General features: G+C 31.5%; 14 protein-coding genes and 1 long non-coding RNA gene across 30 annotated transcripts; 7 read left to right on the forward strand and 8 right to left on the reverse strand.

Annotated features, from left to right (window-relative positions):
• Positions 1–2,252: 2,252 nt before the first annotated feature.
• Positions 2,253–5,475, reverse strand: LOC107951252 (flavin-containing monooxygenase FMO GS-OX-like 8). Its single transcript, XM_016886239.2, has 7 exons — positions 4,790–5,475; positions 4,636–4,706; positions 4,401–4,559; positions 4,236–4,318; positions 3,328–3,463; positions 2,907–3,080; positions 2,253–2,758 (listed from the first exon to the last, which is right to left on the reverse strand). The coding sequence occupies exons 1-7, from the start codon at positions 5,343–5,345 to the stop codon at positions 2,564–2,566; spliced, it is 1,374 nt and encodes a 457-aa protein (XP_016741728.1). The 5' UTR covers positions 5,346–5,475; the 3' UTR covers positions 2,253–2,563.
• An 8,130-nt stretch (positions 5,476–13,605) lies between these two features.
• LOC121211037 (remorin) lies at positions 13,606–14,992 on the reverse strand. The gene is made up of 4 exons (XM_041083219.1): positions 14,784–14,992; positions 14,348–14,558; positions 14,117–14,198; positions 13,606–13,988 (listed from the first exon to the last, which is right to left on the reverse strand). The coding sequence occupies exons 1-4, from the start codon at positions 14,971–14,973 to the stop codon at positions 13,797–13,799; spliced, it is 675 nt and encodes a 224-aa protein (XP_040939153.1). The 5' UTR covers positions 14,974–14,992; the 3' UTR covers positions 13,606–13,796.
• LOC121211038 (uncharacterized) lies at positions 14,381–16,506 on the forward strand. Its single transcript, XR_005906426.1, has 3 exons — positions 14,381–14,498; positions 14,790–15,068; positions 15,685–16,506. It is a non-coding gene; the product is annotated as an uncharacterized lncRNA (long non-coding RNA).
• Positions 16,507–19,993: 3,487 nt separating this feature from the next.
• Positions 19,994–24,033, forward strand: LOC121211039 (heparanase-like protein 1). Of its 4 annotated transcripts, XM_041083221.1 has the most exons (11): positions 20,001–20,268; positions 20,614–20,691; positions 20,849–21,120; positions 21,249–21,285; positions 21,560–21,743; positions 21,907–22,055; positions 22,144–22,377; positions 22,471–22,660; positions 22,773–22,898; positions 23,056–23,155; positions 23,285–24,033. In XM_041083221.1, the coding sequence occupies exons 3-11, from the start codon at positions 20,911–20,913 to the stop codon at positions 23,672–23,674; spliced, it is 1,620 nt and encodes a 539-aa protein (XP_040939155.1). In that variant the 5' UTR covers positions 20,001–20,268; positions 20,614–20,691; positions 20,849–20,910; the 3' UTR covers positions 23,675–24,033. The 4 variants fall into 4 exon arrangements, with proteins under 4 accessions (XP_040939154.1, XP_040939157.1, XP_040939155.1 ...); XM_041083220.1 differs by lacking the exon at positions 20,614–20,691 and having other exon boundaries at positions 19,994–20,268; XM_041083223.1 differs by lacking the exon at positions 20,614–20,691 and having other exon boundaries at positions 19,998–20,268; positions 20,910–21,120.
• Positions 24,034–24,671: 638 nt separating this feature from the next.
• LOC107951249 (probable leucine-rich repeat receptor-like protein kinase At1g35710) lies at positions 24,672–29,033 on the reverse strand. Its single transcript, NM_001327587.2, has 11 exons — positions 28,859–29,033; positions 28,132–28,279; positions 27,506–27,577; positions 26,680–26,751; positions 26,238–26,309; positions 25,991–26,134; positions 25,826–25,906; positions 25,658–25,729; positions 25,339–25,410; positions 25,058–25,129; positions 24,672–24,947 (listed from the first exon to the last, which is right to left on the reverse strand). The coding sequence occupies exons 1-11, from the start codon at positions 28,947–28,949 to the stop codon at positions 24,857–24,859; spliced, it is 987 nt and encodes a 328-aa protein (NP_001314516.2). The 5' UTR covers positions 28,950–29,033; the 3' UTR covers positions 24,672–24,856.
• Positions 29,034–32,406: 3,373 nt separating this feature from the next.
• Positions 32,407–32,971, forward strand: LOC121211040 (LYR motif-containing protein 4). Its single transcript, XM_041083225.1, has one exon. The coding sequence runs from the start codon at positions 32,527–32,529 to the stop codon at positions 32,809–32,811; it is 285 nt and encodes a 94-aa protein (XP_040939159.1). The 5' UTR covers positions 32,407–32,526; the 3' UTR covers positions 32,812–32,971.
• Positions 32,972–35,020: 2,049 nt separating this feature from the next.
• LOC107951247 (SNAP25 homologous protein SNAP33) lies at positions 35,021–38,394 on the reverse strand. Of its 2 annotated transcripts, none has more exons than XM_016886229.2 (6): positions 38,021–38,394; positions 36,611–37,177; positions 35,950–36,043; positions 35,648–35,778; positions 35,453–35,550; positions 35,021–35,359 (listed from the first exon to the last, which is right to left on the reverse strand). In XM_016886229.2, exons 2-6 carry the CDS (start codon positions 37,100–37,102, stop codon positions 35,260–35,262), a joined length of 915 nt encoding a protein of 304 aa, XP_016741718.1. In that variant the 5' UTR covers positions 37,103–37,177; positions 38,021–38,394; the 3' UTR covers positions 35,021–35,259. The 2 variants fall into 2 exon arrangements, with proteins under 2 accessions (XP_016741718.1, XP_040939158.1); XM_041083224.1 differs by having other exon boundaries at positions 37,434–38,392.
• Positions 38,395–43,850: 5,456 nt separating this feature from the next.
• On the reverse strand, positions 43,851–49,571 carry LOC121202859 (myosin-11). 7 transcript variants are annotated; one of them, XM_041083227.1, is made up of 12 exons: positions 49,513–49,568; positions 49,384–49,423; positions 48,911–49,030; positions 48,062–48,121; positions 47,368–47,470; positions 46,094–46,691; positions 45,847–45,894; positions 45,617–45,752; positions 45,335–45,502; positions 45,141–45,251; positions 44,294–44,397; positions 43,851–44,211 (listed from the first exon to the last, which is right to left on the reverse strand). In XM_041083227.1, exons 3-10 carry the CDS (start codon positions 48,989–48,991, stop codon positions 45,195–45,197), a joined length of 1,251 nt encoding a protein of 416 aa, XP_040939161.1. In that variant the 5' UTR covers positions 48,992–49,030; positions 49,384–49,423; positions 49,513–49,568; the 3' UTR covers positions 43,851–44,211; positions 44,294–44,397; positions 45,141–45,194. The 7 variants fall into 7 exon arrangements, with proteins under 7 accessions (XP_040939161.1, XP_040939160.1, XP_040939165.1 ...); XM_041083226.1 differs by having other exon boundaries at positions 49,337–49,571; XM_041083231.1 differs by lacking the exon at positions 45,847–45,894 and having other exon boundaries at positions 49,513–49,565.
• A 650-nt stretch (positions 49,572–50,221) lies between these two features.
• Positions 50,222–53,160, reverse strand: LOC107951245 (uncharacterized). 4 transcript variants are annotated; one of them, XM_016886215.2, is made up of 4 exons: positions 52,835–53,135; positions 52,204–52,258; positions 51,546–52,016; positions 50,339–51,109 (listed from the first exon to the last, which is right to left on the reverse strand). In XM_016886215.2, the coding sequence occupies exons 2-4, from the start codon at positions 52,207–52,209 to the stop codon at positions 50,837–50,839; spliced, it is 750 nt and encodes a 249-aa protein (XP_016741704.1). In that variant the 5' UTR covers positions 52,210–52,258; positions 52,835–53,135; the 3' UTR covers positions 50,339–50,836. The 4 variants fall into 4 exon arrangements, with proteins under 4 accessions (XP_016741705.1, XP_016741704.1, XP_016741703.1 ...); XM_016886214.2 differs by having other exon boundaries at positions 52,827–53,134; XM_016886216.2 differs by lacking the exon at positions 52,204–52,258 and having other exon boundaries at positions 50,222–51,104; positions 52,827–53,160.
• Positions 53,161–60,659: 7,499 nt separating this feature from the next.
• LOC107951244 ((S)-8-oxocitronellyl enol synthase CYC2) lies at positions 60,660–62,193 on the forward strand. The gene has a single exon (XM_016886212.2). It carries the CDS (start codon positions 60,967–60,969, stop codon positions 62,068–62,070), a length of 1,104 nt encoding a protein of 367 aa, XP_016741701.2. The 5' UTR covers positions 60,660–60,966; the 3' UTR covers positions 62,071–62,193.
• A 2,654-nt stretch (positions 62,194–64,847) lies between these two features.
• On the reverse strand, positions 64,848–70,673 carry LOC121211041 (plant intracellular Ras-group-related LRR protein 7). Its single transcript, XM_041083233.1, has 10 exons — positions 70,289–70,673; positions 68,992–69,061; positions 68,585–68,631; positions 68,090–68,198; positions 67,871–67,956; positions 67,381–67,471; positions 66,657–66,742; positions 65,657–65,743; positions 65,416–65,548; positions 64,848–65,143 (listed from the first exon to the last, which is right to left on the reverse strand). The coding sequence occupies exons 1-9, from the start codon at positions 70,385–70,387 to the stop codon at positions 65,438–65,440; spliced, it is 786 nt and encodes a 261-aa protein (XP_040939167.1). The 5' UTR covers positions 70,388–70,673; the 3' UTR covers positions 64,848–65,143; positions 65,416–65,437.
• Positions 70,674–72,315: 1,642 nt separating this feature from the next.
• LOC107951242 (pre-mRNA-splicing factor ATP-dependent RNA helicase DEAH1) lies at positions 72,316–78,620 on the forward strand. Its single transcript, XM_016886208.2, has 10 exons — positions 72,316–72,475; positions 72,637–72,940; positions 73,044–73,174; positions 73,265–75,718; positions 75,818–75,880; positions 76,164–76,287; positions 76,378–76,478; positions 77,272–77,334; positions 77,436–77,508; positions 78,234–78,620. The coding sequence occupies exons 2-10, from the start codon at positions 72,817–72,819 to the stop codon at positions 78,302–78,304; spliced, it is 3,204 nt and encodes a 1,067-aa protein (XP_016741697.2). The 5' UTR covers positions 72,316–72,475; positions 72,637–72,816; the 3' UTR covers positions 78,305–78,620.
• Positions 78,621–85,440: 6,820 nt separating this feature from the next.
• LOC107951241 (diacylglycerol kinase 1) lies at positions 85,441–91,706 on the reverse strand. Of its 3 annotated transcripts, none has more exons than XM_016886206.2 (9): positions 91,434–91,698; positions 91,003–91,053; positions 89,438–90,880; positions 88,248–88,614; positions 87,789–87,865; positions 87,176–87,295; positions 86,575–86,739; positions 86,102–86,239; positions 85,441–85,818 (listed from the first exon to the last, which is right to left on the reverse strand). In XM_016886206.2, the coding sequence occupies exons 3-9, from the start codon at positions 90,605–90,607 to the stop codon at positions 85,669–85,671; spliced, it is 2,187 nt and encodes a 728-aa protein (XP_016741695.2). In that variant the 5' UTR covers positions 90,608–90,880; positions 91,003–91,053; positions 91,434–91,698; the 3' UTR covers positions 85,441–85,668. The 3 variants fall into 3 exon arrangements, with proteins under 3 accessions (XP_016741695.2, XP_016741694.2, XP_016741693.2); XM_016886205.2 differs by lacking the exon at positions 91,003–91,053 and adding an exon at positions 91,277–91,366; XM_016886204.2 differs by lacking the exon at positions 91,003–91,053 and having other exon boundaries at positions 91,434–91,706.
• Positions 91,707–119,932: 28,226 nt separating this feature from the next.
• On the forward strand, positions 119,933–122,583 carry LOC121211042 (uncharacterized). Its single transcript, XM_041083234.1, has 4 exons — positions 119,933–120,250; positions 120,347–120,404; positions 120,801–121,081; positions 121,961–122,583. Exons 2-4 carry the CDS (start codon positions 120,347–120,349, stop codon positions 122,012–122,014), a joined length of 393 nt encoding a protein of 130 aa, XP_040939168.1. The 5' UTR covers positions 119,933–120,250; the 3' UTR covers positions 122,015–122,583.
• Positions 122,584–128,781: 6,198 nt separating this feature from the next.
• Positions 128,782–129,756, forward strand: LOC121211457 (uncharacterized). Its single transcript, XM_041084223.1, has one exon. The coding sequence runs from the start codon at positions 128,782–128,784 to the stop codon at positions 129,754–129,756; it is 975 nt and encodes a 324-aa protein (XP_040940157.1).
• The last annotated feature ends 5,079 nt before the right edge of the window (positions 129,757–134,835 follow it).

Here is a 134,835-nt window from a genome sequence, read left to right on the forward strand (position 1 = left end):
TAAAGTTTATATATACAATTGTATATTAAATCAAAGTTATGTATAATTTTGAGATTTATCCATTTTTTATTTGCACTAACATTTTGTAATATTAAATAATATGTAATTATTCTTATATATATATATATACACAATGTATGTGTGACGTCTATATTATCCATGACTAAACTAGTGCTACCTATTAATAAGCTTCCAGTTTAATTGTAAAATTATTAAAAATTTATTTTTTTACAAATTAATAAATATAATTTTTTAAAAAAATTATATCTTTCTATATTTTGATAAATTTTAAAAATAAATACATATTTAAAATCTATAAGATTTCAACCTAACAACTTATAATTTTTACAAATCAAAACATTACTGGTAGAACCAAAATTACACTTAATTATTTTAATAATTTTTTTATCCAATTAGTTACGTAATCTAATTTTCAATGTAGGCTTTAACGTAACACCTAAGTATAGGCTTATATAATGAGTGAATGTTTAAGGAGTGTCGGTGCTTCATCTTGCGGTGTTCGCAATGCATCCTCCACGGCTTGAAGCCAACAACACTTCTCACCCCCATCTCTGCTCCATCTGTACCTATGTGTCCGGAATGTTGGCACTATAGAATGTTATATGTTATATTACAGAGTGATCCGAATGTTTGAGAATAAGAAAATGTAATTTTATTGCATATGTGTAATGGTAAAATATATTACACTCTCGATAAAAGAATGTGAACTTGAAGATTAAAAATAACATTATTAGAAGGAAAAATAATAAATTTTAAACATGAATAGTAAAACAGACATAGATAATATATATCATAATAATATTAATAGATCAACAATTTGATTTATTTTTTATTGGCTTTTAAAAATAAAAAATATATATATACAAATTCTCCTTACAAATTGATTGAGATATATATAATGTGACGTCTCATATTTTAGATCCGACTATCAGATTAAGAGTAAATTGTTACACTCATAATTATTACTAATTATTATTTGCCCGTTAATTAGTTTATATATTTACTGTTACATGAGGAGTCGCAAATAAATTTATTATTCTCACAATATATTTTTTTTCAAATCAAATTTAAATTTTCTTTCACAAATATGATAAAAAATATTATTATTATTATTATTATAAAAATTTTAATTTTCATTTAGGACAATGACTAAATGCCAAACATGACATTGGATTGATGATGACTAGAAGATTATATTAACTATTAAGGTTAAGAAGTAAAGTGTAAATTAATGATGTTTCATTATTTGTCTTACAAACATTTGATGTATGAAATTTTCCATGAAGTTTGGATGTTATGTCTGTTCTTTTACATGTTTTTCTTGTTTGGAGAAATGGGTAATTTTGATTATTTATATATTTTTTTTCTATACACTGATTTGGATTCATCCATTAACTCATAAGTAAGGTTCTAAAATAGATGACAACAAAAATGCAATAAAATCTTTTAGGGATAAATTGTTTGAATTCAAAAAAGTTTCTCAATTTGATAATTTTTTTATTTATATTAGTCTTGAAATTTGATAATTTTTTAATTTGGCCTTTCAATTTAGATATCGTAATACTCTAAGATGATCTCACATAATCATTTAAAAATTTGAAAAATATTACATAAATTATAGAAAATTATTTAAAAAAATTAAAAATCTTATGGTGAGATAATATAATTTCATAATACGATATTATCGTACTTTAACAAAATTAAAGTTTAAAGACTACACTTTGGATAACCCTCATTTTATACTATGCTTCGATATCTACGAAAATTTATTTAAATTTCAATTGTGTAATTTGATTTACAAATATATACATACTAATTTTAATTAAATTATGATTAATTTCAAATATTAAAATATTCCATAAATCTAATTTTATAGAAACAGAATTAATGGAAGTTTTAATTTTGTACGAATTTTTTATTTTTTCCTATTCTCTTCCTTAATAAAATTATACTAGTTATTACTTTAAAATATCTGTTTTTCTACATTACAATTTTTACTAAATTTTATCTAAATTCCAATTATGTAATTTTATGGGGTACTTTATAATGCAATAAGTTTAAGAATGCATTTTTGGATTGCTCAGTCCTGTCTCACCCATCATTATACAGTACTATAAACAAACTTACTTAGAAAGCAAAACACAGCATATTCAATAATGAACATTACAATAATTATAAACTCTAAATATGAATCGTAAAATAGACATAAATTATTTAAGAAAAAAATTCAATTAAACCAACAATTTGATTTACTTTTCATTAGATTTTAGAAATAAAAAAATATAAAAAATCTCCTTACATATAAATTGAGATATATATAATATTTAACCAATATACCTTCAATAATCACCATATATTAAAGCCTATAACATATTTCTTAAACAAGCATAGCCTTAGAACTAGGTCCGAAATCAAGCAAAACTGGAAAAATAAACAAACAAATATTCAACTATACCTCAAAAAAACCCATAAAAAATAAAAGAAAATTACTTTTTTTTAAATAAAAATAAAAATAAAAAGTGACACATATAGCAAAATTCATTTAAGGTTGAACCCCAAGTTGAGTGAAATGAGGGCTTTGAAGAGCTTGCTGAAGCAATTCATCATCACCATCATCCCATGAATCCCTGTAAGTCTCCAAATTGGTGAATGAATTCACTATTGCTGACAAGCATAATTGTTTTCTCCATTCTTCCAAATGTGGGGATTCACTATAATCTGCATACTTGTCACAATACTGCAAAAACAAAATCTAAATTATTAGCTTCAAGTTTTTGGTAGAATGTGTTTGGATAAAAAAAATTACTAATCGTTTTAATAAAATTAAATTGTAATTTTAAATTCATAATATATTTATTATTTTGTAGATTATATAAGAGAAATACCTCAAAATTGGCAATGTCGTGAGTATCAGAGACGGGAATACCAGCGAGTTCCCTTGAGCGATAAAACTCTTTGATAGAAAGCATCATATCATCATAGGATGGCAAATTTCTTTTCTCCGAAAGCACTTGTGCTATCCATTTTGCTTGTGATTCAAAGAAAGGGAACCCTATTAACTGCACCAATTCTATTATTAGAAGCATATAATATATATATAAACATAAAAATAAAAATGAAATATCATTTTAAATGCAAGTAGTTGATATCATTTGATGTAATTTATGCAATAAAATATGTAATTAGTAGTTTGGTCAAAAAAACACAATGCTTAAAGGAATACCAAAATCCCATAAATATGTGTATATATATAATGAATGATGAAAGTAAATATGGTGGGGGGAACAATAAATAAAATAAAAATACCTTTCTTGGAATGCCAATAAAAGAGAGGGAAGGAGCAAGCGATGGTGGAAAAGTATGCTCAAAAAGGGGTCCCACTCTATTGTCATCAACACCTACTATTCCTTTGGTGTCAAGAAATGGGAATGCGTATGAATACCTACATTATATTTTACACTCATTTATTAATAAACTTTATTTTATACCCATATATCAACATTTATTTCTCACTACAGGGTTTTGCATTTTATAAAAAAATTTATTTGATAAAATTTTTATTTAATTTCAGTAATTAAATTTAAATTTAAATTATGCGTTTTAATTAACATTTTGTAGATTTTTAATCACAGTTTACAACCTTGATTATCAAGTAATTTGATCATACAAACTCTAATTATATACATAAATATAAATTTTTAAAATTCAATAAAAGTACTGTTTTAAGTTAAAATATTATAATTAAATAAAATGGGTAGCAATAGATATATGTTAATTGGACATATATATATATAATATCAAAGTTGCTATGATTACGAGATTCATGGAAAAACATAACTTTGATTCATGAACAAGTTGGTTGGGCAAGATTTGAGGGCGAAAGTAGGGTCCCATATATAACATCTTTTTTAAATAATAATAATCATCCAATCAGCCAAACAGGGTTTTGAAATTGAAAATCTTATTTTGTGGATAAAAAAATAGGTCAATTAGAAAAATGTAAAATTTATAACAAAAAGAAAAGTGTCTTCTTCTCCCGCTTCCACTTTTTACTTTGGAAACTTAAAGTCACTTTGTCTGCTTCATTATTGGTCTGTTACTTCTTATACTTAAAACATATATTATAATATTTTCGGGAGGGGGGTGCTTAGAAGACGATTTCTAATGCACCTAAAATCCAAAACCCAGGAATGTAAGACTTATTGTTTAATTACCCAGTGCAATATATGATAGTGTCAGCTATGACACAAGAGCCATCTTCAAACTCAACCCTTCCATCTTCATGAAGAGACTGTATCTGCAACCCAAACCAAAAGAAAATGAATCCTTAATCCAATGAACCGGATTCAATTCGATCCGAAAACGCTAATACACAGTACCTGTGGGTAAAGATGCAAGTTCCGGTGCTTGGAAATGACTTTGGATAAACCTTCGGTAACTTCCAGGGATTTGGCACTGAGGTACACTTCCTTTGCCACTTTCACTATCTCCATTGATATATCTTGCCCACTTAGCGAATTTCCCACTATCACCACCACCTGCAATTAACAATTTCATCACTTTTTAATTGATTGTTATCTGAAAGAAACAATCAGTGTTTTAATAATATAGTACCTCGTTCCTAAATGGCTCTGGAACTCTATAGACGTGACTATGAATTTGCTTCCTTTTCCATGCATCCATTCCTACAAAAATCACAGGTTTGCACCTTCAAAACCAATAATCAAACACTGAGATAAAATGAAAAAGGGGAGAATGAATTAATTACCTTTAATGGAAGGCAACCTAGGTTGAGAGTAATGACCCGTGGCAACAATCACAGCATCGAACACCTCTTCCACCCTTTTTTCACCCTTTTTTTCTTTGCTTTTAACCACCCACTTTAGATCTTTCCCGAAAACACCATAGTCCAGCATCCCCACATATTCAACCCTGGTATTAAACCTTACCATTTCTTTCAACCCAAAATATTCACAGAAATCTTTAAGATACAACCACAGCTCCTTGTGACCTGGGAATCTCCTCGTGTCCCTGTTTTTCTTCGACACAAATGGGAAATCAGTGAAACCCATGATTTCCCTTGGGGATACAATCCTTAGTGAATCGTACACGCTACTATGTACGTTTAGAAATTTGTTTTTCCCCAGTGGATCTTCCTTCTCCACGTTTGGTTCGTACAACCACTGCCCACCTATGTCGTGGTTTTGCTCCAAAACCACCGCCGTGTGTCCCTCTTTCCTTAGCTCCCTCGCCGCCACCAGCCCCGACGGTCCGGCGCCGATCACGCACACGTTCTTCGTCGCTTGCCCCTGCTCCGAAACCATGGTAGCTAGATTTAGGTTGGATGGGGTGGGGGTGAGGGAGGGAAAGAAGTTGGTATGCAACAAAATATATTTGTGGGTAAATGATATGATTTGGTGGTGAGTTATGTGTGGGATTTATAGTAAAAATGATGTAGCAAGTTGTTATTTATTAGAAAAATATAATAAGGGAGTGAAAAATGAAGAAAGAAAGCAGATAATAATGGTGAAATAGGGATGGTTTGCTAAGCAGGAGACACACGTGATCAATTAAAATCATGATTTTTGCCTTTCTCTAACTTTCAACTCAGATCTTTTGCTTTCTAAAGTTACTCAAAACACTATCATTTTTATTTTCCCTTTTGTTTTTTGACAAATAAAAAGAGGAAAGCTGTTTTTCATTCTCATCCTGCGCATAAATCGGTCAAACTAATTTATTTATAATCTCTATTTTGTTCTATGGTGAGTTCTTTATTAAAAATAAAATAAAATAAGAATAAGCCCTTTTATAGATATTTATATTTGATGCATATCAAAATATTAAAAATATTTAATTATTCTTGTTCGTATCTGTGAATCCTTGGATGGGTAAAATGTTTTTAAGTACATAGCAAGCAATGAGCTGTCGCATTGATCTCCATGCATAAAATTGGACGGTCATAAATGAACCACATATGACCTCACTTGATGGATCCAAAAGGCATGGATCTACAATTTTTAACATAAATATTGTTAAAATTTTTATCAAATATTCATTCCAACCCCACTTTTAATATAATATAAATAATAATAATTTTATTGATTAACCAAAATAATCTCATTTTAATTATTAAGGCTAGGTTTTAAATTTTTTAAATAAAAATATCTTTTCTACTCTCTTAATTGTAATTATAATTATTTTTAATAAAATGTTTCATTTTTATATAATATTAAAAATGAAATGATTATAATTTAATTTAAATTCGTGTCAAATAACCATTATTAAATATTTTGTTATCATAAAAAATTTATATTCTCAAAGCTGGTGGGATTTAGAAATTAGATCTGAACAAACTGGGGATAACAGCCTACACACTTACATTATTATTGAGAACGTACCTATAGGTTGTGTCACGGCTTCATTTGTAAATTATTTCACCTGTAGATATAAATTTAATTAATATAGAGTTTTCACATTCTTAATCACTTAAGTTCGAGTTTCATAATATATGATTTTAATATATAAGTCTTTAATTCCATCATATGCTTACTTTATGTATAAATTTTGTTCGAGTTTTTTTTACATTTTTTGTATGTTGTACTTCATATTAGTTTGATTCTGTATTATAATTATTTAAACATATATTTATATTTGCATTGTATTTGTGATATTTATAATAATTAAATTTTAAAAAGAATATTATATTAATATTATTAAATTTAAATAAAAATTATTTATTTAATTTTTTTATTTAGCTTCATTATTATTTAATTTTAGTTCAGAATAAGGAAATTTCCTAAAGAAAACAAAGCAGCTTGAGAATAAATCGGTGGGTACCAAGCCAGACAATTACGTTAGTTTTAGGAATTAATTGCCCCTTAAATATGGAAAACCAAACTTCATTTATTAAGGAAAAAATTAATTATTTTATATGAAAATTTTCAATCATAAATTTTAGATTAATATGATAGAAATATCAAACTGATTCGAAAAATTTATATCGATAAATTCAATATTTAAATCATTAAAATATTAATTGTTCGAAAAACATATGAAATAATTAAAATTACTTTAATTTTACAACCATGTACTTAAAATTCTGCTCTAAAAATATATAATAAAATTATTTATTTAAAAAAAATAAATTTCACAAACAAATTAGGAATTACATATAGCATTTAAGTTGTAAATAGAAAATAAATATTTAAATTTAAGAAATAAAAATATATAAAAATATTTTATTTATGTAGGATACCCACAATTATAATGCCCCTGCTTGAAGCCAAGGAGACATGAACAATCATGTAATAGCTTGAGGAAAACATGTTTTGGGTACAATTTTCATAATTTGTTTTTGCTTAAATGAATTCTTTAAAATATATATACTTACCATAATATGTCTGCTTTTTGTTGCTTGCTCGCCACGTAAAGAAAAATAAATAAAAGAATATACAAAACAAAATCATAAAAGATTCTGGATGCCTTTATTAAAACGAATAAAATGAGATCATACAAGATTTTTTTGAATGTTTTTGTTAAAACAATAATATGGAAATAAATAAATAAACAAAAAAAAAAGTATTAGATTTTGGATGGATAGATATCTTTATTAAAACTAGATTATTTCATTTTTTTATGATTTAGAAAATCTGAGTTAAAGTTTTAAATATAATAATATCTAATTAATGAAGATAGATATAATCGAATTATTATGAAAAAAATTATAAACTATGAGATATTAAGATAAATGTTAATATTACATATTAAAAATAAACTTTTATTTTATACATATTTAATACGAATTCGAACCATATTACTTCATCTTTATTCTTATTTGGTTGATTAAAAAGTAAAATATATAGACTGGGGGGGGATTTTCTTATTTCCTTCATAAAAATTTTAAAATATTTCAAGGGACTCATAAGGAATTATACCAAACTATGGAGCCCGACCCTCGGCCATCTCTTTTCTTCATCTCTAATCGTGAAATATAACTAATTGTACAAATATATATATCATACTATGCATTTACCTACGATTAATAAATTAATTAATGTAATTTGGATTGAACTTAGTAAAATGAGTAATAAACTAATTGGTGTAATTTAATTTTTTATTTGCAAACATAAATGATAGGTCTATTAAGTCTCTATACGTAACTCCCACATGATAATCAAAGTGACATGGGAAACTTGCACGACAACTTTCATTATTAATGATGACCTTAAAAATAAATAAAGTAAACTAATAAAAATTTACACATTGATTAATCAATGGCAATTAATTTAATATGATTAGGATTATGAATGATTAATTAAAGCATATAATTAACATATAGTTTTCTATTTTTTGGTATTATGATACACACGTTGGAAGTAATTGTAATTATTAAATGGGTTCGCTTAACTGATGCATCAACTTATTATTTAGACTTGTGTAATATAATGTTAATCTGGTCAAAATTATCTTTAATTAATTAAAATTTAAAATTAATTATACAAAAATTTTTAATAAGATTATGAAAAAGTGAAATAGAATTTTGAGATGGTTCAGTCTCAATTAAAAGAGTCGAGTTTGCCCATATTAATTTTTTATATAAAAATAAATTAAAAAATATAATACAACAAATACACTACAAACATTAAAATAAATGTTTCTTAACAAATTAAAAATACATTAAAAAAATCTTTATACTTAAATAACACTAATATAGTTGCACCTTAGCAAATAAATGCCTCTAAAATAGTAGCAAAATTAACAATAAAATAATATTCATATAATATTCTAACAATAACAACAAAATAATAACAGTATAATAACAGAATGGTAGCAAAATAACAGCATAACAACATAACAACAATAAACAATTAAAAAAAAGTTAAATTCAGGTCGGGCCAAGTTAAAAAAATCTTCCCAAATGTTTAATCTATTTAAAAAACATGCATTAATTTTTGTCTAATCTTATTTTTTAAGTCTATATTTTTACGAAAATCTTTTAATTTTTTGAGCAAATCTTTGAAATGAACGTGTAATTCAATCTATGATCAAGCTAATCCGAATGTAAGAAAAAAATACTTACAAAATGTAAGAAAATTAAAAAATACTGAACACATCTTCTTGCCATTTAATTTGAATACACATATTTACTTTTATTACATATTTAATTATTATTTCCTAAAGGGTAAAGGACATGCTTTTTTTTCTTTCTAGTCAAAAGTAAGTAATCAAACATTTGTCTAGAGACCAGCACAAATTTAGGTAAAAGGTTACAAAAGAAGAAGAAGAAGAAGAAGTTAGGCACCAAATCTTTCAACTACCAAAATTAAAACTAAAAATAAAAACGAAAATCATGTTTGGGAAAGCTTAAAATAAAGTTTAAAACATATTTAGATTGCTTTACATTTCCCAAAGCCATTTAATGGCTTCTTCATGAAAAGTAATCAAAAAAATATTGTTTAATAAATAAAGGTGAATTAATGATGTCTTAACTATGTTTTAATAATTATATAGCCTCGAGAACATTAAATTTAAATGGTTTAATTTCTTGCAGAAGACTTCACTTTTCATATGGTTTGACTGAATTGTCTATCCCCTTGATTACATCTATGTATAGGATGATAGCTAATTCAACTTTTTTTAAGGGTAAATTTTAAAATTAGTTATTTTTGTTAATTATATTTTAGTTATTTATGTTTGAAATGTTACATTTTAGTCACTTATATTATTGTTTTGTTATGAAATGGTCACTCTGCCGTTAAATGTCAACTTGGTTGTCTAGTTGTTGGGATGAAAATATTTTTTTAATTAAGTAAATTTAATTTGAATTGTCATGTAGGACATCTAAGTTGACATTTAAAATTCATTTGGACTGCCACGTAGGATTGTTGTTAGGGAGGTAACGGAGTTTAATGGTAGAGTGGCCACTTCGTAACAAAACGATAACGTAAGTGATTAAAATGTAACATTTTAAACATAAATGACTAAAATGTAATCTGAGTCAAACAAAAGTGAATATTTTTGTAGTTTATCTTTTTCTTAAATATATATAATTACTTTAAAAATTGAATATATTTATTACTTAAATTCGAATTTATTGATCGAGTATTTTATTTATATTTTTGGCTAACTTGTCATTTGTAATATACCATGCTTTTAACTTTTAAGCAAAATTGATGAAAGCTGTGTAAGTAGTTTGCAAGTAAGTCAAAAACAAGTGGTGGCAGAGCATTAAAACCTTTATAAATAATTACATGTATATATATATATATTAGGTATTTGGATACCAAATAATACATGGAAAATACTAGCTGTAATTGTTTTAAATGCACTGCAGCTTTTGAGTAATCTTACAGGCAGGGCCATGAGTAAATTTGTAGTGAATATCTTACTTCAAGTTTAATACAATATAATGTTCTATTATATTATTTTGAGTCCCTTTTTTTAAGTAATTATATTTTATACATATTTAAATATAGATATCTTTATATTCATATATAAATACAGTTAATTTACCAAATATACATAATTATTTAACCAAATATAAATGACAAGTTACAGAAAGGGGAAAATAGCAACTTGTTTGTCGATTATAATAATTGGAGGGTGCTTTGTTGAAATATACTTGATGGCAATGCAATTCATACGATAAGACTAGACATCTAGCATCTAACGTAGCTCCCGTTGTCATGATTTGTTCCAACAAAATGACTTTACTCCTCTCCTTATCGTTGTTTTAACTAAGCTTGAGTTTAAATAGATAATGTTTTTATCAATAATTAGTGTAAAAATAGTAGTAGTGGTGAAATTAGATATTATAGTATGAGATAAAAAGTAAGTTAAACGCATCTCATTGTCCATCCAAACTCATCTTAAGAGTTGATCCAATGCAAGTAAAAAAAAATCTATGTCATTAATAACTATATTATGAGTAAATTTTCGTTTTGATAATTTAATTAAAAAAATTACAATTTAATTATTGAATTATTTGAAAGTTTTCATTTAAGTCACTGGACTATTTAGAAACTTTTATTTAAGTCACTAAATTGTTAAGTTTTTTTTTATAAAAAAAAGGTTATGCCAACGAACTTTAAGCAATAGTTCAACGATTGATACAATGAATTAATTCTCGTCAATGAGTAAAGAAAATAATTTAGATCCAAGTCAATCTAACCGTTTGAAAATTGGAGAAAAAGTTGTTTGAATTTTGGCTTATAAATTTTAGACGTCCAGAGCTTTTTCATATAAAAAAAAAATTGAACTGTAAAAAAGTAGAAAGAGAGTTTTCAATTGGTGCAAATAGTACAAAAAGAGAAAGCTATATAGTCTCGATTTTAATAACTCAAAAATTAAATGAAAATCTTTGAATAGTTTAGTAATCTTTGTAATTTTTTTTTAAATAATCAAAACAAAAAATTATTAGTTTATCAATAAGAAAATAATGGCTTCAAACATAAATAAGTCTAATTTCTTGTAGTAGCGTATTTCTTAAATAGGATCTAATTTTATTCTTCCCTAAACCTAACAATTAATGTATCCGTGATGGGTTTTTCTATTTTATTGTTTTATAATTATGTTTAAACTTTTTTATACAAGTTAAAATATATTTAATTTTTTATATTTTCATATATTTTCAATTTATTTTTTACTGTTAATATTATAATTTATTTTTTTATTTTCCAAATTATTAATTATTTTTCTAAGTTGTTAATGTTGTTCTATTAAATATGTTGATGTAATATTTTTAAAATAAAAAAATATTCATTTAATAACCATATAACAAAATAATGATATTTTGGGTAATGGAGGTTGAGGGAGATTACTTGTGCTTATAACGAAGCTTAGAGCGACATGCATCGATCGATCCAAAATTAGTAATCACATATGGGAAGGAAAACAGATTGTGTTAGGTTTTGAGAGATGTAAATTTCAGCATATCAAAAGAGGAGACAAATGAATTGCTCATCTTTTGGCTAAAGAGAAGTTTCGTCAAAAACATGATGTTTGGTGAGTGGAGGATGGCCCAACGATGATTCATGGACTAGTGGAGGAGGAGGGATAGTCCACTCTTCAGATCAATTGAGGTCCATTGATACGATAATGGAAGAGGCTAGAAGATTTGATTATAGCTAGCAGCAGGGGCGAAGCCAGGTTGGCATGGGCCCCGGCCCCCTTAAAATGTAAAATTTTTTAGGCTCTTAAATTTTTTTAAAATTTTAAATTAGTAAAGATAAAATTGCACTTTGACCCCCTAAAATTATAAAAATTCAATTTGATCATTTACAAATTATAAAGATATAAACTATAAAAAATTAAAATTTCATCCGGCTCCCTAAAAAATTTTTCTAGCTTTGCCCTGGCTAGCAGAGTCTGATTACTTCAGATCGGAGCGATTCGATGCCAGTTTTGGGTATCTTAAGGGATATATGACATGTGGTGTAGGTTGTGAAAAGAGAGAGGGACTATTTAGTTTTATTTATTTAGATAATCAATGGTCACAATTATTTTTATTGTCTAATAGCTTTTTAAGTAATAAATGCATACCCTTTTACAGAAAAAAAACCCAAACGTATGTTTTTAAAAAAAAACTAAATTCCTTGAAATAAAAATAAAAACTTAAATTTTAAAAGTACTAAAAATACCTAAAACATATGTTTCCCTTTTAAATTTCATATAAGCTCATACTTAACATATTTATACACAATTATAAGCCCAAAATCATGATTAAACACCTAATATATAAGCTTAAGACACCGATCCAAATAACAAGAAATGCATGCTTAAACACAGATAGATTTCTCAAAACATGGCAAAATACTTTCAACATTTGCATAACAATATGGACGAAGGAAGAAATATTAATAAGTGGGGCTGGATATTTATTTAAAATAGATATGTTGAAAATAGGTCCGATTTATTTCAAATAATGTATTTTTTAAATACGAAACGATCTTGATCATCATTTTAAAAATAAAATAAGTTAAATGTTTAATTTATATTAAATATTGTAATTATTTAGGCATTACTTATTTTATCAAATTAATATAATTTAGATACTATTTAATATTACTTTACTAAATTAACCTAAAAATGTTATTAAATTTATTATAAAAAATTAAATTCTATAAAAGAAATTAAATTAAAAAAAAACTTTGAAGGACGAAACACAAATTTATTCTATTTTTAAGCAGTAATTATATGGTCAAAATAAAATCTTTCAAAACTTAAAAGGATTGAATTGAAATTTTACAAAATTTAAGAGGCCGGACCGCTATCAATTATTTGAAGCCATCATTAAATATGAAATAAGATCTGGTTGAACCGTTAAAAAAACTAATAGAACCAATTTGTTATATATAAATTTTATTTCTCAAGGTATCTAATAGACCTAGCCACGAGTTTTAAAGTTACTCCATATTTAAAATGAAGATCAAACTCTCGACTACTTACTAAGGTTTACTAAGGTAGGAGAGACCTTACTATCTCACCTAACTCTTATGGTTACTAATTTGTTATATTTATTAACCCAACAAGTTATTGTATTTCTTATCCCAAACCTTTAAATGTAGCCGAGTAAATCCAAAAAAATAAGATGCGGTCCAAAATACAAATAAAACAAACAAAGAACCTATACCCAAATTCCATCTAATTTCTGAATCAATGCGTTGAATACAGAGCAGAATATACACATTTTAGCTACCCCGCTGGGTAATACATAGACATTTCATGTTCTCACCATCTGAGTTGAATTGATACAAATGTTTACTTCTCCATGTTGTTTAGAAGCAGAAACATGAAACAGGAACCTTTCCTGAGGCTCTTATTTTCCTTGCTTTTTCTTTAATCTTCAATTCCTCATGTCTTCTTTTCTCATCCACCTTTGCTTTTGCTCCACCACCAATATGATCGATCCTTGATATCTTGGTCTGGTAAAGTTGTTGGTTTATTTTTATTCTCCGCTCCAATTCTTTCTGCACATTTTTATGGCATTTGTTAAGTCAATTCGAAAATACGGGCACATATCCCACAGGATTTTGAAACATCATATCTTAGTAGCTATATCCTAGTACAAGGATCGGAACAATATAGTTATCATCACCTTTCTCCTGTCCATTTTAACTTTGGCTCGCAGCTTTTTTTCATTCTCCCATGCAAGAATTGATGCTTTCATGTTCTCACACCTGCGCCTTTGCATATTAGCATCACCATATATTTTACAAATATTCATGCTTTAAATATTCTTATAGGGGTTGTTTCAAATTTTCATTTCTTTTTGAGATTATGATAATGTTGAGGCCTGAGGGTGTTGTCTTTGAATCTAAATGATTACCGTTTGTTAAGTTTCTCCATCTCAGCTTTCTCCCAAGCATCTGCTTTGGTTGCACCGAGATTGTGTTGGGAAGAGTTTCCCTTCCGGCTTCGGTCCCCGGCTTCCATGATCACCGGCCTACCAGAGGATGAACCGCCCTTTTTGCTTCTCGGTAAACTGCTCTCTTGGCTCCTATTATCCTTTTCCATTTGCTTTCTGCTTGAAGTTTCACCTTAAGAACATAAAACAGGATTTCATTGTTATTCTCTGACAAAAGATCTTTCAGAAACTATTATATGCAGTTTCTTGGTATATGCTATTCGGATTATGCTGAAAGCATAAGCACATATATATTTAGTTTTTTCAATGTTTTCTTATATGTGGAGTGATCATTGAGGAATCATATTCGGATATAGTACGACATGGGTGTACTAAGAATCGGAGCAAAATTCGTTACCTGCAGTTTCGATTTCCTTGCTGGAATATCGCATGGTTACTCTATCCGAACTCCGAACCCCGGTGATGGTATCTTGTGCAGATCTCCGTATCTTGATCCTATGTTGCGCTTCGTCTTCTACGAGCGAGTTGATAGTGTATGCAGCGGCTGCCACTCCAACGGCCAACTCCGTGTTGTAGTCGTCGTTCATTTGCCAGGAAAACTGTCTCTGCTACCTACAAAAGCCAGCAATTGAATCATCATTGCCGCATGATTTATTATTAAAGTACCAGCTTCTACTTTCAGGTTAGACATTGCTCAAAGTTTTTTCTAATAACACTTTCTTATATAAATTTATAAAACAGCAATAATGTTCTGAAATAAAACCTTGGCATAAATCTTTATCTTGTAATTTTAGATATAATACAGACATAAAATAGATATATGAACATACTAAAATCACGAGCATATCAAAAACTTATATAAATTTATAAAACCTTTACTACAATTATGTCATAAAAAGAAACACGAATGGTAACAGAATTTTCCACAATAATGCTAAAAACTTGTTTGTATCAAAATTGGAGGTACTTACCTTGCTCCGTTGCCGGATTAAAAGTTTTCAATTATGCAAAATCTAAGAACCCAAATTCTTGTCTGATTCTCCATCAATTTTCTTGCATTTGGAAACTATTTGTTTGGAATAAAGAGCTTGGAGATGAAGAAAGACCTGTGGTGTTTTTAGCCATGATTCTTCAAAAGGATGGCACAATGTAGAGGATATCTGTATTTTTTTTTTTTGTTCAGCCTTTGATGAAAGTAAAGAATCTCTAAATGTCTGCAGGTTGCCTACAAGTTTCCATTTTCAATTCCTCCTTTTTCTCTCTACTGAAGACATCCTTTTTTTTTTTTATATAAATAGGTAAAATGGAAGGTTTACTTGTAAGTTGAAAGTTGCAAAAGATGTGAATGGAAATCTGGAATCAAGGAAAAAGAGGACCAAACCCCACTCTAATGAAAATTCTCCTTGAATGGAAAGGTTGTGTTATCTCAGTCATGGATATACCAATTGCAAAGGCCCACCTGCACAAGATCAATCCCCACCGTTGCTTTCCATGATTAAGGAACTCATGCAACTCCAAACAGTGTTGTGAAGTTTGGAATAAGATCATATTGATAATTACATCTCATGTTGTTTGATCCAAGCAAGAATCTTGCTTTGTCCTTCGGCTTCTTAATCCTTAAATAAGGTTTATTTAAAAAAAAATCAACTTGATCCCACCCGAATTACAAATTAGTAATGAAATATTTTTATTCTATTTAACGTAAAAAAAAGATAAAGAGGAAAAGAATAGGAATAGTTCACTGAGCTTGTGTAGGATAGTGGAACATTTACCCCCATCCCCATGGAATTACATATTGATACTTCTATTTTGGTCTGTTTCTGCAGTTTCTACAGTGTAGAGAGCCAGAATGGAACATGGTATCGTTTCCAGGCAGAGTAGTAGTAGTGAAGACATTTGCTCTTTAGTGTTTACTAGAGCAGCTTTATGTTTGCTAATAATATTTAGTAATGCTACGATATATATTGTATTATATTATTTAGGGCTTCCTCATTGGGCTTAATGTTGCTCAAGTTTACTTTAGCACTGATGTAAGAATTTTGGATCAGAACACGTTAATTGAGCTGGACAGATTACCAATTCAATTGGATTCACGGCGGGTCAATTTAACGCGATCTTTTAAAGGGTACTGTTTTTTTTTCCTTACTTACATCACTTGTATGTTTGAAATATTAAATTTTAGTTATTTACATTATCGTTTTGTTATAAAATGGTCATTTTACTATTAAGATCTGTTACCTCTCAAACGGCAGTTTAACGTGACGGTTAAAATAAGTTTTAAATGCCAACGTTAATGTCCAACTAAGATAAATAAAATTTAATTTTTTTATGAAAGTAGAATACAAAATTTTACCCTAAAATTCAATTTTCTCCAATTTGAAAAAAACAACAGTTGGTTTTTTTTTTATTACCATCAGAGGAGCAAAACAACGGAGAAAAATAAGAAAAAGAAATGAATGTACCAACCTCTATTCCTGCTTACTATTATGGTTGCCCACACTACGCAAATAAACAAAGATGAAGCATGTCATTTTTATTTGTCACATATACGAAAAAATATGAAAAGATAGACTACCTTTTTGCAAAAAAAAAAATCATAATATCTGAACCCCAAACCCAAGTAAAAACAAAAAAAAATACTTACAGTAATCAATGCCTGGACCCTTCATTGAATCGATTATTTGTTCTTCCATTTTGAATAAAAAATCAAACTGATTGATGGAGCACTCAATTTGATTTCTACTGTTTCAAATCAACAAAGATGACTATAAAAATGGATGGTTTTTTTCAATCAAAATGGAAATAAAAACTAAAAGAATAGTTTTTTTTTCGAGCTCAAGGATTAATGTGATGCATTGGTTTTGATTATTTTAGGAAATCAAATTAACATTTTTCCTTAAATAATTTAGAAAATTTAATTAATTAAATTTATTTAATTGAAAAATCAATTAGCTTACTTGGTTAGAAATTTATATTGACATTTAAAACCCATTTTAATTGCCATATTAGACTGTCGTTTGGGAGGTAATAGACCTTAACAGTAGAGTGATCATTTCGTAACAAATCAATAACGTAAGTGATTAAAATATAACATTTCAAAGATAAATAAAGTTTATTTTTTTTTTTCTAAATAAAATTATTTTTTTAAAAATAACATTTTAATTTGAAGTTTAAACTCTAATAAATATTAATAAATTTAAGAGTTTGAACGAATCATTCAAATTGAATGATAAAAGTCAATTAAGTAATAAAATATATACCCTTTTTCTTTGATTTTCTTGGGGAAAGAAAATTTGGTATGTATTTGGTAATATATATTGACATTTATGAGATTGTTGATTCAAAGTTGGAGAGATCCGTGCTTATCTTGGCTTTCGGGGGGACCACATTTATTTTATTTATCATTAAATTACCAACTCGTGATAATTTCTATTTATTTTGGGTAGAAATTTTAATTTTATTTAAAATTTTAGTAGTTCATTTAAGTCTTTTTAATATATTGTAGATAATGCAGGAATATGTTGAAGCGCATTATTTTTCTATTTATAAATTAAAAAAATATAAAAAGTTATAAAAAAGAACTGATATAATAAAACATAATAATTTATTTTATCCTTTACATTTATATAATTAACATATTTAAATACACTTCCGTACACTATTTGCTGATTATATTATCTCAGGGTCTTCGACAAGTCCAACCCTAAATTTATAAATTATGAGAATTATTGTTTGCGTTTAAATTTAATTTTAAATTATTAATATTAATTTGAAAGAACAAAACTTTCAAACTGACCGACCGAGACATGGAAATAAAAAATTGTCCTCTATTATTTATATGTTTTTTACTAAAGAATTATATCTCACATGTAAAAGTTATCTGTAAGAATGTTTTTTGCAGTAATAAGACAACGATGCTTAATTAAAATAACATTTTACAAATCTTTAAAATATATATAGATGAAGATGATCATGTGATGATGACCACATTTCTTCTTTCTATTATTATTATTATTATTATTAAGGTAAATGGTACTTAAATAGTGTAAAATACATTTTACTTGATTTCAAGAATGTGCATTTATACTTTTGAAGAAAATCGCTTAAATATATTTACTAACTAAATTTTAAATAAAATAAAATAAATATCATTATTGTTTATTTAGTATATTCGCATCTTTTTTTTTTAATTACAAATTAATGAAAATTTAATTACATATGATAGTATATGGGTATTGTTGTCAATGTAAGAAGTATTTATGAATTGAGAAGAACATTATTAAAAAAATAACATATATAATCAGAATCTATAATGAGAATATTAAAAAAATTATATTTTAATTTAGTTATATGTCAAATCTTGAGATAAATTCATTAAATTCTTTCATGTAAAATTAACTAATTACCATTATTTTAAAGGTTTTAATAAAAATAATTAAAATACAAAATATCTCAAAGTTAATATTTTAATTAAATATTTAACATATACTTATAAAAAAACATTAAACAGAAAACAAAAATTAAAAGAGAAGATAAAAATATAGAGTCTATATAAATTTATTTTGGTATAAAGTATGAATATTATAATTATTTGAATGTATTTTTTATAATTGTAATTGTAATTGATACATGCATATATAATATAAAATTTATGTAACTAAATTTATTAAAATTAATATTATTTAAATTTAGAAGATCAATCAAATGAGATCTATAATTTCTAAATTGAAATATCTACATACACATGAAAAAACTCTCATATCATACAAACATTGACTCTTATCGAAAACTACAAAAATTGTGGAAGAAATTCATAACTAAAATTTTCACTAATAAAAATATTAAATAATTTTTCCTTAAGCCAAAATTGGAAATGATTACACCCAAAGCCGACATTTTAGTTATTTAGATTAAGTGCGCAACTTGTAATTCGGTGGAAGGGACATTTTTTTTGTCAAAAGAGGGAAAAGGTAGTCCCTCTTTCTTCTTATTGGAGGATGGACTTTCACTTTTATTTCATTTTCCCAACCTCGTGAATAAAAGAAATTAAACTTTACAACAAACCTAGAGACTTATTGACCTCCAAAAAAATCTGGTGACTTTATTATATAATAATTAATTAGAATCAAATATATGATTATAAAAAAAATAAAGAAAATACATAAAGACCGCTGTTCCAGATTTGGTGAACTATTGTTCCTAGTATAAGTCAAGATTTGGTTAAGGCATTACTTCAACTTAAAACCAACTAAACTTCTTCAACACTACGGAATCTTAAAAAATACCATTAAAAAGCTTCCTCCTTGTTCCACATTTATGTATTAATTTATTTTTAGTGAATTATGAGAGAGTAAAATTTTAACAATAACGTAATTTAAATTTAAATCATACTTAAAGCGATGAACATCAAACCAATACGAGGACGAGGTTCACATTTATATATTAATTAATTGAGTTTTAAGTGATAAATTTTTATATTATATATTTTTTAATTAATTAATTTTACATAATCTGGTCTGCGTGCTTAAAAGGCTTGCAGGTGAACTAAAAAAATGTAAGAACAAATTACTGCTTTTATATTTGCAAGTGTGGTTATTGTTTTGGACAAGAATCTTACTCCTTTTAACATGAATTTTGAGCCTAACCGACAAATATGAGTCCCCACCTATTCCACCAAACATGTTTATCTTGTCTATCAGAACAAAAGAAACAACACCACTAGCCTAAGCCTAAACAGATCCGAGCTTTCTGTTTTGGCTAAACCAAGACTATAGCTTGTTCCATACTGTTGGTGGGTCTGTTTGTTTCCAAAGATAACCTCACTGCATTTTCTCTGTTTGCTTTTTTCCAATGGATGTTTTCTAGCTTCTTTTCTTTTGGAGGTTAGTTACCTTCTTTTCTGGGTTTTTATTTCTAATTGGGGTTCTTTTGTATAGCTCTGCCATTGTTTATGCCTATGGAATGTGTTCTTTGTTTTGTTTTTCTTTTCAATGGGTTGCTTTTAATGTTGTTGAAATTTGAAACTTAGATTGCTTTTCTGGATCTGCGACTTCTTTTATTTCTTGTTCCATTCTTCAGGCATATATGTTTGATTATGTGTTAAGGAATGATACATTGAGACCTGATATATGTATATGTATGTATTATTCACCTCATTACCTTTGCAAGGATTAAAGATTGTTGATTTTGATATTGGAAATATAAATTCTTAAAGTCGGAATTTGCAGTCAAATAGGTAGAACGAACAGCTGACCAAGGTCTTAAAGAATGATTTCTTACAAGTTATTAACAACCTGGAAAGACAGGTGATAAACTGTGTAGTTTAGGACAACTTGCTGTCTGAAACTTGGAAGTTTTCGCCTTTTTTGTTGTTCAAAATTTACTTTTGATTTCACTCATTTCATACAGAATGCCACGATAGATGTTCAGTTTCTGATGCAATCTTATATCGTTGATTCGTAGTTAACATAATAGTTAATACAGTACGGTGGAAGTGAGTGAGGCCCTTACAATTGATTTACAGAATGGAACTGTGCTTCGGTTGGTTCTTACTTGTGGCTTCGATTCCTGCGATTTTTGCTCAAGATATTAGTCATGGATCGATTGTAGTTGATGGAACTATGACTGTTGCTCAAACTGATGATAACTTCGTCTGTGCTACGATCGACTGGTGGCCTCATGATAAGTGTAATTACGACCAGTGTCCATGGCACTATACATCTGTAATGAATCTGGTGAGGCTTAAGAAGAACTATCTTTTTTCATAATAATAAATGATTTTTCTTTGAATTTTGTCAATTCACTTCTCAAGAAATCGAAACACTTATTGTAAGAGTTCAATCTGTTGGTTTGTTTCTAACAGAACTTGTCTCATCCTTTCCTTGCCAAAGCTATCCAAGGTTTGTATTTCTTCATCAGTAATGATACAGCTTTATCTAATGTTTCTCGGGCTTAGGTGTGAGTGTCAGATTCGGTTACGTGTCTGGCACTGGCATGTTCAATCTTTCTTTGAGTTATTTCATGTATTTGGAGGGTCATATCTCCATACCTCTGTCCGGATATGTGTCGGACATAAGGACTTGAATGAAGAGTCGAAGTGATGTTTTTATCAGTACGTTGTTGAATTTTTACTTCCCGAAGCATGATACTACTCTATGTTCCTCACTTTGTTAGCTTTCAACCGTTTGAGGATAAGAGTTGGAGGCTCTTTGCAAGATCAAGTGTTGTATGATGTCGGCAATTTAAAGTCCCCTTGTCATCCATTCCAAAAGATGAAAGACGGATTGTTTGGATTTTCAAAGGGATGCTTACACATGGAAAGGTGGGATGAGCTGAACCGTTTCTTCAAAGAAACAGGGTAAGATTCTCGCATTTCAATACTGTTATCCCTCTTCTCCAAAAGGAAACATGTTTCAGCTTGCCGAAACAGGCTTATATTGGTTGAGTTCGATTAGCTAAGGCTTGCAATGTTTTCCAAGTTTTTGATGGATTCGATACTCACTTGAATCTCACACTCGCAGAGCAATGGTGACATTCGGCCTGAATGCTCTCCATGGGAGACATAAAATAAAGAGGAGCCTTTGGGGAGGGGATTGGGACTCTAGCAATGCGCAAGATTTTATGAAGTACACCGTTTCAAAGGGATACCAGATAGATTCATGGGAATTCGGTAGAGAATCATAGACAAAGCGCTTTACAATTATATATCCGTACTTTCTTTCTCTTCTCGCCTCTAATGTTTGTCATTGTTGTTTTAGGTAATGAGTTGAGCGGAAATGGTATTGGTGCACATGTTCATGCCGACCAGTATGGAAAAGACTTGGTCAACCTAAGGAGAATCATAAATGAGTTATATAAAGGCTCGCAATCTAAACCATCACTCGTAGCTCCTGGAGGATTCTATGATGAAGAGTGGTTTGTCAAGCTTCTTCAGACCTCGGGCTTTGGTGTAATCGATGTCATGAGCCATCATATGTACAATTTGGGTGCAGGTGTGTTCGGATATACCAAAGTGTTTGAATGCATGGATGCATTCCTATTTGATCCAGCCTACGTTTAATGCTTAATCCCAGTTTTTATTTCAGGTGTTGATCCGAAACTCGTTAGTAAAATATTGAATCCAGATCACTTAAATAAGGCAGCATACACATTCGGTAATCTTACACACATCATCCGGAGGCACGGTCCTTGGACTTCTGCATGGGTTGGAGAGTCCGGTGGGGCTTATAACAGCGGTGGTGCTCACGTGTCCAATACATTCGTCAACAGCTTCTGGTAATCATACTTTCTCAGCTGATTTAAATCCGTACAAAACATCAAGTTTTAACGCTAATATATTGTTATGTATGAATACTCCAATTTTCCTTTCTCTTGTACATGACATCAGGTACTTAGATCAGCTCGGAATGGCATCGAAATACCATACTAAAGTATATTGTAGGCAAACACTAATTGGTGGCAACTACGGTCTTCTCAATGCGACAACATTTGTTCCGAATCCTGATTATTACAGGCAAGAACTAGAGATTTAATTTTCTTTATCTGCGTTTTGCTTGTCTATCATTTAAATGTTTGATCAAATTGAAAGATGTCGAAAACTTTTTTGTTTATGACCGTGCCGAAGTTGTATGGAGATTCCTAACACCTTTTGTTTTAATGGTCTTAAACAGTGGACTTCTATGGCATCGGTTAATGGGTAAAGTGGTTCTAAATGTCGAAAGCCATGCTTCGCCCTTTCTTCGATCTTATGCCCATTGTTCGAAAGGAAGAGTAAGTCAGAAATTTTGCTTTTATACCACTTATTCTTTAAATTGTTTTGCATTAATTCCATGAAACCATTATTTGAAGATGAAAATATAAGACTGTTTCATTGATTATGATCTCGGCATCATGTTGCAGACTGGTGTAACTTTACTCGTGATCAACTTGAGCAATCAGACGAATTTCATAATGAATGCTCAAAACAGCATCAATCTGAAGTTGGCTGCGAATGAACAAAACATTAGCAGGGACAGCTTCACACATAGTCTTAAGAAAACATTCTCCTGGGTCGGAACCAAAGCTTCCGACGATGCTCTACTCCGAGAAGAGTATCATTTAACACCAAAAGACGGATACCTTAGAAGTCGAACTATGGTTCTAAATGGCATCCCTTTAGAACTTACAAGCACCGGAGACATCCCATCACTAAACCCCGTCCGTGTTAACGTGAAGTCTCCAATAACCATCTCGCCTTTGTCAATTGCATTCATAGTACTCCCCAACTTCGAAGCTCCAGCTTGCGGGTAATTTTCCTTTTTATTTATTTATAAAATATCTTACTCTAACATTAATGTCCGACACATATTCAAATATGAATATGAGGTATGATCACTAAATGTATGAACATACCTATGTCGGGCATGTATTAGTATTCAATATCGCCCAGAGTCCGGCTTACAATAATGGAGGGTTGATTTTTTTTTTTTTCACAAGAAGGGTTGAATGTGATAATAGCAGAATTATTAGTTTTCTGGGCAATTGTAATTATCACTAGTTTCTGCGATAATGTTATCGATAATAAGCACAACTGTATAAATCATTGTTATTTACTGTATTGTACTGTAAAATTATATTATATGAAATTGTATGATGTTTTTACCATAGTATTTTGAGTGTTTTTTTATCTTATTTAAATGGTAAGGTTGTATATATGATACAATTACTGTTGATTGATGTAATATTCTAGAATAAGTTCTATGCATGCCAACATGTGCCCTATCCTATACTTAATATATGTTTATGCGGTACCATGCGCGCGCGGTCTCACGTGTGACCTCGCAAGGAAGTGTAAGTACCCCTTCTACGAACACTTAACACCATGCAAGCTTGGTATACAAGCTTAACATGCGGATGGTATAAAATTCGATCCAGATCCATTAATTGCGAGTTGCGAGTCGATAATAATAAGTATTATAACAAGCTTGTAAGAAATTTGAGCTAAATTTTAAATTTTGAATTTTTGCTTGACCTCAATCAATATTTACAATTAAAGGCAAGAGTTTGATATGATATAAAAATAAAACAACTTTAAACCTTTTTTTTTACTGTTTGAACTCCATTTTTTTTCGATTTTGAATTGATTTTTTAGATCCGTGAACTGTTTGTATCAAATATTATGATAACCTGAAAAATTTCAGAGCCAATTAATTTTTTTTATTACTAAAAGAATGATAATTTTTTCATTAATTTTCTTGGTTACAAAATAATAGCTACAAAAATTGAAAATTTCATGAATATAAAACGTGGTATTAGATCATTCTCCAACTTTAATTCCAGATTTGAGCTGTTTTTCCTTAAAAACACCACATACAAAGACAATAAAGAACTGAGTTCATATCTACAGTACAAATATTACTGAGTTTGGATAACTAGAAATCCATGGCCATGAGGTTTGATAGTAATAAGGCTTGTGTTCTTGACAGTTTTTAACTAAACCAAGAAATCTGCGTCCGAAAGTTCAAGGACCTTGTGTGCACCAATGGGGTTTACGCCAGGCCGGAATGCGTTTCCTTCAATATACCTGAATTTGAAATTTAAAAAAAGTTAGATATTCATTTCATTTTTCACCTTAAACGTGTATCCGAAAGTCACCATTTTCCTTGAAAATTAAGAGGATAAAGGGGAACTCACAGTTCTTTCAAGAAAGGATGCTTGTAGAATGCATCGGGAATCCGGCCTGAGAATTGGTTATGATCCAAATACCTGTTGATTGTTGAAGTCCAAGAATAGAAGTTAAACATCGCAACAATTGCAATCATGCAAATAAAAACCATCCATTCGCGACCACCATTTTTCCGTAAGATTTCATCGCAATGATCACAAGAAGAACATTTCCAGAAAGAAAGGAGACTCAGTAAGAAAATAATACAGATATCCAAATGAACCTCGAGTTGAATGTGACAAAATCTTACAAATATGTCAATTTAGGAATATGGGCAAGTGCTGTTGGTATTGCTCCAGACATCTTGTTGTATGAAAGGTACCTGTAACAAGTACAAAAAAGTTTTAAGGGACTCCAAAGCTGTAAAAGAAGAAGAATTTCATGATATTACATTACTCAGACTTGGATGTCAAGTCTCGGATATGGATATATGTCTAAGTCTAAATGTGTTTAACACAAATGTTGGACATGGATGCTTCAAGGAAAATTAGGAGTCAGAATACCAAGCATGGTACTGATTGCTTATATACATAAACACACATAGACATATATATGTTACTGGAACTTACAATATCTCCAAATTTGTCAAATTTGCCAGCTGAGCAGGAATTCCTCCAGTCAAATAATTGTTATTCAAATACCTACATTTGCAACCTTAAGAAAAACTGTGCATTTGATCTAATATGGCAAAACATAAATCATTTCATAAAACATTCAAATATTGAAATATAACTTACAAATTACGTAGAACTGGAAAGCCTCCTTCAATACGAATAAGCTCCCTAATGGTACTGACCAAATGATTATTACCGACATCCCTGACAAAACAAAAAATACCATTTAGCGCAATAATTATTAAAAAATCATCAGAGTGGTACAGAAAACGGTAGAGAGAATATTACAAGTGCCGAAGATTTTGTAAAGTGCCCAACTCTGCTGGAACTCGACCAGTGAAACGGTTTTCTTGAAGGTAGAGATAGCGAAGCTCGGGTAGATTTGCAAGCTCCCTTGGAATCTCACCCTTAAAATTGTTAAAGCTCAACGACCTGAAGAAATTTTGACTTAAATGTTAAAGAACCTCCGACATGCATGTACAAACACATTCAACTATAAAAGATAGATGTCAGTGATTATAAAAAGGATACTCACAGATGGGTTAGTCTTTTCAGCTCACCGATCTCAGGAGGAAGGACATCTTGGAGTTTATTCCACCTCAAATTTCTGGCAGTCCATCAAAACATATTATCAGATTAAAGACTACAAAATTTCGATTTTACCTAAAATTTTATTTGTTGTTCTTTCATTAAAGATGAATTGCATTTCTAAATATTGGTCCAAAATCTAGATATCAGGACATGGTTAATATCCAATTATGACGCTTGAATGAACTGATGGGTGTAACATAGCAAGTAAAAATGACATGATTAAAATACTTTACATAGCATGCTATCCTAGCCGGCATATTAAGTATATTTTGGAGCAACCACTTCAGTAACAACAATGACCTCAAAATAACAACTGCTTCACTTACGGGAAAATACAGCATATAACAGTTTTGAAGAAAAACAAGACATAGGAAAAGAAAACATACAACATTCTAAGTCGTCTAAGGCGTCCAATTTGGGGAGGAATTGGGCCCGTAAGCTTGTTGTTATGGAGATCCCTGCCATATTAGCAAAGTCGAGAAGGAAGAAAGACTTCCAGTTAGAACTCTCAAGTAAAATCCAGAGGCTAAAACATCTAAATGGTGACCCCCATGCTTATGACTAGTTCGTATATGTAAATTACCTTTTTCTTGTTGAGAACCAAGACTGACCACATTAAAATACTAGATGGCAAATTGTTTCATCACTACTTCAGGTGATTGTAATTTATGCAAACAATTAAAAGCATAGAATGCAAGTGAGAATGTATAAAACTATAAATTACAGACGTGAACTTATACAGATAAGCAAATCCACTTTAAGTTGTAGTAACGCAATGGATGCCAGTGAAATGGTCTTGGACAATATCAGAGAGGCAAACAGAAGAAACCGAGCTTGCATCAAGCTTTCAAGCTATTGACCCAATGTTTTTTCTCCATTTTTTTTTCCACACCTTACAACAACAAAGAAGTGAACAGGTTGCGTATTCACTCATACACATTTACTGCTTTAAAATGCCAAATTCATCTGCATGGTCTACAGACCAAGAACAGGAAATGGAACTCCAAAAACTCAAGTAAATGCAATATTCTAACTAGCAGAGGACTCCAAGAGAACTTGTGGAGACTATATTGTAAATTGAAAGATTTGGTTTACAGGGGATTATATCGCTATTTTGAAGCATGGATTAAAAAATAAACAACAAAGAAAAGGTTTTATGAACCTTATGAAAACAAATATTTTAGCTTATTAGAGAAGAAAGAGAGAACTTACAGCCTTGTTAAATCCAACAAATTAGTTACGGCAATAGGAAAAGGACCAACAATTGATACTGCATAGACTTCCCTGTAAGAGAAAACGGTCATATTCACAAGCTAGTGTCAGAGTCAATACAAATCGATAGAACTAGATACAATATTCAGTCAACACAGAACAAAATCACTTGAGTATCTTTGCCCTTGCCCCAAACATAAGTATGTTGGAGTAAAAATGAGAAAGCAAAAAGCATTGGACTTCAATCATAACAGAAAAGAACTCACTTGTGTATCTTCCCGATAAACCAGAAAATAAAGATGAACAGAACAGTTGGAATAAAACATAGAATGAAGCAAAAGGCGTTTGCAATGTTATTAGGTTGCATTCATGAAGCAAAATCCTTCCCTTTCTCTAACAAGAATATTAAGCATTTTATTGAGGACTCCAACTCTACGTTTTTCTTTAAGTACCCATATTAATCACCCATGTCCAACGCCATACCCATACATGGGTATGGGGATATAACCCTCCAAATACATGGAAAAACATAAAATATAATTTCAACATACTCATTTCAGACACATACATGTATCCAACTTTCAGATCCAAAGTCCGAGGAACTTTAAGGCAGCAATGATACTTACAATTCGGTAACAACTCTATAGTCTCCTTGAGTAGAACATGTTACACCAGACCAAGGTGGTAAATCACCATCTCCACAGGGATCATCTCCAATCCATGCATATACCACTCTCCATCCAAGTGATGCTTTAATCTCATTTAAGGCTTTTACTGCAACAAAATACAAACTATTATTCCATTGCTCCGTCACTTATATTTGTTTTATTTACTGTTCTTATGGTGATAACCTTAAAATTCATACTCAACAGTAACAATAAACAATAGAGACATTCCTAAAAACCTCTACTCAAAAGCTTTAACCGTTGTACTTTCCAATTAGAAAACTAAGATTCATAGGTTTTTAACCAAAAAATGAAGTGTCAAAGCCATTAAACCTAGATCAATTTAAGTGCATTTATCACCTACATTGCTCTACAAAAGTTCAAGCTAAATGGATCAAAAGTTAAAATTAGTTGTCAATCTGATTCCAAAAAATATTAAAAAATAAATTAATTAAAGAAGCAAAAATATCACAGATTTAATTCATAAATATGAACACAATTACTGAAAGAACCAACTTACTAAGTACTAAAACAATTTTTTCTTTTTATTACAGTTCAATGAGTAGAGTTCAAAGAAAAGCTTTCAGTTCTTTCTTAATCAATTCTTCCAACAGTTTCTCGGAAACCAAACAGAACAAAAAATAAGAGAAGATCTAGAAGAAAGAAGCAAACCAAAACTTAAACTTACCATCTCTCTTGAGAGTTTTGGAGTTAGCAATGGAGATTGAGAAAGCGAAAATAGAAATCAAAATCAAAGTTAGCGAGTAAAAGGATGCCATTTTTGGAGGTAAATAAACAAAGAGAGATCTCACCCCAAAGAGACCACAACTATATCTTTTCTTATAATTCTTATATATTAAATTGGAAATTCGGCTGAATTTCAATTCACCGTCTTTTCTTCTTCTATTTACACACTAGCTTTTCACTTTTTTATCGTTGATATTTTCAGACATGAATTGAAATCCTTAAAAAATGCCAAGTTTTTTAAAAAAAAGAAAAATATGAGAATTTTTAAATTTTAAATGCCAATTATTTTATCTTTGCAATTTTACTTTTGAATAATTCTTTACTGCGTTTTTTTTAAATATAATTTTTGAAGTTTTTTTCTCAGAAAAATGATTTATGTATTAAAAATTTTAGATTATTGAAAAAAAAAGGGAAAATAATTGATTGTTGAACCTAAACGGTAAAACTAATTTATTTTATATCAATACAGCTTTGTATAAAAAAATAAGTAATAAAATATAATTTACGCGTTATTATTCAATTCAAAAATTATACTTTTTTCCAAAGAAAATTCAAATTTTATTTTCCATAAACAAACCTATCTGCCTCCAAATAGTATATAATTATGGTTAAATTATGTTACAAGTCTATTTATTTTGTTAAATTTAGGTTAATTACAACATTATTATTTTAGTTACATGGTCATTAAATAAGTTTTTTTATTTTAAAATATTGCGTCAATAATTTTAACAAAAAAATTTAATTATATTAAAAATTATATTTAAATTTTAAAATTTGAAAAATAAAAAAACTAAATTCATAAGAATAAAAGTATATGAACTAAATTCTCAATTATGAAAAATACAGATACTTCACTTATATTTATATATTGTTTACCAAAAAAGAAAAGAAATCAGGCAAAAAAAATAAAAGATTAAATAAGAAATTCAATATAAAATATATATATATATTTTATTCGTAAGAATATTTAAGTGATAATATTGAAAACTTCTTATTTTTGTTGTTTATCACCCAATTTCAAATTTTAAATTCAAATTAATAAATTTACTTTTCTCCTTAAAAATCCCATCTCCATGGTTAAATTCAATTTTCAAATCTTGATTAAAAAAATATTTATGTAATCTACAATCATACGGTTCAGCTTAAATGACTTAATATGAATATTATATATAATTTTTTTTTTAAATATATATAAAATAAATAGTAGCAGTTCCCTCTTGCTTTACGAAAATCGAAAAATGAACCTATAATTAAAAATTAAAATTTACACAATTTATGAAAATTGAAAAATTAGTTTAATTTAACTTCATATGCAATAATTTAATAAAAATTAATTATTTAATAAATTATATGTTTACATGTTTATTAAGAATTGAATTACTTTCTTAGTTTTTTAAAATACAAATATTAAATTCTGGCAAGGTAAAACAAAAGGACTAACTTTTCTGTTTTAATAAAATAAAAAGATAAAATTCATATCAATAAAATATTGAAACCATGTATTTTTCGTTAGCCGACCAACTTGAGTCAAATAAACTATTTCCATCTTTTCTTAAATCGGTTAATTTTTTTATTATTTAGAAAAAACTTTTCTTAAAAAAATTTTGATCTAGCTGGCCAAGCCTAAATAGTAGAGGTGTGCATGGCCGGGCGGCTCGGCCCGAAGGCCCGTCTGAAAATGGGTTTGGACAAAAAAAAGCCCATTTAGAAAACAAGTCGGGCCCTAGGTAAGATTTTTTTAGTCTAGGCTCGGCCCGGCCCAATTTTAATATTAAATTATTTTTAAAATTTTTTTATTTTTAATTTTAAATAACTTTAGTACTTTGACTTTACTCTTTTTGTTGTTTTTAATGTTATTTTGATATTGTAAAACTTTTGTTATTAATATAATTTGGTTCTTAATTTAGTTCTAATTTGTTTCAATTTTTCAATTTTAATATAATTATTTTTTATTATATTTTTAATTTATGTATTATTTTAAGAATTATTTGTCTCATTTTTTATTTGTTTTTTTGTTTTAATATTTATTTTTATGTTTTTAAATGTATTTGATTTATTATATTTTAATTTTTTTATTTAATAAAGAAAAAAATTAATATAGTTGGGCCGGGCCGGGCTCGGGCCTACTATTTTTTTCTCGGGCTGGGCTTGGACAAATTTCTAGGCCCATATTTCTGGCCGGGCTGGGCCCAGGCCTTAAAAACGGGCAAAATTTTTTAGGGGCCCGGCCCGACCCATGCACACCTCTACTAAATAGTAAATTTTACAAAATTAATTATAAATATCAATATAATAATATTATTTTAGTAAAAACATTAGTTTGTTCATTAATATGTTTTTCAAATCGACTTGATCTTGAAATCGATATAAGTTTGTAGGTAAAAGTATCATGGAAGTCTTTGTACTAAAAATCGGATTGCATTTTACCTTTTCTATTTGAAAAATGAAAAAATTAATTCATTTACAGTAGATCAAAGAGTAAGTCAATCATTTTGTCAAAAATTTCTTCAATTTCTATCGTGAAGTAATGAGGTGATTGACGAAGCAAGTAGGAAACAATTCATGACAGTGCCACGTATATCTCATGCTGAAAAAATATTTAAAAAAAACATAATTTTTTAAATAATTATTTGAAAAACCACGTCGAGGATGAACCTGAACAAATAGTTGTCCAAATTTAAATGAATATATACCACTGATTCTCCAAGTTCATCCTAAATGTAGTTTTACAAACAATTATTAAATTTTATTAAAAATCAATAAAAATATAATAATTTATTTAAAAATATTAAATTTATCAAAACTTAATAAAATATTAAAAAATTAATTTAATTTGAAAGAAATAAATAACCAAAATTTAAATAACCTTACCAAATTCAAAATAATAAAATCTATAATTTTCTTAGTTAGCTATAGTTATATAGATAGTAATTTAAATAACTTGTATCTCAATGATGATAATTAACTTGTAATTCAAATATTTATTGTAATTTTAAATGATTTTTATAATTCTTAATGTTTTTTTATAAATTTTTATAATGGTTGAAAAATTATGTCCAAAATTAACCTGGATTATAAAATTTGAACAGCCATTTATTGATATTCAATTTTGATGTGATTTTATAAATAATTATTAAAAAAACTATTTATTTATCTTGGTTAGTGTCTACCAAACGATTCAATGAACTTACTCTAATAATTATTTTGAGAAAACAAAAAGAAATTTATTTTTAAAATTTTTTTATTTTTTAAAATATTTATTGCTTATTTACTCTGTTAACCACATCATCACTCAATGTATAAATAGATAATATTTTTAATAAAATGATCAATTTACTATTTAATTTATTATATAGAGATTAATTTACTTAAAACATAATCTAAATTCAATTATATTTGTACCTAGATTTTTATGGAGGAAAAAAAATCCGGAATCCACAACCGGGTCCGGCCCTTTTTCCCTTAGCCTTGACAAATAAAACGATGCGTAACGTAATTATCGGTCAACATAGAGCGATAGAACAAGGGCAAGGCAAAGATTCTTCCTTTTCCCCTAATACCACTCTCTTTTATCGGAAAACTTTAGAACATTAGAGAGAGAGAAGGCAAATGGCAGCGTCGGGAGTAGCAGGACCGACGAGAACGGAGGTTTTACAGCTTTACCGGTCTCTTCTGCGAGTGGCGCGTCAGTTCAGCGACTACAACATAAGGGAGTACTCAAAACGGCGAACCATTGACGCGTTTCGAGACAACAAGAACCTAACCGACCCTTCCCAGCTCTCCGCCGCTTTCTCCGACGGTAAAGCTCAGCTGGAAGTCGCCAAAAGACAAGCTTTGGTTTATTCACTCTATGCTCCAAAGGTCAAAAGCATAATGGATATTAAGGCTTCTTAGAAAATATTTATCATTACATTTTGACTTGTTCCCTTAGAGAAATAAAAAGGAGTAAACTGCGATTCATTGAGATAAATATTGAATTTTATACTGTATGAAGTGATTTTTGTTATGTATACACTGTTTTGGATAAATGCCATGTAGGGTTTTGTTTGTTTTATACTATATGTGGAATTTTCTTTTTCTTTTTAGGCTTTTTCTTATTGAACTTTATGATTCTTTTAGCTGCTAGATTAGTAAATTTTTTGCACTATTTCGGTGAATGATAATCTGGGTTTTCTGGTTGTGTAGTAGAACTTGAATAGATTTGCAAATTGGATGTACCCTCTTAGTTTAGATTGTTATAAGAAAGTAGGAAATTCGGAAATCATTTCCAGAAGTCATTTTACAAGTCTTTTTACACGAAAGAAACAGCACCCTTCCTTTGATAATTGATGTGTTATTCTTGTGTTTCTTGAGTTAATTGTTTATTTATCCTTGTATCATGTCAAAGCCATGTTTCAAATTTTAGTTATGTAAGTCGATATGATTCAAGTTTTTTATTTTAAAGAACTTAGTCTAAGACTGATATTAGAGTTTTAGATTATTATCTGTTACGTTAAAGTCAATTGCATTTGCTGGTATTGAATCAATGGAAGTTGTCTTGTTACTAGAAGGAAATGTCTTTGATGATATCTTTCGTGTTTTGCCTTGTTTCCCCTCCTTTAAGACAAAGCTGGAGTAGTTTTTTTAAACATGTAGACGTTGGTCCTTAAATCGGGGGAATCCTTTAGTGAAGAAGCCTGTAAAAGTTAGATAGTCATTAGTTAAAAGGTTTTGAGATGTTCAGTTGCATATCCTAGCTTAACTAATTATCGATGTTTTTGGAGTAACAAATGGTAGCATAGTTCTTTGGGAACAAAACTTGGATTGCTTTAACTGAACTTGTATCTAGATTAATGAAGCTTCTATGGCTAGAAAAGAGATTAGGGTGAGTTTGAAATCATATGCAGGCATGACTTTTGTTGGGTAATATTTTTTCATGCTTGATATTAGCAATGGGTAACAAATGGGAAACTGAGCAGATTTAGGTACCCCATAGACAATGTTAACTCCAGATCCTTCGATCCATGAACTCCATTGAGTTTATCAACTATTAATGTAAATTTGCTAATCACTAGGTATACTTTTCAGAGGAACCTCATTGAAACATTTATGCCGGCAAATGAGTCTTTGTTTACCTCAACCCTTAATTTTCTCTAAAGTTCTCGCCTTTTGTATTGAATATGTTATCCCTCACGGGTATGGAGTGTGATCTTCATAATATATGAGAAAACTTTAAAAGATTGAGGATTCCCGTATTGGCACTTACCCTTGAGTCCAAATAGCATTGGTAAGCATCATGTTTCAGGAGTTTACTTACTGTGGTTTTAGACAAGGATTTTACACTACAGGGTACAGTAATTTTCCGGCAGGCACAGTTAGTTCTTACCTTTTACTTGGGACTCAGGTGAGTGTTGAATACAAGGATTTGTCCAAAACACGGGTATGACAAAGTGTTTTTCTAGGTTTTTTTCATGTATTTGAAAGATCTTTGGAGGTCATATATTTATATCCGTGCGTTAGACATTGCGTGTTGGATGCACACGAGGACCTGAGACCGGCATGAGTTCTTTCTGGCTGGAGATGAGTTATGCCGTTGAAATAATCTTGAGTTATGTAAAAATGTGTGTGTATATATATATATTTATATTTTGCCTGAAAAACAGGTCTCCCAGGTAGTCAATTAATTGATTTGGCTCCAATCGGTCACTTGATTTCTCATTGTTTGCAGTGAAACTGAATTTCCTTTGGTCTCAATTTAGTGGTAAAATAATCCAAAAAAAATTTAAGGTAAATATGATTTTGAGTGTATTTTTTATATCAAATTTAGAACAATAAATGTTTGATACGAGTTACATTTGGTTTTATATCAATTTAATTTACCTAATGGAAGTTTTATTTTATGGTATTAAATTTAATATAAGTTCGAAAATCAAAATTCAGGACCAAAATGAATTGTTACTACCTCTATTGGCTAGTGTGCCTAATCTAGGGATCTGCCCATCCTAGTCTTCGCAAGCAGTACATCACTACATCGTATTCGTATATATTTTAACATGTTTTTTATATTATTCGTTAGTTAGATTTTTCATGTTTTTCGTTGTTAGACATTTAATAAACACAAACATTATTCAACATATTTAGTAATATATTTAATTGAAAAACAGAAAAATAAATACAAAAGACAAGACGCATACTCGGATTGTGAAAGTCCATAGTTAAGCATATGATATGCCTGAAACGTAAGAGAAACATGGTAAGGTAAGGAGACGAATATACTAATAAAATCCCCCAATATGGCTGTGTGAGATCACAATGACAGAAGAGTGAAACAGACATGTCAGCCTGAATCTCAAAACTGCAGTGTTACTTCCCAAGCAATCGGCGAGCTCGTTGATTTGCTCCTCTCACACGGAAATTTAGCTCATCCACATCATCTTGGAGACCATTCAGACTCTTATTTTGCCTGCAATTAGGGTTTGAATTATGATTTCCGATATTAATTAAAAAATAGAAAGCCTGATTTATCTCGTGATCTACTTGAGTACACGAAACTAACCTCTCGATTTCGGATCCCATATCGACAGCCATACCCTTCAACTCTCCCAGTAGATCGCTTAAACCAGAGAGGGCATCATCTTGCTTTGCCTTTTCAAACTAATTAAACAATCCCAGCAAAAAATAAATAAATAAATTGCACATTCCAACAAAAAAAAAATAAAGACTAATGAGGGGTTTCATGCCCTTCTCGTACCTCCACTTTTTGATACGCATCCACCGGCTCAGGGGGTGGCGTTTGTGATTTTGAATGTCTCCTTGGAACAGGATTCAATCCCAGTTTCTCCTTTTGCTCCAAGTGGCCACCTCTACTCTTAGGCAAATCATCTGCAGGCCAAGTACATACACACAGTTCAGAAAAAAACGCAACAAAGACAGATGCAAACACAAATTCCAAGCTCACCACCAACTTCTAATTGCAGGAAATAATACATTCAGATGTTTAAATGGGGAAAAACAAAGAGATGATTCATGGAGGTGTATGGGAAGAAAATGAACCTCTTGTTATAACAGGGCCAACTATTTGCCGAGTCTTCTTCGGTTTCCAGGTTCTAGAGAACATGCCTCCGAGACTTCCCAAGAGCTTCTCGCCCTGAAATCCGAAAGAACTACCATTAACAGCATTCCTTCAATTTCATAAGATCAATCCATTAGAGGAAGAGTACAAGATATTTTGATATTTTGAAGGTCAAGAAGAGAACTTGGCAGTTAAATAATCAATCAATCATATCTGCATATCACTTTCAAACTACGTCGCTTGGACTTGAGGGTGAGTATCGGATATCTATTTCTTCTGAACAAATGGCAATCCATCTCAATAGAACTACTTTATTTCTAGTTAAACTATTAACATTGCACCCAATTTTAGACTCGTTTCCTTTCCGTATATGATCAAAGATGCACAAACATGATGGCATGAATATTTTGTAGCATTGTCATCATGGCTGGGGGAACACTATTCATTCAATTCGATAAAAATGCAAACCCAAACCTCGTTAGTGATTTAATTTTAGGCGACTCCTTAGGATCATAATGGTAGCAACATGATCAGACCTGGATGTCATTGTGTCTATTAAAACATAAACTGTAAGAAATTTTTTTCATGTTTTCGACTTTATCATCCAGCAGAAAGTTCTGCTTTTAAAAATGAATGACATACCCGACTAAGGTCATGATCAATGCCAGCAGCCGTATTATGAGTCCGGGTAATCTGTTCACCCTGTTGATGTAAGGCGATCAAAGTATTGGTGGCACCTTCTCTCATTTCTTCCGCAATCTTCACACAATTGTTGACGGTCTTAGTAGTCTCCTCAGACTTGTAGACGGCATAGTTCTCCAATTCTTGCACCGATTGGTTCTCAAGTCCGCCAGAGTCACGGAAATCATTCTTATAATTGTTTCGTGATGCTGAACTTTGCCAATATGAAGATGAAGAATTCACTTTCCCCTCATTGTCAATAAGAGGATTGGCCCCAAAATTCGGAGGACTCAAAGTAGGTTCAGAAGAAGTCCTTCTTGAAGGTTTAAGGGTTTGCTTATTGTCAAACTCGTCATCAGAATCAAAGGGGTTGGAACGAGAAGCGGCCACACGTGCAGGATCAACTGAATTATGCTTAGCGGTCTTCAATGGAGATTTCTTTAAACCTAACATCCTTTTTAATGAATGAAAAAATCTGTCACTTGGTCAGGCAGTTGATAGGAAGAAAGGAGTCAAATACAATGTAATCTGCAAAGCAATAAACATTTACACATTAGACGATGGCAGCAGCGAAAACTAGAGACATAGAGCAGAAATATAACAAATTCGGATGAGTAGACAGTACACGTCATACGTCCCTACATACATACATATACATACTTAAATCAACCATCCATCCATCCATTCATACATACATAATACATACACATGCACAAATGCAACAACTTCCAGCAACAAAGCTGAGAAATCAGGAAGAAGATATCCAATGAATTCAGATAAATACCCACGTGTGTGTGTGCCATTTAATTCCTAGCAACAAAGATGAAATAATCAGGAAGATGATGCTATTCAATTTCCCAAAACTTTCTTTTGAGAGAGGAACTTGATTAAGCAGTCTTATTTATACTTTTCCTTTAGGAAATAACATGGATGGAAAAGATAACTACTATGTAATACTTGATAAAAAGGGGCTTACAAAAGGGATTCAAAAGGCTAAAAGCAATTTTTAAAGAAGGAAAAAAAACTAGAATTAGAACTAGATCATAAATCACATGCAAAGTAGCGTGACCAGAAAGAAGAACATCCCATAAACTTGAGAAGAAAGGTTAAAAATTCTAAATTTATCATCAAAGGTTAATTAAGATTTAGTTGACTTTGGGTTTTTCATCACTTCATAAGAAAAGATAAGATTCCCTCGGTTTTCACGGGAGGCAAACAAACATAGAACCAACTAAGAAACCCATCCAGCCAACATCCCCATCAAGAATTCAAGATATCAATCAAACTGCTCAAAAATTCAAAACGCGAAGCATAAAAGAAAAAAAACACCAAAATCGTTAACATACTACAAGAAAAAAGAGAAAAGAAAACCTGGGTTTTGTCTGTTTAACCAATAAATTGGATTAAGAACAAGAAAGAAAATTGAAACGATCCGTATGGAAAAAAAGAGGCAAAAATGAAAGAAAATAACAAAGAACCGAGGGAAGTAACTGGAAAAAAGGAGAGAAAATAAAACTGATTTTAACACCAAGGAAGTTGAAAAATACAAAAATTGAGAGAGAAAAGAAAAGTCTTTGAAATGGATTGTCAGGGAAATGAAGAGCTTTAAAGAGAGGGAAGGAAACGCATTAAACGCGTCAGAAAATCCAAAGAGAAAGTCGTGAAAATGGAAATTGGTAAGAAAGGGGCCAATTCCATAATGTATTTATTACTATTATTTTAATTTCATGTTTCCATTTTTCTTTTTCATGTTTCAATTTCATTTTATTTTTGTTTTAAGGACCTTTCCCTCTCAATAAGTCAATAATTCATTAAAGAAAAAAAAAATTACTTTTCTATTTGTTGAACTAATCAACAAGGGATTTGATAATAAGTAAATTAAACATCCCACCCATTTTGACCGAAACTACTTCCACCTTTTCTTTTATCAAATACAACTTCTGTTCTTTTATATTGTAGAGGGATTGGTTAGAGGTTATCAAATTCAGCCTCGGTAAGAAGAATTTATCAAGTTCTACATGGTTTTAGAAAATGGTGTCTGTGATAAGTTTTTAGAGAAGATAATAAAATTATAGATTTTTTAGTTAAAATATCTTTTGTCTAAAAGGAAGGTATTTTAGGTGTTCAATGAGGTGCTTACGAAGATGGTAGATGTTTTAGTTGTTGATGCGGCTAGTTTCGATTTCTTTACCTAATACTTTGATGTAGTTGTCCGTGGGTACAAACAGAATTTATGTTTGTGTAAGAAAATTAAAAATTAATTATTGAATATTATTTATAAAATATGTATTTGTATTATTTAATATTTTTAGAATATATTTAGATTATTTGATAAATATAATTTTTAAAATTTGAAAGATAAAATATTTAAAGGATAATACTAGAAGAAAGAAAACAAAAATAATTTTAAAAAATGTGATAAGTTGTCCCTTATCTATTTATTATTTTTCATTGTAAAATTATATCATGTATTTATTTTTATTGTTTGTCAAATATACTTAAAAACATAAACTCGCTGAAAATATTTACTTTTAATTTATTTGATTTTTTTCAATGAATTATCAAACAAACCCTTAGCGTAGTTCAACTCAATCATTTTTAATTCTATCCATATCAATAAATAATTAACTTATGCTCATTTTAGATTATCTTTAATTTTTTAAAAATTTAAAATATAAATATTTTATATGATTTTTATTAAATTTTTAAATATAGATGCATATATTTAATTTTTAAATTAAGTATTATCTATCTATATTATATTTAAAGAACTTATTAAGTTGATGTTACATTTCAATCAATCTCAAATTAATTGAGAAATTATTAAAAATTATTTTTTATAAAATAATAAATATTACTATGAGAATAGTTTTTGTTATTTTTTAGTTGAAACCAGGGTATCTCTCATTGGTAGCAGTGACTAATCTTCTCGCCGCAAGTGCTCTCTAAAGAGTTAAACAACTAGCCATGAAATGCACTCTATTCCAATGGGTAAGGACCGAACCCCTAATCTCATGATTAAAGGATGAGACGAGCAATCACCACGGCACACTAAAAAAATATGCTTTATAGGATTGAACTAAACCTATCCAAAGGTTTGGTACTGCTCATGCCGAAAGGTTCGCTTGAAATTTGGGCAAAAATATTAAGCTCGTAAAATAGGTTTTGGCCAAAAAAAAAGACTCATTTAAAATATGGGTCGAGCTTGGGCTTTAGCATTCAAGGCCTAACTGACCCATTTTTAAGTTCGAAATATTTTATACTATGTTATTTTTATATATTTATGTAATTTATAACACATAAAAATTAAATCTAAACTAATATACATAAAAATGTTAAGATAATGACATATAAAACTAGTTTTTTTTTTATCACGTGCGATGCATAAAATATGTTAATATTATACTTAGCTCCGACCAAACCCGACCCATGAATACTTCTAGATTGAACCCAAAGCACCATAATTTTCAGTGTCTTTACTATTTCAACTAAAGCTACATCTTATTTAAAAAAAAATCATAGTAATATTTATTATATAATTTTTCATTCACATTGTGGGTATATCATAAATTTATTATAAATATATTATTGTAGATTTAATTTCTATATGATACAAATTACATAATATATAAAATAAAATAAAATAATTACCATATTAAAAATATGGTTAAACTGAGTTGAACTCAAATCTAAAATATTGAAACTCAAACTTTATTTATATTTTAAATTGATCTAATTTATTGTCTAAATTTATTTTTCAGTAATTTGTCCTAACCCTCCCAAATAAAAAATCAGACATCAAATTTTTGTGTTTTTTAAGTTAGTTTTTTATTCAAAAAAATTTTGGGTGGAGTTTTAGATATTTCTAATGAATTATTTGTATTAAATGCAAAAAGTAAATAATTTTGTGGATAAATATTAAATTTATATATAAATTTAGTTCAATACACAACTTGATACATAAACTTTGATTTGGTGCAATTATATACATAAAACTTAAATTGTGATTTTTATCTATACATGAAACGTTAATTTTGATTCAATCGTGCACATTTAAAGAAATGAATACATACATTTATTTTCATATTAGATTAATATAATTGTTTGTGTATGTAATATATCAATGTAAAATTGTACTAATTCGATAATGTTGTTAGTGATTTGTGAATTTTTAATCAAATTAAAATTTCATGTATAAAATTGTATCAAATCAAAATTCATGTATAATTTTAATATTTATCCCTAATTTTATTCACCATTTAATAAATTACTTTTTTCCAATTCAATAAAAGAATTTAACAAAAGTTTTCTTTTATAAATATCACATTAATTAATCTCGAATATGATTAACAATTTACAATTTACAATTTTTTTTGTAATTTTAATTTTATATAAATTTACAATTTACAATTTACAATTTTTTTTGTAATTTTAATTTTATATGAAAAACTATGAATATCAATTTTAATTTAAAATTTTCATTTTCTCTATAAAGAATGGATTTGATAGAATATAATTAGATAATGACGCAATAATAATAATCAATATAAATTTACTTTTTCTCTTTTTTATGTAAATTAATTTCTAATGTCACATATCAATATATGATTTTAATTATTTTTTAAATATTGCATTTTTAATTACTTAGAATAATATTTCTTATTTAAATTATTAAATATAATTAAAATATATTTATTTAAAAATTCAAATCTTAATAAAGCATTTTTAACATATTTAATACACAATATAATTTTACTTTATGTAATTAACGCAAAGTAATATTATACAAAATAATAGCCAATTAACATAATTAATATATAACAATCATTTTAATAATTCAAATATAATGTTAATAAAAAGTTTCTCAAACTTTTATAAAAACTATGAAAAAAATAATATATTATAAATTAAACTCTTCACAATTAAATTTTTTTTATTTTTTCTTAATAATCTATAAATTCATCATAACAATTTGTATATAATATATAATTAATATAAATATAAAGTTACTCATTATATAAATAATTAAAACAAAAGTAATATAATCTTTTTTTTTGTTTAATGTAAATTTTAATATAAAATAAAATAAAATAATTTTTATTATATAAATTCATTTATTATATAATTTTTATTATATAAAATTGTTATATTTTATAGTTGATTGAGTCTTAATTTAATTGGCATCAACAAGAAAATGTGATTCGAGTGCACTGAAGCGCATTATTATTTTATTTAAGGGTTGAGAGGGGTTATAAATAGTTTTAAGTATTGTATAAAAAAAATTATTTATAAGTATGGTCAATTTTTTATCAAGTAAAAATTTTCAACCAATTATTTAACTTTTTTTGTAAAATTAAAATTCTTTTTTTTATAAAATTGATAAATCTTATAAACAAAAAAAATATTTAAAATGAAAAAGTCAATAATATAATGAATAGCAATAACTATATTGGTTAGCTCAAAAGTTTTTCTCATTGTTTTCAAAATTAAACCGAACCAATCGAGGTGAGGTTTAGAGAAGTTGAACCGATTAATCTATCAATCAATATGAACGGGTTGAGTCAAGCTAAAAGCTTTGAATCAACTGTTGAATCGATTTTTTAATATATATTTTAATTTTTATGAATATTTTAATATGTATTTGATCGAATCGATCAAAACAAGAATTGATGACATGATTAGTTCGACCACCAATTTAATTTGAAAACTTTGATTTTTCTAAACTCGTGATTTTATATAGATAATATTTGAATGCAGAATTGATAAATTGTTATATTATTTTGATTTATTTATCTAATTATATTAAATCATTTTAAATATAATATGCAACCAAAACATGCATTACACTATGTATGTACCCAACAAACACAAAATGGTTATACTCACTAAAACCTAAATTTTTCTCATTTTATTTCAAATAACATCATACCACATAACATTTAATCCAAATTGGCCAAATGAAAATAACTTTCTATTTTAAAAAAGTTAAATTGGGGAGATATTAATGCCTTTTATCTGAAGCTTGGGATTAAGGAGCAAGTCGACACTTTTTTCTTCTACTTTCACATATCCCATATACAATTATTCGATAACATATTTGTTTATACAGTTTTGCAATGCATTCTACATTCTTCCAACTTAGAATAATAGTTTTTAAGTATTTATTTTAAAATAAAAACACATTTATTAAAGATTTGACTAATAAAATAATATTAGAATATTTATCTGCAATTTTTTGTTGTTTGAATGCAAGTTCTTTAAATCGGAAACTAATTGAGATATCCGTTTGGAAAAAAAATTAACTCAAGAATTGCTACAAATATATTGAATCGGGTGATTAAATTTTTATGAATTTTATAATAATTTATTTATTTTAACCGAATAGATTAATTGAAGTGATGAACTGTTAGATTATTTATTCTAACCGGATAGATTAATTGAATTAATGGACTGTTAGAATCTATCTTTTTGCCAAAAGGCTAACTATATTACTTGTCGATCAAGTTTATTGATGAAAAATTTAAGAATTTATTGTTCCCTTCTCGTTTGATGATTGTACCATAATCTGCTGAAGAAAAAAATAATTTCAAATTAAAAGATGCTATAAATAAATATGCAGTGTCTATATAGAGAGAAATATCGTTATAATTTTGTAATTATATTTTTATTGTTACATAACTTATTCCTTTTCGATTGAATTTGGATTATTAACATGTAAATTCAATATTCATGCTTTGCATCCCATCTTGTAAGTAAACTTATGGAATACAATTTGAAGAAAAATCTCTAATTTTAATGCACAAACATGGTGAAAGATTTGGCTAAAGAAAAAAGGCACCAAAAATCCAAACCCAATCTATTCAAATTGCAATAAGAAGACGTGATTAATTACTTCCGATTTTTCATTTTTCTTAAAATATTCGTATCGATACATATTCGGATGTAGGTGAAGAAAATTAACACTTGTAAGAACTTTTGAAAATGACAATATCAAACATATATTGATATGGGATAGTGTCAGGTTCCATGTAAGTTGTAACATATCATTATCACCAAACAGAATTGATGAAACTTCAAGGAAGAACCAACTATGAACGTGACAAAGAATTGTAGCTTCTTTACATTGTATTTCGGGTGACTTTTGCTTGTGCAGATAAGCATTTATATAGTTTTAGGTAACTTTGGAATTATACCCTCAACAGAAGAAAAACCATATATTTGGATAAAGTATAGGATATGATCCTCCAAAATCTGGAACCAACTCGACAAAAGTTGAATGATACATACCCGAGTCAGAGCATGGTCATGTCTGAAACTCATCACCAACGTAGGACTAATTTGATAATCAAGATTTGAACAACAAATCCGAACAATTTCACTCAATTCAATGCTTGATCTTACAGAACATAATATGGTCCAGCACAATTTTAACCAGATCGGGATGCAGTCTATTTTCTTTGAATGTAATCCGAAAGCTAACAACTTTTCATTGCTGAAATCTATACAAGAAAGTGAAGAACATCGACACAATCCGTAGCTTCGGACCCTCGCAGCATAACCAGCTGCAACAAACAATAAACTACTGCATAATTACATCGCACTTAAGAAACACATAGATATACACTACTACAACCTAATTTCTACCTTGGTATATTTGGCTACTTCATACTGCCGTATCATCCTTCCCCGAACCTTTTATCATGAAAATTGCATACATCTTTCCTCAGGTTAACCATCAAATAGTGTTTCTGTTCGAACACAGCATGGAAGGGTTAGCAGTCATGACTGGTATCACAGAAAAGAATAAAAGTACACCGCCAATGTTAGGAGAGCTAAATTCTCATGCTTTTTTTGAGCGATAAGCATGAACTCGATATGGAAACTGAACTGCAATTAGGTTGAAAAACTAGTGGCAATAAACACAGAAACTAAATCAAAATCAAAATCTGTGACAAATGCATGATGCACATTCATTACATAGGATTAGACTTTTGCTGAACTGTCTTAGAATGGTGAACCACAGCCAATTGTATCTGGATTTGAGCTGGAAGAAACAAAGCCACAGATGGTGTCCAGAAAATAAATATATACAGTTCTGTTGAAACTAAGCTCAAAGAAGGCATCAAGGAAAAGTAATTAAAGTAGGTATGCATGAGGAATAGCTATGTTATTCAAACTCGAGTGTTGAGTGTGAGTGTAAGATACGGGTATTTTCACTTTTTTAAAAGTTATTCCGTATATTCAGAGAGTCCTTAACCCCATACCATGTCTGGATATATGTCGGACATGAGTATTTCAAGAAAAATGAAGAGTTGGAACAACACAGCAGGATAGTGTAATGACAGAGAAAACATATAAAACATCAACTGAGGATTAAAAAAAATGACAGCAAAAACATTAGCACTAGCTGTATTTACATTCATGTAGGACATTGGAAAAACAGCATGCATGAACTGCAAAAACAGAGAAAGAGATACAAGAAAGTACAAACCTCTGACTAAGTCTCAAATTAATGGATATCAACAATCCTCACCACAGCCAACCCCTATGATTCCCGGAGATGTCTAACAACAGCCATTGAATTTCTGGCCTCTTTTTGAATCTTGACAAAAAAAGAAGGTAAATGATACCTAAGTCAACTACATTACTCAGTATACAAAGGATCAAGAACCGTAACAGTATTACCTGTGCCTCCAACTCAGCTATTCTCTGTAAAGATACTTGTTCAATACACACACGGCGCTTGCACTCTTCTTCAAGCAAGCCTGTCATCTGGTACCTCAGCTCAGCCATTTCTTGTGCTAGATCCTCAGCTTCTTCCTTTGCTTTTAAGTTTTGCTCTCTCAGTTCTTCCTAGTAACCATTTTAAAGATCAGGAATATAGCGGACTAAATTCATAATTCACCTCGCTGGGCTAGCATAATATCATAAAAGGTAAATATATTTTCTCTAAATGACAATTTTTACCTTAAGTTGCTTCACTAAGAGTTCATATTCATTTATCTGATCCGACATGCTTTTGACCTGCTCCTTTGAGTTGGAATCAGATTCCAGCACTAAGGCCACGTCTGAAAGGAGCGCACCAAAGAGTCCTTTGCAGCCGCTTCAACAGTATTAAGAGAACATTCATAAAAAATTATCAGATACTTGATAGGTACCAAACAGTAAAATACAGAAAATTATTTGCATGTTATCACCTATCAATTTTACGAGACAAAACTGAAAAAGGAGTTCCATACAAAGAACTGCTTCAGCAAGATCCGAACCCACCTCAACAAGATTATATTCATCAGTCTATCAATTAAATATTGCTAAATAATTTAAGACAAAGGTGTATTTAACCTGTTCAAGGGTTGCATAAAAGCTTTAGCTCCCCACATTATCAGACAGTCAAACAATCTAATTGATCAGAATAAATATAACAAATTTGAGGTTGCAACCAACCTTGTATCTTTTGATATTGTGATAATGCTTTCTGGTTCACCAAAGACAGAGTCCGTATCAAGTTGCGATCTGTCCTTGCTTTTCAGCCATTGCTTGATGTTTTGACAGAATATCTTAGCATTTTTTTCAGATGCAATGAGCTTTCCTCTTAGCGCTTTATTTTCTTTCTCTAATGCTTCGATAATTTCATGTGCATTCTGAAGCTGGACCTTGAGCTCTTCAATTAAAACATTCATTTGGGAATTTTCTTGAGCATTTTCTTCCTCGGACTTCTTGGCTTCAAGAGACATTTGCTCCAATGCTGTTATATCAAGCTTCAAGCTCTCTATTTCACACTGGGACTCCAGTGCCATAGATGAAACTGACTCCTCCAATTTCTCTATGCACAAAGCTGATTGTCGCAGCTCTTCTTCTTTGTTCTCCATTTCCTGCATTAGTAACAACCGCTCAGAGTTTGAACAGTTCAACTCCCCTATCAAATGATCAATTTTCTCCCGTAAATCTTCCATGTCTGCTAACTTGATCTCAAGGTTGTGCACATGGTCATTTAGAAATTTGACCTCTTCATTCCTTGCACTTAGTTGATCCTGCAGGTAATCTGAAGAATGCGATCACAATATTAAGATTGAAGTAACAGTACACAAGTCCTGTAAGCAGGCAGAAAATGATATCCAACTCCTGTTTTTCTTTTTCAGGGTTTTCGTTGAGGGAACAGATAGTTTCTAATGTATGTTTAGAGGGTATGAGAAATGCTCCAACCGCTAGGTCCTTCCAACTGGGTAAGGAGAACAGTGCCACTATGGATATAGACTTAGTATTCAATGCATGGTCCAATGATCCTAGGGGAACTGATTCTAATACCATATATAATGATGCCCAAGTGTGTAAGGATGAACAACTGGGGATATTAAGCATCCAATACGAATCAATTAGGAATAAATGGAGAGACCCAGTTTGAATATAAGACCACAAAAAATCTGAGAGTTAACAAATGGGGATGAAACTACTTTTAACACTCCCGCTCTCAAGTAGCCCAACATATAATGCTAGGACTAAAAGGCTAAAGAAACCCAGTACAAGACATGCCACTCATTGCATATTTTAAAGAACAAAGAACAATGGATAACATACAAGCACCACAACTATGTAGCAAGAGAGTTATTAAGAGATGCCAATGAGCTACATTGATGTCGCAAGACCAGTAGGTAAGATACAATAAGCAACACACAATTAACTCCCACAGCAATATTTCAAAGGAAAAAAAGAACCATTACCTATTTCTTGAGAGCAATTTTTTAGCTCTCTTTCCAATTTTTGAATATGTTTTTTGTCTTGGGTACAAGCTTCTGATAGTGACTTCACATGCAGTTCTAGTCCCTGTAGTGAACCAAATTATAATCAGACAATAATAAAAATTGAAACATCTAAACCTCAATTTCTACCCTTTTTGTTTGGAATTATTGAAGCATTCACAGGTGTGTAATCCCCTTATATTTCTCAACTACGGTAAATTCAATCACCAAGTAAAAGAATGCAGACCTTCACTAACGCAAGGCTAATAAATTCACGGTGTTTGTTTATTAAATTCATAGAAGAAGGTCAGTGACAAAAATGAATGAAAAATTAACTGGCCCTTCAAGTTACTTTAGCAGCTGGCTATCTCAAGTCAAAATTTGATCATGCCACAAAACAAGGTGGAAAATCTAAATAGAATAACAAATATTAATGATGAAAGAATGTTATTGCTAAAAGCCCTTTATAGATGGCAATGGCAGACTTCAGCATTCTCAGCTGCAAGAAGAAAACATATTATCATTGGCAACTTGAAATGCCAATACAGGAAAAACATTATATGCTTCATAGATGCTTATCCCAAGATTTAGTTCTTCTGAAAATTAATATAAAGATGATGAAAGTTTCATATAGCATGTTCCAGATGAAAGGATTATCAAGGGATAGAAAAATTACCCTGATCAGTTCAAAGCCCTGAGGTTGTGATTCTTTCAACATCTCTTTTTCTTTCCGTAGCTGCATCGACAAAGAAAAGTAGATAAATAAGATTTCAGCACAAACAGATTAAATTCATGATTGATAACAAACTACCATCACCATAAGTACCTATGTTACTAAGACTCGTTATGTTCACTCTTTCTAAGTTTTTCCACATAATTCAACAGTCTGTAGAGGGTCATACTCATATCCTCATATCTATATTTGGGTATGTGTCGGCAATGAGTACTTCAAGCAAAATGAAAACTCAGAGCAACACAGATAAGAACAAATAAAGTGAACGGATGGATAAATATAACACCAAACGAATGAAACAACCTTCAAAAGCATAAATATTTGAAGGATACAACCATCTTTTTTTTTATGTATTTCCAAGTATTTGGAGGTTACTGGAAGGTCATACTCATATCCCCGTATCCATGTTTGAATATGTGTTGGGCATGGTACTTCAAGCAAAAGGAAGCTTTGGACCAACATATATAAGAACAAATAAAGTGAATGGCTGGATAAATATAACACCAAACAACCTTCAAAAGCTCAAATATTTAAAGGGTAAAACCATTTTTTCCCATCAAATAACAGTAAGAAACTGAAGCTTCTAATCTAAAAACCTGAAACAAAAGCAAAAGAGGTGCAAGCCACTAATCTAAGCAATTCAACTAGAGGCTGACTATGAAAGAAACAATAGGAAATTCATAAAAATTATAAAACAACTTACATAAATGTTATAAGAAAAGGGCAATTCAAGAACCTTGAGACTTAAAAAGACAATGTTTCTTAGTTATTACAAAAAGACAAAGATTCTACCTCTCTGCATCTTGTTTCGATCTCCAAGAGTTCCTCAACATCAATGGAGTTTTCTCCATCTCCCCTTGAGCTACTTGACATATCCTCCAATTTTTCTTACAACCCAAGTATAAAAATTAGCTGGAAAAAAAGAAAAAAAAAACCACAACTCATCAGGGCATAGATAAGTAAAACAGGAAGCTTTTACAATAGAAACGTTAGAAACTTAAAAAAAAAAAAGTAAATGAAATTTATCATTTAAAACAAACTATAAACACCCAAAAACTAGGACATTTTTTTTCTCGTGATTTATATATATAAATAAATACTAGAAACAGCAGAACCCACTTTGATTTGATGAATTTGGAACCAAATATCAACCATAGAAGGCCTAAAGAAATCGCCCCAAAAAAATAAGTAGAAAAAATGAGAGACAACTTTACATACAATGTAACATATATGGTAAAACAATTACGAATTGGGAAAGCTTTCACCTTCTGGAAAAGAGAGAACAGAATCAAAGTTTTCTGGTTTCTGCAAGGTTCAAAAAACCGGCGATTTAATCGAAAAATAGTTTGAATGTTCTTTTTTTGCTCGAATAATTTGAATGATTTAGAACATACAAAAACATCAACATGACATAATAATCCTTGATTCCCACACCATTATTGGTCGGCTCAGCTACTTGGGAATTATTATATGAATTTAAATAATTGGAAAGTAATGTGGGTTGGGTCGGGTCGGGATCAATAATTAGCGGGTAACTTCTTGATTTTCACAAACCCTAATTTTCAAAAGAAATTGGCCCAAAAACATTACAATGCAAATTGTACTAAAAAGTTTTACCCTGTCTTTTGGGTACTCGAGTGACCAAATTAGATTTTAATGGGCCATAAGCATTTAAGATTTTATCAACGACTGTCTTAATTTATACCAAATTGAAAATACTAGAGGTGAAAAAAAATATATTTATAAAATTATCAAAAAACTCATTTATTATTTTGATAAATCTAAAAAAATAAATATAATTAATGAAAATCATAAGATATCTTAATTTTTTTTGCACAAAAGATATCTTAATTTTTACTATCTCAACTTTTAAAATTTCAAACAAAACCATATTTATTTTTAATATCAATTTTTATAAACTTGTTACAAAAAATTTCTATCAAATTTTTATAAATTTGTTAAAGAAAATTTCACTCAAATCGTGAGCATGCTAATATCAATTTAACTTTTTTATATGAAATTAGTTCATTGTTTTTAATATATTAAAATTTATTAAAATACTATTAATTATTGAATTTAATATAAAAATGAAGAATTTATCCATTTGACTCTTAAGTAGGAAGGTGGTTGCTTTCTCCATCCTTTTCAGTAATAATTTGGCTAACCCACTTAACCTAATTTAATAATTTGGCTAACCCACTTAACCTAATTTCATCAATGTTAGCCAAAACATTTCTTCTCATCACATTCTAAAAAAAGTTCAAAATTATGCCTCTTTTGCTCCAATAAACTTTTTAAACAGTTCAAATGTGGAGCAAACAGATGTAAAACTGAATTTCGACAAGGATTAATTCCCGGTTGGGAGGCCAGAATAAGAATCATGTGAATAGCAATAATCATCCTATGAATTCTCTCTCTATATCCGTCTTTATCTCGTTTGAGGTGTCACAGTTGGTATTCGGCCATTGGCTAGCTTCTTTACCATGGTGGCATGCTTTTGCCCTGTAAGATGATAATTGAAGCCCTTCTGACTGTTGCATACCACATTACAAAAAACGCATACCCTAATGGCAGTGGCGGCTGCTCCACCCTCCATCACTTTCTGTTTCTTCGTCTCCAAATCCTCCTTGGCTGCCTCAGACCGTGCAATCATCTTTTTCGATTTTTGTGCATCAGCACCACTGCAACCATCGGCTGCTGGGTTCTCCACTGCTCCAATTAAACAGATTTGCTGCAATCGGTGTCAATGGAAGAAGAATAACATGTGCTGTTATTTGATTTTTCCAAATTCTGAAGGTTCTTCAGGTGGTTTTTCCCAGACAAGTGTTTTGCATAGACATCGCTGCTGTTACAGTTGATTTGGCAGACTTCGCACCATGTAGGTTGACTGATCTTATTCTTAGTTATCTTCTTGCCTTTATTCCAAAAGTGATCATTAGCTTGGATGGCAGCAAGATAAGGTCTGATCCCGTCAATAGCTATTAATCTGACCTACATAATTACATATATACATATTAAGATTCATACAACTTGAACACTTATAAAGTCGAAACACAGAAATCAAACTTACAAAAGATAACAAATGGATAATGGGACAGGTTCAAGAAGAGGAAAGGTTATTTGAACAAATAAATAATTGTATTTATATGGAAGTATACAACTCTCAAAACATCTACATTTTTTCAGGTAAAAGAAAGCCGTAGCTTGTGGATAGGGGATTATCAGTTCTAGATGCTAGGATTTACATCCCGGACCTACTGAATGCCACCTCTTATAGAAAGCTGCAAAAGTGAATTCATGGCCCAATGACAAATAACCTTTTACATGCATGCTTAAGATAATATAAAAATAAATAGAAAACACTTGGGATTTAACTCTATTCTGAAGAAAAGGCTACAATTTTTTCCTAGTTTACTAATTAACGTACCTGAGCAACATGTCTTCTTCCGGAAATATGTTTAACGAAAGCATCATGGCTATTACAAGCAACATTGCATATGGTGCACATCCGAATGGAACCAACGGGAGCCCCAGCATTCAAAAGTTGTTGCTTCTTTCTATCCAATTCATGAAAATTTGCCACACCAGAAGCCCCAAATATCAACTGTCCACCTACATTTCCTGTTTTGTCCACGATGCTTACATTATTGATAGTATTAGAAATTTCTGGAAATAGTGCAGTAACGGGATTTATCGTTGCTTGCAAATTCCTCGGATGCTTCTTTCCCATAAGGTGTCTCTTACAAACATCTTTGGTTTTGCATACAACATTACAAACATCATACTGCCGTAGTTGAATCAGGTTGCTTTGATTCATTGTGCTTCCTATTACATTATTCACCAAAGATTGCTTCATCCAATCATTCTTACTAGCAGAATTCAAAGCCGCAACTGGTGACTGAAAACCTCAAAATGTATAAAGTATAAACAACCCCAATGCCAAAAAGCCATTCATCTATTCTACTAACACAAATGAATAAACAAATAACCAAATGATGATAGCCGTATAGTTAACACAAATATTTGTCAATATAGTCACATATTATGCATAAATGACATCGATAGTAGTGTTTATGGATACTTACAAACATAAAACACAAACTTCATTGTTACCAGTGGAAATCAAAGCCGCTACAACGACTGCAAACCCGAAATATATAAAGTATAAATAACCCAAAAGATAAAAATCCATTCATCTATTCTACGAACACAAACAAATAAACAAATGATGATAGCCGCGTCATCAAACAAACACAAATATTTGTGGGTGTAGAAGCATTATAAGCATAAATAACATTGGGGGTAGCATTTTACAGATATAAAATACAAACTTCATTGTTACTAGCGGAATTTAAAGCGGCTATTGAAAACTGCAAACCCCGAAATATATAAAGTATAAGCCATTCATCTACTGTACTAACACAAATAAATAAACAAACGATGACAATTGCGATAGCATTTTATGGATATTTACGAACATAAAACACAAACTTTATTGGAAGAAAGCATTCATCTGCTAAACATTTGAACTAGTACCGGCTAAATTTAGATTTTCAAGAATGATTACTGGTAATGTTCAAATAGATTAGAAAACACGAATCAGAACAAATAAAATCAAAATGCTAAATAAAATTTAATACATTTCCAATGCATTAATGCAAGATCCAAATTTCACATTCAGCAATGCAGGGTGAAAAAGAGAACTTACAGCAGTACCATATGTAATGGGATCAGTGGGTGTAGTGATCCAACTTGGAGAAGCCGCATTTGGGTCCTCATATAATCGAGGCCGGGGTTCAAAGTCGAGATGGGTTAAGGTCAACTGACCCAGATGAGCACAGAGGTCAGTTGGAGGAGGGAAGTACTTTAATGAAGATTGCTGTGATTGGAACATATTACGTGAATTTGATTTGAAGATAATTTTACTTAGGGTTCCTCCTCGTCACTGTCAAGTATTTTGTGCATTTTGAAATCCAAAGGTGAACATACATGAGGAGCTTCCCAATGGACCTTTTCGAAGTTGAACTGTATCGGGCCTAGGCTTTAGGCTTGGCCCGTTTAATGGTTGAATAGATGTACGTTTAAATCTTTGGCTAACGTTAATTACGAATTTAATTTTTAAATTACTTTTTATTTTTTTTAGAGTTTTCCTTCCAAAATATATTTCATAAGATATTGATATTTCCAAATTTAGAAGTGAATTCAATATCTGAATCGTGCATATATACATGATCACAATAAATATATTCTTATAATAATATAATTTATTTTATAAATTTTTTAATTTTTTAATTAAATTAATGTTCGATTAATTCATGATTAGGAGAAAACAAAATTTGGAGGTTAAAATTAAATTGTGTATTTTTACAATAGTAAAAGAACAATTCAACATTTTAATAACTTATATATTTATAATTTTTTAAAGGACTAAATTTAAGGATCAAAGTGTAATTTTATAATATATTAATTTAAAATTTTATAAATTGTAAAGGGGTTAAAAAGTTAAAATTTTCATTATAGGTGGCTGGGCCTGCTAGTCCCCTCTCTCCCTCCACGTTGCCCCTGCTCATAACACTAATTCAAATAAATATATTTTAGGGTTAATTTAGATAAGTTTAAATGGATGATGTGGTGCATTTAGTTTATTTTTTTATTTCACGCTACAGTATTATTACAATATTTAATCTCATCGCTACTATTGATTTTAACTAACCGCAAATAAATACACCGTCCATCCAAATTTATCTTTAATATTTTAGTATCTATAACTCTATTTCAAGTCAAAGTATATTTTATATTATATATCAGCAGTGCTTGTTGTCCATTAAAATTCAAAACAAGTATAGAAATGATACATGAAAATTCGCTTTGGTCTTTTCTCTTCTTTTGAATTTTAAGCATCCGCATCATTATCAAAATATGCTCTACTTTTTTATCTTTCTGCCTTAACCCTCATGTCGCAAAACTCATGGTACCAATAATTTTGGATATTAAAATAAGAAGGATATTATTTTAAAGTTATTTTAGAATGATTTGTAATGTAATTTATCCAATTTTTATTAAATGATTAATAAGTATATTCTTTTATTTTAAAATATCTTACTAGTAAACTTAACAAAAAAAATTTAATAAAATTAATAATTAAATTTAAAAATTGAAAACAAAAAATAAATCAACATAATTCTTAAAAAACTAAATTTAAAATATAATTTAATCCAATTCATAAAATCAACAACGCAATCTTTGAAGCCTTTTTCTCATAGATGTAAGCCATAATAATGGAATCATATATTCCTTTTTGTTGTGATCTTAGATCCTCTCTTACCCACTTTCTATAACATAATAAAAAGTAGGAAATTTCAACGTTAATTATAAACATGCCTTTATATTTAAATATGACTGAACATTGGTTCACGCATCATCCTTGTTTTCCAACAATCAAATTGATCAAAAGAAATAAAAAAATAGAAAAAGGCAAATGACAAATGTTGTTGGTATGGTCTCCCAAACCTAAACACATGATTCTCATTGTCTTCCTTCAGTTTATAATTTACGTCATTTCCAGCTACTATTCCGAATCCTATCATTCCAGCCTGTTGTAGCCTTCTCTTGAAACATCTGACATTATATTTTTATCTTTTTCAAATATATAAAGCTCTGGATTTCTAGTAGATGTTCACTGTTTAAATCATAACATTAAAAAATAATTAAATTAATCTACACATTTCTAAGTTCTAACCTCTCTTCGAAAAATATTAAAAATCATTTCTTAAAGGTGAACTATAAAAATAATCACTTCGTTCTATTTTGGTCATTTAATTATTATTTTTTTCGATTTAGTCACTAAACTTTACAAAATTAATATTTTAATCACTTTGAGTTGATATGAACCTTTTTTTTATTGGTCTAGTAACAAAATTAGCACTCTAATGTTTATATATTTTATCAATTTGATCTTAAATATAAAAATTCAACAATTTTAGCCCTCAATGTTTATAAAATTTGTCATTTTAGTTCTAATTCTAAAAAAATAATAAATTTGCCCCTCAACATTTATAAAATCTATCAATTTAGTCCTAACTCTAGAAATTAAAAAAATATTTTTAAAAAAACATTTTTAGCTCTTTATAACTCATCGGCTAGCCCATGTGAGATATTAAAATAAGAAAAAGAGTTCCCTCTTTCAAGTCACTTACAACAATTTCTTTTACTATAGTTTAGGCTTCACATTGGACCAAACTGATTGATTTCGTACCTATTTGGAATAATTGGTTGCATTACTACCAAAATATATAATGTTTTAATTGCATTTTTTTCTTTTGGATCTTTTTTTTTTGTACTTTATCCTAACTTTTCAGAGTTCTTTTGCAATTGACTTGAAATACGGTATCTTTTTTCTTAATTTAATATCTCACATGGGTTCGCCGTAGGGAAGACAAAAAAACCTAAATCTGACGAGTTCTAAATTGATCCAACCCGATAGAGTTGGTTTTTTGTTTCTTGAAGTTGAGGGTTGGGACAGGTCGGGGTGGTTAATTTTTAAAAATAGTCTAGTCGGGTCGAGTTTAGAATGAAACCATCCTGCCCCGAGATATTTATGAAATTACCCTCTATACATATTTAATATTAATTAAATTTAAAAATTCCTAAAATTTATCAGTACTAGTCTCATTCTACAGCCTTTATGCTAGTCCTCCTTTTACCCTTGTAAGGTTATTTCCTCAATTTTCTATCTTCTTAATTTAATAATTTATTAAAGGAACATTTATTCCTTCTTTTTTCTTCTATGCTGTAATCATAACATGTGTGTAAATATATATTAGCACACAACTCCAGGGATAAATCATTAAGCAAATCTAATAAGAAATGATGCCAAACTCATTTTTTTTAAATTAATTAATCACAATTTAAAAAAAATTAAAATAAATGAACTCGGGTTTAGAGCAGGTTAATTTTTTTTAAAGTTGATGTCATGTCACACCTTGATCTTTAAGGTCTAGAGTAGCAAAAGAGTTTGGCGTACTAAATTGAAAGGTCCTCTAATTTGGCGGGTTCTTTTTGCAAATAAGAACAAGTAGTGTGCTAGTTGAAGAAAAGTTAAATTTCAACCATATTCCCATTATTATTGAACTAAGCATATCTTAGTGGAACACATGATGATTAATGTATTTTTTAGGTGGTTGTGAATTGGTTTTGGTTATAAAGGTCGGAAAGACTATATATATATAGGAAAGGCTTTCTTCTTCGAGGATGATTCTTTTATTCTTCTTGTTCTTCTTTTCTCTGGTTTATGGAAAAGAGAAATATTATGAAATATTTATGCATGAAAGGAAGAGACTAAGGTTTAAGTCTCAAAAATTGGAAATTTTGCATATTAGAGCTCACGTCGCAAGGGAAAAAGGCTTAGAAGATGGATTTGGCGTCAACTTTTAGGTGAGTTCTTGAACTTAGATCTTGAATAGATATGTTCTGTGTCATCAACATTGAATATGATGAATCAGTGTTTTATCAATGGTGAATTCACTTGTGGCGAAGTTTTGATGTCTTGTATGTACATGTAATGTTGACATGCAAATACTATTGGTAATGAGTCTGATTATTCTAAATTGATGAAATGTTTGGTGTGGTATGCATTGCATAATAAGATGTGATTGTATGGTTGTAGGTTATTTATATTAAGTAAAAGAAAGGCTTGGCGTGAAGTTGTGTTGCGTATTGAATTGATATGAATGATTGGTAGTAAATGTGATTATGTTGCATAATGTTATGATCGACATATCATATGTCATGTGATAGACAATATCTATTGGCGGATTGTTGTATATGTTATGCATGATATTTATGTGGCTTTGCAGAGGTTCAGATAGTCATACATAGGATTGCATATGCATTTTATTTATGTGGCTTTGAGGAAGGTTCAGTTGGACTAAGCCAGGAAATGAGATTAAATTATACGGAGACTTAGTGCACACTCGTTTGAGAGCCCCCTGTGTGGGACGTATAAAAGCCTTTTATAAGACGTACGAGATCCTTTAATAGTATGTATGGAAGTCCATGGCCATGGTATTACTGGAAATGTGGGAAGTTCGCAAGGACTACCTAATATGAGAAGTCTGGAGGGACTATCTAAATGTAGAAGTCCATTAGGCCTATAAAATATGGAAGTCCGTTAAGATAATCTTAAATGTAGAAGTCCATCAGGACTATCTAATGTGGAAATTCGTGAAGTTATCTACTGTGTAAATATGATTCCACGTTATGTTCGTTTGTAAGAGTCTACAACCGGGTGATCCATTACATTGAGAAGGTTGTTATGCTTGTGCTAGCAGGATAAGTGAGGCGGATACAAGTTATGACGGTCTGCCAATTTATCTTACAGCTTGCATCTACAGTGGATATGGAATTCACTCTAGTGAGAGCTTACAGGCTTGTTGGAGATTTGTATTTGATTTTATAAGTCCGCCAAGTATGGGCTCGTTTTCTTGAAGTCCAATATTATGGGCAAACTATCTATTTACGTGAAACCGTACAAGAAAGGTATGATAGTCCGTCAAGATTGTTTCATATGTATGTTTCTTCAAAAAGGGGACTCGTTGATAAGAATTTTCCTACAAGTTATTTGTTTCAAAGAGATAACCACAATGAGTGGATCCTTTATTCGTAGTACAGAGAAGGAATGGGGTGTGTCGTCCGATCTGTCCATTTGATGGGAAAAAGTAAACTTTCTATATTATGTCACAAGGGTGTTTCCCCTGTGGATTCAAAAGGATCGTAATGCAAGTTCGAGTTCGGTAGGACAAAATACTACTTACCGCCTACAATAAGGACCATTCGCCAAGAATAGTCTTAGGTGGATATTTGTAGTCATCAATGCAAGGTGCGTTATGGGCATTGTTGACAGATTATCTTTTACAATTCCCAAGTAAGAAACTGCGAAAGTTTCCTTCTTAAGGAGATAGTTACACAAGGACCATAAAAGGAATAAAATAAAAATGGAAATGGAAGGGAAAATTGCCAAGGAACCACCTAGTTTGGAAAAGATGATGGTGTACCATCTTAATATGGACAAAACCATCGTGAAGTTCCAGTCACAAAGTGCAAATGTGTTAGAGTTGTGTTAATAGGGTATGGAACTCATTAAGTTCATTTGAACTTACATGCGTTATTATGTATTGCAGGCAAATGAGGGATTGTGCTAGTTCAAGAAAGGACCAAGCCAGAGTTCGTAGTGCATCGGCAAATTTGTTTCTTAGTGGTAACTTACATATAATGGAGTGACCTAGAGGCTAAGTCTCATGGTCTTTGTTGTAAGTGAAATTAAATGGTCAAATTACAAATTTTAGTACAAAGTGACTATTTTAAACAGGTTTATTGATGACATTTTTGTATATTAAAATAAAGTTTTATCATCATCATAGACTCTGAAAGATTTTAATTTACTTAGTAGTGGTATTAAGTATATACTAGTCTTCGAATTCTTTTCTCATTGGAATATAAATGTTGGAAGTATAAGTTAAATTATGAGTTAGATCGTGACATTTTATGGTTCAAACTTGATGATGATGAAACTCATAGTTAGACGCACTTTCACACTCTTTTTAAAATCGACCTATTTCCTTAAATTAAAAAAAATGAATTAAAAAAAAGAGACATATTTAGAGAATTTAGCCCATTAAATAATGCTAGCCTGCACTATAATGCATTAAAATGTATGTGAGTTGCTTAAAATTATGGTATTAAATACGTTTATATTTTAACAACTTAATTTTAAAATTAATTATCTATTATTTTAACATAATTTGATTTTTTTTTACTATAACCTAGTTTTAGCGAGTATATGAAATTTGGAAGTATTATATAAAACATTAGCAGCTTTTATTAAATTGGTAATAAAGGATATGAGAAATCGTTTTTGAAACATTAGCAACCTCAAGTAGTGTTTTTTTATTGAAAATAATATAAGGTAATAATAATTTGGTATAATGACTTATTTGGTCCTCTAATTTTAGAAAAAAAGTTATTTTAGTCATTTATTTATTTTCCGCCTTTTTAGTCCTTAAATTTTTTTTTGACAAATCACTCCAAAATGGATGAATTGCCATGTGGATAACACATCATCATTTAGTTAATTTTTAAAAATTTTAAAATTCAAAAAAATATAAATTTATTTTAAAAAATAAAAATCGTTAAAATTATTAAAAAAGTATAAAATTATAAAAAAATTTAATTGCAATCCATGTGTATGCCACATTAACAAATTACTTTTTCATCCATTTTGAGGTGATTTAACAAAACATGCAAGGTCGATGATTAATAGAAGCAAAAAAATTAACGGAGAGCTAAAATGATTTTTTTTTAATAAAATTAGAGAGAAAAAAATCACTATGCCTAATAATTTATAGCTTTAGGAATAAGCAAAATTTTAATTATATATTGATAAATTTTAAAATATGTAAAAAGTGGGAGGATGAAATTGGTAAACTAAATTCAATTAATATGGAATTAAATTACTGTAAAATTGGACTGATTACAAAATACGAAAAAGTAATCACTAGACTTGTTTTAATAAATACATTGGGAAATAAAAGAAAATTGAAGGGACTATAAGGGAATTAAAGTTTATGGGACACCATAGGGGCGAAGGCAGATAAATTTTTTAGGGGGGCCGAGTGAAATTTTAATTTTTTATTGTCTATATCTTTATAATTTTTAAAAAATTAAATCAAATTTTTATAATTTTAGGGGGACCAAAGTATAATTTTACATTTATTAATTTAAAATTTTAAAAAATTTTAAAGGGTCTAAATGGTAATTTTTTATTTTATGGGGGCCAAGGCCCCTGCCAGCCCTTCTAAATTCGCCTCTGGGATACCATCCATGCAACAAATTAAAATATGAAAGGGTATTTTTGTTAATTAATGCATATAATAAAAACATATAACCAAAAAACTTATCTTTGTAGAAAAAAAAACATTTACCTTAACGGTCTTTTTTTTTTTACTTCATTTTATTCATACACCTAATGAATGTTATTGATACAATACCGATAGAAAAAGATTGTATGATATAATAACGTTACGTTATTGTATGAAATAGTGACATCATGATATTTGTATTTCTTTTATAATAGTTTAATATTATATCAGTTTTTTATTCTAAATTTTAGTATTTTCATAATCCTAAAATTCAATATAAAATTATTGATATAATATTAAATTATTAAAAATAGATAACGTTCTTATTTTATGCCATCCTTCCTATTTTATGAGAGCGTCTTTAAAACCTGGTGTTCGCAACAAATGTGGAGTTGGGTGGGACTTGGTTACATTTTTTGCCTTAATAACTTCAGCCTATCAAAGAGATTTGCCCCCTAATAACAGCATTGACCATTGACAAAAACAAACTTGGTGAACTGTATATAATGAAAGAAATACACAAATATTTTAAACCTTTTACTGGGAAATTGTAACTGAGATGCCAGCAAAGTGTCGGCCAATCTCACAATCTTGCCAGCGGACAAGTTAAATTTACCTGAGCTTTGACGAAGCCTCATGAAGATGTCAATCACTTCACAAAATAAGGCCTAACATGCCAATCACTTTACAAAGAAGTCTTTTGTTACTTAAAATATAATCTACTCCAACCAACAAATTCGCCATCAAAAGAAGTGAACTTCCTGTTTTTTTCTTCAACCATGACTTCCCACCACACAAATTTCATTCATTACATCTACACATGCCAGCCTTAAGTGGTTCTTAAAGCTACTAATTAAAGTCATTTGAGACAGATTTTCTTTCTATAAAGATGGTTCAACGCTGAAGAGCCAAAGTATATCCAAGTTAAAACCAATGGCAGACAGTAATGGTGTTGCCATCATCTTCGGTGTTACTGGGCTTGTTGGAAGAGAGCTAACCAAAAGGCTCATCTCAAAATCTAAGTGGAAGATCTATGGTGTAGCTCGACAACCTGAAATAATACCCATCAAAAGTTCTAGCTACCATTTCATACCCTGTGACCTGTTAGATCCATTTGAAACCAAGCAGAAGCTATCAATACTGCATGATGTGACTCATGTTTTTTGGGTCACTTGGGCTTCCCAGTATCCATTGGATACTGCTGAGTGTTGTGAGGAAAACAAGGCAATGTTGTCCAATGTCTTGAGTGCCATCCTCCCCATAGCAAAGGGGATGAAGCATTTTGTCCTTCAAACAGGGATGAGTCATTATGTACCCATAGCTGTGAATGGGAAAACAACCCATTTGTTCGATGAAGAATGGCCAAGACCGAAAGTGAGCTCCAACTTTTACTACGTCCTTGAAGATACCCTCCATGAGAGATTGGATGGTAAGGTGAGTTGGACTGTGCATAGACCTGGCTTGTTAATGGGTAGTTCTAATAGGACTTTGTTTAATTTCATAGGGAGTTTATGTGTTTATGGTACTATTTGTAAGCATTTGAACCTCCCTTTTGTGTTTGGAGGGACAATTGAGTGTTGGGAAGAGAGTTATATAGACGGTTCCGATGCCAGACTCGTCGCCGAACAACAAATTTGGGCAGCCACCAGGAATGGAGATGGAGTGTCTTCCAACGGCGAGGCGTTCAATGCAATCAACGGTTCGAGTTTCAGTTGGAAGGAGATATGGCCAATATTGGGAAAGAAATTTGGAGTTAGAGTGCCTAAAGAGACGTGTATGGAGGAATTTTGGTATACGAGGGCCATGGGAGACAAAAAAAGGGTATGGGAAGAAATAGTGGAGAAGGAAAGGTTGGTGGAGACGAAGATGGAAGAGTTGGCAAATTGGCAATTCATGGACATCTTGTTTAGGTTCCGAGCCAAACTGTTGGGGTCCAGAGCTAAAGTTGATGGGCTGAGTTTTACAATGAGATGCAACACACTTGATTCAATCTTGTGTTGGATTGATGTCATGAGACATGAAAACTTCATTCCCTAGGCATTTTCTTTCTTATCCTAAGGTTTAATTTTTCAACCAAATCAATAGGGCAAACAAAAATAAATTTGAGACTGTTTTGGTAGAATCCCAATTAAAGAAAATATGAGTTTTGGAAGCAGGCAACCCTTTTCTTGATTATCAATGTTCTGATACATGAAGTCATACTTTAATACCGCCATTGATATTACCTTACAATAGCGGGAATATCTTTTATTTTCCATAATATTATTAAATAATTATAAATTTAAAAATAATTATAATTTAATAAAATTTATGATAATCATATACTTAAAAATAATTATTACTTAACCGATTGAATCTTAGCTCGATTGGCATGAGTATTGTTGCTATGAGTTCAAGTAGTTGAAGTGCATTACCCTTCTATTTATGGGTTGAGGGCACTATGGTTAGTTTTAAGCATTGTATTAAAAAAAACATATATGATCGCAAATTATTCAAAAAAATATAATTTAATTTATAATTATTAGTTAAAAAAGTTGTGCTAATTTTAAAATCAAATTATTATGTGAATAAAACTTTAAGTATAAAATATAATAAAAAATATGATAATTATAATTATAATTATAATTTTAAATTAAAAATTATTAGTTAAAAAATAGTTCACATAAAAAAAGTTTTACTAATTTTATTGATGTAAAATAGAGTTATTACTCAAATAAAAATCTAAAAATATTAATTATCACTTAATTAATATTAGAGTTATACCAATCATTTAAGCTCAACTATATAAATACTGTCGACATATTGAATCAAGCAGCATTTAGGAAAAAATTATCAATAAAAAATAAGAGATTGTTATCATTTATAAGATAGAATTAAATATAAAAAGCAATGGTTTTTCGAATAAGCAATGTTGAATCATATTCAAATTATAATGGTACCAAACAAATTAGAAATTTATTTTAATTATTAATGAGGTAATATAATATTATTTTAATTATTTTTAATAATTATGTTATATATTAGTTATAATTGGATCCATCTGTTTTTATTTTGGTGTATGTGGAAAATATTTCATGAATTTATTTAAAAAATTAAATTTCAATAATTAATTTTAATCATTATTATTAATATAATTGAAATCACCTGTAACGCACGAAAAAAAAATTCTAAGATAAAAAATTGCATGAGTTGAATCTAAACTTGTAAAAAAAATTAATGAAAAGATTGTTTATTCAAATTTGAAGGCAAATATCAAATAAGAAGCTGCAATGAGTACGTAGACAAAAAAAATCACCCCATGACTTGTTGTATGATAGGGTGCTCCAGAGATGAAATCAAAAATATTTTTTTTTAAAGGAGGTCGAAATAAAATTATAAATTTTATGATAATAAAAACGTAATTTTATCGTTTTAATAGTCTATATCTTTATAAATTTTAAAAAATTAAATCAAAATTTTATATTTTTAGAGAGGGTCAAAGTGTAATTTTAATTTTATTAATTTAAAATTTTAAAGATTTTAAAAATTTTAAAAAACTGAAATAAATTTTTCTTCATTTTAGAGGTCCCGGTCATAGCAACCTAAGAAAACTTATCATTTTAGTATCTATTTTCGCTCTTCTATTATCATTTTTTTCTATCCCATTACCTTATTTTACATTTCTCTTACAAAATTCTCATCAACAGATCAAATAATGTCATGCCTACAAAATCTATAAAATTTCTAAAAAGAATTATAAAAACATTGAAATTTCTCATCAACCGATCAAATAATGTCACATATAAATTTAGCTCTCAACATTTACAATTTTTTGGTCAATTTGTCCATTACTCTTTTTTAAGTTAAATTTAGTTATTAACTTCTCAAAAAGGTATACCGACTAAAAAATTAATTTTTAATGTTATTGTCATGGGTGTGGTAGTCTACATATATTTGATGCTGACATGATACTATTTGTTTTATATACCATGTCGATTAATGATTTAAAAATTATAAAATATTCAAAAAAAATAAAAGTTAATAAAAATTAAGAAAAAATAACATGAAGTACATGTGAATTGTCATGCGAGCTGCTATGTTTAAAAAAAAAATTCATGTAGCTTTCATCTTATCCAATTCACCAACTTTGGTTTTGTCAATGGTCAATGTTGTTATTAGGTAGTAAAGTTTTCATTTAAGTTATTGAACTATTTAAAAGTTTTTATTTAAGCCATTAGACTATTAAGTTTTTCTTTTTAAAGTTTTGCCAACGAGCTCCAAGCGATGATTTGACGATCGGTATGGTGGATCAATACCTATCGACGAGTAGAAAAACATACCTTAAATCCAAGTCGATCTAAAGGTTAGTGTCAGAGATTGGAAAAAAAATTTGTTTGAATTTTAGTTTACAGATTCATGACATCCAAAGATGTTTCATGAAATAAAAATTGAATTGTAGAGAGAAGGGGAAAGAGAACTTTCGATTGGTGCAGACAGTGCAAACATAGAAAACTATATAGCATCGATTTTAACAGCTAAGTAACTTAAATTGAAAACTTTTGAATACTTCAATTTCCAAATTGTTATTTTTTTTAGTTAAGTGACCAAAATGAAAACTTACCCTTAATTTAGTTACTAATGATGTAGTTTACCCTTTTCTAATAGAGTCAATGTATTGGGGTAAACCATGTAATGGAAGTAAACTTTATATCCTAAACTGTTGTTGCAAAATTCTTTTTAAGTATCAAGCTGAGAAAACCGGGATATTTTAGGGGGAAATTTTGGCATTAAGCCTAAATAAATTTCAAAACTGTATTCACTATCACTTATTTAACATGAATCAAACCCCCTTCATTTAGAAGGGGCATAATATTTTAATGGAATCAATCATTCTCTAACAAGAAAGACAAGAAGTTGTTTAATATACAGCCCTGCAAATTACGGGCATATATCATTTTACAATGAAATCCAATAGAAATTTGAAAGTACACATTGTTGTTTGTCTTGTAAGTATACAATTGAGTCCAAAGTGCAACACCAAGCTATTTGATGTCTAATGTTGTCAAGATAATAACCAACTATTCCAGGTTCGCCTCGACTGCTAAAGCTCAAGCTTGACCATTTTCTATTCCTTTCAGAAGAAAAAAAAAAAGAGTTAATTAAATCATCAATCGAGTTTGCGAATAAGAAATAAGCGAAACTTGTAATGTTTTACATGTTTCATTAATTATCACATATGCATGACCTTCAGCCAAAGTAGGATACATACAGGCTTGCTCTATAGCTCAAACTGCTAGAGCTTGACTTAACACTAACTGAATTGAATTTGAGTTTATTTTTCAAGCAAAACATGATTAGCTTATGACTATATGTGTCTTAAATTTGTTGTAGACTCAACCTCACCAGAACTTTGAATGCAAAGGAGTTATAGATCAACACCCTCATCAAGGCCTTTGGAACCAATCATCACATTCGAGTCAAGTTGCTTGTCAAACTTCTTTTTCCTCCTTGCTTCAAATTCTTCGAATCCATCCATCTATATATGCATATGTTTTGGTTAATTAAAGCATATAAAGCTTATGAGATCTTTCTGGAATATTTGAACCAAATTTGGCAGTTTTTCAAGGAGAATGGAGAAGCTTACTTGTTGAAACTGAGACATCGAAATGGGGTTGTCATGAAGTGAGAAATTCTGGAGAGCTTTACAGTCTTTCAATATATTAGGAGGTATCTGTCAAACAAGAGATATCAGATTACAAATAGAAACAAGCTACAAAATATTGTCTTGTTTTATTATATGTTACTCAGACTTAGGTCCAGGTGTTGGATATGAGTATGTGCCCAACATGGGAAGAATCGGGGTTTTCCAAGGTTTTTCATGTATTTGGAGGATCATTGGATATCATATTCCCTAACCTTGTGCCAAACATTGGTATGATAGTCTATATATATATATATATATGGAGGATCCTTAGATGTCTTGTTCCTAAGCCTTGTGCTCCACATTGATGCCAGATATGAATACTTAAAGAAAAATGAAGAGTCGGACTTGGGTAATTGAAAAGCAAGCATGACAGCAACACAACAATTACAGTTTGATCGGCAAACTTATGCTGTCAATTTTTAGAATCATGTTTATTGGTATTTTACATCATTGTAAAATTTAAGAACTTCACATGGTTCAACAAATATTTAATTCAAGATTAGTTATTTCCAAAGGTTAATATTTTACAAGAGTTCATATATGGTATAATAAAAAATTAGCCAGTGTTATTGCTACAGTCGACTGACAGCAAGGTACTTTCGTTTCCCTGAATCATATCACAGCAGGTCTTGCTCTCAATCCAATGTCTTCTTAAGGCATCTACAAGTCCCACAAGGCTTTGTCATCCAAAGTGTGCCTCTCCAAGTTCAAACCTAGGACCTCCCCCATATAGGAATAGAAGGCTTTTCCGTAACTGTGGTACTAGGGTGACAAAACCTTGAGGGACCCTTGGATGCCTAAGGAGGATAATATCGAATTATGGGTATGACAAAATGCAATATGGTTCAAAAAAACAAGTAAACCTTGCTGGTTGACGGGTTGTGATAGTTATTGTGCAGCATGAGGAAGTTAGAAACGATGGAAACTGTGTGCTAATTACCTGGTTGACTTTGTTATTGTTTAAGCTAAGTGACTTTAGTTGAACAAGATTACAAACAGATGCAGGAAGTTCTTCAATAAGATTATCTGCAAAGGTAAGTAAAATTGTAACGTTGTGAGTTGTAGAAACAATATTGAATGCATGAAAGTGTAGCATTTTATTTTCACTGGTCTATGTTATATGCCATAACTTTGGATGAAAAAGGCTTGCAAGGACGAAGCCAGAAAATTTAGTTGGGACCAGAAATGAATTATAAATTTTTGGTCCAGAGTGCAATTTTACCTTTATAGTTTCATGTAATTTTATAAAATCTTAAGGGTCTAAATGGTGGTTTTACCATTTTGGGGGCCAAGGCCACTGCTAGGCCTCGTATTTGCCCTGAAGGCCTAATCAACTACTTAATATGGTCCTCTGACTCTTCATTTTTCATGAAGTACTTGTGTGCTGCACACATTCGAACATGGATTGGCGGTCCTCCAACTATATCAAAAAATTAAAGAATATGAGCATACCCATGATGGACATATAACCATATCCAACACTCACATCTGAGTCCAGAGATATGATGGTTCAATTTCTTCTTATTTTTTCCATGTATTTAGAGCCTTCTTGGAGGGTCATCTCATATCCGCATATTAATGATCATATTAAAAAATGTGTAGGAAATGAGCATTCCAAGAAAAATGAAGAATCAAAGCAACATTAGTAAATATGCAGAACACACCATTTGCTTGCAGTTCTTCCAAAGCAGAGCAGATCCCAATTGATTCAGGAAGATACTTCAATTTGTTATTAGACACATTAAGCAGAGACAACTGCACCATCAAACAACATAAATTAGATCCAGGAACTATATGAAACATAAAGTTGTTTATCGTAGGTTTATTTAGTTCTTTAAATAATGTCTAATGCTTAGTGCTCTTATCAGTCTTCATTAACATCAAGTCGGATGATCTCGAGATTAAACTTGTGCTTAAATGTTGAACTACACAAACATGCAACTATATGCAAAACCGAGGAGTATAATGAACAGTTTCATACCATGTTACTCAGATACAAGTGTGAGTATTGGTTAAGGTATGTACTTAGTACAGGTATGGTCAGATTTTTTTAAAGATTTTCTACTTTGGAGGACATTTGAGGTCATATATTCATATGCCAGATACGAGTACTTTCAACAAAATTGTAGAATTGGAGCACCATAAATAACTTACATCGCGCAAACTGCCAATAGTATTGGGCAAGGACATTAACTTATTTCCAGAAATTGATAACTTCTCGAGTTTTACCAGCTCGCCCACTGACAAAAGAAATACAGTTAGAAGCCAATAAGACTTTACATTTACCCGATGAAGTTTGCAGACAATGCCATGAAGCAAATCTGCAAATAATGGAGGCAAGTAAATGCATTTATTTAGAAAAAGAGTCTTTACATTCATCTGGCAAAGAAGTAATTCGGTTCCCATCAAGTATCATAGCTTTCAGAGACTGAAGATTCCCCATAGTACTTGGTAATTGCTCAATATGATTAGAGGCTAAAATCTGGAAGGGAAAAAAGAAGAAGAAAGAGCTACTTTAATATTTTCACTCTTTGTTACTTGTATTCAGGTGTAAGTGTCAAATACAAATGATGTGTATAATACATATATGGTTAGGTTTTTCTAAGTTTTTCCAATTAAAGATTTGGATAGAAACGTCAACAAAAAGGTCCAACAAAAAACAAAATTGACATGAAAGCATAATTCGCCATTTATGTGTTGAAAGAAACCTATGTTGCTCTAACTTTTATTTATCTTGATGTATTTGTTTTTGACACATTGATCCATGATTACGTTGAAAGTAATATTCGTATCCGACTCTTGCACCTGAGTCTGCATAACATGGAACGAAACTCTACATATGGCAAGCAACAATTGAGAATATCTTACCAGTCGCTGCATGTTGACCAGTTTGCTGATCTCCATAGGAATTTCAACTGCAAGCATAAAAGTTGACAGAATAGTAACCAAGCAATTTAATGCTTCATCGAACCAGGTTATGAGATTGAAAAGAAATGATACTCATCCTTTACTAAGGGAATCATATTTGACTGACTTTTGAAAAATCCTATATTGCTCAGACTCTTCATTTTTTCTAAAATGCAGTATTCATGTCTGCTACATGTGTATGAGAATATGAAATCAAAAGATCCTCCAAATACATAAAACTTAAAAATCCAATCATACCTTCATACCTATATCCACGCTCATACTTGTGCCCGAGTAATATAGGCAAAATCTCCTAAGAAAGGAAGTTACTATTGTTTCATCTGATTCACAAGTTGAAAAAGGCATACCTAATTTATTTTGCGTTAAATCGAGAGTTCGTACAGATTTATCCAGATCAAGAACTTCATCAGGAAATGTCTGTTCCAAATCAAAGCACAAATTTCATCATATACACAAGGAACAAATGCAAAAATCCCCACTAGAACTCACTTGAACTACTATATTTCTCAACCAATAAGGTATAAAGGTGCCAACTCTGCTTGACTCCGAAATGTAATTACCGGAGATCAAAGGTCTTAGACCCAAAAAATAAACATGAACTCTGCTTCTATTTAACTGTAATAGATAAATCCTGTTCAAGATTAAAATGCACATTTCATCACAAACGCAATGAACAAATGCAAGAAGTCCCATTGGAAGACATTTGAACTATCATGTTTCTCAATGAATAATACATGCAATTTGGGGTCTGATCCAGCTTGCCTTCATAATATGCGGGATCCAATGTTACTGTTGGATATTGAAGGTCTTAGACCAACTGAATTTTGGAATATTCAAACCCAATGTGGCTACTAGATACCAGGGTCTTAGACTAAATAAAAATTAACATGAACCTCCATGTATTTAATTGTAATAGATGAACCTTGTTCAAAATTTAAGTGTAAACAAACGCAAGAATCCCTATTTGGAAGCCTTTTAAACTACCGTGTTTCTCAACCAATACGACATAAAATATTGCAATAACAAATTAACATGAACCCTGCATCTCTTTAATTGTAATTGGTACCAACACAAAGGCACAAATATTAGATTAATGCTCTTTTTTATTAGCACTTGATATTTGCTTTCAGAATGCTTCTATAAAGCAAAAAGAAGTGCTAAAAACCAAAACCAAAATTGAATAAATATAAACAAATGACTTTTTTTTTTAATTTTTAATTCTTCATAACTTGGATATTGATATTCAATTCTATAAGAGTATCCTTATCATATAAACAATAATAATTATGCAAAACTTCTATATACTTATAAAAGGAAGAAAAAAACATAAGAAGTTGCATAGAAATAGAGCAACATATTAAGCAAAATGCAGAAGATATCATCAGCAAATAAACAATAGGCATTCATGGAAAACTAAAATAAATCTTAAAAGATCATAAGAAATTCCATAGAAATGCATAATTGGGCTCATAAGCAACATAAGGACTATTAAAATTCATATAAACAAACAAATTGAACAAAACCCGGAAACCATCGTCATCATCATCTAAAATGTCTATTCACATCCTCAAATACTCAAATTATATATAGAAAAGAAAAAAGTGAAAATAAAAATTCATAGATAAATAAAAAGGGTTTGCTTACCTTTAATTTAGCTTCACGTAAGGAAACAATGCCAGTCGATCGCCATCGAGCAATTCGGTTAGCTTTGGAATCAGCAGCTTTACTTTCAGAAGATCCCATCTTTCTTCCTTTCTTTACCCTCCCTTTTCCCCTTTTCTCAGAAAATTCGACGAAGAAAAAGAACTACGACCAGGAAAAAGGGGAAAAATAAATAGAGATTAAAGAGATGGGTCGACTTGGAATTCAGAAATGGATAAGTCAACAAGGTCTCAAGTTTGGGTTAATTTTCAAAGAAGTCTGTTTCTCAGAAGAAAAAACAACGTGAACTTCATTGAATTGCATGGGATTTTTGGCGTTTGTGTTTTATAAAGGTGGTGGCATGTTTTATGTTGATTCGATTTTATTGTGTGTGTTTTTCGGATACTAATTTTGGTTAATTCCATTCTGTTTAATTTTGCTATTAAGCTAGATTTATCCTACTATCATCTTCCTCTAATCAATAATTCAATATACTAATTATAAATTATTTTATTTATTGAACAATAATGAAATTTGAGTTAAATTATAGCAACATTTTCTTTCATGATCAAATTAAATTAATTTTATTGTAGTTTGACCAATTTCAATTTTTTATGCTTATAATGAACCAATTATGAAATTTTAGTAATTATTTAAGAAAATAAAATATCCAAATTTTTAGAAAAAAATTTAATGCATGTATGAATGGGTTAAATTTATTAAATTAATTTTGCCAAAACTGTCCATTTTCAAGTTTAGAAGATCAGTCGATTTCGATGCATTTTTGAGTTGAGATATCTATATATTGATGAAAGATTTGTCTCTTAATTTTGGTATGCTCTTTGAATTACCCCGTTCAACTTTAAAAACTTAAAATATGAACGTTTTAGTGAAGATTGTGTAAGTAAAAATTTTTGAACTTGTTTATTATGAGAATTATTAGTTTTAGACTCTGCTCAACTTTTAAATCATATCGAGGATAATTTTAAGGTTCAATGTATTTATTAAGTCTTATATTTTTTGAAATTATTTATTTCAAAATTTTTAATATTTTAAATTAATAAAATTTTGAATAAGTCTAAAGAAAATTATGTTAATATAATTGACTAAATTTTAGGAGGTTTAATATTCAAGTAGGATTTAGAAGTACTTATAAATAGCTAAACATGGCCAATCTTGCGATTTATTTCTCTTGATAAGTTTCATTCTCGATTACTTTTATGCTGCGTTTGACAAAAAAAATTATTCAATAAACATGTTTTAAAGTAGTTAGATATACTCGGACAACCTAGACGTCATTCGGGCTATTCAAGAAAGTAATGTTATCACTTCGAATTCTGCTCTAATCAGGCGAATTCACAATCTACTATCCCAGGAGGATTCATGGATTTTGCACTATACTCCCAGAGAACAAAATGAAGTTGCGGATTGTTTGGCAAAAGAGGCGTTGCCTTCTAGTTTTGATTTACAATTTTTTGATACTCCCTCCCTTAGGATGAGGAATATTTTAGATTTAGATCAGTCTAAAAGATTTTTTTCAAGTGCGGTGGATGTAAACAATTAGCTTTTTTATTCACCAAAAAAAAAAGTAGTTAGATATAAATAAAGGGATTAAATTGTACAATTAAAATTAGTTTATTATTAATTCATATATTAAAATATAATAAAAATATAAAATTATAAATTAAATTGTAATTAATTTTTTAACTTATAATAAATAATAATTATATATAAATTAATTAAATAATTGTTATGTCTAAATTATATAAATTTAACTTCAATCACCTTAAAATTTTTTTTTTCTTCAAATTATTTATTTCTTATCTTTTATTTTACTCTGTTAATTTTCGAATTAGCTATAATTCACTTTTTTTTCTTTCCACTAATATGTTAAAATGATCTATTGGTGCTTAATACTGAGACTAATACATTTGCTGTTTTAGTAGAACTTAACCTTTCTTATCTACGACCAATTTTATTATTATTTTCCCTAAATTATATGTTCCTTAAATTATATGTTCCATTAAAAAATAATCCAAATAAAATTATACATCCCTGCCGCCAAACAAGCAAGCCTCGGATTTCCTTTTCTGGGTCTCAAATATATATCCTTTAAATATGTACGTCTGTCTCTTCCGCCCGTCTCTGACCTAAGCCCTCTCTTGCCAACGTACCAGTAAATTAAATCAGGTAATTGTTGAAACCCTAAACTTAAAATGAAGATTGATTTCTACTTGAATAATGAGATTTTGAGCTACCTGTTCTCCGCCTTTGCATCGCTCTGATATATTTGATTTTCTGTTTTTGATTCTACTGCTTGTTACTCCGTCTCATCGAATTCTTTTTATAAGGTATCGCCGCTATTTTCCGTCACACTACTATTTGCGGCCGCGAGCCGCTGCTATTGGTTTGAAATTTGTTCAAACCGCATTTGAGGTCTTTAGAGATAGCAGCCGCAACACCACTATTTGGAACCCTAAGTTACAATCTCAAGTAGCCGCGTGATTTTGCAAGCTAGATCACCAACGTTCATGTCAGGCAATTCAAATTTCGGAGGAGGGGGAGGTAACCCTTTGAAGACTTGGGTCTCTGATAGGTTGATATCATTGCTGGGATTTTCCCAGCCTACACTTGTTGAATATACCATTGGGCTAGGTATGCCAATTTCGTCTTCTCTATATATGTATATTTGGGCATTTATAATTGATCACAAATACTCTAATATGCTACTTTTAATAATTTGTTCATGTTGTTGCAGCTAAGCAAGCAGCATCACCTGCTGATGTACTTGGCAAGCTTGAAGAATATGGCTTGCCATCGTCTAATGAAGTTCGATTATTTGCCGAAGAAATCTTTGGTAAAGTTCCTCGCAAAGCCTCCCGTGAAAATGTGAGTTAATATGTTAGCAGAGTTTTTTGTTTTTAATTTTTCTGCAGTTATAATTTTTCTTGTAATTTATTTTCCCCTGGTCTGCTGTAGTTTTATCAGAAACAAGAAAGGGAAGCTGCTGTTTTCGCTAGGAAGCAAAAGACCTATGCACTTTTAGATGCTGATGACGAAGAAGAAGAAGCCGGTACCAATACCAGTCTTCATCGCCTGTCTTCCAATGAACCTGCTTCCGAGACCAGAAAAGGTGATAAACATAAGAAAAGATTCAGAAAGAAGAATGAAAGTGAACAAGATGAAGATGACGAGGAGGTCATACATGTGGATGAAAAGAAAAGAGTTAAAAGACAAGCTGAGGATGATGGTTCAGAGTCAGAGGAGGAAAGATTGCGTGACCAAAGAGAGAGGGAGGATTTGGAGAGACATATAAGGGAACGTGATGCTGCAGCAACTAGGAAGTTAATGGAGCCAAAGCTTTCACGAAAGGAGGAAGAGGAGGCTATACGAAGATCTAAAGCTTTGGAGCAAGATGACATCAATAGTTTAAGGAAAGTTTCAAGACAAGAGTATTTGAAAAAGAGGGAGCAAAAAAAGCTTGAGGAGCTTAGGGACGATATAGAAGACGAGCAATACCTTTTTGATGGTGTAAAGCTTACCGAAGCAGAATATCGTGAGTTACAGTATAAGAAAGAAATATATGAGCTTGTGAAGAAGCGGACGGAAGAGGATGATGATATTGGTGAGTATAAAATGCCAGAAGCTTATGATCAAGAAGGGATTGTTGACCAGGAGAAGAGATTTTCGGTGGCTCTTCAGCGTTATAGAGACCCTACTGCTGGGGATAAAATGAATCCATTTGCAGAACAAGAGGCCTGGGAAGACCATCAAATTGGCAAGGCCACATTGAAATTTGGGTCAAAAAATAAAAAGCAAACTACTGATGATTATCAGTTTGTGTTTGAGGATCAGATTGAGTTTATTAAGGCATCAGTTATGGATGGTGACAAGTTTGATAATGAGATGTCAACTGACTCACCTGAAACAACCAAGGCAAAATCTGAACTGGAGAAACTACAGGAGGACCGGAAAACTTTGCCAATTTATCCATATCGAGATGATCTACTTAAAGCTGTTGAAGAATATCAGGTTCTTGTTATTGTAGGAGAAACTGGTTCAGGAAAGACCACACAGATACCACAATATCTTCATGAAGCTGGTTATACCAAAAGTGGGAAGGTTGGTTGTACACAGCCTCGACGAGTTGCTGCTATGAGTGTTGCTGCTCGAGTTTCTCAAGAAATGGGTGTCAAACTTGGCCATGAGGTTGGTTATTCTATTCGTTTTGAAGACTGCACTTCAGAAAAGACTGTATTAAAATATATGACAGATGGTATGCTGTTGCGGGAGTTGCTTGGTGAACCTGATCTTGCAAGCTACAGTGTGATAATGGTGGATGAGGCTCATGAAAGAACTGTATCAACTGATATTCTTTTCGGATTGGTGAAGGATATAGCACGATTTAGAAAAGATATCAAATTACTTATTTCAAGTGCAACACTTGATGCGGAGAAGTTCAGTGATTTTTTTGATTCTGCTCCAATTTTCAAAATTCCTGGTAGACGTTATCCTGTTGAGATACACTACACAAAAGCACCAGAAGCTGATTACCTGGATGCTGCAATTGTTACCGTACTTCAAATTCATGTGACACAGTCACCTGGAGATATTTTGGTTTTTCTCACTGGTCAAGAAGAAATTGAGACAGCAGAAGAAATTTTGAAGCATAGGGTAAGAGGCTTTGGGACAAAAATTGCGGAACTTATTATCTGCCCAATATATGCCAACCTTCCTACTGAGCTTCAAGCCAAAATATTTGAACCTACTCCTATTGGTGCACGGAAGGTAGTCCTGGCAACAAATATTGCAGAAACATCATTAACAATTGATGGTATTAAGTATGTAATTGATCCAGGTTTCTGCAAGATGAAATCTTATAATCCGAGGACTGGGATGGAGTCTTTGCTGATAACTCCTATATCTAAAGCTTCAGCTAATCAACGCGCTGGTCGCTCTGGGCGAACAGGTCCGGGAAAGTGTTTTCGGTTGTACACTGCCTACAATTATTATACTGAATTGGATGACAATACTCCTCCTGAGATACAACGAACCAACCTTGCCAGTGTTGTTCTTTCTTTGAAGAGTCTTGGAATTCATGATTTGCTAAATTTTGATTTTATGGATCCACCGCCAGCTGAGGCTCTACTGAAAGCTTTGGAACTTTTGTTTGCATTGAGCGCATTAAATAAACTTGGAGAGTTGACTAAAGTTGGTAGACGAATGGCGGAGTTCCCTCTTGATCCAATGCTATCCAAAATGATAGTTGCTTCCGACAAGTACAAGTGTTCAGATGAGGTTATTTCTATTGCTGCTATGCTTTCAGTGGGGAATTCAATCTTTTACCGTCCAAAGGACAAACAAGTTCATGCTGATAATGCAAGGATGAATTTTCATACTGGCAATGTTGGTGATCATATCGCTTTAATGAAGGTTAGTTTTTTGAAGAATAAATATTGTTTTTAAGGATTGCCGCCCTTTATGTTCCAGCTTTTGCATTTTAATGATTTGATATGTTAACTTATTTTCTAGGTTTACAATTCCTGGAGGGAAACAAATTTCTCAACACAGTGGTGTTACGAAAATTATATTCAGGTGTAGTTCTTATTACCTTGATCTTGTTGTTGTATGGATCATTTTAAGTGCTTGTTCTCTTGATTGAAAAGTGTTTAACCTTTTTGTTAAAAAAAAAAAAAACTTGCAAGACTTCTTTTATGTACTGATTTTGAAATGAACCTCTGAATTTATTAATGTATCTGTTTGCTTCATGATGAATGAATATGATTTTTCCTGTCTTTCCTAGTGTTCATTTGTTTCCTATTTGTTGATAACTTATTATTTATGTTGCTTCTGTTATTTGTGATTTCAACTTTTATAGGTCAGGAGCATGAAGCGTGCGAGAGACATTAGAGATCAATTAGAGGGTCTTCTGGAGAGAGTTGAAATTGAACTAACATCCTGTCCTAATGATTTAGAGGCTATAAAGAAGGCCATTACATCTGGTAAGTTCCCAAGCATTTATTATTGCTAGCAGCTTCTTTGAGCTGGAAGTGCTCCAGCTGTTGACTGTAAACTTCAAAATATTTTTTCAGGATTTTTCCCTCATTCGGCAAGGTTACAGAAAAATGGTTCTTACCGTACTGTTAAGCATCCACAGACTGTTTATATACATCCAAGCTCAGGGTTGGCACAGGTAAGGTTTCCAATTATTTATTTTTGTAATTAAATTTAAAGGGATTATTTGCCAAATGAACTGCATGATTGACGTAATTGCTTCTACAAATGCTTTTGTGATTTACAAGAATCGCCTCCTTACTCTGTTGTCTAGAGTTGATTGAATATTGCTGTGAATGGTTCTAGGGTTCATTTTATTTACCAGGTAGGGCTGATGTTAGGACGACATGTTATTGCTTGAAGTTTTAAAGTGACAAAGCAAGCAAAATAAACAAAAGTGTTATATTAGGCTCAATTTGGTGAAGTGTTTGCAATTTGGTTTTTGGTTTTAGGAAAGCAAAAAAAGCACAAGATAGAAACTGAATAAAACTCCGAAGCCAAATAGCAAAAGTGTCAACTAAACAGAGCCTTAAAGAATTCTTTATCTTTCCAATATACAAGTTAGGTTACTGCAATGTGGGTGGAAAACTTCTTTAGGTTTATCATCCAGTCTATCACTCTTATCTGAAGAAAAGATAAATTTAGTCACTAAAGCGGGTTTGTCTCTTCTACCATACGTTTCTTTGTTTCATTTGCATGCAGTTGACAAGTGTGCAATCGCATAAGCCAAGCCTGTCCTGGATGTTAAATCTGTTAACAAACATGCGTGCAAGTTTGTTTTTAAACGTTTGCATGTTTTCTGCTGTTTTGTTTCTTTCCATTCATTCCCTGTGGGGTATGTGGGGGGATCAAGTTTGGTGTTGCCTCCAATATAAAATCAAGTATTCTGATGTTCCCCACCATTTACAATTTTTTTTTTTTGCTGTCCTCAGGTGCTCCCAAGATGGGTGGTATACCATGAATTGGTTCTTACCACCAAAGAATACATGAGACAAGTAAGTATTCTTTTCCCCTTGGAGTATAAAATAACTAGTGTCTAGTTGTTGCTTGGTATGCGTTCATGACTAATGCCAATACCGTGGGTGTTCAATTGCAGGTAACTGAGCTGAAACCGGAATGGTTGGTGGAAATAGCCCCACATTACTACCAGATGAAGGACGTTGAAGATGGTATGCTCTCTCATTCTCTCTCCAAATCTTCAACCCTACATCCTCCAATTTTCCTGCACTGCCCCCTCTCCTTGGCTCTTCCAAGCGTACACATGGTTATATCATTTCATGCACTCAAGTGCCTTCTGATGTTTCTTTTGTCATGGATAATGTTATTGAGGCCTCTAAATGATCATAATTAGACTATGATTAATCTCTTAGTGTACGTAAATTTCATGGTAATTAAATCTAGTGATAACTGGACTCCTTGATTTCACACATATGACACCTAAGGTTGATTGCATTACTCAACCATAGTATGCTGGGGAATTCTTACAATTGATTAAAAGCTATATATAATTAAATAACTTGCATGAAATAAAAAGTAACAACATATAAGTAATATAGTCGCCCAATTTGTTTTTTTGCATTCCATATCGGCACCCCGGTTTCATCTTTATGTCAAGAACCATCTGTTTGTTTTCTAGTAATATATTTCGCTCCTTGAATAATATTTGGAGATAGCATTGATTGCTACGGTCGTATCATAAATGCTGATATATTTACTCTGCATTCACATATCAAGTTAAAAAATGACAAGAGTGGGAAATTCTTCACTGGATATGGAGGATAGACTGTTACATGATAACCATCTTATATACTGACTGCTTGATTCGTAGCAACCTAAAGTTTCCATATTTAGTTTTTGAAATGCATGAATAGCTGAAGCATTATTTTCTATGCAGCTGGATCAAAGAAAATGCCGAAGGGACAGGGGCGAGCGGCAGAGCAACCACCTGTTTCTGGTAAGGTTTAGACTGTCGTGATTGCATTTGGCATAGAAAAAAAACATTGGAAAGTGGCTTGTTTTGGGACACAAGTGCTTCAGCAACCATTGTAAATACAATTTTGTAGGTATTAATCTGACCACTGTAAGTGTAAAGCACTTGGCATATAATTCTGGTGTAGCATAATTGATATCGTGTTGCATCATTATTAAGCTTGTCCTGGTTAAAAACTGATTAATCTGATGTAGATCAAAATAATCTATTTTCATCAAAATTTGTTGTCTGTTTACTAGTTTGTTGTAGAAATTACAATTTCTTATTATTTTAAAGAATTTCCTTTATTCACGTGAAAGTGTTTGTTATTTCTTTCCGTGCTTCTCGGGTGAAGAAGAAAAAGCTGAGGAAACTTGCTTTCTAAATTAGGAAAGGTTTTTTCTTTTAATTATTTGTTGATGGAAATGAAAGCCGATTCGTTGGTCATTATATTGATTAATAAATATAAGCAACTAAGGGCATTTTCTAGATTTTGTTCAAAAGAAACTTTGATTACTAAAAAGAAATTCAGAAGCAATCACACATGCAGATTGCGGCCAATGTTTTGATCTGAGAAAATGCCTTAAAGTCAGCATTAAAGTAGTTAAAAGAGCATGAACTAATTGGCAATGCGATTGAATCACAATTAGTTTCATGGCTGGTCAGGTTGGATCGAGTCACGGCCTTGAAATCTGCTTTTGTATTTTTATGTTTGAAGTTTAGATTTGACTGGCATAATGTCCATGTATACATTTTCTGCGAATTTGGTTTTTGTATATTTAAATAAAAATACTGACATCACATTATTTATGGTATAAGTAACTTTAACAAAAATTCAAAAATAATAAAAATTTAAAAATATTATAACAATTCATAAAAAAATAAAAAATATTATATTAATTGCAATGTGAGTTATCATATTTAAAGATTTAATGTATCCAGTATTTTCTTTAAAAACAATTAACTCTTTTAGAAAAAACTGAAAGACTAATTTATTTAAAAAAATTATTTTAATAAAAACTGTAAACATTAATTCTTGTAAAAAAAGTTGAAAAATAAATTTAACTAGAAAGAAATTATTATATTGATAAAAACAGTGAACATTAAAAATCAAATTTTATCACCGTGCCAGGAATAAAACATTTAAACGCATATATCAAAAGTGTTGGTCCTAGACTTGAACGGAATATGTATATAAGATATAATATAATATTTATATCTTATTCTGACATTGTATGACTATTTAATTGTTCGCAATTTTCAGCAAATTGTAAACCTGTATCAAAGTTCAAAAGATACCAAACATTTCGCACATCCCATAAGGACAAACAACAAAAATCCAATAATATCTTTGGATCATCCCCCAATGTCCTTAATTTCTCCCCCTTTACTTTTGCATGGATCTACGGCAGGTTTTCATATTTTATGTACAGATATAAATATATATAAATATCCCGTGTATATTATTTTTCTATATCTAGAACCATTGTTATGACAGTCCAAAATCCATGGCAGAACATGCTAAAACGTAGAAAACAAAGCAAAACTTCTTGTTCATCATGACACTCAACTTGCTTTGTTTGCAAGGTGATTTCAACGCATTCAAAACCCGAAACCCACCAGGGAAGGCTATTTCAGACACATTCACTTCCTAATGGGAGGAACATCCAAGGACAGCATCCGGCCTCCATCATCTGGCAAAATCCCAAATGAGACGCCGCTACCATTCACATCTCCCACTTACAGCCACCTCCGAACTCTGAACCCTGCCACAAGGCTAAGCCCTCGGAACAATGGCAGCTCCCTGTACGACTCATATGAACTCCGAGCTGTGACATACCAGCTGAACAAGGCAATGCGACAACCAAGTGGCTCGTCACCGGCTTACTTGTGCTACCTAAAATCGCCCTTCTATTCTCAATGTGTAAACAGAGAAAATTCGAGGAAAGTTTTATGTTCACACTTTCCATTAATATAAATGCAAGAAACAGGAGAACAAAGGAAGTTACCCGAGGATTTGCTGCCAAACTTTGGAACAAGGTCAAGCAAAGGTTGCTTAGGAGTAATAATATGCAGAGCAAATAGTTGAGAGGTGCATAATCAAGTACTGCAGTTAAATATCTTATCGTGAAATCCGGTGTTTTAACTCAGTTGATTCATGTTTTACATGATGACATTCAGCAGATCTCGAGTTTGAATCCCTGTATCTGTAATCTCTTATCTTAGACTATGATCACTTTTGTGAGTGTGTGTATGCATATAACTCATATTGTGCAAACAATATAGTTGAAAGATGTGTGATCGACTGCAATTAAATCTCTTACTGTAAAGCCCAAGATTTCCATCTATTCTCCTATTTTAAAATAGGACAATCTCATATCATGCATAGGGCAGCAGATCTCGGATTTGAATCCCGATATCTATAATCTATTCTCTGATCTCCTATCTTAGACAGACTAGGATCTCTTTCATACTAAAAAGATGCATTCATCTTGTGCAACCAGTATATAGTTGAAATATGTATTGTTGAAATATGTATATATATTTTAAATTTATTTAGGTAGATAAATCTTATTTAGGTAGATAAGTTTTATTCATATTCTAGGAATTTTTTTATTTTATCTTTTAGTAATTTATTAGAATAAGGAAACTATTTTCTTTTTTATTTTAGTAGTTTATTAGAATAAGGGAACTATTTTCCCAATTAGGATTAGGACTCTTTCCTCTATTTAAGTTCAATTCTTCAGTAAATAATATAGAACAGTTTTATTAAAAGCTCTCTTGAAAATTTTCATGGTATTAGAGTTAGGTTAAAATCTCTAGTAACATCATGGTTAAAATAGCCTTCACTAGAGATAAGAAAAAACCTTGGTGCAATCACTGCAAAAAAATATTCACGCACTCGAGAAACGTGTTGAAAGCTCCATGGAAAACCGATAAATGGAAGAAAAAAGAGTGGCAATGGTCGTGGTTCACAATCAGGGGATAGCAGAGCTTTTCAAACAACTAATGGAAATTATAAGGGCCAAAATTCTCTGGAAGGGTCTCCATACACTAAGTAACAATTAGAGCATCTACACAAGTTTTTTCAATCACCGCAATTTCGGATGAATTCTTCAATTCCTAACTCATCCAATAATCCTTCTTCCTCTTTTGCCCAATCAGGTACTGATTTTTCTGTTTTTTTCAGTGTCAAGCCTTGTAAAACAAACACATGGATCGTTGATTCTGGAGCTAGAGATCACATGACTAGTAGTCATTTTCTTTTTTCAAATTACACACCTTGCGCAGGAAACAAAAAGATCAAAGTAGCAGATGGGTCCTTCTCGACAATAGCCGGGAAAGGCACTGTTAAAATTTCATCTTCCTTGGTTTTACATGATATTTTACATGTGCCAAATCTAGCTTGTAATCTCATATCGGTCAATAAATTATCCCAGTCCTCAAATTGTCATGTTATATTTGACTCTTTTATGTGTAAGTTTTAGGACATGGTTTCGGGGAGGATGATTGGCAATGCTAAAAAATTTGGTGGAATTTACTTTCTTGAAGACGACCATCTAAGTCAACCAACAACTACTTTATGTTTAAATTCTGTTTCTGATAAGGTTATAATTTGGCATTATAGGCCTGGACATCCTAATTTTTACTATTTAAGATATTTGTTACCTAATCTATTTAAAAATAAAAGTCCTTCTTCATATCATTGTGAATTTTGTGAATTAGCTAAACATCATCGGTCATTCTTTCCACCTCAAAAATATAAAGCCTCCAAACCTTTTTCGTTAATTCATAGTGATGTTTGGGGACCTTCAAAAGTCTCGACCTTTTCAGGAAAACGTTAGTTTGTCACTTTTATTGATGATCATACTCACTTTGTTGGGTGTTTTTATTAAAAGATAAGTCTAAAGTTAAAAATGTGTTTCAGTCCTTTTATGCTATGGTAAAAACACAATTTGGTGTGAAAATAGAAGTATTTCGGACTGCCAATGGTGGGGAATTTTTTAGCGACCAATTAGGTGTTTTCTTAACCAAACATAGAATAGTCCACCAAAATTCTTGTACAAATACAACACAACAAAATGGGATTGCAGAAAGAAAAAACTGACATATTTTGGAAGTAACTAGAGCCTTGATGTTCACTAGTCAGGTACCACGTTATCTTTGGGGCGAAGCCTTGTTAACAGCTACATATCCTATTAATAGAATGCAACTCTAAACTATAAAACTCTTTTTCGTCTCTTTAAAGATAATTTTCCTAACTCTAAATTGATCACAGATTTATCAGTCCGAGTTTTTAGGTGTAGTGTTTTTGTTCATCTTCACAACCAAGGTAAACTAGATCCTAGAGCAAAAAAAATGTGTCTTTGTTGGTTATGCTTCTAATAAAAAGGGTTACAAATGTTATGATCCAATTGATAGGAAGATTATTGTTACCATGGATGTCACATTTGTTGAAACACAATCTTATTTTGATTCTAATCTTCAGGGAGGGAATTATACTAAGAAAAATTCTATAATTGATAAAGAAAAGATTAGGAATATACAACATAGGAATTCTAATAATGGGGAAGGCGAATTTATAATTAACACAGAAATTAATGATGTTAATGTTAATGAAAAGGAGAATGAATGTGTTGAGTCTAATCATGAGAATAAAAAACAAACAAATGAGTTAATTGTTTACTCAAGAAGAAATCGAAATCAAGAAAGTGAAATCCACCAGATTCATCACCAAGAATCCGACCCGCAAGATCCTGTCAAAAGTCCAGGTAAAACTCATAATCCAATCAATGAATTTTCTGATTTAGATATTCCAATTGCCAACCAAAAGAAAAGGTGTTAGAAATATTGTCAAATATCACAAGTCTAACTTTGTATCCTATAAAGCCTTGTCTTCGACATTCTCAACCTTTGTTTCGTGTCTCGATACTGTACAAATACCCAAAAATGTGAAAGATGCTTTACAGGTTCCTGAGTGGAAGAAGGCTATTTTAGAGGAGATGCGCGCTCTTGAAAAAATAGATACATGGGAAACAATGGAATTACCTGTAAGGAAAAAAACAGTGGGCTGTAAATGGGTGTTCACAACCAAATTCAAACCAGATGGATCTTTAGATAGATACAAAGCCCGATTGGTGGCTAAAGGGTACGCTCAAACATACGGGACAGATTATCTTGAAACGTTTGCTCCAGTGGCCAAATTAAATTTCGTTAGAGTTCTTTTATCAATTGCTGTTAATCTTAATTGGTCTTTACAGCAGTTAGATGTGAAGAATGCTTTCCTACATGGAAAACTTGAAGAAGTTTACATGGATCCTCCTCCAGGTTTTGAAGAAAAATTTGGAACTCGAGTATGTAAACTCAAGAAATCTTTGTATGGTTTGAAGCAGTCTCCTCGAGCTTGGTTTGAACGATTCACTCAAGTTGTTAAAAAATAAGATTACTCACAAGGGCAAGCTGATCACACAATGTTCTATCGACATTCACAAAAAGGTAGAATAGCAGTTATTATAGTTTATGTCGATAATATCATTCTTACAGGAGATGATGTGGATGAAATAAGGCGTCTCAAGGAGCATTGGAGTTTGAAATTAAAGACTTGGGTCCTTTGAGATACTTTCTTGGAATGAAAGTTGCTCGATCAAAGAAGGGTCTTGTGGTCTTTCAGAAAAAATATGTGATTGATCTTTTAAAAGAGGCTGGGATGAGTGGTTGCCGCCCAGCTGACACACCAATTGATCCAAATGTAAAATTCGGAAATAAAGAAGGTCAATTAGTTGATAAAGGGCAGTACCAAAGATTAGTTGGTAAGTTAATTTACTTATCACATACAAGGCCAGACATAGCTTTTGCAGTGAGCTTAGTGAGTCAATTTATGCACTCCCCAATGGAGGAACATGAAGAAGCAGTGTTTCGAATTCTAAGATACTTGAAGAGTTCACCGGGAAAGGGCTTATTCTTCAAGAAATCCGAACAAAAAGGAATTGAAGCTTATACAGATACAGATTAGGCAGGCTCAATAACAGATAGAAGATCTACATCAGGATACTATACATTTGTTTGGAAAAACCTTGTGACTTGGTGAAGCAAAAAATAAAGTGTTGTAACAAGAAGTAGTGCAGAGGCTGAGTTTAGATCAATGGCTCAAGGAATTTGTGAAATGATGCGGTTAAAAAGAATTATGAAAGAGCTGAGGAAACCAATAACTTCACCAATGAAGTTGTACTGTGATAACAAAGCTACCATTAGTATTGCTCACAACCCAGTCCAACATGACAGAACTAAACATGTTGAGATTGATAGACACTTTATCAAGGAGAAGATTGAAGAAGGCCAAGTATGCATGCCGTTTGTTCCTTCAAAACAACAGATTGCTGACATACTCACCATAGGACTCTCTAAGACAAACTTTAATTTTCTTGTAAGCAAGGTGGGCATGATTGATATATGCACCAACTTGAGGGAGGGTGTTGAAATATGTATATATATTTTAAATTTATTTAGGTAGATAAATCTTATTTAGGTAGATAAGTTTTATTCATATTCTAGAAATTTTTTTATTTTATCTTTTAGTAGTTTATTAGAATAAGAGAACTATTTTCTTTTATATTTTAGTAGTTTATTAGAATAAGGGAACTATTTTCCACATTAGGATTAGAACTATTTTCTCTATTTAAGTTCAATTCTTCAGTTAATAATATAGAACAGTTTTATTAAAAACTCTCTTGAAAACTTTCATGTATGATAAACTGCAGTTAAATCCCGTACCGAGTCATTTAGCTTTAGCTTTAATTGGTTCTTTAACTACCCTGGCATTCAGTAGATCTCAGGTTTAAATCCTAACATCTACTAGCTCCTATAAACTCATATCTTGCAGATCCATTTTCCTCCTAATCTAAAATCTTTTTGAAGACAATGAATCAATATCTTCCAATTGCATTAAGGAAACGTGAAAAAATGAACTCACTATTCTAGGAAAACAATACATACCTGAATATGTTCTTTCCCAAAATCTAAAATGGTCAAACAATTACAGAACATAAACCATACTGCAAAGGTTTAAGAAAAAAATTCAGAACATGAACTTAGTAACTATCATCTTAATCAATCAATATATTTTGAATATTGATTTTCCAAAACTATACCCTTCTTTAAATTTGAGGGGCTCCTTTCCGTATTCAGGTTTAATAAGATCCATACACAAACGTGCTTCAACAAGAAGCTTTTGGCATATACCACGATGTATACATTGGATAAAGTGAGGAAACAGAGAAGATATAAAACAAGAGCATCTTTAAGAAAAGCCCGTGCAACAAGAACTAGATTGCTGACCATTTAGTACCGAGAGAAAAACTTTCTATGTCAGCCTTAATGCCATTTCTTGAAGAAGAGCTCGCTTCTGTGACGTGTTAATTACATGGTTTGTTTCAGCACTCTCAAGCACATTGGTTATTATGGCAGCTGCATGCCCTAGACGTTCCTCGGCTGTCCTCCTCAACATGAAGGCCTGCCCAGGTCATATAGTTGTAACAATAAAACAAAACAAAAACAAATGACATCATATACGGTTATTTGAAGAATGTCTAAGGTAACACACAAAATCATTGGGTAAGGAAAAAATTCATCAGAAAATGCTAACTCGGGTCAATTTGTTGAAAGGAAATACTCATGGATTGATTCTTTTATAATATTTCAGATGTACCAATTGCTCCCCATTCTACAAGGATTCAAGCGATACAAAAATGGAATAACAATATAAGATAGAGAAAATGCTAGAGAGGGAAAAAAACCTGGCTGTGATGTGATATGGCCAATGTACATGGCTGCTGAGACCAAGGTTCTCCATCAATTTGAACAGGCAATGCAGCAAAGAGCTGTATTTTAATCGACTGTCCTTGTGCAAGTCTTCGGGCACGAGAAAGCCCCACCTGAAATAGCAACAAACCAGCAGCAGTTCAGAGGCAAATTCCACAGAAAAACTTTATGGAAAATTTCCAGAACTAAACACAAAAAAGTTGGATTGAAGAAATTTCAATGCTTTACTGTCCAGCATAAAGGACAATGGGTCAATGGCTGAGCTTTTCCATCTTGTGTCTGCACCTTGCAGTCTACACTCTACACTGGTGACATGTAATGTGAAAACCAAGTTCTTCTAGACATTACATCAACTTACATAAAACTTGTTTTATATGCCTAATGATAAATGCACGATAGAATTTAACACTTGTTTTATCAGCAGCTTTCCACAAGGGGCCTAGATTACCTGCAGTGTTCCAAGGTGCCAAGTTCCAGATATGCTTACAACCTCTAGTATTTTATCATGCATAGACTGAGGATCAAAATTCTCATATGTATCATCCTCGTTTTGCCAAAGGTCTACACCTCCCATGTAGCTTCCAATGTTTGCAACAAGTACCCCTTCTGCATCCTGTATAGATTTTGAATAGCATCATGACATTTACAGTAAGCGTAATCAATAGTTATTTGCACCATTATAACGATTTCGCATCAATGCATAAATAATTTAACAAAAAAAAGGAAAAGAATTTTATGATGGGAAAAAGGGACAGCAGAAGGAACATGTTGCAAAAATCATTTCCAAAAAATGAGACACAAATTTGAGAGACAATGGTTGATAAAACCAAGAGAGTCAGATAAAAAAACCCAAAACAGCTTTTAAAGAAGTTTTCAGTTAGAAGCAACAGTTGCGTATTTGATCTGGTCCTTTAACTGTTTTTTTAACATATACAAACATATGTGTGTGTAAAAATAGAGAAGTTAAGAAAGAAAAAACTCTTCTGGACAATCATCACATAGTGTCCAGATTTTCACAAATGTAACTAAATAAAAGCTAGCATCAATACCTCAGGGACCTCTATCTCAACACCATCCACTTCAACTCTAACTTGCCAAGGAAAGTCTGCAAACGTTCTATCCATTATACTCTTTGCACCCTCTCTTGCATAAAGCACTTTATTCATAAACTGCACATACGTTGAGGTAACTTCATCAATATGGAATTGTATAACCAATAAGACAAATTTATTAGGCATGCATAAGTTATCACAAAAAAAACATAGACCAAAATGCATCCGATACATGTAGATATCCTCCAATGATAACATTAACAATTTTCTTGTTTACGCTTGAGTTAAATTGATAAATTGTAATGAGATGGAAATCTGCATAAAAATACAAAAAAGACTATGTTTCACCTGTTAATATACAGAAAATGTATGCTGAGGTACTTGTATAAGTTTCCAACTGACATGATTGTATTAATATATTTATGTTTCTAAAATCATTTATCTATAAATATGTAAAGGGCAACCACCAGAAAGTTCAAAACCATCATAATCAAGTAGGCCAAAATAAAAAATCATTTTCAGTTGAACCAACCAAATAGTTATTCCATCAATCATCATATTTATTTTGCATAGTACTTCACAAAGCGCGTTCCAAGAAGATGATAACCACCTGATTATAAAACTTCTCAGGATTCTCCTCTCGCAAGTTGTGAATGTCCAAAGCAACCTTCGCATCACAACCAATTCCTGTGAGAAAATCATAAAGCATGAGAAAACTACCAAGTTATAATAAGTGAACAGGGAAGACACCGGAAATACCAATACACTTGCCTAACCAAGATGACATCTACCAGTCAGCCAGCTAAAATACCAAGTGACTGATAGATTGATTTTTGCAATTTCAGGGGATTGTGGACAAATATTTACAAAATATCATTGGTCGATATTTGCAAATATAAAGTCAACATGCAGCTAAGTACAAATCCAAGCAAACCAAAAAAACCAGCTACGATAGAAATACCTCTCTCTTAACCTTGCTTTTCTTCTCCCTCTCTGTTGGGTCAAACTTCAACTAGACAATCTAGAAACTCAACTTAACCAGAAGACTTAAAAGAACCAGTCTGCATACCTAGATAATTGTTCATAAATTTTGGAGATTGAAGTTGCTTCCCCTGTTGGTTCAAAACAGCTACCTTCCAGCGGTCAAGAATTGTTACTGCAGCATGCTCTATGTGCTGCAAGACTGTGCAAAGGCCCCCTTGTCTCTCCACTGAGCCCAAACCGCCTCCCCATGACAGAACCCTGGCCAGATCATTTCCAGTTCCAGCAGGGAGAATAGCAACTGGAGGCGGTGAAACAAAATTTTGCTTGTCTATTGCATTAAGAACCCAACCAACAGTACCATCTCCTCCACATATGAGTATTCTGAAATGAGGCACCTTTCTGAATAAAAAAAGACCCATCTCTGGTCCCTGTGTTGAACTCAATTCAATAACCTGCGGTGAATTACAACGGGAAAAACACTCAAAAACATGAAATTTAAAACCAACAAATAGCAATGACCAATTTTAAAGAGAATATGCAAACAAACATCAAACTGGAAAACATAAAGAACATATTGACAACCATGGAAGTCAAGAACCAAACATAGAATCAGATCAGCTAGAACATAAAAAAAAAAAAAAATGCCAATCCAAGTGGTGATGTCAGTGATTACGTTATAAATATATGGTTATCAATTTATTAAGAAAAACCAAAAAGTAATTGCATTGTGCATCATCTTCCAAGAATTTGAGAGCAGTCATTCCAGGCCAAGTGGTAGTCTGTGCAATTACAGTTTTTTCTATCTCACTTTTCTTTAGTTTTTTTGAAGAAAGCCATTCCTGTCCAACTAGCTGATATCTGATGCAGTGAACAGTAACTCTGGCATGATATGGCAAGCCGAGAGTTCAGAAAACTCTGACTACCTTGAGAGGCTGTGTTGGTTACTCTTAAACTGCAAGTGAGTCTACCAGTCATTTTTAATAGGCAAAAAGCCAAAATCAGAAGGATGGTTATAAAATTTAACTATTGTCATTAATATGAAATCAGATGCTAAATGTTATCAAGTTTAGCTAGCATCACTCATCATCTGTCAGGGAGCTAATTTACTTCTCCAAAAGCAAGTAAATAATCTCATCAGAGAAGTGGGAGTTTATATTTATTCTAGTCCGTAGTTCCTCCTACACAACTACCCCCCCCCCTTCAACCACCACCAATGAACACATACACACACACATAATAATAAGTAAAGAAAAAAAGTAAGATAATCAATCAAACCTGAACAGGATTCAAAAGAAGGTTCAAGCGCTGCCTGAGGGAATCTCCACGCCGGGCACCACTCTTCTTATTGATGAAAACCAGTAATAGTCTCGCATCTGGTGGTAAGTCAGTCAGCTCATATCTTTGCTTCATCCTTAAAGCTTGAGACTCATCCTTCTGATTAATTGATCCACTTCTTTTGATACTTGGATTTGACTCTATTTTCTTATTAATACTACCATCTTGGCATGGGGTTCCTACGTTCATACTACCATTGCAGTTCCCTTCTTTTGCATAAGAACCATTTACATTTTGTGGGGTCTCAGCAGTACTCTCTGTTGACATGTCAGAGATGCTACCATTACTACCTGTATCAGCTGAGGTTTTATTATTATGCTTGTGCTTCTTGCCCTGACTCCTAATGGTTTCCCGCACTGAAGAAGCTAACTCATTTGCACCATGTGTGATTGAGCTCAGAAATCCCGAATTGGGGCTCAACTTCTTAACATAAAGAGGTGAGAGAATCAACCTTCTGAATGGTCCTAAATCACAAATATTACCAGTTTCATTAGACATGCTACTGTGACAGTCCACATGTAGGAGTCGTTGGCACCATAAGCAACACCATATAGGAGATCCACCAAGGAAAGACCCGCTACATGGCTCTTCACAATAGCTACAAAAGGAAGCTTCATCAGGTTGATCAGTAAGCTCTGTCCAACGAACTGCCCACTGATGCATCACATGCTCAAACCCAATCATGGATACACACTTACAATCCTTCTGTGCACGCGAAGAGCAGCTCAAATGAGCCACTGCCCCACATATGCTACAGCGGTGAATGAAACTATCTGAAGCTACCGTAGGCCCTAGGGTTTGGGAAGGTGACATTGGCTTCAAGCAAGCACAGCAATTTACTTTCTTTCCACGGGATACGGATTCCAGCTCCCAAGTATGAGGAGCTGCAGGACTCTTATGTTTGGCCTTCGGGTTTTTCTTTGACCTAGCTACAGCTTTCATCCAACTTAAGTTAATGTTTCTTCTCCACTGGAAAGCTGTGTAAACTATAGTCAAAATACCAACCAGGCCAGCGATGACACAAGAGAGAATGAAGAAATGTGAAGCAACTTGCATTTCAGTCGGACTCTTGTCGGTCCAACTGGGATGCAACATGCGTTCTTCATCCATTCTTCAAAACTTATATACCAGCATTCTATAGTCACTAACAAGCACCCTCCACCTAATGAGTACATGCCAACTCAAATAGCTCCTTATCACAAAGGCTTGCTAGTTGCTACCCATGTCTATAACAGTCCACACTCGTACTACTTATACCATCTCATTAGGTTCACTTCTTGTCTGACAGCAATCCTAAAAGCCCCTTTTTCTAACTCTGAGAAGATGCCTAGCCACTGAGAAAAACAAGCAATATCAAAATTGCACTGCCTTGATCAGAAAGCCCTGACAAAATAAAATAAAATTCATAAATGAAGTGACTTATAATACATGAAATCAGAACGGAAATCAAAACTTAAATTCGACAATAAATACCGGAGCAATAAAATCGATTATATTGACTTAACTATAAGAAGAATGCTTAGCCATTGAGGAAAAAAAAGTAATACAAACTGCAGCTGTGGTTAAAAAATGAAAAAAAAAATATAAATGCATAAAAGGGCGACTTATAATACAAAAATCTTAAGGAAAATTTCAACTTAAATTTGACAATAAATACCAGAGCTATAAAGAGAGAGGAGAAAGGAGAAAGTTTTAAAAAAAAATCATATCGATTTACTGTTCGAGCTACCGAGAAAAGAAACAAAATATAATTAATTTTTGCAAAAAAAATAAAGCAACCTTCGTTCGAAGTGAAGTAAGCTTGAAAATTTTCGTCCTTTTTTTCTCAGCAACCAAACAGCGAATCAGAATATAAATAACCAAACCAATCTGACAGAAAAGAGTTAGTAACGAAAAACATTCAGGAATAAAATAGGAAAGGGAAATAGAGACTTACAGAAGCGGCCAATGAAAGAGAGGATCGATGAAATCACAGACAGAAAACGCAAGGCAAAGGATTTCACATATAGAAAGAGAGAGAAACAGTGGGAAATTCGAGATTCGAAAAGCAAAAAATATAAATAAATAAACCCAAATTTCAAGTTTTGAAAATATTCGACATTAGACAAAAGCAAAATAAAAGTAAATCAAATTATAAATCAAATTAAGTTTCACAGGTTTTTTTTTTGGACGAAATTAAGTTTCACATTGTTTAGTACCATTTTTGTTTTAAATAATGAAAATAGAAATGACTAAAAAGATTTATGAAGCGAAGAAAGGGTGCGCTCGGCGTGTGCAGAGTGTACAGATTTTGAATTTTGGTAACATGCCACGTGGCATAAAAGGAGTGCGGGTGGTACAAATATTGGGTCCCATGTTGGTATGTTCAGGGGTCGTTGGTGGCATGATATTCTGTGGACAGGTAGTAATTCAGGTGGAGAAACGTGTGAGTCACACAAACAAGGACACATGTAGGTAGGGGTAATATAGGACACATACAGACTTATATATCAGTTCGGTTTAATTTTTTTTTTTAATATTTTGAACGGATGATTATAATTTGGTTTTATTCGATTTCATTTCTGAATTTTTATTTTTTAAAATTTTTAGACATTTTTTTAACAAAATGAGATTTATTTTATTATTTTTGAATATTATTTTATAAATGTTTAAAAATATTTTGATAATTATTTTTGAAAAATGATATTTTTCAAGAATTTTTAAATTAATTTTATTATTTTAAATATAAAATATTTATTTTTATATAATAAAAATTAAAATTAATTATATATTAAATAAAAAATAGAATTCGATTCAATTTCAGATAACTACAGATATTAAATTTACATTTCATAAACCGTTCAAACATCTTGATTTGAATCGATTTCGGTTTTTCAACTTTTATTGCTTAACCCTTTAGAGTGAACTGTGATAGGTTTTAACTTAACCCTATTCGATTGGATTAAAATTTTTTTAAAATTGAGTTTTAAGATAAATTATGATCGGCCTAATCCTTTTATTAGTCCGACCGGATCAAATTTAGAAAAACTAATATGCCTCCTCTCGCTCTAGATTAATTATTAAAATACCTTTTTATGTATAATATTAGTTTAAAATATACTCATTTAAAAATTTAGTTAAAAACATATGATCATAAAATTTATATTAATATTTACTCCAGCATAATTATACCTAGAAAACAATTAATAGTATTATTAAGAAAATAAAAAGAAATATTATTTTATTTTAATATAAATATTAAAAAAGTAAAATAATGACATATTAAGTATAATTTTGAGTTTTCAAGTTGGGTTCCGAACAGGTAATTTAATATTTAATTTCGGAATTGAGTGGATGTAGAATTATGTTAGAGAAATATTAGGCAAGATTGGGACGGGCAAAAAACTGCCCTACTTCGCCTCGTTGCTTTCTCTACGTAGACTTGACAATATTACAAGGACTAAAATATCTTAAAATATATTATAAAATATAAAATTTATATAAATTTTTTAAAATTTATATAATATTTGTCGAAACTATTTTTAATTTGAAAACAGGAGTTGACTTAAAAACAAAAATGGAGTCGCCACTGATCTTTTTTCGAGTGGTGATCGGATCACCCTGAGATTGATCATTTTAATAAAACAATTTGATTTATTAAAACAATAATTTTGGGTCTATGAAATTCGAGAAAAAGGATTCGGGAGTCGGTTACGTATGAAGAAGGGTTAGCACCCTCGTAACGCCCAAAATTGGTACCTAATTGATTAATTAATGTTTTAATGTCGAAAATTTGAAAAGATTTTAGAATATGATACTTTTATTTAAAAAAAACACTTGAATAAATTAAATTGGATGCTAAGACCCTCTTATTTCGAAGAAATAAAATGTCATACCCAGTGAGTTAGGATACGATATTTCACATTTTCGAAACTGAGCTTATCTTTTGATTTTTAAAACTTATGCAGTAAAGTTTAAAAAGGATATTCAATTATTTGGGTCAAATGAAAAATCGGAACCTAGTAAGTTAGGGCACGATTTCTCAAAATTCCAAACGTAGAATATTGCCTTTATTTTTTAGAAATCTTTATCTCGAGATACAAAATGTCATATCCAGTGAGTTAGGACACAACACCTCTAATTCCTGAGAATAAACTTTTATTTGAAACTTATACGTTTTGATTGAAAAATGGTACTCGGTTACTTAGATTCAACGAGGAAAATTGGAACCCCATAAGTTAGGGCACAATTTTTCGAATCCCGAGATACGAAATATTGTTTATTTAAAGAAAATATAATTTTAAATGTATCGAATAAAATGTAACATGATTTTTGTGGTAGAATGAGAAATAAATTAAGGTATTTACATGCATAATAGAATAATAAATGCGTTAATATAAATAACAATACAAAGGAGAAAAATAGTATAAAATAAAATAAATCAGCCAAAAATAGAAATAAAAATAATAATAAACAGAAAAAACTAAATCTTGAAACAGAAAAGGACTAATATTAAACAAAGAAATAAATAAGCATGGTAAAAAAAAACTTAAAAACAATAATATTAAATATAATGATGATATTAATAATAATATAAAGAGGGAAAAATAATATTATATAACAATATATAAATAAATGATAAAATAAAATAAAGGTATATAAGGTTTTTAGGTAAATAAATAAATAGAATGAAAATATAATAATAGTAGTAATAACAGTACAAAACTAGTTAATATAGTACCATGATAATAATAAAAATAAAAATAATAAAATAATAAAAATAACAGTATGTTACTAATAATAATAATAATAAATAAATAAATAATGGTAGTAAATATATATAAAATAATAATAACAGTAATAAAATAAATGTAATATAATAATAATAAGTAATAAAATATAATAATAAAAATATTAAAAATAACACTCTCCGCCTCCCTTCTAAATCCGGCCATCGGCTTGCTCCGGTCACCGGACCCTCACGAGCCACCGTCGGCGCCACCGTACACGGCGGCCGAACCTCAAAAAAACCATTTTTTCGGCAATTTTAAAATGAGTAAGCTAATCCCCATTTATTTTTACTTTCATATATAAAAAAATTGAAAGAAAAAAATAAAATAAACAAAGAACCTAAAACAATAATAGACAAAAAAACACATCTTTTACTTTGATTTTTTATTAATCTCGTGTATTTCTTGTATTGAAAGTCTCTATTCGAATCGCTCTCCTTTTTTCTCCAAAAAAAGAACCCCCTTTACAATAGTTTTGAATAGCTTTTATAGCCAAATTTTACAACTGATTGTCTCTTTCTTTTTGCAGACAAGTGGGGTGATGGAATTAGTGGGGTGGTTTAGTGAGGTGTAAATTGGACTGTTAATTTATTTGGTGTTTTGAGCTCTGCTTGTTGGGCCCGGGCAAAATTTAGGCTCTACAATATTAATTATTAACTTATTAAACTTTATATAAATGCTAAAAATAATATATGTATGTGTATATATAATTATGATGCAAGTTAACAAGAATTCGTTGGAAATCTAGACCAAACTGTAACGCCCCCTTACCCGAGACCATTGCCGGAGTCGAGCACGAGGCATTACTAAACTTATTTGAGCTCTTAAACAAATTCAGACAAGCTGTCCAACTGTGTTATAGTCGCTAAAAAAATCATATCTCGAGTTACAAAACTCAAAATCCAAATCCGTAAATTTTCCCTAAATCTGGACTCATATATCTACTAACTGAATTTTTTTCTGGAATTTTTGGTTGGGCCAATTAGTACAATTTATTAGTTAAAGTCTCCCCTGTTCCAGGGTTCGGCTACTCTGACCCCTGTAAACTACGAATCAAATTTCTTCCTGTACAGAATTCAAATAACCATGCCATTTATTTCTCTTAAAAATAGACCCAATAAGGAATCCATACATATACAGTATGACTCCTAATTATTTTTGTACAATTTTTAATGATTTTTACAAATCAAAACAGGGGAGCTCGAAATCACTCTGACCTTATCTCACAAAAGTTATTATATCTCATGATTTACAATTTCATTTCTTACATTATTTCTTTTATAAGAAACTAGGCTCAATAATATTTAATTTCATACTTTATTCAACCTTTAATTAGATTTTCATAATTTATGGTGAATTTTCAAAATCAAACTACTGCTACTAACCAAAAACTGTTTTAGTACAAAATATTGTTAACTAGTTTATAACATCTTTACTTCAATTCATTTAAACTCTATACATGCCATATAAATCTTTAAACATAAAACAAAAACTACTGGAATTGATCTGGATAGTGTGCCTTGTTGTGTTGATCCGATCTACCAACTTCACTTTAATTCAATCTACATAAAAAAAAATATCAAACACACACAAGTAAGCTTATTGAAGCTTAGTAAGCTCTTAGGCATATTAACACAAATCTTACCGTACACTGAACACAATTATATATATATTAGTTAAACTATTTCATCCTGCAATTCACAACTTCATTAATAAATTCATTTGAATAATTTTCATGATGCAATTCACGAACTTAATTCTTTTGGGCCTATTTCTTATTTATTTCCATTGTCAAATTAGGGAACAATAATGGAATTGAGTGCTTCATTGTCACATTGCCATAGTAAACTATGGACTTTCACATTGTCACACATCACACACCGAAACCATAGCCCTGCCATGGTCTTACACGGATCACATATCATACCGATGCCATATCCCGGATATGGTCTTATACAGAATCACATAATCACATCACACTGATGCCATAGCCAGTTATGGTCTTATACGGGGATACGAATCACATGGTATCGATGCCATAGCCCGGCTATGGTCTTATATGGAATCATGTATCACATCTTTTCCGTCAATTCATTATAGTCATAAAATGAAAGCACTCAAACCATTGTTCCAGCTAATTTGTTCTTTCAGTTACACATTATTCATTAGTTCATATAATTTGAAAATATTCATCTACAATAAAATACTTTAACAATCATAAGATATTCATATCAAACATCGAATTTTTCCATATGAACTTACCTGGGTTAATTTGCAAAAGTCGTAGAAATTCAGGGACTATTCTTGAATTTTCTCCTTTCCACGAATCACTTTGTTTTCTTGATCTATAATTATAAAATCATTCCTTCATTAGCATCCATTACAATTCTATTCTATTTCACAATTTATACCCTTAAATTTTTGAAATTATACTATTACCCCCAAACTTTTTAATTTTTTTACAATTTAGTCCCTGCTTAATTTATTCATCAATTGAACTAATTCTTCTCAAATAACACTTTATTTAAACATTATAAACTATTTCACAGCCTTTGACATTCAAATTTTCATCACCAAACCCTAATTTCATAACTTTCACAATTAGGTCCTAAATAATAATTTCTATAAAAATCTCTTCATAAAATCATCATATAATAGAATTAAAACCTCAATTCTATGATAAATCATCATAAACTTTCAGCACTTGTTCATGGAAACTTTCAAAATTATCCATATAATCAAAAACTAATGAATTAAACATATGGACGTAGTTGTAAAAGTCTCAAAAACACAAAAATTATAAGAAATAATCAAGAGTTAAACTTACATGCTGTAGAATATAAAAACCAGCTTCTTAAAAGCTCTGTAATGGTGTTTTTTAGCTAACGAAGATGAAGAAAAATGAAGAAAACTCTAGATTTTACCTAATATATCATATTTTACAATTAAATTATTACCCTATTTCCAATTTTGCCCCTTGTTCACACTTGATTTTTAATTTTCCTGCATACACATGCGTCCAGCCTAATAATAGATGTCTAATTGCCTATTTAGTCCTCCTTTAATTATTACTAGAGCTATTTAATCACATCTCACAATTTTGCACTTAGTTTAATTTAGTCCTTTTTACCTAATTAACTATTGAAACCTTAAAATTTATTGAAAAAACTTTAATATTAACTTATTTACACTCCATAAATATTTCTAAAAATATTTATGGCTCGGTTTATGAATTCGAGGTCTCGATACGTCGTCTTTATTCCGTTTTATCTACAACTTCCTATACAACATAATTTCACTAATTCAAAATTATTTCTAAAACCACACTTAACATTTACTTACTCATATCTAAGCTCACATGTTAGATTTAGTGATTACAAATCACTGTTCCGATATTACTGAAATTTGGGCCGTCACAACTCTCCCCCCCCTTAGGAAATTTCGTCCTCGAAATTTCGTACCTGAAAACAAATGCGGATACTATGATCTCATAAATTCTTCCATTTCCCAAGTTGCCTCCTCCAATCCATGTCGATGCCATAACACCTTTACTAACGGTACTCGTTTATTTCGTAGTTCTTTAACTTCCCGAGCTAATATTTTCATTGGTTCCTCCGAATAAGTCATATCTGATTGTAACTCTATCTCAGTATGAGGAATCACATGTGAAGGGTCTGATCTATATCGTCTCAACATATATACATGAAACACATTATGGATTTTCTCAAGTTCTGGAGGCAAGGCCAGTCTATAAGCTACCGGACTGATCCTCTCAATGATTTCGTATGGTCCGATAAATCGTGGACTAAGCTTTCCTTTTCTACCAAACCGTAAAACTTTCTTCCACGGAGAAACTTTCAAGAACACACGATCACTCACATTGAACTTTATATCTCTTGTTTTCAAATCTGCATACGACTTTTGACGATCAGAAGCAGCTTTCAAACTTTCTCGAATAATCTGAACTTTCTCTTCAGTTTCCCGAATTAAATCCACTCCGACTAATTTCGATTCACTTAATTCTGACCAATACAACGGGGTTCTACACTTCCTTCCATACAGAGCTTCAAAAGGTGCCATTTTAATACTAGCTTGATAACTATTATTATAAGCAAATTCAGCTAAAGGTAAGTACCTTTCCCAGCGGCCACTAAACTCGAGTATCCAACACCTTAACATATCTTCCAAAATCTGAATCACTCGCTCTGGTTGCCCGTCAGTCTGAGGGTGAAAAGCTGTACTAAATTTTAACTTAGTACCTAAAGCTTCATGTAGTTTATTCCAAAATCTCAAAGTAAACCTCGAATCTCGATCAGAAATAATTGATGTCGGCACCCCATGTAATCTCACAATTTCTAACACATATAATTCCGCTAACTTATCAAGCAAAAAATCTATTCTGACCGGAATAAAATGCGCCGACTTAGTTAATCTGTCTACTATCACCCAAATCGAATCTTTTTTCTTCGGAGTCACTGGCAACCTAGATACAAAATCCATCGTCACATGTTCCCACTTCCATTCTGGAATCATTATGGGTTGTAACAAACCTGTAGGCACTTGATGTTCAGCTTTTACCTGTTGACAGATTAAACATTTTGCCACAAATTCACAAATTTCTCGTTTCATACCAGGCCACCAATACATTTTCTTCAAATCACAATACATCTTCGTACTACCCGGATGAATCAAGTACATACTACTATGAGCCTCTGATAAGATATCCTTCTTCAATTATAAATTATTCGGGACACAAATTCTATTACGATAGTATAACATACCACTATTATCAATAGAATACTCTAAGTTCAAATTATCTCGAACCATTTGTCATTTCAATACCAACTTCGGATCTTCATATTGCAACTCCCGAATTCATTGAAAGAATATTGGTTTTATCTTTAATTCAGCTAACACAGAACCATCTTCATTAACAGACAAATGAGCATTTAATGCCCGAAGAGTAAATAATGATGATTTCTGACAAAGTGCATCTGCCACTACATTTGCCTTACCCGGATGATAATCAATGACAATACCGTAATCTTTCAACAGCTCTAACCATTGCCTCTGTCTCAAGTTCAACTCTTTCTGTGACATTAAATATTTCAAACTTTTATGGTCTGTATACACATAACATTTCTCTCCACGTAGGTAGTGTCTCCAAATTTTTAAAGCAAATACTATGGCAGCTAATTCAAGATCATGTGTAGGGTCTGTCGAAAAGCATATGTTACAACTTTTCCTGACTGTATCAGTACACAACCTAAACCATTCAGAGACGCATCACTATATACTACATATGGCACACCTGATTCAGGCTGAGTTAAGACTGGAGCTTCTGTCAACATTTTCTTTAATTGATCAAAACTTCATTGGCACTCATCAGACCATACAAATTCAACATTCTTCTGTAATAATCGGGTTATCAGTGAAGCAATCAGTGAAAAGTCTTTCATAAATCGGTGATAGTAACCAGCTAATCCAAGAAAACTTCGCACTTCCGTAATATTCTTTAGAGTTTTCCAATTAATCACCGCTAACACCTTACTCGGATCTACCCGTATACCATCAACTGACACAATGTGACCCAAGAATCCTACTTCATGAAGCCAAAATTCACATTTACTAAATTTTGCATATAACTGTTTTTCCCTCAAAATTTGTAGTACAATTCTCAAGTGCTGAGCATGCTCGGATTTTGTCTTTGAATAGATCAGTATATCATCAATAAACACAACCACAAATCTATCCAGGTAGGATTGGAAAATTCAATTCATTAAGTCCATAAAAGCAGCAGGAGCATTTGTCAAACCGAATGGCATAACTAAGAACTCATAATGACCATACCAAGTTCTAAAAGCTGTTTTCGGTACATCACATTCCTTTACCTTTAACTGATAATACCCAGATCTGAGATCTATTTTTGAAAACACTGCAGCATCCTTAAGCTGATCGAATAAATCATCAATACGAGGCAAAGGATATTTATTTTTAATCGTTACCTTATTCAGCTGCCTGTAATCTATGCACAGCCTCAATGAACCATCCTTCTTTTTCACAAATAAGACAGGTGCACCCCATGGTGACATACTCGGTCTGATAAACCCTTTGTCTAACAGTTCTTGCAATTGCGCTTTTAACTCTCTTAATTCTGCTGGAGCCATTCTATACGGTGTCACTGATTTGGGAGCTGTTCCCGGAAACACATCTATCACGAACTCAACTTCTCTATCCGGTGGTAAACCTCGTAATTCTTCAGGAAATATATCCATGAATTCATTTACAATAGATAGTTTCTCTAACTTTGATTCAGAACTTCGAGTATCAAGAATATAGGCTAAATAAGCCTCATTTCCTTTACGCAACAATTTCTGAGCAGACATAAAGGAAATCATCCTAACTGTATCATCCAATTTTCCAGACTCAACCAAAATAATGTCTCCTGTTTGACATTTCAAACTAATTCATTTTTCTTGACAATTCACTACCGCGTCATGTTTCATTAACCAGTCCATACCCAAGATAATATCAAATTCCCGAAAGGGTAGCAGCATCAAATCAGCGGGGAAATCACAGCCCTTAACTTTCAGTGGACAGTTATAACATATTAAATTAACTACCACACTTTGACTTAACGAATTTGTAACTTGTACATCATAATCAGTAGGCTCAACTAATAAATTCTTTTCAGATGCTAACATAGTGCAAATATATGAATGAGTAGACCCAGGGTCTATTAAAGCATACACAGGAACATCATAAAGATAGAAAGTACCAGCAATTACATCTGGAGCTGTTGCTTCTTCTCTTGCTCGAATGGCATAAGTACGAGCAGGGGCCCTAACTTCTGATCGACTAGCAGTATCTTTCATACCCGAACGAGTAGCCCCTGTGGCACTGCTCTGACCAGAGCGTCTTCCTTTTTGAGGAGGAGTTTTCTGTTTCTCCTTCCGTTCCACTTCTTCTGCTTGTAATTGGAGACAATCATGAATAAAGTGATCAGTGGCCCCACATTTATAACAAGCCCCTAACTTACTTCTACATTCACCGAGGTGACTTCTTCCACAATGTTGACACTTAGGCCTTTGGGGATTTTGTACACTACCCACACTAACAGCAGGTCTGTCAGATGCCTTGTAATCAGATTGTCTTGGTCTACTCTTTCCTGATCTTTCTGGTGCTGAAGTAGCTCGACTGAATTCCTCTTTAGATTTCTTCACCGGTAAAGCCGAAAATGACTTAGATGCACTTTTTTTGAAAGATTCTTTACTTCTTATATCTCGTTGCATCTTTCTATTATATACTTCTTCAAGCTTCTAAGCACGATCTGATAGAACAACAAATTCTCGTATCTCAGTGCCCCCTATCATCATTCTAACCTCATTATTAAGCCCTTCTTCAAATCAGATGCATATTTCTTCTTCAGTGGGTACTATATCTCGAGCATATTTGCTCAGATAAACAAATTCTCTTTCATATTCAGCCACTGACTTGTTTCCCTGTCGCAAGTCGAGAAATTCTCTTTTCTTCTTATCCAGATATCTTCTACCGATATATATTTTTTTAAATTCATTTTGAAAAAATTCCCAAGTGATCTTCTCAGCCGGTACAACAGCTTCTATTGTTTCCCACTAGTTATAAGCTTCTTCTTCAATAATGACACGGCACATATTAAGTAATCATCTGGTGAGCACGCCATTTGCTTAAAAACCCTCATTATACTTTGTAACCAATATTCAGCTTTAACAGGGTCATCATCTGTTCTTCCCCGAAATTCTTCAGCCCCATGTTTTCTGAGCTTTTCAAATGGAGAACGTTTACCAGATTTAGTTGTCGGAGGAGGTGGAGGAGCAACCGGGGTACTACCGATGTTGAGATAGGGGGAGGAGGTTGCGGAGTTTGATTTCTTTCTCGCACATTCTCATTATACCACTGATTCATGAATCCATAAATCATATTTTTGAGTTCTTGTTCTCGCATCAATGAAATTAGAACTTCAATACTTGTTCCTTGTTCAGAGGTTTGTACTCTACTATTAACTTCTTCTTGCTCAGTTTGTTCTGGTCTATCTGACATCTTTTCAAATAGAAGATAATCTATAATAAAAATAAGGATTAGATCGGATCATACACATCACACTATCACAGATTTATATGGCATGTAATTCTAAACACTTTTCACATTATACATATTCCGAGAATCGGCTAAACCGAAAATCTGATACCAATAAATGTAACGCCCCCTTACCCGAGACCATCACCGGAGTCGAGTACGAGGCATTACTAAACTTATTTGAGCTCTTAAACAAATTCAGACAAGCTGTCCAATTGTGTTATAGTGGCTAAAAAAATCATATATCGAGTTAAAAAATTCAAAATCCAAATCCGTAAATTTTCCCTGAATCTGAACTCATATATCTACTTACTAAATTTTTTCTGGAATTTTTTGTTAGGCCAATTAGTACAGTTTATTAGTTAAAGTCTCCCCTGTTCCAGGGTTCAGCTACTCTGACCCCTGTACACTACGAATCAAATTTCTTCCTGTACAGAATTCAAATAACCATGCCGTTTATTTTTCTTAAAAATAGACCTAATAAGGAATCCATACATATACAGTATGACTCCTAATTATTTTTGTACAATTTTTAATGATTTTTACAAATCAGAATAGGGGAGCTCGAAATCACTCTGACCTTATCTCACAAAAGTTACTATATCTCATGATTTACAATTCCATTTCTTACATTATTTCTTTTATAAGAAACTAGGCTCAATAATCTTTAATTTCATATTTTATTCAACCTCTAATTAGATTTTCATAATTTATGGTGAATTTTCAAAGTCAAACTACTGCTACTAACCAAAAACTATTTTAGTACAAAATATTGTTAACTAGTTTATAACATCTTTACTTCAATTCATTTAAACTCTATACATGCCATATAAATCTTTAAACATAAAACAAAAACTACCGGAATTGATCTGGATAGTGTGCTTTGTTGTGTTAATTCGATCTACTAACTTCACTTTAATTCAATCTACATAAAAAAAATATCAAACACACAGAAGTAAGCTTATTGAAGCTTAGTAAGCTTATTGAAGCTTAGTAAGCTCTTAGGCATATTAACACAAATCTTACCGTACATTGAACACAATTATATATATTAGTTAAACTATTAATAATTTTCATGATGCAATTCACGAACTTAATTCTTTTAGGCCCATTTCTTATTTATTTCAATTGTCAAATTAGGGAACAATAATGGAATTGAGAGCTTCATTTTCACATTGCCATAGTAAACTATGTGTTGAAAAGTGAACAAAGGTAGGAAGCAACTTGTTAAAAATGTGAAGCAAGTTGCACCGAATGTTGAAAAGTTGAATGGGATAATTGTAATTTTGGTCCCTAATTTTTTAGGCCATTTGCAAGTTAGTCCCTGAACTTCAACTATAAATAGGCCTTTTTATTTTTCATTTCAACCATCCCAACCAAACTTTCTCTCTTAGTTTTCTCTCTTCTCCCATTTGAGAATTCTTAATGAATTCTATTTGTTTGTAATATTTTGGAGATAGTAAAGTTATCATCTGGTGTTAGTGCCCGAGGACGTAGGTATAATTTACCGAACCTCGTTAAAAATCTTGTGTTCTTTCTTGTCCTATTTTTCTTTCAATATTTGAGGGTATAATAGTAGTATTTAATTGTGCTATTAAATTACGATAGAAGGAATATTCTAACTAAGGAAAGACTTGGTATTTAAGAGATCCTTGTGATCCACCTCTCTTCCATGAGAATTGAACTTTGTGTGATTTTTTAGTACAATAATTTACACGCTTCTGACCCTATTGGAACAACAAGTGGTATCAAGAGCTGAAGGTTAATCGTAGTATGCTCTGTGGTTGCAGTTTAAACTGATCTTCCATATCAGAAAAGATTTCCTTAGGTATATTGAAAGATTATGGAGAAAACGATCGGTGTAGGAGCTTCAACATCGTCCATGTGGACAAGACCGACAATTGCAAATGCAAGATTGGGCGTGGAGATCTTTGATGGCACGGGCCATTTTGGTATGTGGCAAAGTGAGGTTCTAGATGCCCTTTTTCAGCAGGGTCTAGACATTGCCATTGATGAAGAGAAACCAGATGATGTACAGGAGAAAGATTGGAAGGCGATCAATCGGTTGGCATGTGGCACAATTCGATCATGCCTTTCTCGAGAGCAGAGGTATGCTTTTTCAAAGGAAACTTCTGCAAATAAGTTGTGGGTGGCACTTGAAGAAAATTTTTTGAAGAAAAACAGTCAAAATAAGCTCCACTTGAAGAAAAGACTGTTTCGCTTCACTTACGTCCCAAGTACCACAATGAATGATCACATCACCAAATTTAATCAGTTAGTCATTGATTTGCTAAATATGGATGAGACATTCAAAGATGAAGATTTGGCTTTGATGCTGTTGGGGTCACTTCCTGAGGAGTTTGAGTTCCTAGAAACTACTCTACTTCATGGCAGGAGTGATATATCTCTGAGCGAAGTCTGTGCGGCCTTATACAGTTATGAACAGAGAAAGAAGGACAAACAGAAAAACTTAATCAGAGATACAGAAGCTTTAGTAGTCCGAGGTCGTTCATACACTCGGAAGAAAATTCAAAAAGGGAGATCAAAGTCAAAGTCCAAACTCGGGAAAGATGAATGTGCCTTTTGTCATGAGAAATGCCACTGGAAGAAAAATTGTCCAAAGCTGAAGAATAAGGGAAAAGCTGCTGTAGATGCTTGTGTTGCAAAGCATGATACCAGTGACTCTGAACTATCACTGGTTGCATCATCATCGTTGTTCCATTCAGATGAGTGGATATTGGATTCGGGTTGTACCTATCATATGTCCCCTAACCGGGAGTGGTTCTCTGATTTAGTAGAACTAAATGGAGGAGTTGTTTATATGGGCAATGACAATACCTGTAAAACTGTTGGGATAGGTTCAATCCAATTAAAGAACCAAGATGGATCAACCAGAGTTCTGACTGATGTTCGGTACGTGCCCAGTTTGAAGAAAAATCTCATCTCATTGGGAGCCTTGGAATCCAATGGTTCAGTTGTTACTATGAGAGATGGGATTTTGAAAGTGACATCTGGCGCACTTGTGATATTGAAGGGCATCAGGAAAAATAACTTGTATTACTACCAAGGTAGTACAGTTATTGGAGCAGTCGCTGCAGCTTCCGGTAACAAAGAATTGGACTCAATGCAGTTTGTGGCATATGAAGTTGGGACATGCCAGCGAAAAATCCTTGCAAATTCTGACAAAACAAGGATTGTTGAAAGGTGCAAAGGCTTGCAAATTAAAATTTTGCGAGCATTGTGTTCTGGGAAAGCAAAAGAGAGTGAAATTCGGTACTGCTATCCATAATACAAAAGGTATTTTAGAATATGTTCACTCAGATGTGTGGGGGCCTTCCAAAACACCTTCGTTGGGAGGAAAACACTATTTTGTTACTTTTGTTGATGACTTTTCCAGAAGAGTTTGGGTGTATACCATGAAAACTAAGGATGAAGTGCTTGGAGTTTTTCTTAAATGGAAAACTATGATCGAAAACCAAACTGGCGAGAAAATCAAGCGGCTTAGGACGAACAATGGAGGGGAATATAGAAGTGATCCGTTCTTCGATGTGTGCCAAGATTATAGTATTGTTCGACACTTCACAGTTAGGGATACACCACAGCAGAATGGAGTGGCAGAACGTATGAATCGAACATTGCTGGAGAAAGTTCGATGTATGTTGTCCAATGCTGGGTTGGGCAAGTAATTTTGGGCTGAGGCTGTGACATACGCTGGCCATCTTGTTAATCGTTTGCCATCATCTGCATTAGAAAGAAAAACTCCTATGGAGGTATGGTTTGGAAAACCGGCTACAGATTATGATTCCTTACATGTGTTTGGATCCACTGCATATTACCATGTGAAGGAGTCAAAGTTAGATCCAAGGGCAAAGAAATTTTTCTTTATGGGAATCACTTCTGGAATGAAGGGATTTCGTCTTTGGTGCTTAAGCACAAAGAAAATGATCTGTAGCAGAGATGTTACCTTTGATGAATCTGCCACATTGAAAAAGGTAGCAGATAAAGATATTCAGACGAGCGATACTCCACAGCAGGTGGAGTGTACTCCAAAACAGGTGGAGTTTGAGCAGATGGGGATTTGCCCAGTTAATAAGTCTAATTCTCCAGCCACAATGGAGGAATTAGAGGTTGAAGAGGTTCTCACCCAAGAATCGTTAAGTACACCAGAACCAGTTGCAGTTGCAAGGCCACAGAGAGAAATTCGTAGACCTGCTCGATTTACTGATATGGTGGCCTACGCCCTTCCTGTTGTTGATGATGATATTCCTATCACTTATCAAGAAGCAATGCAAAGCTTAGAAAGTGATAAATGGAAAAGCGCCATGGATGAAGAAATACAGTCTCTTCGGAAGAACAATACTTGGGAGTTGGCGCAATTACCGAAAGGTAAAAGGGCAATCGGATGCAAGTGGGTATTCGCAAAGAAAGATGGATCTCCTAGAAAGAAAGATGTTCACTACAAGGCAAGATTGGTAGCAAAAGGCTACGCTCAGAAGGAGGGAATTGACTACAATGATGTATTTTCCCCTGTTGTGAAGCATTCCTCCATTAGAATTTTGTTGGCCTTGGTAGCACAGTTGAATTTGGAGCTAGCTCAACTTGATGTTAAGACGGCTTTCTTGCATGGTGAGTTAGAAGAGGAGATCTATATGACTCAGCCCGAAGGATACACAGATGCTGGTGGTAGAAATTGGGTTTGTAAGCTAAACAAATCGCTATATGGATTGAAGTAATCCTCGAGGCAGTGGTACAAGCGATTTGATAGCTTTATGAGAAGGCATAAGTATACAAGAAGCAAATATGACAATTGTGTGTATTTGCAGAAGCTGCATGACGGATCTTTCATTTATCTACTCTTGTATGTTGATGATATGTTAATCGCTTCGAAGAGCCAAAAAGAGATAGATAAGCTGAAGACTCAGTTGAATCAAGAGTTCGAGATGAAAGATCTAGGTGAGGCCAAGAAGATTCTCGGCATGGAGATAAGTAGAGATAGACAGAGAGGCAAGCTTTGTTTAAATCAGAAGCAATATCTGAAAAGGTATTACAATATTTTGGTGTAAATGAAAACACAAAACATGTAAGTACCCCACTTGCTTCTCATTTGAAACTCAGTGCTCAATTATCTCCGAAGACTGAAGATGAAAGAGAATATATGGCGAAAGTCCCATATGCTAATGCAGTTGGGAGTTTGATGTATGCGATGGTGTGTACGAGGCCTGACATTTCACAAGCTGTTGGAGTTGTGAGCAGGTATATGCATGATCCTAGAAAAGGACATTGGCAAGCTATGAAATGGATTCTACTGTATCTTCGAAAAACCGTAGATGTTGGTTTAATTTTTGAACAGGATGAATCACTTGGTCAGTTTGTAGTTGGATATGTTGATTCCGATTTTGCTGGTGATTTAGATAAACGTCGTTCAACTACGGGGTATCTGTTTACTCTTGCTAAAGCCCTAGTAAGTTCGAAGTCTACCTTACAGTCTACAGTAGCTGTATCTATTACAGAGGCAGAGTATATGGTAGTTACAGAAGCTGTTAAGGAGGCTATTTGGCTTAATGGATTGTTGAAAGACTTGGGAGTTGTTCAAAGCCACATTAGTTTATATTGTGACAATCAGAGCGCTATTCATTTAGCGAAAAATCAAGTCTATCATTCAAGAACCAAGCATATCGACGTAAGATATCACTTTGTGCGGGAAGTCTTTGAAAAAGGAAAAATTCTACTTCAAAAGATTCCGACAGCAGATAATCCCGCAGATATGATGACCAAAGTGGTAACAACAATCAAGTTTAATCATTGTTTGAACTTGATTAACATCCTGAGAATTTGAGCACCTTCAGGTGTATGGCGCTCGAGAGCGCATTTGGAGGCACTACAAAAGATAACTTTATCGAATTTGGGTAGTTGAAGGAAGTGTGTGAAGGTGTGATTATCCTAATCAAATCTTCAAGGTGGAGATTGTTGAAAAGTCAACAAAGGTAGGAAGCAACTTGTTAAAAAGGTGAAGCAAGTTGCACCGAATGTTGAAAAGTTGAATGGGATAATTGCAATTTTGGTCCCTAATTTTTTAGGCCATTTACAAGTTAGTCCCTGAACTTCAACTATAAATAGGCCTTTTCATTTTTCATTTCAACCATCCCAACCAAACTTTCTCTCTTAGTTTTCTCTCTTCTCCCATTTTAGAATTCTTAATGAATTCTATTTGTTTGTAATATTTTGGAGATAGTAAAGTTATCATCTGGTGTTAGTGCCCGAGGACGTAGGTATAATTTACCGAACCTCGTTAAAAATCTTGTGTTCTTTCTTGTCCTATTTTTCTTTCAATATTTGAGGGTATAATAGTAGTATTTAATTGTGCTATTAAATTACGATAGAAGGAATATTCTGACTAAGGAAAGACTTGGTATTTAAGAGATCCTTGTGATCCACCTCTCTTCCCTGGGAATTGAACTTTGTGTGATTTTTTAGTACAATAATTTACACGCTTTCGACCCTATTGGAACAACACTATGGACTTTCACATTGTCACACATCACACACCGAAGCCATGGCCCTGCCATGGTCTTACACGGACCACATATCATACCGATGCCATATCCCGGATATGGTCTTATACGGAATCACATAATCACATCACACCGATGCCATAGCCCAGCTATGGTCTTATACGGCGATACGAATCACATGGTACCGATGCCATAGCCCGGCTATAGTCTTATACGGAATCATGTATCACATCTTTTCCGTCAATTCATTATAGTCATAAAATGAAAGCTCTCAAACCATTGTTCCAGCTAATTTGTTCTTTTAGTTACACATTATTCATTAGTTCATATAATTTGAAAATATTCATCTACAATAAAATACTGTAACAATCATAATATTTTCATATCAAACATCGAATTTTTCCATATGAACTTACCTGGGTTAATTTGCAAAAGTCGTAAAAATTCAGGGATTATTCTTGAATTTTTTCCTTTCCACGATTCACTTCGTTTTCTTGATCTATAATTATAAAATCATTCATTCATTAGCATCCATTACAATTCTATTCTATTTTACAATTTATACCCTTAAATTTTTGAAATTATCTATTACCCCTAAACTTTTTAATTTTTTTACAATTTAGTCCCTACTTAATTTATTCATCAATTGAACTAATTCTTCTCAAATAACACTTTATTTAAACATTATAAACTATTTCACAGCCTTTGACATTCAAAGTTTCATCACCAAACCCTAATTTCATAACTTTTACAATTAGGTCCTAAATAATAATTTCTATAAAAATCTCTTCATAAAATCATCATATAATAGAATTAAAACCTCAATTCCATGATAAATCATCATAAACTTTCAGCACTTGTTCATGGAAACTTTCAAAATTATCCATATAATCAAAAACTAATGAATTAAACATATGGACGTAGTTGTAAAAGTCTCAAAAACACAAAAATTATAAGAAATAATCAAGAGTTAAACTTACATGCTGAAGAATATAAAAACCAGCTTCTTAAAAGCTCTGTAATGGTGTTTTTTAGCTGACGAAGATGAAGAAAAATGAAGAAAACCCTAGATTTTACCAAATATATCATATTTTACAATTAAATTATTACCCTATTTCCAATTTTGCCCCTTGTTCACACTTGATTTTTAATTTTCCTACACACACATGCGTCCAGCCCAATAATAGGTGTCTAATTGCCTATTCAGTCCTCCTTTAATTATTACTAGAGCTATTTAATCACATCTCACAATTTTGCACTTAGTTTAATTTAGTCCTTTTTACCTAATTAACTACTGAAACCTTAAAATTTCTTGACGAAACTTTAATATTAACTTATTTACACTCCATAAATATTTCTAAAAATATTTATGGCTCGGTTTATGAATTCGAGGTCTCGATACCTCGTCTTTATTCCGTTTTATCTACAACTTCCTATACAACATAATTTCACTAATTCAAAATTATTTCTAAAACCACACTTAACATTTACTTACTCATATCTAAGCTCACATGTCAGATTTAGTGATTTCAAATCACTGTTCCGATATCAGTGAAATTTGGGCCGTCACACAAACTATCGCTTTATGTAATAAATAACGAAAAACTAATTCCCAAATTAATTATTTTAATTTTTCTTCTTTGAATTTTACATTTCATAAATTATTAAGAAATTATCTCTCAGCATTTTTTAATTCAAATTTTAAATTTCAATTGCTATTTATTTATGGGATAATTTCTCATCTGATACACGCTTTTTCATAAAATGTCCAATGTGATATTTGTAGTTTGAAAGTGTCTAATGTGATACTTGAACTATCAATATGTGTTTTATTATGGTATTTATACTTTAAAAAAAGTCCAATATGTTACATGCACTTTGAAAATGCCGAATATAATAGCTAAACTATTAGAATGTGTTTTATTATAATACATAGTGTTAACATTAGTAGTGACTTGCTAAACCAATCAATGAAAAATCTGACATGTAGAATTTTTTTTCAAATCATCAAGTCCATGTGAATAATAAAATATTAAGTGAAAAACTAAATAAAATAAAATAAAAACAAAAAACAAATTAAATTACTAAACAAATAACTAAATATATGGTTAATAAAAATGAAGTAAAGAAAAATGAAAAATTCTTTGAAAAATATGATCATTTACATAAATGGAGAAAATAACATTTTTACTTATGTAAATTTAATATTTACCTTTTTTGTATTTGCCACATGTTCAATTATTTATTTTCTAATTTCAATTTCAATATTAATATTTTAATTCATTTCACCCTTAGTAAACTCTAATAAAATGATTTAGATACACAGAAACCATCAAGCCTAATATTCATTTCTTATTTAACATACGACATAAGTAACATTTGTAATTCGAAAATTAAATCATATGTACAAAATAAAACAATTTAATAGGTGCAATAATTGAAAGAAAATTCTAGAATTGATAAGCAAAACTCATTCAATTTTTAAAGCAAAGTTAAAGGACCAAATTGTAATTTTAGTAAAGTATTTTAGTAAAATATTTTTGTAAAATCGAGAGTAAAATTATGATATTATCCAAATAAGACTTAATCATGTAAATTTTCAAGTCATTTCATAGCATTTAGGGACTTCAATTGCATAGCATAAAAATCAGGACTCAACTGCAAAGATAACAAAATATGCCCAACTTACATATGACACATTGACACCTATACATACTATTCCGTGTTTTCATGCCAATTTTTCCTATTCTAACATATTGTATATATACATAGATCATACAAATTATGCTTAGTTACCCTAAAACATACTTTAACAATCATACGTATTTAGGCTTAAATCCAATCAATCAATTAACTATAAACTTAATTCTTTTAATCCCATTTTCGAGATGTGACACATTGAACCGATACCCCAATCGATTTTCGATCTGGCTAACTATCTCGGTCCAATTTAGATAGGGATGGTAAAACTTGAACCGTTCTATAGATTTTGAACCGGTTCGCTCCATATAGAGTGGAATTTAAAAAAAAAAGTGGATGCGGAGCGAGAAAGGGTGTATTCTTTCTTTTAGGCAGTGGGTATGGAATGGTTATGATAATTGCTTGCCTCACCCCATCCCACTTCACTATATAAAATTACCATTTTATCATTGTATATATATAACAATTAAAAAGGTTAAAATGTAAAAATGTATTATATAAAAATTTATATATTTTATGTTCAAATATCTTTCTAAAAAATATGTTTAAATATTTACTTGATTTTAAAAATATTAAAGATAAGTAGCAAAAATTAAATTGAAACGAAGCGGGGTGAGGTGGTGCGAAGATGGATGCATCCAACATCTATAGAAGTGGTAGTGAATTACAAGATTATACATCCACAGTGGAGCGGGACGAGTGGTGGAGCAAAACGTGCCAACTGTGGAGTAGTGGTGGATTTAGCAACATCCACCCTTGCCTTGCTCTATTGCCATCCCTAAGTTAAATAACATTGAATTTTGGAATTTTTTTATATTTTATATTTTAAATAATTTAAATAATTTTTATTTTTCATAATTTATATAATTTTTATTTTTAAAAACTTTAAATTTTATTTAAAATATAAAAAAATTAAATATTTTATTTTATTTATTGTATAGAGACTAAATTTTAAATTTTAAAAAGTATATTGACATAAAAATTGGGCTGTCCAAACCGTTTTCCTTTTATAGATTTGATCATATGCATCATTTTATTTGACCTGTATAGTGGATTGACATTAACTAATACCTGAAGTGATTTTTTTATTGTGATTGACACCTGATATATTTTGCCTTTTTTTCCTCCTAGAAAAGTTCTTTTAGATCATTGAATTTGTTAAAAGAGTTGAAATTAGTTTGGAGGAAACCGATTTCCCCTCTCTCATCTAAAATTTGTTGTATTTTGGGACATCTTGTGGGGTGTATTTTTTTTGTTTTATTTTGATAAGAAAACCATAAATTATGGGAAATAGATTGTTTATTTATAGATTAAACTACGTGAAATTCTTAGAATTCGAATTAAAATAATAAATTTTGTAAATATTACGAGTTAAATTTGTTGAATATTTTATATTTTGGATCAAATTGATATAATGTATAAATATTAAAAAATAAAATTTATTATTAGACAATAAAAAAAACCTAAACTAACTTTGAGTGACTAAAACATTTTATTTTGAAAAACTTAGTGATTGAATTAAAGAAAGTAAGGTGACATTTATTTATTTTACCCAAATTATTATTAAATATTAAAAATGATGGAATAATTGGCATTATAGAAATATTGCTAAAAATTGAATTGGATTGATAAGGGATATTTTGAGAGGTGAAATGACCATCACCCACGAAGACGCTAGAGACATGACAGCTTAGAAAAGAATGGATGGTAATCCTTCCTACCTGTGTGTTGGCCATGACAGTTGAAGGTTTCAATTAAAGTGAATTAAAACTCTATAATCTTTTGCCATTTGTTACTTAAAAGGATTTTATAAATTATGAGAAGAAAGCTCGAGAAGACAATGGATTCAACAACAAACCGACCAACATCAAAACTTTTCATCATCATTCCATAACTATCCAACACGTATCCAAAGATATAAGATACAGTTATGTTCCCATTTTTGTAATTGCCAACGAGTGATAGAGTCACTGCTATTGGGCAGCTGCCGTTTCTCTTGGCCCCTCCTTGTATCCTCCTAACACCTCTCCCCCACTATATTTCCCTTGCCATAAAATTACAGAGCGATCATTGCAACTTATAGATGCATGCAATGAAAAAGGAATTACAACACTGTTGGCTCAACTGGAAATAAACTAATGCTGCTCAAATCTAATTATGAGATTTCTGACCAATTTGTTTGATTTTTTTTAAATTTATTTTAAGGACTCTTCACATCACATTATTTATGATTTTTTTAAAATTATTTAATAATATTTTAATAATTTTTCGTATTATTGATACATAATTTTAATATTTTTTTACCTTGAACTTCGAATATTGAATTTTAAATTTAAAATCGAACGTTAAACCTTAAAAAAATTAAAATTAAAATTTCAAATTTCAAAAAAAAAACACATGAACTAAAAATAGTTAAACAGTTTGTACCAGCCCAATTTAGCCCTACCCTAACCCAAATAAAAACTAAACCAACTTCAAAACTCCAAACAAATGAACCCAAATTAGCCCAACTACTAAATTAACCCAAACTACCTACTCAAAACTAAACTAGCCCAAACACTTAAACCCAAAGCCCAAAAACTTAACCAAGCCCACACTAAATTTTTCAAAAAAGAGAAGCCTAACCCTAGATGGGCCGTGCCTAGGTCTGCCTTCTGACCTGCCGCCACCTGCTCCACCTGCTCTATTGCCCTAGTCGCGTCACCACCACTTGCACTTGCAGATTAAATGAAGAAAAGACATAAACAATAAACAATAATGTAAAATGGCTATAAAAAGCCAGGCCAAAATCCATTGTAGGATTCAGACTTTTTTTTTTGAATAAAAAAAGAAACAAGAAAAGATTCAGACAATAGAGATAGACATTTGAGTGCAAAAGTCGAATACAGAGGAGTTTTGATTCAGAGTCTAAAAGGTTTAGAGACCTTTATCATTTTCTTCTTTTCTTTTCTATTCATTTTCCCTTTATTTCTCTCATTCGAAACATATATTTATACTTATATATTTTCTTATTTTTCCTTAAAAAAAAATAGTTTATATATACGAACATATAAATATAAAAAAATAAAAAATACCTTTTTTTGGAATTTCACGGTGGCCGGCGCCGGCGCCGACGGCGGGCCACGGTGGCAACTGGTCGGAAACCTAGGCCGGATTCCTGGCCGAAAACCTAGGCTGGATTCCTGGCTTGAGATTGGAGGGGAGGAGAGAACTTGAGAGAGTTTTCTTTTTTTTTTAAAAAAAAAAGAGAGAGAAGAGAGAAAATGAAGTTTTAAAAAAAATCTGACTTATATAGGCCACCAAAATGATGTCGTTTTGGGACTGGCTTTAAACGCCCAAAACAACGTCGTTTTGCCCCTATCCGACCCGACCCGCTTCGCTTTAGTTGAAGATCCGCGTGTTTTTTAATGGAAGGGCTAATTTCACTTTTAACCTTTCCGCCTTTTTATTGTTTTAAAATCAAGTTCTTTTTGTTTTTTAAATGTGCCCTGTAATTTATTTTCGTTTTCATTTTGGTCATCCCTTATGCTGCGTGTTTCAGAAGGGAGGGAATATTGCACTTTTGGTCTCCCACTTCTTTCATGCATTGCAATATGGACCTTCCGTTTTCATTTTATTTCAGATTTGCCCCGAAACTTCCGTTTTAAAGCCCAATTTAGTCCTTTTTGCTACTTTTGCTATTCTATTTTATTTTTTAAATTAATTAATTTAATATATTATTATCGTTGTTGTTATATTTGTATTTATATTCATTTTATTTTTCTAATACCATTATTATTGTATTATTACTATTATTATTATCTTAATATTAAACTAATTAATTTCATATTGTTATTATTTTATTGTATATTTTCTTTTTTGTGTTTATTTACTTATTACTTTATTATTAATTAATTTAGTATTATTAATTATTATCTATTATTATTATCCTTATTAACATGTCGTCATTTTATTATTAATATATATGATTATTACCCTTGTTAATATATTATTATTTTCTACTTTAACTTGTTGTGTCATTATTATTATTATTATTATTATTATTATTATTATTATTATTATTATTATTACTATCACTATATTGTTATTATTACTATCATATTATCATTATTATACTATTTTTACCTATTACTCTTTAAATACACTCATTTATTTTTATTCCTCACTCACATTATATATTATTTATTTATATATATATTTTATATATCATTCCAAACTTTAAAATATTTATTATTATTATTATTACTTATATTCGTTAGTATCATTATTAATTTTATCTTTATTTTCTTTACAATTATTTTTATTATCATTATTTATTTATTTATTTATTATTGTTGTTGTTATTATTGTCATATTATTATATATTTTTTATTACCAACTGTACTTTAAATATTATTCATTTTAATTTGGTTCTTTACTTCCAATATTTTTAAACATTTTCCCTTATATTTATTTATTCATTACTTTATTATTATTGTCCTCACTATTATTTATTTATTTCATCTTTACTTATTCATATTCATATGTATTATTATTGTAATTTGTTGTTAATATTACTATGACCATTATAGCATATTAGTATTATCATAACATTCATTTGTTTATCATATACTCGACGCGTATAGTTGTTTCATATTATTGCATTATTATTCTCCCATGCTATGTTTAAATATAACCGGTTATCTTTGAATCACATTTTGAATAAGCCCATGTCGTTTTAACTTACGTTTGATAAAATTTTTAAGAAACAAAGAAATTTTCAAAGTAAGACAATGTTCTGTATTTGGAAATTCGAGAGATCGTGCCCTAACATATTGAGTTTCGATTTTTCTCGTTTGATCCAAATGACCGAATAACCTTTTAAAATTAAAACACGTGAGTTTTGAAAATCAAAAGACCAACTTATTATCGAGAGTCTGAAATGTTATGTCCTAACGTACTGGATGTGGCATTTTATTACTTCGGGACAAGAAGGTCTTTAGAATCCATTTCGATTTACTCAAGCAAATTCTTCGTATAAATCAACATAAAAAAGGGATCGTATTCTAAATTCTTTTCGAGTTTTTAAATTTCGACATTAGTTAATCAATTAGGTACCAATTTTGGGCGTTACGAGGGTGTTAATCCTTCCTCGTACGTAACCGACTCTCGAACCTGTTTTCTCAAATTTCGTAGACCAAAATCGTTGTTTTAGTAATCAAAATGTTTTATTAAAATGACCAAATTTCTAGGTGATCCGATCACACTTAAACAAAAAAGATTGGTGGCGACTCCCAATTTTTGTTTTCTTTTCAAAATATAAAGTCGATCCTTGTTTTCAAAAAAATGGTTTCGACAAGATTTACAACTTAAGCATAATATAAAAAACTTTAGTAGAATTTAACCATTTTTTTATATATTTAAATTGAAACTAATATTTAACCATCTTTTATATATTTGGATTCAAACTTCAAAAATTAAAATTAAATTAGAATATAAAAAATAAATTTGTAACTTACATATAATAAAAAAAATTAATAGATTGGAAAATTAAGAAATGTTATTGGAACAACATTTCACATAACCTTTCAATTCCCTTCAATTCATCTCTTCATGACGAATTTTAGGCACACAATATATATTAAAAAGGATCAACTTCAAAATTTGCAGCAATCATTCGTGCCATAACATGTCAAAGTATGGAAATCATTATTCCTTGCCATCATTTGTAATTTCCCATTCCATCCAAAACTTTCTAATTGTAAAGTCTTCGTGGCCATAACTTGAATTGTCGAACTCAAAATTAGGTAATTTAAAGTGCGTTTCGAAACTAAAAGATAGTTCTTTCATTAATTTGAAGACATTTTCGCTCAAATTTTTTTGCTTGCAAAGTCTTCACGGCCATAACTTGAGTTTCCAAATTTAAAATCAAGTGATTCAATGCGCATTTCAAAATTAAGAGATAGCTCTTTTATCTCTTTAAAGACATTTTCACTCAAAATTACTTAAATCCCATCTAAAAAAGCAACATAAATCAACTAATTTTTCATACTTGACAACTTATAAAATTTAATTTAATAAATTTCATCTCATTTCTACGTACATAATGAACACATAACAGGGCCAATTTTCACCTTAGAATCGAAAAAGTTCCAATATAGCATATTCATCGATCCTTTTATCCAGAAGCTAACACTTCACACCCAAGAGGTGTGAGCCATTTCAAGTTACTGATATTATCGAAATCATCAGCCCTCTTCCATAGTTTCCATGGGCGCATATTCTTGTTACAAACCCACCATACAGTCACTCTCAAATCTGACTCAAAAATCAACAAAACAAGAATGAATCCACCTTTGATTCAACGAAAAACGGAAAAGCTGCTTTAATCGTGATCCCCTCTGCAACATTAGAGCACAAGACTCCTACAAGACCTGAAAACAAGATTGGATGGTACCGGATTACCAAGAAACCGTCCATATTAAATTAAAGAGAATTAGTCACTTTGTAATGTTATTAGTAGATTCTAATTGAAGTGGTGACAAGAAATTTTATAGTTATTTGATTGTTAAATTAGGACCACACAAAAATTCATATCTAATTAATAATACACTTACATATTAATAGAATATTTAAAATTATTTGAAAGGAAATCCATATAATCACTTTAATAATAAAAGCTAAATGTATTATAAATTTGAATTAAAATTATTAAAGTAAGAGATCAAAGATGCCAAATAAAAAAAAATCTCAAATTTCAGCCTAATAGATATATTAAAACCAAAATTAAACCCTTTCTAACCTTCTAAGTATGACTTTGTTTTTTTAATAATACCTTTTAAGTAGGCTTAGGGTTATTCATTTTTTTCCAGAATGAATTAATAAAAAATTATTCTATTTAAAGGCATGATGATTTATTTCGGCTACCAAATTTACAAAAAAATTATTTTAGCCCTTTATTTAATTTTTCATCTTGTATTGTTTGTCAAATCACTCCAAAATAAATGGAAAAATTAACGTCTGTTAACTTTACTAATATGACATCCACGTGTATACCCATTAGCAATTAATTAATTAATTTTTAAAAATTTATAATTTATAATTTATAATTTTTATAATTTTTAATAATTTTATATTTTTAAAAATAGTTTTTACAAATTTTTTGAATTTTTTAAAACTTAAAAAATTAATTAACTGTTGGTGTGGCAATTCACGTGTGTGCCATGTCAACAAAGTTAATATATGTTAATTTTTCCATCCTTTTTTGGGTGATTTGACAAACAATACAAGTTTAAGGGCTAAAAGAGGCGAAAAATTAAATGGAGGGATAAAATGATTTTTTTTATAAAGTTGAAGAGCAAAATAAGTCATCGTGCCTTAACAAAATGATTGTTCATAAAAATTTCGGTTTGATTATATGAAAATTTTAATTACCCGTTAATTCGATTAAAAACAGACTATTCAAGGAACCGTCAAATAGAATTAAACCATTACAGAAAAAACGGATTAAAAACTGATACAATCTAGACTAAAGCTAACAAATTGGGATTGACTGAAAACTTCCACTTAATGAAACTTAAAGATGTGCACATACAATTATATCTAAGGTAGCAAATACGACTAAAGAGACTCGAACCTAAATCATACCTAAGACAATGGATATCCTTAATCATCTTGCCGTCACATAAGTTTCTAACATTTTTATCAATTTTAGTTTTAGATTTTGGTAGAATATTTATTTTTTCTATTAAAAAAAAGGTTTAAATGTTAGTCTGTTTGGTTAAAACAAAAATCTTTTTGCTCAATAATTCACCGTAGGAAACAAAAGGAGTGGTAATATTTTATTACCTTAAAACACCATTAGTTTATCCAAAATAGAAAAGGTTATGTTCTCATTTTCTTATCCAGGCATACATTACAAACTCAAAGTTAGGAACTATTCTACATACTAATCCTCCCATAAAGATAGCAACAAACACTACAATAAAAACACATTAAAAAAATAAATATCTAAACTGTATATTAACTTTAATCGAATATGCAATATTATACATAAACTTTGATTTAGTGTAATTTTATATATAAATTTTTTAATTTTCATAAATCACTAACAACATTACTGAATTAACACATTATGTTGATATATTACATAGACAAACAATTATATTAATCTAATATAAAAATAAATGTATGTATTTATTTCTTTAAATGTATATAATTGAATCAAAATTAAAATTCACGTATCAAATTGTATATTAGATCAAAATTAATATATAAATATGAAATATATCTAAAAAAAACTATAAATACATAGGAAGAAAAAGTATATTTTCAGTTTCGTTTCCATTGGGAAGTTAAACCGTAAAAGTTATAGTAGGATTCCACAATTAATTATCTTCATAAATTTCGGCATTCCATTTATTTTGAAATACTTAATTTGTTTCACTATATATATACAAGGGAAATGATATTTTGTTCGGGTTAGTAATGGAAGATCAAGTGGATGGAAATGAAGATTATGGTGATAAATTGCCGGTTGGGTTTAGGTTTTTGCCGACAGATGTAGAGTTGGTGACTCATTATTTGATAAACAAAGTGATTTATAACCCTTTTTCATCTTTCATTTTTCAAGAAATCAACGCCACCGAGCTTTATACCAAATCTCCCAAGAATTTCAGGTAATTCTTTTCTTTCTATTGTGATTTCATTTCTCTGCGTCTAAACATGAAATCACATATATATATATATATATATATATTTTTTTTCTGTTTTAGATGAACCAAATGATGAGATCAAAACCTGGACGTGTGGTGGCCGGGCAATGCATCATCGGTGGGAAATTCTTATGCCTAAATGAATTAATGAAAGAAGAGATGTAATATACTTTTGTCAAAGAAAATGTTGTAATATTGTATAGTGAGAAAAATATTACTTCCCCAAGTCAATAAAAATAAATTTAGTAGAGTTTGACTATTTTAATAATCTATATTTTTATAATTTTTAAAAAATTAATTTTTTTAGTTGACTTTTTTTCATTTTACGGGATTAACTCCCTCACTACGCCCAAATATATTAAAGCAAAAATATAAACATAAATTTTAACTCCAAATTTTTTAGAATCCATAAATAATGTGTGTATATATATTTCTGGGCAAATAATGTATATATTTATCAATGCTTTAATTTTTTACTTTTATAATTCATTTCATTATTTTTTTTCTTTGGCAGTCCAATTCTGTAATGGAGAAAGAGAGTGGTTCTTTTTCATTTACATGGATATGAACATTGATAATATGCATAACAAAGCAATTGAAAAAGGTGGAGATGAATTAGGTTTTTGGCAATCAATTGGTGATAGGAAATGTGTGAAGGACACCAATGGAAATATATTAGCCACCAAGATTACTTTTATTTATTTTTCGGGATCTCCTTCCCATAGAAAGAAAACACATTGGAGAATCGATGAATTTCGACTACCCATTCAATTCTACACTCTACATAATTCTAAGGTACCATTATTTTTATTTAAGATAATTAAGTATATATATTTATGTATTTATCGATGAATTTCGACTACCCATCCAATTATACACTCTACATAATCCTAAGGTACCATTATTTATATATAAGATTAATTAAATATATATTCATGCATTTGAATCATGTTTTGTAATACAACGTGTTTAATTTACTTTAATAATTTATACTTGAGTATTTTATTGAGTTAGTGTTATGGTCAATCGGACATTAATTCAATCATAAAATTATTAAAATATTTTTTCATATGAAAATTAAATTATATTTTGATAAATATATTTTTATTTTTATATAATAAATCAATAAAAATTTAATTGTAATGATATTTGAACCCAAAGCACAATATTAATAAACAATTAATTTTACCATTTAATTAAAGTATCGAATAATTTTTATAAAATATTTGTTATGTAAATTTTCTTTACTCGTGTATCATAAATCTAATTTGTATTAATTAAATATTTTTGAAACAATAATGTATTTGTGTTATGTTGGTGTTGTTTTATAAATTGTATGTATTGCGTTTTAGTTATTTTACAAACATTTATTTTCATACGTTTTGAGCCCTCAAATGTCAATTTTCACCCAATTAACCATTTTTTACAATAAAATAATATCTAGGGATTTAAATGATTATCTAATTTTGGGGTTTCTTATATTGTTTCCTAATTAAAGTTAATTATATGCCCCCATGTGTTATTATTATTTTTTATAAATATTATTTTTCTCATTGTTTGATATATATATAATAACTTCACATTAAAGTAAAACGTATTTCTCTCTCTTTTTTTTTTCCTTAGAAAATAGAAGGAAATAACTTCACAGAGGTTTGTAATTCTTGTTTTTAACAGGAGAAGTGGGCTGCTGGGAGACTTGCACGAGGCAGAGACTACACTAGTTTTTGATTGAGCTCGCAAACGGTGAACTTGGCTTCCGCTTACTTCGTATTCGAATTTTTAGACGCTCGAATTCGGGTTTAGATTTTTTTAGAATTAAATTTTTTTGGATTCAGGGTTTTTTAGTTGGATCTATTACAGATATAAAATTTTTTGAGTTTAGATTCTTTTGGATTTAAATTTTTTCGAGCACAGATATTTTAGATTTAGGTTCGGATCGAACGAGACAAACTTTGATGGATTCAAATTGTAATGGCCAATTTTTGGCCCAGGTCAATAAACTCAAATAATAAAACAATCCAATTAATAATTCATGACCCAAAACCTAAACCAGCCCAAAATTTAAAACCCAATTAAAATCCCATCAATTCACTACCTAAACTAACCCTAGCCCATTACAAAGAGAACAGCAGCAACCCTAGCTCAAAGCTTCAGTCGTCGCATGCCCTCTTCAACCTTGGCCGCCGCACGACTCCTCGCACGCGTCTGACCGCTCGCGTCACCTACAAAAACGAGACCAACACGCAAGCAAAAGGAAACAACGAACAAGAGGACAAAAAACAATAGCAAACAACAAAGAGAAAAAAAAACAATGAAGAAACAGACAAAGAATAGACATAGAACGAGCATGTATTCGGCTATAAAAGCCATTTTCGATACCTTTGTATTTTTTACGAATATTAAGTAATCGAAAAAGAAAGAAACAAGCAAAAGGTTGATTTTAGTTTCCATATCTCGTTTTCCTTTTGTTCTCTTATTTTCTTTTTTATTTTCTATCTTTTTGTCTTCATTTGTAAATCTGTTTTAAACAAAAAAAATGTAAAAAGAGGAGGAAACTTACCTGAACCCCACGGCTGTGGCATCGGAGAGCTCTTCTTTGTCGCCAAAGTGGGGCCCAAAAGGGGCTGAGAGTCTCCTCCCTTCGGCGTTTTCGGGTTTTGGAGGTAGGGCCTTTAGAGGTGCTCCAAAATGGGGCTAAACGAACCCATCTTCTCGCATCGTTGGTCACCGGGAATGGTGGTGGTGCGGCAGTCATGATGGCGGCAATGATGAGTTTTCTAACCCTAGCAGAGAAGAAATAAAGGAGGGGGTGTTTAAAAGTTTTTTTTAAAGAGCAGTAAAAATGAATTTAAAAAAAAATTTTGACTTAAGAAGCAAACGGCTCCGTTTTGGTGATTGGGTTCAGAGGCCAAAACGACGTCTTTTTGGGCCTCTGACCCGCCCGACCCGATCCTCCCTAGGGGGATCCGCTCGTTTTCAGTAAATGGGCTATTTACGCACGCGGTCCTTCCGCATATTTGATTCTTTTAATTTAATCCTTTTCTATTTTCCTTTTATTTTTAAATTTGACCGCGTAATTTTTTCTTTGTTTCAATTTGGTCCTCAGACCATTTGAAGAGGCTGACGGGTGAAACGCAGTGTATAAGGGCTGGGAATATTTTCCCAATCGATCCTTCAATTTTCAAGCACGTTTCAAATCCATCCTCTGCCCTTTTTTATCCGAATTTTCCCTTTTAATTTTATTTAAATTTTGATTTAGTCCTTTCTATATACTTGCATTTATTTTATTCAAATTTGGACCCTAAAGTTTCATTTTATTTACAATCTAACCCTTTTTCATGTAAATTTGGACTCTTTGATTCTTTTTTTTTTCATTTATTTTAAACTATTTTATTTATTTTAAATTTTATATGATAAACTGTTTTAAATTGTTTTGGATGTATTATTCTAAATTATTTCAAATATTATATACTTTGAATCGCTTTATATATATTCCTAAACTTGTTTTTATGTATAACTGTTTTATTACTTGTTTTAAATTGTTATCTTATGTTAAACTCTTTTTATTTATTTAAAATGGCTTTATATTATTTTTTAGGTTTTTATATATATTATTTATTTTACACTTTTGTGTATGTATATATATATATTATCTATTTTAAAATTATTCATATGAATTTTTTTTTAATTTGCTTTGTGTAATATAGATTTTAAAATTCTTTTACATTATTTATTTTAAACTCGCTTTATGCATTATTCATTTTAAATTATTTTATTATTTATTTTAAAATTTTATATATATTATCAATTTCCAATTGTTATTTCTATTTTTTATATATATATACTAGTTATTTCTTAGATGTCTTGTATATTACTTATTTCAAGTTTCTTTTTACATAATATTTATTTTAAACTCATTTATATATTATTTATCTTAATTTTTTTTATATATTGTTCATTTTAAACTCTTTCCCGTATATTATTTATTTCAAACTTTCGCCTATATTACCTATTTTAAAATTTCTTATACATATATTCTATTTTTAAATTGTTTTGTACATTATTGATATTAAATTTCTTTTTTTCACATTATTTATTTTAAATTCATTTCTTATCATTTTAAAATTTGTTTTACGTTTTATTCATTTTAACTTGCTTTGTAAATTTTTTTAAATTGTTATATATTATTTAATTCGTTTGTCTTTGATTATTAATGATTAGTATTTAAATAATGTATGTTGTGTGATTATTGCCATTGTGTGTATTTTAATTTGTTTATTTCATATTTTTGCATTATTGTTATTCATTCGTATAATGTTGTGTTCATGTATCCTTGCTCTAGGCTCATTACTATATTTCTATTTCATATCATCGCCTCATGATTCAAGTCTCGTTGCACTTATATGATAAATCGTTTTATTTTAATCGAAACAAACAATACACGTCGTTTAAATATCGTACTCGCTATGGTTCAAAAACAAAATTTTCTAAATAAGGCAATGTTTTGCGTTTTGGAACATCGAGGAATTGTGCCCTAACTTACGGGGTTTTGGTTTTCTCGTTGATTCTAAATAGCCAAATATCCTTTCGAGTTTTAAAACACACGAAATTCTAATTAAAATTAAAGACAAACTTGCGCTCGGGAGTTCATGAGATCGTGTCCTAACTTACGGGATGTGATACTCCGATATCTCGAGACGAGGAAATCTTTAGCAATCGTTTTGATCTAATTCAAGTGTTTTTTTTAAATCGACATTAATAAAAAAATGATCATATTTTAAATCCGTTCTCGATTTTCAACTTTCGACATTAAGACACTAACTAATCAATTCGGTACCAATTTTGGGCATGACGAGGGTGCTAATCCTTCCTCGCACGTAACCGACTCCCGAACCTGTTCTCTCGAGTTTCGTAGACCAAATACCGTTTTAGTAAGCTAAAATGTTTTATTAAAACAAAGGTGATCCGATCACACCTAATAAAGATCGGTAACGACTCTCGTTTTAATCTTCGCTTTTAAACAAAGTCTATTCCCGTTTTCAAAAATGGTTTCGACAGTTTGGCAACTCCACTGGGGACTTTGAGAGTCGAGCCATAAATTAATTAATTTTTGTTTTTTGTCAAAAATTGAAAATCTATTTTAAAATTACGATTACTTCATTGTATGTTATCTGTTACTTTCGTGGTTTCTTCATAATATGCTTGCTTTAGTGGTTTAATTCTTTTGATGTATCTTTGCATATCGCATCGCATAAATTGATCAATTTTACCCTTTTAAGTGAGAGTAAGAAACTATTCCTTCGTGAGGTCTTCACCTCTGTAAGAAACTATTCCTTCATGAGGTCTTCACCTCTGTATAGGATAGTGGATCGCTTTCGGGATACATTTGTACCTACGTCTTCGTAAGATTTTCATCTCTGTATAGCCGTAGGGAAATGTATTCCCCTGAACTGAACCCGGTCCGTATGAGCCTCTAATGGGTGAAGATCGAGGAATCTGCTGGTTCAGGTACCTTTACTTTAGAACCGAACCGCATATAATGAGCCCTAAGAGCCTACCCTAGGTAGAACCACACCAAACCCTAGTAGTTACCCGAATAAGTGCTTGATTATTTCCTTTTTGCTTTGAGTTTTATTCTTTGTTTTTAATACTGACTTGTTGTGTATTGCTGTTATTGTATGGCATATCATCATAAAAAGGTGTTGATTCACGTTCGGTTACTAGATAGAAAAGCTTAGCATGGAAAATGGGTTTCTTGATAGAGTGGAGGATAATGCGGCTGTCCGAATATGGTCCGAGAGCACGCAACAAGAGAAAGGAGATAGTTTGACCGAGGGATATAAATCAGAGTTATGAGATTTCACTCGCATCAGTGTGACTCAGAATGACCTGCAAGAGCTAAAAGAGATATGGGATAGTTGGAACGACGAGATCAAGTAACTCTTTTACTGTAATTACGATGACCTACCCTATCTGCTCGATGTAAAGGTGGGCAAATACTTGTTTTGAGCCCTCGCTCAGTTTTAGAATCCCGCCTACAGTTGCTTCACCTTCGGAGCAGTCGATTTGGTACCTACCATAGAGGAATACATGGCTTTACTTAATTGCCCGAAGATTCAAGCCAACAGGGCCTATTCAAGACCTGTTAACGTCCCACATTTTTTGAAGAAATTAATGAATATCATGGGGATGAGTGAACAATGGGTTGCAGCCTGTATCAAACATAAAGGGGATAGTAAGTGTATTCCTTGGAGGAATTTGAGGGGCTTGATCCTTGCACACCCGGATATGAAGAAGAGGGTTGGCGTTTTCACCTTGAGCTTCTACGGTTTGATCGTCTTTCTCAAGACATTAGAACATGTAGAGGAAGCCGTCTCAGATTTATTCGATCGACTTGATAAAAGGGACCATACCCGTCCCGGTAATCATTGCAAAAACTTTCAGATCTTTGAACACATGTCGGAGGACGGGTGAAGAAAGATTCGTAGGATGTGCGTAGTTATTGTTAGCTTGGTTCCACAGCCTCTTTTGAAAGGTAGAAAATGTCTCCTATCGAGTTTTCTCCAAGGACTATTCCCCATTAAGAGAATTAGTGGCTACATCGAGGCGAGAGGACATCTCAGAAGAAAAATAGATAGCTATTCTCCAGTGTTTGCAAGGCGAAGATGTTGAATGGAGGGTTCCATGGTTGATCCCCAATGAGATATTATATCAGTGCGGTGATTTTGACTGGGTCCCTCTAGCTGGAATATAGGGAGCTGTTAGATACGCTCCACTACTTGTGTTAAGGTAGTATCGATCAAGGCAGTTTATACCGGTGACACAAGGGTTGGCCCAATGTGAGTTCTCTTATAAAGACAACAATTATAAGAAGAAGGTTCGTGAGATATCAGATGCTTGGAACCAAACCCGAAGAATGAAAGGATTCACCACAGGCCCAATGACGGCCCTCGAGTATGAATGGTGGTGGGGTAAGAGAGTTAATGATAACATCTCTAGGCCGAATCAAGGGAGCACTCGATCGATAGAAGAGCATTTATGAATCATCCCATCTGAGTTAGAGATCATCAAGTAAGACTTTGAGAAAAAGAAACTCGGAATTGGGAAAGAAGATAAAGCAGCTAGAAGATAAGAAGATGAAATTAGAATTGGACGTCGATATCCACAAGCTAAAGGCCGAGAAATTGAGGAAAGGAAAAAACAAAGTCGAGGAAGATTTGAATAGTCTAAAAACTGATTACAAGAAGCTGCGTATATTGATAAGAACTGCCGGTTTAGGTAAAACGTCGGAACAGTGACGTCAAGAAATTAAAGAAGAAAAAATTAGAGCCGATTATTGGGAGAGAAAGTTTCAAGATGTCCGAGTACGGGAGGGCGCTCTGAAAAGGAGTCTGTTAGAAAGCCAAAACGGAAGAGAAAGGTTATGAGCTCGGGTGGTCGAATTAAAAAAATCACTACATCAACATCGTGGCCGTAACTCCGTAATTGAGTTGAAGGCCAGTTTAAGCAGGATCGAGGAGTTAAAAGGAAAAGTAGAGGAATTTGAGACTGCACTACGAGATAGTAAGATTCAAGTAGAACTTCTCGAGGCAAACAACGACCATTGCAGGGAACAGCTTCACCGCTCTCAAGACCAGATTAGAGATAGAGACTATGTCATGGGTGAAGCTGTGGCTCAGGTTCGGGAGGTAGCCGATCATTTGCAAATATTGGCAGTTCAGGCTAATGTATTAAGCTTAAAGTACGAGTTGAAATTAGATCAAAGCCGAAGCTTAGCTTGGCTTCTTAGGAAGGTTAAGGCTTTGGGCATTAGGGCAAAGTCATATATGTAATTATCCGCTCTATGTAAAGAAAATTTTCTTCTAGTAAAGTTTTTGTAATGAAATTGAATCGGAATCAACGCCTCTTTTTGCATTCATTTCATTTATTTGCATTACATTTCATCACATGCATTAAATTTCGCGAAAAAACTCTGATTAAAACAAAATTATTTCAGTTAATTTGGAAACCAACAAGAATCAACCAACCGAATACCGCTACAATACCCATCGTAAAACCAAAGTAATGGATCAGATATTAGAAAGATTAGAACAAATGTAAAGGGATATGTAAGAGCAATTACAAGCGCAATTACAAACGCAGATGCAGGAGCAGTTAGCTAGAATCCAACGCGACATGAGGGAACAAATGCAAAAATCCCAGAATAATATGATAAGTCAGTTGGCACAGTTACTGGCTAAGGAACGTGAAAAAGAGAAGAGCACTGCGATCAATTCAGGGAATAATAATGAAGACCCTGTTTATCCCCCGAGTTTTACTCCTGTCATTGACCAGACACATCCAGAGGTGTACCCACGAGTGGTACCCATCACTATTAGGCCCTAGCAATACCTGGCTGGTGCCTTGGCACCGATGAACTTTCCTACAGGCTCGGGCTCTAATCCCGGGGATAATCCAACTATCCAGTTGTCCCAGACCTTAATGACGTGGCAGAAATGGAGAAAGGAAAAGTAGACTTGACAAAACAACTCGATGACCGGTGTAAATGGCTTAAAGAGAAATTCAAAGCAATGGAGACTGCTGATTACCGTTACGGGATCAGCGCTAAGGACTTAAGCTTGGTCCCAAATCTGGTGCTTCCAACAAAATTTAAAACCCCGGAGTTTAAAAAGTACAACGGGACTAGCTGCCCTGAAGCTCACATAACGATGTTCTGTCGAAAGATGACAGGATATGTTAACAATGATCAACTATTAATTCACTGTTTCCAAGACAGTCTAATAGGGTCTGTGGCCAAGTGGTATAACCAGCTACGTCGTGCCCAAATTAGTTCGTGGAAAGACTTGGCTCAAGCTTTCATGAGACAATACGGTCACGTGACGGACATAGCACCCGACAGAATTACATTACAAAACATGAAAAAGAAGCCAAGTGAGAGCTTCAGGCAGTATGCCCAACGGTGGAGGGAGATAGCGATGCAAGTCCAACCACCTCTCCTGGAGAAGGAAACGACCATGCTCTTTATCAATACCCTAAAATCCCCATTCATTAACCACATATTGGGAAGCGCTACTAAGAGCTTCTCGGACATAGTAATTTCTGGAGAGATGATAGAAAACGTGATAAGATGCGGGAAGATTGAAGAGGGGGAAAGTGCCAAAAGATCAGCCCCGAGAAGGAAAGAAAATGAGGTGAACAATGCGAGCGTATACAATAAGGGTTATTCTAAGCCAGTTACAGTGAGCCAGCTGAGGGCAGTGACTACTAGCCATCAGGGCTCCGCAAGACAATATTCCAACCCAATGCCTAACATGGAAAAAGTCCAGTTCACGTCGATCCCGATGACGTATAGGGAGCTTTACCAAAATCTGTTTGATGCGCATGTGGTGTCCCCATTTTACCTAAAACCCAAGCAACCTCCATTTACCAAAATCTGTTTGATGCGCATGTGGTGTCCCCATTTTACCTAAAACCCAAGCAACCTCCATTCCCTAAGTGGTATGATGCAAACACTAATTGTGAATACCATGCAAGAATCCCGAGATACACAATTGAGAACTGCATAGCCTTCAAAAAGATAGTCGAAAGGTTCATAAAGATGGGCATTATAAAGTTCGATGATCCCACAAGACCTAATGTGGCAGGCAATCCATTACCTAGTCATTCAGACAAAGAGGTAAACGCAATAGTTGAAAATGGATAGAGGAGAACCAAGATGGATGTATCAGAAGTAAAGACTCCGTTGAGATGGGTTTGGAAGAAAATGGTAGAAGAAGGTTTAGTTACACAAGATTTAAGGGAGAAGCCCGAATGAGCAAAGTACTACTATGAATTCCACGAAGAGATCCAAAAGTGCAATGAATTCAGGGTGCTAGTACAGGGACTGATGGAAAATAAAGAGATTGAATTCTTTGAGTATACTGAAGGCCTGAAAGGAAAAGATGTGTGCGCTTTAAAAGGAGGGTCAACCAATAAGGTCGATGGGGTCAATCACCCTGTGGTAATCATATCACGACCAAGAATTAGTGAAGTCAGAGCATCTATTGTACCAAAGGTCATAATCCAGAAGCTCGTTACTTTCCCTTATAAAGATAGAAAGATGGTGCCTTGGAACTATGACTGTAACATGACGATTCCGGAAGAGGAGAACCCGGCTAACACTTCAGAGAAAGGTCAAGATGAAGGTTTCTATACATGTAGTGGAAGACGTTATACCCCGAACACAAAGGCAGAATCAGTTAAAGGAAAATTCATGGTTGTTGAACAAAAAATGGAGAAGACGTTATACCCCGAACACAAAGGCAGAATCACCTGTCAATGAGCCTGTAACTGAAAAAGAGGCTAAAGAATTCTTAAAATTCCTGAAGCACAGCGAGTACAGCGTTGTGGAGTAATTGCACAAACAACCAGCTCGCATATCGGTACTAGCCTTGCTCTTAAGCTTAGAGACTCATCGCAGTGCATTAATGAAAGTGTTAAATGAAACATATGTTGCGGATGATATCTCTGTCAACAAGCTCGATCGTCTGGTCAATAACATCAGTGCTGATAATTTTTTTTCTTTAACGATGACGAAATACCACTTGGAGGTATGGGATCCACAAAAGCCCTACACATCACCACTCATTGCAAGAGATACACGTTACCGGGGGTACTGATTAATAATGGATCAGCGTTGAATGTCCTGCCCTTGTCCACGCTAAATAGGTTACCAATAGATAGCTCTCACATGAAGACATGTCAAAACATAGTAAGAGCATTTGACAGTACTGAAAGAAAAGTGATGGGAAGAATCAAGATACCTCTTTTGATTGGCCCAAATACATATGATGTGGACTTCTTAGTAATAGACATCAAGCCATCGTACAACTTCCTGTTGGAGAGGCCGTGGATCCACTCAGTGGGAGCAGTGCCGTCGTCACTACACCAAAAATTAAAGTTGGTGACTGAGGGTAGATTGGTAACTATAAACGCAGAGGAAGACATCATTGCATCCGTTACCAATGACGCACCGTACATAGGTGCGGATGATGAGGCGATAGAATGTTCCTTTCGATCGCTAGAATTTGTCAATGCCACATTCATTGTTGAAGGGAACAAGATCCTAATACCCAAAATATCCAAAACTACAAAGATGGGCCTGCAATTGATAGTCAGAAAAGGAGCCTTGCCAGGAAGAGGACTTGTAATGTGCCTCCAATATCGTTATTTCAATAAAAAATGCATTTTTGCGTATCATTTTGAGCAAATATTCTTTTATTCTTTCTACTTCATTCATAATCATATGTCCAAATATCATTATTTCAATAAAAAATACATTTTTGCGTATCATTTTGAGCAAATATTCTGTTATTCTTTCTACTTCATTCATAATCATACCATACAAATAAAATATTCTTAGATTCTTTTGTTCTTTGGATCTCTTTCTTCATCCCTATAACAGGTCTCCAAATATCAATGATATAAGCAATGTTGCTACTGGCTCAGAGTCTCCTTTTGAGCAAGATTTGTGTGTGGAGGACACTCAGGATTTTAAAGATGACTGAAATTGTGACCTATCTCCTGATTTGTTAAGGATGTTAGAACAAGAGGAGAAACAAATCCTACATTACAGAGAGTCGGTGGAAATTGTGAACTTAGGATAGGGAAAAGAGGTGAAGGTTGGAGCTTGTATTACTGCAGAAACAAAGCGAGATCTCATTGAGCTACTACAAGAATTCAAGGATGTCTTCGCATGGTCATATCAAGACAAGCCCGGGTTGAGTACTGATATTGTGGTACACCTACTCCCTATAAAGGAGGAGTGCAAGCCAGTTCAATAGAAACTCTGGAGGATGAGACCTGATGTTTTGTTGAAGATAAAAGATGAGATGGAGAAGTAATTTGACGCTAGTTTCTTACAAGTGGTTGAGTACTCAGAATGGGTGGCCAATATAGTCCCCATTCCCAAGAAAGATGGGAAAGTACGAATGCGTGTGGACTATCGAGATTTGAACAAAGCCAGCCCAAAAGACAATTTTCCGCTGCCTCACATTGTACATTAGTGGATAACACGGTAGGTTATTCACTTTTGTCCTTCATGGATGGCTTCTCAGGATACAATTAGATAAAGATGCATCCCGAAGACATGGAAATGACCACATTCGTGACTATGCAGGGAATGTTTTGTTATAAAGTGATGCCATTTGGACTAAAAACATAGGAGCGACATGTTAGAGAGCCATGGTAACTTTGTTCCATGAAATGATGCACATGGAGATCGAAGTTTACGTCGACGATATGATTGCAAAATCCAAAACAGAGAAGGAGCATGTGCAAGTCCTGAGAAAACTTGTAATAACCCGAAATTCACAGGCACCAGAAAAGTGAGTTATAGGGCCTCCGTCTTTGTGAAATAAGTTCAAAAATAATTATTAAAAATATTTATGAGCCTAGTGGTGTGTCTAATTAGGATCTAATTAGGTGAATTTAGCTTAATTTAGAGTAAGTAATAAAAAGGATTAAATTGAATAAAGGGTAAAAGTTTAATTATAAAGCAATAGAAAATAAAAATGATTAAAATGACAATTAAGCCATTTACTACAAATGAGGCGGCATATTGGTGAAATAAAATCAAAGATTTTTTTAGGTTTTATATATTATAATGATTATTATTATGGTTTTATATTAAATTATTATAATTATTAATTAACATTATGGTTTTATATTAGATTATTATTAGCATTATTATTAAATAAATTAAATAGAAGACAATTGTATGGTAATAAAATATACATGTGTAAGAATTGTATTGGTACAATTGTAATTTAAATATTTAATTAATTATAATTTAAGTAGAAAGATATTTTATAATTATTAATTGTATTAATTAAATCATGAGATTTTTATTTGATAAGCAAATTAGATAATGATATTTGTAATAATATAAATATATACACTTGTTATATAATTATTAATTTACTTAATATTAAAGTAAAAGATATTTTAATATATGATATTAATATTATATAATGTTAATAAAATAATAAAGCATAAAAAGAATTAAGGAAACAAAGAAACAAAACAAAAGAAACAGAAACGAAGCAGGGAACAAAACGAAAACAGGGAAAGAAAATAAAAGGGAAATTGGGATTTTAAAGCTTCAAGTTTAATTGGTAAGCTTAATTAAGTCCTTTTCTCTTAATTTTGATATTTTAGAAGCTTTAAAACAAGTTTTGATGAAATTAAGTTGATAATTCAAGAGTTTATATGTTTCTAAATATGGTTCATGTTGGATAAATTATGGAATTAGGGATTTAATTGAATGAATTCTAAGTTAGAATTGATTAAGGGATTAAATTGTAAACTAGGTGTAACGCCCCCACGCCCGAGACCGTCGCCGGAGTCGAGCTTGAGGTGTTACCGAACATAATTTATCGAATTAAGAACTTCGAATCATTTATTTCTACATTCATAGCTTTCTAGCTACCTGTATCACAGTTACATGAAAAATCATATCTCGAGTTACAAAACTCGAAATCAAGATCTGTAAATTTTCATTAAATCTAGACTCATATATCTATTTACTAAATTTTTTCTAGAATTTTTGGTTGGTCCAATTAATACAGTTTATTAGTTAAAGTTACCCCTGTTTCAGGACTTGACTGGACTGACCTCTGTTTACTACGAACCATATTTCTCTCTGTGAAAAGTTTATATGACTATGATGTTTATTTATTCCGAAACTAGACTCAATAAGGATTCCAAGAATATAAAATAAACCACCTAATTATTTTTGTACAATTTATGGTAAATTTCAAAATTTGGAATAGGGGATCCAGAAATCGCTCTGGCCCTGTTTCACTAAAATTCAAATATCTTATAACATATAATTCCTTTACTTGTTTCATTTGTTTTATATGAAACTAGACATACTAGGCTTCAATGTCATATTTAATCCATCACCAAATTCAATTTCTATGTTTTTTAGTAAATTTTCAAACTCATGTCAGTGTTGCTGCAATATTCTGTTTATGGCAAATTTCATCTTTTCATGAGTTTTTATGATCTAGATAACATATTAAACTTCCATGACATCAAACATGATCTAACTTAGCGTTTTCCATGACTTATCATTATTAAGCATTTTCTCAACCAAATCATGGCCATATCACAAAATTATTTACACAAAATAGGTGTATTGCTATACATGCCATACTTAAGTTTTACAAGCCATTTACCAAAAAGAGTCTTTCGGATAGTGTGATCGAACCGTCGACCTGTCCCGATTCCTAAGCCGGCTTGTTCAAAACTACAGTGAATGAAAAGGAGGGAGTAAGCATAAATGCTTAGTAAGTCATATACAAATAACAAGTAACATAACAATACAATTATACCAAACAACCTTAGCATGGTATCACCAAAACATATATCACATTTCTAAACATCATTAATCATCTTACCACCTTATCGTTGTTGTATCTATTTTCAACCCAAAGGTTAAGTACATACCTGTCCAAAGTGTCCATTTCACAATACTTACCAATACGTCACCTGCATCTTAAGTGTTC

Source organism: Gossypium hirsutum, chromosome A12 (genome assembly GCF_007990345.1).
Source record: "Gossypium hirsutum isolate 1008001.06 chromosome A12, Gossypium_hirsutum_v2.1, whole genome shotgun sequence".
Classification (NCBI taxonomy): Eukaryota; Viridiplantae; Streptophyta; class Magnoliopsida; order Malvales; family Malvaceae; genus Gossypium; species Gossypium hirsutum.

Bases quoted from the DNA above. Each gene is read 5' to 3' on its own strand.
- LOC107951252 (XM_016886239.2), bottom strand. From the start codon at position 5,345: ATGGTTTCGGAGCAGGGGCAAGCGACGAAGAACGTGTGCGTGATCGGC. The intron at 4,560-4,635 runs GTACTATATTAT...TGTTAATTGCAG, and splicing joins CAGAGCCATTTAGGAACGAG to GTGGTGGTGATAGTGGGAAA. The intron at 3,464-4,235 runs GTAATTAAACAA...AATATAATGTAG, and splicing joins ACTATCATATATTGCACTGG to GTATTCATACGCATTCCCAT.
- LOC121211037 (XM_041083219.1), bottom strand. From the start codon at position 14,973: ATGAACGACGACTACAACACGGAGTTGGCCGTTGGAGTGGCAGCCGCT. The intron at 14,199-14,347 runs GTAATCATTTAG...GCAAAGGCGCAG, and splicing joins ATGGAGAAACTTAACAAACG to GTGTGAGAACATGAAAGCAT. The intron at 13,989-14,116 runs GTGATGATAACT...AAAAATGTGCAG, and splicing joins TTAAAATGGACAGGAGAAAG to AAAGAATTGGAGCGGAGAAT.
- LOC121211039 (XM_041083220.1), top strand. From the start codon at position 20,911: ATGGAACTGTGCTTCGGTTGGTTCTTACTTGTGGCTTCGATTCCTGCG. The intron at 22,056-22,143 runs GTAGAGAATCAT...TTGTTGTTTTAG, and splicing joins GATAGATTCATGGGAATTCG to GTAATGAGTTGAGCGGAAAT. The intron at 22,899-23,055 runs GCAAGAACTAGA...GGTCTTAAACAG, and splicing joins CCGAATCCTGATTATTACAG to TGGACTTCTATGGCATCGGT.
- LOC107951249 (NM_001327587.2), bottom strand. From the start codon at position 28,949: ATGGCATCCTTTTACTCGCTAACTTTGATTTTGATTTCTATTTTCGCT. The intron at 25,907-25,990 runs GTAATATTCTCT...TTGTTTTGTCAG, and splicing joins TTACAAAATCTTCGGCACTT to GGATGTCGGTAATAATCATT. The intron at 25,130-25,338 runs GTAAGATTTTGT...AACAATCAACAG, and splicing joins ATTCCTAAATTGACATATTT to GTATTTGGATCATAACCAAT.
- LOC121211040 (XM_041083225.1), top strand. From the start codon at position 32,527: ATGGCAGCGTCGGGAGTAGCAGGACCGACGAGAACGGAGGTTTTACAG.
- LOC107951247 (XM_016886229.2), bottom strand. From the start codon at position 37,102: ATGTTAGGTTTAAAGAAATCTCCATTGAAGACCGCTAAGCATAATTCA. The intron at 35,779-35,949 runs GTTCATTTTCTT...CTTGGCCTGCAG, and splicing joins TGGCCCTGTTATAACAAGAG to ATGATTTGCCTAAGAGTAGA. The intron at 35,360-35,452 runs GTTAGTTTCGTG...CCCTAATTGCAG, and splicing joins ATGGGATCCGAAATCGAGAG to GCAAAATAAGAGTCTGAATG.
- LOC121202859 (XM_041083226.1), bottom strand. From the start codon at position 48,991: ATGTCAAGTAGCTCAAGGGGAGATGGAGAAAACTCCATTGATGTTGAG. The intron at 47,471-48,061 runs GTAATTTTTCTA...GGTTCACTACAG, and splicing joins AGGGCTTTGAACTGATCAGG to GGACTAGAACTGCATGTGAA. The intron at 45,503-45,616 runs GTAAAAATTGTC...AATGGTTACTAG, and splicing joins TCTTAGTGAAGCAACTTAAG to GAAGAACTGAGAGAGCAAAA.
- LOC107951245 (XM_016886213.2), bottom strand. From the start codon at position 53,012: ATGTTCCAATCACAGCAATCTTCATTAAAGTACTTCCCTCCTCCAACT. The intron at 52,017-52,826 runs GTAAGTTCTCTT...TGAGGTTTTCAG, and splicing joins CCATTACATATGGTACTGCT to TCACCAGTTGCGGCTTTGAA. The intron at 51,110-51,545 runs GTACGTTAATTA...GTAATTATGTAG, and splicing joins GAAGAAGACATGTTGCTCAG to GTCAGATTAATAGCTATTGA.
- LOC107951244 (XM_016886212.2), top strand. From the start codon at position 60,967: ATGGCAGACAGTAATGGTGTTGCCATCATCTTCGGTGTTACTGGGCTT.
- LOC121211041 (XM_041083233.1), bottom strand. From the start codon at position 70,387: ATGGGATCTTCTGAAAGTAAAGCTGCTGATTCCAAAGCTAACCGAATT. The intron at 67,472-67,870 runs GTAAGTTATTTA...TTGATGGTGCAG, and splicing joins CTATTGGCAGTTTGCGCGAT to TTGTCTCTGCTTAATGTGTC. The intron at 66,743-67,380 runs GTGTGTTCTGCA...TTACCTTTGCAG, and splicing joins GGAAGAACTGCAAGCAAATG to ATAATCTTATTGAAGAACTT.
- LOC107951242 (XM_016886208.2), top strand. From the start codon at position 72,817: ATGTCAGGCAATTCAAATTTCGGAGGAGGGGGAGGTAACCCTTTGAAG. The intron at 73,175-73,264 runs GTGAGTTAATAT...GGTCTGCTGTAG, and splicing joins GCAAAGCCTCCCGTGAAAAT to TTTTATCAGAAACAAGAAAG. The intron at 76,288-76,377 runs GTAAGTTCCCAA...ATATTTTTTCAG, and splicing joins AAAGAAGGCCATTACATCTG to GATTTTTCCCTCATTCGGCA.
- LOC107951241 (XM_016886204.2), bottom strand. From the start codon at position 90,607: ATGGATGAAGAACGCATGTTGCATCCCAGTTGGACCGACAAGAGTCCG. The intron at 88,615-89,437 runs GTTTGATTGATT...AATTCACCGCAG, and splicing joins TTCTTTTGAATCCTGTTCAG to GTTATTGAATTGAGTTCAAC. The intron at 86,740-87,175 runs GTATTGATGCTA...AAATCTATACAG, and splicing joins TTGAGATAGAGGTCCCTGAG to GATGCAGAAGGGGTACTTGT.
- LOC121211042 (XM_041083234.1), top strand. From the start codon at position 120,347: ATGAACCAAATGATGAGATCAAAACCTGGACGTGTGGTGGCCGGGCAA. The intron at 120,405-120,800 runs GTGGGAAATTCT...TTTCTTTGGCAG, and splicing joins GGCCGGGCAATGCATCATCG to TCCAATTCTGTAATGGAGAA. The intron at 121,082-121,960 runs GTACCATTATTT...TGTTTTTAACAG, and splicing joins ACACTCTACATAATTCTAAG to GAGAAGTGGGCTGCTGGGAG.
- LOC121211457 (XM_041084223.1), top strand. From the start codon at position 128,782: ATGGAGAAAGGAAAAGTAGACTTGACAAAACAACTCGATGACCGGTGT.